The sequence below is a fragment of the Leopardus geoffroyi genome, chromosome E1, assembly GCF_018350155.1.
Source record: "Leopardus geoffroyi isolate Oge1 chromosome E1, O.geoffroyi_Oge1_pat1.0, whole genome shotgun sequence".
Taxonomy (NCBI): Eukaryota; Metazoa; Chordata; class Mammalia; order Carnivora; family Felidae; genus Leopardus; species Leopardus geoffroyi.
The window spans coordinates 56,467,620-56,595,297 of record NC_059330.1 but is presented as its reverse complement, the minus strand read 5'-3'; the positions used below and the strand labels follow the sequence as shown (position 1 = coordinate 56,595,297).

The 127,678-nt window shown below is 53.6% G+C and overlaps 4 protein-coding genes, 2 long non-coding RNA genes and 1 other non-coding gene across 16 annotated transcripts; 4 read left to right on the top strand and 3 right to left on the bottom strand.

Annotated features, from left to right (window-relative positions):
- Nucleotides 1-23,358: 23,358 nt before the first annotated feature.
- Nucleotides 23,359-44,477, top strand: ST6GALNAC1 (ST6 N-acetylgalactosaminide alpha-2,6-sialyltransferase 1). 4 transcript variants are annotated; one of them, XM_045489723.1, is made up of 11 exons: nucleotides 23,359-23,636; nucleotides 23,878-24,312; nucleotides 25,236-25,648; nucleotides 40,752-41,403; nucleotides 41,818-41,986; nucleotides 42,152-42,323; nucleotides 42,553-42,691; nucleotides 42,937-43,040; nucleotides 43,235-43,324; nucleotides 43,411-43,510; nucleotides 43,763-44,477. In XM_045489723.1, exons 3-11 carry the CDS (start codon nucleotides 25,518-25,520, stop codon nucleotides 43,952-43,954), a joined length of 1,749 nt encoding a protein of 582 aa, XP_045345679.1. In that variant the 5' UTR covers nucleotides 23,359-23,636; nucleotides 23,878-24,312; nucleotides 25,236-25,517; the 3' UTR covers nucleotides 43,955-44,477. The 4 variants fall into 4 exon arrangements, with proteins under 4 accessions (XP_045345679.1, XP_045345683.1, XP_045345682.1 ...); XM_045489727.1 differs by lacking the exon at nucleotides 23,878-24,312 and having other exon boundaries at nucleotides 23,359-23,489; XM_045489726.1 differs by lacking the exon at nucleotides 23,878-24,312 and having other exon boundaries at nucleotides 23,359-23,489; nucleotides 25,224-25,648.
- Nucleotides 44,478-64,615: 20,138 nt separating this feature from the next.
- On the top strand, nucleotides 64,616-81,014 carry ST6GALNAC2 (ST6 N-acetylgalactosaminide alpha-2,6-sialyltransferase 2). 2 transcript variants are annotated; one of them, XM_045489714.1, is made up of 9 exons: nucleotides 64,616-65,027; nucleotides 68,699-68,759; nucleotides 73,200-73,374; nucleotides 74,016-74,184; nucleotides 74,555-74,693; nucleotides 76,003-76,106; nucleotides 77,725-77,922; nucleotides 79,008-79,107; nucleotides 80,244-81,014. In XM_045489714.1, the coding sequence occupies exons 1-9, from the start codon at nucleotides 64,903-64,905 to the stop codon at nucleotides 80,409-80,411; spliced, it is 1,239 nt and encodes a 412-aa protein (XP_045345670.1). In that variant the 5' UTR covers nucleotides 64,616-64,902; the 3' UTR covers nucleotides 80,412-81,014. The 2 variants fall into 2 exon arrangements, with proteins under 2 accessions (XP_045345670.1, XP_045345671.1); XM_045489715.1 differs by having other exon boundaries at nucleotides 64,621-65,027; nucleotides 77,839-77,922.
- Nucleotides 81,015-82,224: 1,210 nt separating this feature from the next.
- LOC123604056 lies at nucleotides 82,225-88,442 on the bottom strand. Its single transcript, XR_006715190.1, has 5 exons — nucleotides 88,319-88,442; nucleotides 87,781-87,863; nucleotides 84,345-84,430; nucleotides 84,180-84,218; nucleotides 82,225-82,642 (listed from the first exon to the last, which is right to left on the bottom strand). It is a non-coding gene; the product is annotated as an uncharacterized LOC123604056 (long non-coding RNA).
- Nucleotides 84,541-84,624, bottom strand: LOC123604726. The gene has a single exon (XR_006715459.1). It is a non-coding gene; the product is annotated as a small nucleolar RNA R38 (small nucleolar RNA).
- Nucleotides 88,443-89,582: 1,140 nt separating the features above from the next.
- LOC123604057 lies at nucleotides 89,583-97,223 on the top strand. Its single transcript, XR_006715191.1, has 3 exons — nucleotides 89,583-89,813; nucleotides 90,913-91,041; nucleotides 97,135-97,223. It is a non-coding gene; the product is annotated as an uncharacterized LOC123604057 (long non-coding RNA).
- PRCD (photoreceptor disc component) lies at nucleotides 94,422-106,309 on the bottom strand. Of its 4 annotated transcripts, XM_045489720.1 has the most exons (7): nucleotides 105,412-106,309; nucleotides 103,709-103,961; nucleotides 103,417-103,592; nucleotides 103,053-103,121; nucleotides 100,655-100,735; nucleotides 96,104-96,387; nucleotides 94,422-95,251 (listed from the first exon to the last, which is right to left on the bottom strand). In XM_045489720.1, exons 3-5 carry the CDS (start codon nucleotides 103,488-103,490, stop codon nucleotides 100,714-100,716), a joined length of 165 nt encoding a protein of 54 aa, XP_045345676.1. In that variant the 5' UTR covers nucleotides 103,491-103,592; nucleotides 103,709-103,961; nucleotides 105,412-106,309; the 3' UTR covers nucleotides 94,422-95,251; nucleotides 96,104-96,387; nucleotides 100,655-100,713. The 4 variants fall into 4 exon arrangements, with proteins under 4 accessions (XP_045345676.1, XP_045345677.1, XP_045345675.1 ...); XM_045489721.1 differs by lacking the exon at nucleotides 96,104-96,387; XM_045489719.1 differs by lacking the exon at nucleotides 96,104-96,387 and having other exon boundaries at nucleotides 94,422-95,120; nucleotides 105,412-106,305.
- Nucleotides 106,310-106,442: 133 nt separating this feature from the next.
- Nucleotides 106,443-116,287, top strand: CYGB (cytoglobin). Of its 3 annotated transcripts, none has more exons than XM_045489716.1 (4): nucleotides 106,443-107,011; nucleotides 111,816-112,047; nucleotides 112,367-112,504; nucleotides 114,942-116,287. In XM_045489716.1, exons 1-4 carry the CDS (start codon nucleotides 106,869-106,871, stop codon nucleotides 115,014-115,016), a joined length of 588 nt encoding a protein of 195 aa, XP_045345672.1. In that variant the 5' UTR covers nucleotides 106,443-106,868; the 3' UTR covers nucleotides 115,017-116,287. The 3 variants fall into 3 exon arrangements, with proteins under 3 accessions (XP_045345672.1, XP_045345674.1, XP_045345673.1); XM_045489718.1 differs by having other exon boundaries at nucleotides 106,450-107,011; nucleotides 112,367-112,540; XM_045489717.1 differs by having other exon boundaries at nucleotides 106,455-107,011; nucleotides 112,367-112,530.
- The last annotated feature ends 11,391 nt before the right edge of the window (nucleotides 116,288-127,678 follow it).

The following is a 127,678-nucleotide window of genomic DNA, read 5'->3' as shown; positions in this document are numbered from 1 at the left end:
CTGGGACCGCTTTATGGGCCTTCCTCTCCTCCTGCCTGGGTCCTTCAGCTCTGATCATGCCCAACAGGAAGGACTTGGTCGTGCTTGAGTCAAAATTCCGACGGCTGTGGGAAAAGTAAAGTCAAGGAATTTTCATACACTTGCATCAGCTAAGATGCTCCAACAGCAAGGAACAGAAAACTCTGACTCTGCCAGCTTATTTGTATTATTTTTAATGTTTATTTATTTTCGAGAGAGAGAGAGAGAGAGAGACAGAGTGCGAGTGACGGAGGGGCAGAGAGAGAGGGAGGCACAGAATCCGAAGCAGGCTCCAGGCTCCGCGCCGACAGCACAGAGCCCGGTGCAGAGCTCAAAACCACGAACGGTGAGATCGTGACCTGAGCTGAAGTCAGACGCTCAACCGACCGAGCCACCCAGGCGCCCCATTAAACAAGAGGAGAGCTAGGTCATGTGAGGGGCCCAAAGGCAGACTGGCTGCAGGCCCAGACTGACAGGGCCCAAACCACAGTCCCTGTGGCTCAGTCTTCCTCGCAGGACAGGCTTTTGTGGCCGACTGGCTCTTCCCGTGGTCGCGACACGGCCGTGGGAGTTCAGGTGTCCCATCCAGAAGTAGGAAATGGGACATCTCTGGCTTGTGTCTCTAGGAGTTAGGGAACCCATGCAGGTGCCCCTCTCCCTTCCTCTCAGGTCCCAGTTGGGCAGAATATGTCACATGTCCATGCCTCAACCAATCACAGGCAAGGAGATGGGGACCCCCCCCCCCCCTCCATGGCCAGCAGGGATACCCGGGGCTGGGGCAGCAACACGTCACCACACGGCCATTCTGAGGAGCAGACGAGTAGACCCCATCAGGGCTCTGTGAGGATTGGGTAGGGTAGGTGGTTACTGGGTAGACACCAGGACCACTGTCACCTGCTGGGGACTTGGGAGCCTCTGAATATGCTGCATACACCACCCTGCATACCTCCTGGGTGGTGGTTCTGCGGCCCAGGGTCCACACTGGCCCCTAGTGCTTTGAGGAAACACCACTGGCTCACTGGCAACTGTTGGCCCCGACGCCATTTCCAGATAAGCGTCCACTTCCGTTTATACCATTTCCGTCACCTCCTCTGCCTCACTAGGACACCCTCGAGTCCATCTGTGGCCAGAAGAATCCTCTTAGGACCCATTTCAAATGGACACCCATCTGTCCCACCAGAGGTCAGTGCTGCTCCGGGGCAGGAAAATCAAAATGCCTCTGACAAAATGTACCTGCAGATTGGGAACCGGCTCTTAGAAGTTTCCTGGAGTCGATGGCGAGAACATAACGCACAACCACAAGGTAATACCCCACCCTGCAAGCTGAAGCCGAGACCCCCCTTGCTCGCAGTGGTGGCTGGAAGAAAATGACCTCGATGCCATTAGCGCCACTAAAAAGTTGAAGGTACTGGGCTGGGGTGGGGAGGCAGGACACTGCCGGCGTGTCACTGCCACGCAGGGCCCAGAGCCGCAGGGGCTGACAGAGGCCAATCTGAAGAACTCTCTCCAGGCTGGGGCTTGTGACTTTCGGCGCCCAGAGTGTCTGCCCAGCCACTCTCAGTGCCTCCCCCTGCACCCCCTCGCCACTCTGCCCTGGAGCCCTGCGCACAGGCTGGCCTTACTACCTGTCACAAATAGCAGTGGCTTGTCACCCATCGCATCCATCACCACCTCCAGTGGGTTCAAAACCAAGTCCACAGACAGTTCACTTCTATTTACCAAACCCCGTTTGCTAGAAACCTTTCAGGGCTACCTTCCTTCAAAATGTCCATTGTAACTGCCACCATCGAGACAAACTTAGGTGTCTCCTCCCTTCCTGCACTGAAAATGGCCAGGGTGAAGAAAATGTGCAATCTAAGCAGCTTTAAGAGTAGCCTAAAACCTAAAGTAAACTTGCTGTGAACTCCTTGTGCACACAGCTCTTTTTTCCCCCCTTTTTGGGTGATTTGTTCTTGTTCTCGATTTTTTTTTTAAAAGTAATCTCAGGGAGTCTGGGTGGCTCATTTGGTTAAGCAGTCAACTTTGGCTCTCAACTCTGTCTCTCAAAAAATGAGTAAACGTTAAAAAAAAAAAAAAAAAGTAATCTCTACACCCAACGTGGGGCTTGAACTCACAGCCCCATTTGCTCTACTGACTGAGCCAGCCAGGCACCCCCCTTGTTTTTTTAATTTTTTTTAAATGTTTTTAATGTTTATTTATTTTTGAGAGAGAGAGAGAGACAGAGCATGAGCGGGGGAGGAGCAGAGAGAGAGGGAGACACAGAATCCAAAGCAGGCTCCAGGCTCTGAGCCATCAGCACAGAGCCCGACGCAGGGCTCGAACTCACAAACCGTGAGATCATGACCGGAGACACGGTCGGACGCTTACCCGACTGGGCCACCCAGGCGCCCCTCAATTTTTTTTTTTAAATCTGAAAATGTAAATCAGTTTCCTAAGAACGGATCACTTTGAGTAGTGTTGTTTTTCCCAGTTTCACTGTGAGAAAATACATTTGTCCAAAGGACCTCCGATTGACAGAGCCCAAGTTTATCCTCTGGGCAGCTTTCCGGGCCTGGAAGGCCCGGATGTACACTCGGGTGTAGGCTTGGCCAGGTGCAGGCAGGCCAGGCCACGTGCTTCTGGAAGGCCACGGCATCCTGTGCCAGGAACCAGGCAGTGCTGGGGAGGAGCGTCAAGAAGCTCCGCCTCTGGGGCGCCTGGGTGGCGCAGTCGGTTGGGCGTCCGACTTCAGCCAGGTCACGATCTCGCGGTCCGTGAGTTCGAGCCCCGCATCAGGCTCTGGGCTGATGGCTCAGAGCCTGGAGCCTGTTTCCGATTCTGTGTCTCCCTCTCTCTCTGCCCCTCCCCCGTTCATGCTCTGTCTCTCTCTGTCCCCAAAATAAATAAACGTTGAAAAAAAAAAAATTAAAAAAAAAAAAAAAAAGAAGCTCCGCCTCTGACCCCGTGTGTGTGTGTGTGTGTGTGTGTGTGTGTGTGTGTGCCCGCGCGCGTGCACGCCGTTGCCTGGGCGTACTGAGACCCACCCTCTTCCCCTCTTCCCCTGGGCCCCTCATCCTCACTGTCCGGGATCCACGTCCAGTGTCTCCTTCTCACGGTGGAGGGGAGGTTTGTATTACCTAGAAGCAGAGACAAGTCATTTCCTTTCTGCCCTCCTCATCTCCCCCAGGAGCCCCGGAGAGGGGCAGGATGCTGGAAATCCTTAGGGCAGTCTGCAGCGTGGCCCCACTTGGGAGACCTTGACGCCCACCCAGCATGCCTGCACTTTTGCGACCTAATGTTGGGTCCGGGGAGAAGAGGGGCCAAGCTTGGCAAATTTCTACTGTCACAGATTTTTGTTTGGCTATTTTTGGGTTTCTTTTACTATTATTACTATCACTTTATTTGTACTCTATCCCCCCCCCCCACACCCCCCACGGCTTCCACCAGACTCACCACCACCACCTCTACCCCTTAGGAGCAACTATTTTTATCGTGCTGGTTCTGTCCTTTCCACATTTCTTGTTGCTAAAGGTAGCAGCCTGCTTAGCGTCTGGAGCTCACACCACAGGACCCAGGACACCCCTGGTGTCCTCATTCTTTTTCATGCTTCATAGTCTGCTCTGTAATGCTACATGCCACTGGGGTGTCCGGGTGGGTCAGTGAGTTAAACGTCCAACTTCAGCTCAGGTCATGATCTTGTAGTTCGTGGGTTCGAGCCCCGCATCAGGGCTCTGTGCTGACAGCTCAGAGCCTGGAGCTGCTTCGGGTTCTGGGTCTCCCTCTCTCTCCCCTTTTCTCTCTTTCTCAAAAATAAATAAACATTGAAAGGAATTTAAAAAAGAACACTTTAAAAAGTAAATTAAAAAATATATATATATAATGCTACATAGTGCTGACAGCCTAGTTTGTCCATCCATTCCCTGCTGATGGACGTTCGTGTAGTTTCCCATCTTTTGTTAATTCACATAATGCCACTGTGAATAAAGCTTTGTGCACACGGTTTGTATCCTGTGTGTGTAAGTGTATTTTCAGAGTAGGTCCGTAAAAATGGATTGCTAGGCGGAAGGTGAATACATGTTATTTTGTGAGATCCCCACCATGGCCTCCGGGGGGCTGGGCCAGTTTGCCCACCGCCAGCTCCATGCCTAACTCAGTACCCTGTCAAACAAAGTTCCTGCCAATCTGACAGGTCGGAAAGGTTAGCTCAGCGAAGTTTTTTTTTAATTCTTTTTTCTTTTTTTAAATGCTCATTTATTTTTGAGAGACAGAGTGCAAGTGGGGGGAAGAGCGCAGAGAGAGAGGGAGACACAGAATCCGAAGCAGGCTCCAAACTGTCAGCCGAGAGACCAATGCGGGGCTGGAACCCATGAACCTCGAGATCATGACCTGAGCCAAAATCAGAGGCTTAACCAACTGAGCCGCCCAAGCGTCCCTCTCTCCCTCTCTTTTTTAATGTTTATTTTGAGAGAGAGAGAGAGAGAGAGAATGAATCCCAAGCAGGCTCAGCACTATCAGCGCAGAGCCCAATGTGCAGCTCGAAATCACAATCTTGAGATCATGACCTGAGTCGAGATCAAGAGTGGACCCCTTAATGGACTGAGCTGCCCAGGCGCCCGTTTTCATTGTCTCTTATTTCCTGCATTTTTTGTTAGATTAGTCAGGAGGAGCGGACAGACAAGCCTATGCCATCTTGTCCAGACTGGAAGCCCCTCAGGACATGCCTTTGGTTTCTGGAAAGTCTGTGTTGTCCAGATGATAGGGGGTCGGCAGAGCAGCGGGAGCTACGAAAAGGGTGAAGGGCCCTAGAAGGAGGCAACTTAGGAAAGCCTGGGATGTGATGATGAAGGGCGTGGGGGAAGGGAGGAAGAGAAGAAGGGGTCCCCATCAGGGGAACGGGTGGACGGGTCTCCGGCATTGCCAGCAAGTGACACGATGCAGGACTCAGGGTGGGCGCGGCGGGGTTGGTGCCCGGTGCAGGCGTTGGGGACACTCCCCACCCCAACCCCCGCCAATGGCCAGCTCACAGCTAAGTTTTAATTTACATCTTTCTTATTACGAGAAGGGCTGAGCATCCGTTCAAAGATGTAGGGACTCCTTGCATGGTTTTCCCCCTGCAAACTTCCGTTCTTGTTTCTTCCTGTTTTCTACTGAATTCCCTCCATTTAACCTTCGCTTTAACCCGGGGAACACGGAAGTTTCCGAGGGTCTCGGTCATCGCTCCGGGCGCAGCGCCCCTTAGTGTCCAGTCCTGACCCTAAAAGTGAAACGGGTGCTTTATTAAGGAGTCCACAAAATCTCGGTAATTCCAGGAAAAGCCTACCAAACTCAGGAGCCTTCATGAAAACCGCAACCCTCATTACCAACCTAAAACCTAAGAAACTCGAAGCAACCCAAACCCTTTCACCTACGCATTAAGCGTCCCTTTTATAGACTATGAGGCTCCCGGCGCCTGGAAACACCAAGTGCCGCAGCCAATCCCCTTCCACGACCGGTATCCTTCCGCGACGCCTCAGTGGTTAGAGCAAATGCCAATCTCTCGCGAAGGCAAACATCTTGACTGCTACTGGGTACCGCATCCTTTCATCCTACCAGAGCCCTCCTTCCCTCGAGGTGGAAAGTCCCGGACGTCCGGTCTCATTTCCTCAGTGATGGACAGGGGCACTTGTCCAATGAGAAGCGCGATCTGGTCCGTCCCGCCCTCGCCAGGCCCCGCCCTCGCCAGGCCCCGCCCCCGCCAGGCCCCGCCCTCGCCACAGGGGCTGCCAGGGCGGCGTCTGGCGTCTCGCTCTGCCCGGACCTTGCAAGGTGTTTGCGGCTCCCCGGGTGCTCGTTGTCCCGCCCGGGCGCCGCCGCTTCCGGCTACGGCCTGGTGAGCTGGACGGCCAGAGGCTGGCTCCCAGTTCCCTCCCGCGACAGGGCCAGGGGCCCGGACAGGACAGTCCGTCGTGCTAGGACCCTCCTCCCCGCATACGAAGTCGCTCTGGTCCCTGCACCCCGGAGCGCACTATCCCCACCTTCTTCCCCCAGCACTGCCCAGTCCCGCCGTCCAGTGGCCCAGGGTTGAAGACCCCTGTTCTGCAGCTGAATCCAACACACACGCGCACTCCTTGTTTTTCACCTCCCCGGTTATACCCGGGCCTAAGGTACAATCCAGCAGAACCTTCTGATCGCACAAGCGCACGCACCCGCGTTCCCACCCGTGGTGCCTCTGGTACTGGGCTTCCCTTCAAGAAGGGGCGAGGTGGAATGAGACACCTTCCTCACCTGTGCTTGCCCTTTCCCACCGTGCCCCGGGCGGGTTCACCTGGTAAACACGATTATCCAGCCGGGTTTACCAAAGCACCGCTGAGTAAGTGTGCAATCAGGCAGAACTCACACTTGGCCTGAGTGATTCAGTTGTTTCCTGTCCGACACCCAAATCCGTCCACACCCTGGCGGGGACGCCACCCCCAAGCCCCAATCGCGAATCTTTGGACCTGCCAGTGAGTGGCCTGGTTCTCTATAAATGAGAACGAGGGCTATGCCTCAGACCAGGCGGGGGACGTTAAGGGTTACTGAACCGTTCAATAACTCAGTCTGCAGTCAGGGGTTTTTTTTTTGAAAATCTCAAACCGCTTCTGTAATGCCTTTCATTGCTTTCTGTTGCGCTCTCCCAAGGGGGACAATGTTGTGCCGCCAGGCATTCGGTGCCTTCAAAAGTTTCTCAGGTTCCCCCCAGCCCTGTGGGGTGGTGCCTTCGCTTGTCTTGCAATCAGCTTCAGTGACACTGCCAGCGACATTTCAGGCCGGGAAGCAGCTGGCAAGGGGAATAAAATTAAGAAAATTGTTCCCAGAAGAAAAGGTTCGCCGAGAGAAATGGGAGCAAGGGGGCAAGGCACCGGAGACGCAAATTGGGACATTGAGTCGTGTGAATTGGCACATTTATGCCTCCAGACGTCTATTGCGCCCGTCCTCACGCGTCCTCCTGCGAAGCGCTACGCAGGATGAATTTGATTTGATTTCTGCTTTTGAGGCAAGGTGAGATGAAGGTTCACCAACTTTCTGGAACGCGCGCGAAGCGCAGGGCACTGTGTGAAATCGTCCCAGCAAATCTGTGAAGGCCGCAGTAACGCTTCTTCTTTTATGGGAGAAGGAAACGACTCCAAAACTATCGGCGATGACCCGGTTTTAAAATGAGCAAAGGAGGGGCGCCTGGGTGGCTCAGTCGGTTAAACGTCCGACTTCGGCTCAGGTCATGATCTCACGGTCCGTGAGTTCGAGCCCCGCATCGGGCTCTGTGCTGACAGCTCAGAGCCTGGAGGCTGTTTCAGATTCTGTGTCTCCCTCTCTCTCTGACCCTCCCCCGTTCATGCTCTGTCTCTCTCTGTCTCAAAAATAAATAAACATTAAAAAAAATTAAACAGAAAAGATGTTAAGTGTTGGTGAGGATGTGGGGAAGTTGGAACCCTTACGCTCTTGATGGGAATATAAATCGATGCAGCTCCTTTGTGGAACAGGGGCGATTCCTCCAAAGGTTCAAGAATTGCCACATGACTCAGCCATTTTACTCCAAAGTATACACCCAAGTGAAATCGAAACGTATGTCGCATTCATTAAAAAAAAAAAGAAGAAAGAAAGAAATGGTAATCATAGGTTGTAATGGAGGTTTCGCTTACACCATGGTAGAAATCATTTTGCAATATATGTGTATTTTTTTAATCTTTAATTTGTATTATTTTTTTTAATTAAAAAAATTTTTTTTGAGAGAGAGAGCACGCACAAGCAGGGGAGGGGCAGAGAGAGAGAGAGAGAGGGTGACAGACAATCCCAAGCAGCCTCGGTGCTCAGCAGAACCGTGAGATCATGACCTGAGCCGAAATCAACACTCGAAATCGGACACTCAACCGACTGAGCCACTCTGGCGCCCCGCAGTGTATGTGTATTAAATCAACGCATTATACACTTGAAACTTACACAAGGTCGTATGTCAATTATATTTCAATAAAGCTGGGGGGGGGGGGCAACCAAAAAACATATGCCCACAGAAAATGACGTGAATGTTCAGAGCAGCATTATTCATAATAGCTAAAAGGTAAAAACAACCCAGATGTCCATACCCTGGTGAATGGATAAACACAATGTGGTCCAACCATATAATGGAATATGATTCAGCCCTACAAAGGAACCAAGTACTGACATGCTACCGCATGGATAAACCTTGAAAATAATACGCCAAGTGAAAAATCCAGACACGAAAGACCACATATTGTACCATTCCATTTATATGAAATGTCCTGAAGAGGCGAATCGAGAGACACAGAGAGTAGATTCGTGGTTACCTAGGGCTGGGGGTGGGGTAGAAGGCAAGAGCAGTCACCGCTAATGGGTACAGGGTACTTTGGGGGAGCGAGGAAAGCATTCTAAAATCGACTGTGGCTATGTTCGCACAACTGCGTGAATACGCTAAAAGCCATTGACCCGTCCGCTTTAAATAGAAAGATGCCTTGCATGGTATGTGAATTATGTCTCAAAAAAAGTTGAGAGTTTGGAGTGCTCCCGCGTTCAGGATGGAGTGCTCCCGCGTCAGCCCCTGCAGGAGGAGGGGAGGGCCCGTGGCAGACTCCGGAGGGCGTTTTGAAGACTGGACGGACGTGCAGAGCTCATCCCACGGAGTGTGAGGACCAGGCCTGGGGAATCTGGGTGGCACATCAATGCATCCGCCATGAGTATCATTTGCATTTTACAGAAAAGAACGCTGAGGCCTAGAGAAGCTAAGTAGCTCAACGATGCAGGTACAGAAGCTACGGGAAGCTGCGTGGCTGAGGGGTGGGGTGCTGTAGCTGAACTGCCTTTGCCCTGAGACGCCTTGAGTGGCTGGAGTGAAGAAGAACCACACGGCCCAGGGTACTGCAGAGAACTGCTCCCTCCAGGATTACTGCACGGCCTAGAATGGTCCCTGCAGCATGGAGCCCTCGGGGACAACGAGCCAGGCGACCTGTTAGAGACCTCCCGGGACTGGTCAGGCTGGTGGGTCCTCTGACCCCCACACCCTTTCGGACCGGCCCAGAAGCACCAAGCCCCCCCTCCCCAGGAAGATACCCAGTAGAGCCACCTACGGCTTCTGACCGCCCTCCCTCCCCATGCCCCTGGCAACCCTGTAGCCCTTAACATAAATGCAAACAGGGCATCTCACAGGGGAGGTGGGCACACCGCGGAGTGTAAGAGGAGGCTAGAAGGAGACTCTCACTGCCTCCTTTCCCACCGATAATACAGATATCAGACGCCAAAGATGGGGGTCAAACAGAGGAAATCGTTTCTACAAATGCCGGAATTCTCGCTTTTCACTTCCACACTGTGTCAGCATTGATGCCAGGATGAGAAACCACTTCTGGAAGATTTGAGAGGAAGGGGAGTTATGCTAAAAGGAAATTGGGAGCTCAAGTCACCACGAGGGCCAGAGAACCAGAACTGGGCCTGAGGGGGCAGCGAGGCATCGAGCACCCAAACTTTGCAGGTGACTAGATGAACTCTCAGCCCAGGACCTTTGGTTAGTACCTGGCTGGCTGCCCCCCCACCCAGGACCTCTGTTGTGTTTAGACACCTCCTCAGGCACCTTCCACATTCTCTCTTTTCTGTTTCGACTCGGCCCTTAGGGCAACCCAGAAGTGCAAGGGCGACCCTCCATCAGTGGTAAACAGGAGTGTTGGATAAATGCTCAGGATACCATCATCGTGGCAGCCGCCAACAGGGCTCCCACACGGGCTTTTCCTCCTGCCCTGTGTCAGTGGCTCAGTCCATTTCCTCGTGCCTGCTTCCTAGGGACACTTCCCCAATAAACCTGCACGCAAGTCCTATCTCGGCTCTGCTTTCTGGGGACCACAGACTGAGATGCGACACCCACGTTCTAAAGGTACAAAAATCGGGGCTGGATACGACCCCGTTCTTGATAGATCGGGAGGAGGAAGAATGGAATCAGGATGGTGAACAGAAGATTTCAGCTTAAACCGGAAGGTTTGTTTGTGTCTATAAGAAACGTTTGAAAGGGGATCAGAGCAAGTCTCCCCAAAATGCTCCGCGTTGGCCGTTGAATTATTTTGAGCCAAATGCAGTCAAGACCTGAAAACTCAAGAGAAACTTTTTTGACCGTGTCTTAACTACCTAGAAGAATTTAAATTGGAGGTCTATCCCAGAATGGGAGTTTTTACAGAAATTAATTTTATCTGAGTGACCCGTCTATACGGCAGGGCAAACATGTAATTACCAAGCACCTGTTCTCATTGCCTGTGAGTTGCCCTCCTCCCCTGCCCAGGCTCCCATCCCATTCCTCAGCTCAGAATGGCACATGCACCTCTTTACTTTTCGGTCTTTGAACCTCTCCTGTATGTGGGGTTCCCATATGTATGCAATTAAATTCGATTTCCCCCTATTAATCTGTGTCACGTCAATTTCCTTATTTTTTTTTAAGATTTATTTGATTTTATTTTGAGGGGGAGAGAGAGCACGGGAGCAGGGAAGAGGGACAGAAAGAGCGAGAGAGAGATTGAGACAGAAGCCCAAGCAGGCTCCATTGCATGACCCTGGGATCCTGACCTGAGCCGAAATCAAGAGTCAGACGCTCAACTGGCTGAGCCACCCAGGCGCCCCTCAATTTCATTCTGAGACCAGCTGGAAGAACCTGTGAATGACAGAGGAAAAAATTTCTTCCCCAACAACATATGTAGCTGAAGCCCAAATGACAAAACAGGGACATTTGAAACATACTGTCACCTTACTCCCATTAAGATGGCAATTATCTTAATAGAAGATGAGGAAACGGAAAACAACCAGTGTCCTTCGGCAGGTTTATTGGGAGCACCGGGAACACCACTGCTAAGGAAGGAGCAAAGGAAGCAGAACACGGCGGGAGGAGAAGCGGGGCCCCCGCGGAGTTGCAGAGAGGCCCCAGATAGGGAGTTCCAAAGCTGGAATGGTCTTCACCGGGATCCCAAGTGCAGGAGAGAGAACCAGTTCCTTGAGATTCCACTCGGACCAGTCACCGAATACAAGCTGCTCCTGAGGAAGTAGCTGTAACCTGCTTGGGCACAGGGTGGTGCCCTCAACGGAGGGAAATTTCCAGAAAATGATTTACCAGCTAACCCCGCAGCTGCTGTGGGGGGAATGCCCCAGTCCTGAAGGGGAATCTGGGCAGCACCACGGTGATGCACTACACTCTTACCACGTTTCACGGGTGGTGGTTTGGGGGAGACCTAGCTGGGCTTGAAATCTACCCGGTTCGTCAGGGCAAAACACGTCCACAACAAACGCACTTTGCTCTTCCTTTGCGCCCGTGTCTTACGACGTGACTGTCTTTTTTTCTCCCCTTATCAAAGACTCCCACTCAGGGAGGGGAGAGCGGAGAAAAGACGGGGAGAAGAAAAGCCCACCCTGCGACCGGCGGATATTAAAAATCATTCCATGGCAAATAGATGATCAGACCTAAAGAGTAAATGTTTATTGGACAAACATTAGTAGAATTTAAATTTGTCCTACGTATGTCCAAACTGTTACTTGAGACCTGAGTATGATGCTTAAAGCTTCTGTTTGGGGGTGTGGGGGGAGGGGGCAGGGGCCATCTGGTTTTTCACATGTTCTCTCTTTGTATCATACTTGCCAGTGGGAAGCTAATCCGCTTCTAACATAGTTCGAGATTTCTTCTGCTTTTTTGTTTGTTTGTTTCATCTTGGTTTCTGGAGTCATGGATAGCAAAAGAGTCTATCACCCAGGGAGGAGTGAACCATGTAGCTTAAGAGAAGAAGATCTTTGAGAGTCTACTTCTTTTTTTGTTTTTATAAGTTTATTTATTTATTTTGAGAGAGGGAGAGAGTGCGAGTGGGGTAGGGGCAGAGAGAGAGGGAGAGAGTCCCAAGCAGGCTCCACATTGTCAGCTCAGAGCCTGTCGTGGGGCTCAAACCCATGAACTATGAGATCACAACCTGAGCCAAAATCAAGAGTTGGATGCTTAACCAACTGAGCCACCCAGGCACCCTTCGAGTCTCTTTTATTTATTTTTATTTTTATTTTTATTTTTTTATTTTTTTTCGAGTCTCTTTCATTAGCTAGTAACAGTCTACCTTCCTTTTTTGTTTCATTTATTTATTCCTTTTTAATTTATTTTTTATTTTTAAGATTTTATACTTAAGTAATCTCTGTACCCAACATGAGGCTCAAAACTACCACCCCAAGATCAAGAGGTGTGTGCTCTACAAACTGGGTCAGCCAGGCACCCCTTTTTCTTGTTTGTTTTAAATGACATTGCTTTGGGGCGCCTGGGTGGCTTAGTTGGTTAAGCAGCTGACTTCGGCTCAGGTCATGATCTCACAGTTCCGTGAGTTCGAGCCCCGCCTCGGGCTCTGTGTTGACAGCTCAGAGCCTGGAGCCTGTTTCAGATTCTGTGTCTCCCTCTCTCTGACATGCTCTGTCTCTCTCTGTCTCAAAAATAAATAAACATTAAAAAAAATTTTTTTTTAATGACATTGATTTGACAGAGAAACCAGGTCACTCATATGTCTTTTCTAGAATAGTTCACCTTCCGGATTTGGCTGATGGTGCTCTCGAGGTACAGTTTCCCTATTCTTCTAAACCCCGTATTTCCTGCAAACTGGTAGTTAGCTCTAAAGGCTCAGTTGTTCAAGTGCAGTGTTTGGGGCCATAATCTATGACTTAGTCTGTCTTTGCCAGTTGTCCCAACACAGTGTTTTGTTTTGTTTTGTTTTGTTTTGTTTTAATGTTTATTCTTGAGCGAGAGCGTGGGCAGGGGAGGGGCAGGGAGAGGGGAACAGAGGACCCAAAGCAGGCGCTGTGTTGATAACAGAGAGCCTGATGTCAGAGCTCCAACTCACGAACCGTGAGAGCATGACCTGAGCCGAAGTCAGATGCTCAACTGACTGAGCCACCCAGGCGCCCCCAAAGTATTTTATTTTTTTAAAAATTGGGAGCCCACTTCGGATCCCGCATCCTCTCTCTCTCCGCCCCCTCCCCTTCTCTTGCTCTCTCTCTCTCAAAAATAAATAAACATTAAAAAAGAAAAAAAAAAAAAAACCTATTCCAGGATGTGGGGGATAAGCTTAGGAATCCCCCGGGCCTACACCAATGGGTTAACAAGGCACAAAAACCACAAAGTCATAAAATGCTCACACCCGAGTTTGGGTAACCAGATTGGCACTCCAAGAATAGGGAGGCACAGGGGCGCCTGGGTGGCTCAGTCGGTTAAGTGTCTGACTTCGGCTCAGGTCATGATCTCATGTTTCATGGGCTCAAGCCCCGCATCGGGCTCTGTGCTGACAGCGCGGAGCCTGGAGTCTGCTTGGGATTCTGTGTCTCCTTCCCTCTCTCTCTGCCCCTCCCCCACTCATGCTGGCTCTCTCTGTCTCAAAAATAAATAAACATTTAAAAAAAAATTTAAGGGGCGCCTGGGTGGCGCAGTCGGTTAAGCGTCCGACTTCAGCTCAGGTCACGATCTCGCGGTCCGTGAGTTCGAGCCCCGCGTCGGGCTCTGGGCTGATGGCTCAGAGCCTGGAGCCTGTTTCCGATTCTGTGTCTCCCTCTCTCTCTGCCCCTCCCCCGTTCATGCTCTGTCTCTCTCTGTCCCAAAAATAAAATAAACGTTGAAAAAAAAAATTAAAAAAAAAAAAATTTAAAAACAAAGAATAGGGAGGCACAAAGGTGTCAAGAATAGGGAGGTGCAAAGGCACCCCCAAATAGGGAGGGGGTGCTGAACCCCCCCAAAATAGAGGCAAAAGCCTGAAATAGAATCAGTGGAAAGGTGCCCCATACATAGGAATCACAAGATTAGATATTCAGGGCGAAAGCACCCCAAGTTTAGTCCTATAGCAGAAAGCTGCTTTCATAGGAGAATAGGGCCAGGGTAGGTAAATTAGTAGACTGGACTTTGGACCGCTGGGCTGTAGGCAAAGCAGCCCGGATGGGAGACGGTTAACAAAAGAAAAGGTGCCTTGTCAACCCTGAGGTTATTCCCCTGTCGGTCTCATCCCCTAGGCTGGCAAAGGTAAACAGGCACGGTGCCTCCTGTCTGTTGTTAACAACCATCTACCCATCTGCCCGGCGCCTGGATTTTGTTTTATGTTGACCCCAACCCCAAACACTGTATATCTTCAAAACCCCCTTTCCCCCTCACGCCCCCAAGTTAATGTTCCTAGTTTCTTTGTCTCTTTGTACACGCCCATCACATTTGCAAGCCTTCTGATCTGAATAAATACGGGGCAAGGACCGTTATTCAGGGCTCTTGTCTTTTCCCCCTCCCCCGCCGGACACGAGCCGTCTCTCGTTTGAATCCTGCGTCCGCTCTTTTGCTAGACAAAAGACAACTTTAGACTCAGAGTCGACGACGCCAGGATCCGATCCAAGATCAAACGCTGTGTTTGGTTCTCTTGTCTCCCTTCATCTGGACCGGCTCCTCAGTCTCTTTGTCCTTCGCAACCTTGACATTTTTGAAGGGTACAGGCCAGTTCTTTACTAGACTCTGTGAACTTCTAATGTGATTCTTCTTTGATAGCTTCCTGGCTTTCTGGCATAACAAGATGCCCCGAATCCATCTGTACATTTCCTGCTCTGGAAGCCTAATGGGCCGCTTGTCCAGACATCCCTGGTTTCTTTCCGTGGAAAATGGGATTTAGAGACAGGACTGAATTCCGGTGCCCTGGCTGGTGGCGGAGGCCAGATGTGAGGGGGGTGGGGGGTGGGGGCTGGGGGCTCGTGGGCAGCAGCTGGGGTGGGGGGAGGGGGGGGCTGACTCTCCAACGGCACCCAGATCCCTGCGGGTGTGGGGGGGAGGTGGGGGGGGAGGGGGGGGAGGTGGGGGGGGAGGTGGGGGAGGGGAATGGTGGCTTCAGGCCGGCCTCCGTAGACCAGCTTTTCCCACTAGGAAAAGCAGGAGGCCATGTGACGCTTGTCCATTGGAGTGGCTTTGGGTGTAATCCCTGAGGTGTTTACCTACTCGTTTTTTATGACAGACTTTGTGGTGTCTTGCAGCTTCGAAGATCTCCTTGTTTTTTCTTATCTAACATTATTGATTTACTGTAATCACCGGAAATGCAAACAGAAACCAAGGCCTCAAGAGGCTGTCAGGGAAGTGACCCGGTACCTAGAAGCATGAGGTGGCTGCTTCGAAGGAAACAATAAACACACAGCACTCCCGAGGACCGGCTTTGTCCCAGCCCCCCCACCCCCACCCCCACCCCTGGTTATCCCCGGAGGCAATTGTCCTCCGCAAGGTCCTTCCCTCTGGGGTCAGAAGGGCTCCCGACTCACCCGGAACTGCCTTCACTATCAGCAAACCTCCCTCTTATTCTCGTGAATTCCCTAGAAGAACACACTTCTTAAGTGGTATGCCATGCCCTTTGTCCCGAATGCCTCTGACCGACACCGTTCCGCGGGGTCGCCACAACCAGGGAGGTCTGAAGTTCAAGGCCTACCCTTGGCGTGCTAAGGAACGTGCACTTTGGGCTCCTCGGTTTCCCAAAGGGAAGGGTAGTGGCGAACGCTCCAGGCTGGCTGAGAAAAGGGCCTCGGGACAGAACTGTCCTCTCAGAGGGGCAGGCGGCGTGCGCTCCGGACAAGAATCTACGAGCGATTTCACTGAGCCTCGGTGGGTCGGGGTAGCGACACGAAACGGTTCTCTGTTTGCTTCCAGCCTGTCCGTGCCGGCTCACGGTCTGGTCTGGAGGCCACCTGGACAGCCCGCGGGGCCCACCCTTCCTCTGACCTTTGTGCTTCTTAGGAAAATTCAGGAAACGCCCAGGCTTTTGTGCCCCGTCCAGGGGCCACGGGAGACTGGCATGGGAGCACCCCCATCCTCGTTCCCAGACTCACACAGTGTTTTCAGACTCCCTTGGCATGGGCCACTCCACTGAGGGTCCCGCCTCCAGAAATCCTTAGACTGGAGACAAGAGCCACACTAGTGTGAACAGTCATGCAGTGGTCACCTGCGTGAACTCCAAACCCCTAGGGAAGGTGCGTCCATTTTTCCCCAAAGCTCCCGTCCCCCAAAAGGTGCATGCTGGTGGCAGGCCCGGCTGCAGCTGCCACGCTCAGTAAGCAGGGGGTGCACCCTCCCCTTCCCACCCCACTGGTGGTCCTTCTTGTCTGAGCCTTTGGAGGAAGTCCAGCTTTCCCATTTTCAAGATACAGGTCTGTCTGAGGGCCTCGTTTTTGAGCTTTGAACCTTGAGAGGAAGGGGAGTCAAGATTCAAATATTAGGCAAAAACAAGCTGGCATTTTGAGTCTAGAGAAATGGCATTTTCTTCTTAACAGGCAGGGCTCCAAAGGGGTGCAAAAACGGGCAGGCGTCCCTTCTCCCCTTTCATGGACATCCTCCTAGGTTGTTGTCACTTGTACAAGTACGTCAGATGAAGACCCCTACTTGCCTGCTGTTTTCTCATGAGTGCTTGTCAAGGGTCTTGGGATAGGAAGACCGAGTCTGTGGGGAATCCACACAGACATAGAAATTCCAAAGACAGGCGCCAGAGGGTGTATTTGTCACCCTGAACTAAGGAGGAGTGGGGTGGGATCTGGGACTTCAAAAGGAAGGGATTCGACTCACTCACGGGAAGATGAAAACCAGTAAACGTTCGGTGCACAAACGTTTGCGGGGCCCGTCGGGAACAATGGGACAGAGAGGTCTTTGATCAAACAGGCCTCGCTGGGTTCCTCCCTGTCTAGCCTCCCTGTTCGTATCCTAATGAAGTTACCTATGGTGACAGCTCTGTCCCTGGAGCAGGTCCTGCGTCTAAGTTCTTTTTAGTCCGGTGGCGGGTGGGGTGTGGGGGAACGCACCAGGAGATTAAGAGCGTTTCCTGAATCTGCGGGGTTTTGATTACTTTGAAATCAAAAATAATCTTCACGCCGAAGCGGTCCATCTTGGGGCGGCCTGCCCTCGGCCACCGACATAACTAATGTGAAATTTCCATTTTGCAGGCCGTTTTGGGTGTCCACCATAATGATAACAGACCCCAAAGAGCTTGAGTTCATTCTCTTCCCAAGCCCTTTTCCCGGACTAGGCTGAGTGCTTGTTTGATCACATTGAATCCTGACATCTGGGCCGAAAAACAAGGGTCTTATAATGTCTTATGTCAGGCTCAGCCCCAGCGAGCTTCCCTCAGACTCTCCACCTTCCAAACCAATGTGACGAGTGGACCAGCCCTGGAGGTTCTTACTCCGATCACAAGGTGCCCTTCAGCAACGACCATCAGGAAATTGTGAAAAACAGAGGGTCTGTGACTTACAGGATCTGGAAATCACACCGCACACCTGGGCCCACACCGCGAGGTCACAGGGAGAGTGAGAGAGAGCGTGTGCAGGCTGGGGGCTCTGCTTTTATTGGGGTGGAGGGTAGGGCCCTAGGGTTTGGGGGGCCCAGCCTTTGCCAGTGATTTTAAAAGGTTAACAGCAGGACTTTATAAAGGGTGGGACGAGAACAGGAAAAAGCAGCCTCGATGGTCAGTTACTGAAATCAACCAAGATCTCTAAAACTGAGGAGTCTGGGGGTGGGGGTGCGGGGCTGGGTGTCGGCGCGGGGACAGCCGGCTCTTGATGGTGTTTATTCGAGAGAGCCGTCTTAGAAGTGGATGCTCTTTGAAGCGGGTGCCTTGGCAAGTGAAGCTTAAATTAAGCACTTGGATTACAAAAAAGACAGAGGGAAAAAAGCCTGCCGGGGCTTACACTACATATGTCATCGTGTATTTGTTTTGTTTGCCTTCCGTCGATTTGCCACACATTCGCTAAATGCCTGCGACGCAATAACGATTGTGCCAGGGAAGCACCTACAGATGAGCGGCGGTCCCTGGCTCAAAAACCCCCTCACTGTATTGTCAAGGGAGGAGCCAGTAAGACACGTAATAAACGTCATTGGTCAAATCTTGGTAGGACGTATGCGAGTGCAAAGGACAGAGAAGTCAGTTCCACTTGGGGCGCAGAAGGGCTGAACTTTAATTTCGTTCCACAGCCCAGGAACCAGCGGGTTCCAGAAGCTTTCGGGGCTCCATCTGACACAAGAATTGTCATCTGGTATGTGAATGACGACACAGGGGAAAGAGACCCTGACCGTCCGACACAGTAGAGCTCCATGAATGACTTATCCATGAAGATGAGTCCCGTTGGGTTGCTCCCGCCGGTAGTGGTTTCTGCCCTCGTCCGCTGGCGAAAGTTCCCGGGGCGTGTACAGAGCCAGCACGGAGAATTCCTCTTCTGCACGCACGCTAGTGAGCCACTGAGCATCATGGACACTTGCGGGGCTCGTGGGGACCTTGGAGGCCACGTGGTCAACTAGCTGATGTTACGGACAACGTATGCATCTTCACAAAGCCCTTGGCCACACAGCAGAGTGGTGCGGGTGCCCGAATCCTGGCCGAGCAACTTCCCAGCGGAGTGGCCGCTGGGAAGTTACTGTCCTTCACTTTATCTGTAAAATGGTAAAACGGGGATTTTAACTGCCACCTTCATCAGGTTGTTATGAGGCATAAGACAGTACGTGTAACTGCTTAGAACAGAGTCTGTGCCTTTGTGAGCTGTTATCTTTATAACCGTCAATGTGTGATTTGCTCAAGGTTATGCGGCTAAATCGAGGCAGGGTGTAACGAGAGAGACGGGGAGGCGGATGCGACGCCTTCTACGTTGGCCGCCAGAAGGAGCCTGCCGGCCGTGGAACCCACTGAGGCCCCGTTAGAGCCATGAGCCTCGGGGAAAACAGCCTTGCCACCCCAAGAAGGGGGAGGACTCCCCAGGGATTAAAAGACTCGCATTCCCAAAGTCACCCGAAGGTCCTTCTTATCATATGATCTGGCAAACAGCTGCCTTTACTGGAGGCAGTTGCACAGTTAGGTGCTAAAGGTCTCCGTGGTAAACGCATCATATACGGCGGTGTGAAATCACATGTGCCTTTCTGAGAGCCAAGATCTTGCAAAGGTATGCAAACAAGAACAAAACAAAAATTCCCGGTTCGGAATTAGGGAGAGTGTTCTCCAACAAACACACAACAACAGCAGATAGCCAGAGAACAAACGAGAAAAAACAGCAAACGGAAATGTCACACACATTCAGGTGAGTGGGTGGATCTCCGCACGTAAACATCAGCTCCCAGCCCGCCAGGCAGAGAGGAAACTTTTCAGAGCGCTGTCAGGGTGTAAGTCTACTTAAGATTCGGCGCTACAAGCATAAAAGAACCTGTCATCAGTTTGCTTCTTTTCAGAGACCTGTTTGTTTAGCTGGAATATTCTACTGACGGTTACATAAAGGAGGAGGGGAGCACAAAGGATCCAGGTGGAGAACCTGAAAAAAAGAAGAAGAAGAAAAAAACCCAACTTGTTTTGGTCTGATGTGGGTAATGCCCTCTCTCTTTGCTTGCTTTATCAGGAGCGGGGCACATTCAAAGCCTCGCCCTACGGCTGCACACATTACTATCTACCTTCCTCGACTTTGCTGTGCCACTGTCCTCGTTCGTTATTTCTTTTCTCTTCCCATAAATAGCTCCCCAGATTTTGTTTCCCGAGTCTCTACTTTATTTCCGCCTCGTAGGGAGAAGTTTGAAACGTTTGGGGGAGCGCGTCCTAGAGAAAAGTCCAGGAAAAGTGGAAGAATGCCGAATGTGTTCCGTAATGACCACATGGCACTCATTACACAGGAATTCAGGGCTCTGGCAGGGCGACGAAAAGAGTGGGGCAGTTAAGCAGATCTGCCTGGTCTACTTGGCGCAAACCATAAAAAGAAATCAGTATCTCTGTCCACCTCCTGGAGCCTCCAAAGTCCCCTCCTGGCTGCGGCGGTCAGGCCGAGCCTGGGGGCCCCAGTGGCCATCCAGCACCCAGGGTGAGCCTGTAGACGGCTGTCCAGCTCCAGTCCTCCCGGGGCCTGTCCATCAAGCTCGGAATGAACCGAACCTTCTCACCGAGACTTGCAACACCCACATGCTTTGCTTTTCCAGGGTAAGAGCAGATACAAGGGAAAAATAAGACGCTTCATTCCCCTGCGGAAACGAAGGACAGAGAGTCCTCTCCCCCTCCCTTGTCTTAGGGCATTTGCTTTAGAAAACATGTAAACTCTTTGTCTGTTTGAAATGTATGTGAGTCTTTTGAAGGCTAAAGAATCCTCCTGCCAGCCCCGGGAAGGTCTTTCTCCAAGACTCTGGAAGCATCTCTTTGAAATGTGATCAAGGAAGATAGCACCCCCAGCGCCCGGTTTCTGTGGGCGGGCAGGAGCCTAGTTTATTTTGCTTTGTTTAAAGCCAGTGAGCCCACACAGATGGTCTCCCCCGACCCCCCGAGGGGAGTTAGGATGAACTCCACGGGCCAGATGCAATGCGAAGCCCTCTTACTGGAGGACTCGACCCTGTTTATGTTGTGGACAGGGTTTCTCTCTGTCTTTGCTATCTCTTAGCGGATTGCCTACAAAAGCCCTTTGAATCCTGGTGTCAGGTTATTCAACAGGGAAAGTGTTTTCTTTCTCGTGCATCTCTGCCCGGAGGGTTTTGGGTGGGGAGATTTGTTTTGAATTCCATTTTCCCAACTCTAGCTGCACCCCCGCCCCCACCCGTCCCTCTGTTGGCTCAGCCCCAGCCAGGCATTTGGTCCCTTTCTGTGCCAAGCAGCTTCCGACTCCGGGTCTCGGGTTCCTGTCCCTTCGGCTCAGCCCGGTGTCTGCCCGTTACCTTCCTGGTGGCCTGCCTCCTTCCTTCACCTGCTCCCTCCCCCGAGAGGCTGTCCCTGACCACAGCTCTCACCCCCCACGTTTTCCCTTCACAGAACCCACCCCTGTCTGTTTATCAGTCTCATCAGCCTCTCTGCCCGGCAGACAGCCTCCGGGAGGTCAGGACTTTATCTGCACGCCTGCAGCACCAACAGGGCCCCGTGTTGGGGAACTGTCGTCAAAGATCAGTCTCCTGCCAACCCAGAGAAGCCTCTCCACAAAGCTACCTTCTACGCAGCGATGATTAACGCTGCAGATGGCGGTTGGCCATTACCTCTCAGCCTCTCCTCTCTGGGCTGGCGGAGGGCAGAACGGAGTTTTCCCGCTTACATCACATCTTCAGCCTTCCTGGCGCTGCCTTTTTAACGTTTATTTATTTTTGAGAGACAGAGAGACGGAGCACCAAAGCGGGCCCCGGGGTTCCGAGCTGTCCACACGGAGCCCGACGCGGGGCTCGAACCCACGAACCGTGAGATCATGACCCGAGCCGAAGTCTGACGCTGAACCGCACGCAGGCGCCGCCCCCCTCCCCCCCCCCCCCCGCCCTGGCACTGTCTTTTGTGCTGTGTGTGTCCCACGTTTTCTGGGGGCCTCGCTGGCCATGTTGGGAGCACTGCCCAGGAAACCTTTTTGCGCTCAGGCTGGTCAACCCTGCCCCGTGCCCCCAGGGAAGGCCCTGTGTGTCTTGCCCTACGGTGATCTCTCACCAAGTGTGAAATAAACAAATGCTCTCATGTCCCATTTCTTTCAGATAGTGCTTGTCACCATGACGCGCTGGGCCCGCAGGGCACATTCACCTTCCCACCAGATGAATTTCTCCACGAGGAGAGAATGTGGGAAGGCTAGACGCTCTCCCATGTGCCAAGGAAGGGTAGGCCATGATCTTAGGAAATGAAGGAAGATTCTTCTTTGATAGTGAGTCTCTGGAGAACAGGAAATACTGTCCCTGCACCCGGAGACTAAAGAAACGTCGCGGAGGTCCATCAGGGTCCACCTGGCCTTTGTAGCCGCCTCCACAAATACCGCCGTAGCCCAGATGGCTCCCCACAGGCTGCCTGATCCAGACCGTGTTCCAAGACGAGCACACCGCTGACCGTGACCGCCCGGGAGGTAGGACATTGTGTCTGGAAGAGAGGCTATCTAAGCGCAAGAGTGAATGCTTGCCCAGGGCACCCTCAATCATCAACTCCTTCATCAGACAACAAAGGCTCAGGACTTAAAACTCTATTTTTGGGGGGCACCTGGGTGGCTCAGTCGGTGAAGCGTCCGACTTCGGCTCGGGTCATGATCTCACGGTTCCTGGGTTCGCGCCCCACGTCGGACTCTGTACGGACAGCTTGGAGCCTGGAGCCTGCTTCAGATTCTGTGTCTGTCTCTCTCTGCCCCTCCCCTGCTCACTCACTGTCTCTCTCTCTCTCTCTCTCAAATATACATGAAACATAAAAAATTTAAAAAACATATATATATATACTAAAACCCATTGAATTGTACACTTAAGTGGATGAACTAGACACTATCTATAAATTATATCTCAATCGGACTGTTTAAAAAAAAAAGTTTGGAGTGGGCCTGGGACAGAAATTAGAATTAGAGAAGGCAGGACATATACTGGGGCATTGAATGCCGCTTCCCACCGCCCCTAAGAAGCTGACCTCTTTCCATTTAACCCAGCATTCCTCTAAGTCATCAAGAAGAGTCTCTTCCAGCAGAGAGGATCCAAAGGTTGAGGTCAACAGTTCTTTTTTTTTTTTTTTTTTTTAATTTTTTTTTTCAACGTTTATTTATTTTGGGGACAGAGAGAGACAGAGCATGAACGGGGGAGGGGCAGAGAGAGAGGGAGACACAGAATCGGAAACAGGCTCCAGGCTCTGAGCCATCAGCCCAGAGCCCGACGCGGGGCTCGAACTCACGGACCGCGAGATCGTGAGCTGGCTGAAGTCGGACGCTTAACCGACTGCGCCACCCAGGCGCCCCCATCCTTACTCTGTTTTAATTTGTGCCTCTGCGCTTCTCTTTTATGTATTTGCTTATTTTTATTTAAGCTGATTTATTTTGAGAGAGACAGAGAGAGTACAAACGGAGGGGGACGGACAGAGAAAAAGAGACACAGGGAAGATCCCAAGCAGGCTCCGAGCGACCGGCGCAGAGCCCGACATGGGGGCGGCTCGAACTCACCGACTGTGAGATCACGACCCGAGCCAAAATCAAGAGTTGGTCGCCCGACCGACTGAGCCACCCAGGTGCCCCTGCACTTCTTGGAGATCAATATTACATCTGCTCGGTTTGCTTACGAGTGGAATAAAACCTTTAACACATGTTCGCGTTTCATATCCGCGGGAGCGTCGCCATCTTCCCTTTTACCGAGAATGATCTTTTACCAACTTTATCTGCACGGAAGATCTCGTGCATCCTGTCCGCTGACGTATAAACTCTAAAGTCAGAGGCTTTTAAAAGGAGAGGGAAGTTTGTCCACCTTACCTAATGCGAAACCGTGGTGATGGCCGGAAACCCATTCGGAAAGTCTGTTTCCACTAGAACGCGTGTTTCTCTGGATCTCACTCTGTGCCCGGCGGCGACGTGGTCTGGAACCCGAGAACCAAGAAGCCAGAAGTCTGGATTGTCTGCCACCCCACCCCCCACCCCCTCAGCGCGCCCAGGAGCCCACTTAGATCTCTCCGCGCTGTGGGAGGCAGAGAGAAAACACTGGCAGCCAGAACCTTCTCCAAGAGCAGGGGGCGAGATGCTAGAGATGCTTCGTCGCAATCAGACCAGTGCCAAGGGTAAGCCAGCGCCTTCCCCACGCGCGGTCCGTTTGCCTAGCATGGCGCACAGGCACCAGGGCGTCGGGCGATTGCTCGTGCCAAGTTCACGGGCGAACTCTGGTCAATGAAGGGTCGGTTAAGGAGGAGAGTTAGAACTTAACCCGGGTCGGGGCGCCTGGGTGGCGCAGTCGGTTAAGCGTCCGACTTCAGCCAGGTCACGATCTCGCGGTCCGTGAGTTCGAGCCCTGCGTCGGGCTCTGGGCTGATGGCTCAGAGCCTGGAGCCTGTTTCCGATTCTGTGTCTCCCTCTCTCTCTGCCCCTCCCCCGTTCATGCTCTGTCTCTCTCTGTCCCAAAAATAAATAAACGTTTAAAAAAAAAATAAAAAAAAAAAGAACTTAACCCAGGTCTATGCAGACAATGTTTATAGAATCAGTGTATAGGGTCGTTTGCAGGTGAGGTGTGTTCAGAGAGAGAGAGAGAGAGAGAGAGAGAGAGACTGAATCAGCACTGAGAGGCACTTGTCTCCTCGTTCCCAGCCCCTCCCCTGGAACAGTGCCATGCGTCCCGGCGTATGGCAAGGGGCAGAGGAAGCCCATCCTGCGTCTCTATTCCTGGCAGCCACTCAGAAGCATGTTCTTACTCTTTTCATCCTGCCTGGGGAAGGTGGTTTAAACATTTATTGGTGCGTGCCCTGGGCGAAGGCCAAGGACGTTGGGTACAGGATGGGAGGCTGTGCGATTCCTCCGAAGGCACCCTGCCGTGTGTGAGCCATGAACCCGGGTCCCGCGACCTTCAGAGCTTAGGATCGCGAGCCATTTCGGCTGCTGGATAACCCCTGTGTGATCCAACATCCTGTAAGCGAGAGTTTGAAAAGTACTAACCCACCGTACTTGACCAAGGGCTGCGTCTCTGAATTTTCTAAGTCTTCTACACCGGGTCTTGGTATCACTTCTCTGAGCTACACATTTCCCCTAGGCCTCACGCCTTTTGTTCTTCCTATCAAAACAGAGTTAATGATTTCTCAGAGGTGTCGTTACTCGGCAGATAAGGATGCACTCTGTAAGTCAGTCGGATGGGTCCCTGAGAGCTGAGGGCTCCCTCCGTGATCTGGGGCAAGCCGCCTGCCCTCAAAGGCGATGTCCCCAACCGCAAAAGGGGGTTGATAACAACGCCTAGCGGCTCGGGTGTCTGTGAGGGCGGTCCCACATGCGCACCGTTCAGAGTGCCTGGCTCAGAGCTCTCGCCTGTACCCACGCCACTCGTTGCCGTCATGGCCATGACTCCGGATGAGGAGCCGGGAAGGTTGAGCCGACTGACGGTAAATCAGCGGTTCTCGACTTGGCCGCGTGTCGGGATCACCTGGGGGAACTCAAAAAAATACCCCTGCCTGGGAGAAGAGCCACCCCTGGGGGTTCCGGCTTCGTTGGTGGGGGCTGCAGTCTGGGCATTGGATGTAGCAAAGCTCCCAAGTGATTCTAATGCACACCCGGGACTGAGAGCTACGACCCTGAGCAGTTTGCAAATGAGATGTTCTCGCAGCTCTGGTCTACAGCTGCACAACGTTCTTTTAGGAGAGACTGCTAGGAGGTCTTAAAGCCAACCAGATTCCCTGTACCTTCCTTATAAAGGTCATGTTGAACTTGGGGGCCGTTCAAGGCTCTCCCAGCGTCTGCACTTGTCCAGGGTCCCCAAGGGTTTGGAACCTGATAAAAGCGAGGTTCCCTGTGACGTGTGCATGTTTCTCATAAAGTTCTACATGCAGAAATTGGCTTCAGAGACAAAGAAAAGGAAAGCAAACTTGTTTGAACAAAAGGAGTTTCTCTTCCTTCGAGCCACGCCAGCTTAGAAGCCTCCACAAAGCAGGGAAGGCAGCTCCTCCTTTCGCTCGCAGACACTGATAGACTCCGTGCCTATCACAGTGGTTCACCGTCAAGGCAAACGGCGTGCACTCCCTGGCCAGGAGTCCTAAGCCCTTAAACTACCTGCGGTCCACATCAAAGCTCCAGGATATGCAGAACTTTCTCGCAGCACCCGAGCCACCACCATGAGGACCTGCCTGCGGAGACCCAGTCGTCTGGACCAAGCTGTCCGATGGCTCTTGCTTTTGGCCGTGTTGATCTCCTTATTCTTTGTCCTGCCCTCCTTCGTTAAGGAACCCAATACGAAACCTTTCAGGTAAGGTTCTGGCCCCTTTCCCAATGCCTCAGAATTTATTAGAGGAAACTTGAAAGCCTCTCGTCCAGGGAAGCCTGGGGAACCTGCTCCACCCACACGGGGGTAGGCGGGGGTCAGGGATGTTGTCAAGAAACACTGGCAAGAAAGATCCCAGGGGGCCTCTGGGGGACAAGCAGGTGTCAGGGGTGGGAAAACCAAGGGGTCCGGATGCCTTGGGGCTGGTAGAGGGGAAATGTGGGCAGGAGTCTGCGAACGAGGAGTCTGGGTCTCCGGAGGGTATAGACAGAAAATGCCTTCCCCCTCTGGGCCCGTGAATGATAATAGCAGCTCTGGGGTGAGTTCTTACATGCCATTCGCTGTGTCCTAAAGCACAAGATTTACCCCGTGGATTCCATGCACTTCAAATTTTATTTTTTTTTAACGTTTTTTTAATTTATTTTTGAGACAGAGAGAGACAGAGCTTGAACGGGGGAGGGTCAGAGAGAGGGAGACACAGAATCCGAAACAGGCTCCAGGCTCTGAGCAGTCAGCACAGAGCCCGACGCAGGGCTCGAACTCACGGACCGCGAGATCATGACCCGAGCCGAAGTCGGCCGCTTAACCGACTGAGCCACCCAGGCGCCCCGATTCCATGCACTTCAAAATCACACGCTCCCCGTGGAGTTTGTCAGAAAATGACCTCTCCCCCCAAAAAAATGAAAAGAAAAGAAAAAAGAAAAGAAAAGGAAAGAAAAGAACCTCTCCCTTGGCTTAATTCTGGCCCCCAAGTTCATCCTTACATACAAATCTAGTCCCATCAGACGCCATCACATCAACTCTGAAAAGGCTACTGTTAACAGGTGTGAATGTTGACTCTCTCCTCAGTCACCACACTAGATCACTAATGCTTTTGAAGTTTCTAGAAACTGAGAGGTGAAAATATGTTTCTCTTTTGACTTTGCACTTCTCAGGCCACCGTGAATTTGAGGATCCTCTGATGTGTGCTGACCATTTGCATTTTTTCTAACTAAGTCAGCCAGCTGTCACCGCCGCTTGTCTTTTTCTAGGGAATGACTGGGTCATATCTCTTGCTTCCCCACCCCCCAGAAAAGGAAGCGAAATTATTTCTCTTTTATTCAACGATAGGAGTTTTTTGTGTATTAGGGATATTAACCCTTTTCTATCGTAGATGTAACAATACTTGAAATGTTTTCTTCAGGCTGATGTTTGTTTTTATTGCCTTGTTTATGCTATCTCACGTGACACAACTCCTTCTCATGTAGGTGAAATCTATTTATCATTTCCTTTATGGCCACTGGACTTTGTGCAATTTGGGGGAAAGTCTGTCCCACCCCAAAATTTTATAAATTGCCATATATATATAGATAGATAGATAGATAGATGTATACATATATATACATTAGTGAATATATATACATTAGTGAATACATATACATTAGTGAACACACAGTGTAGACTTAGGTTCAGGAGTAGAACCCAGTGGTTCATCACTTCCAAGTGCTCATCCCAGTGAGTGCCCTCCTTAATGCCCATCGCCCATTTAGCCCATCCCCCCCCACCTCCCCTCCAGCAACCCCCAGTTTGTTCTCTGTATTTAAGAGTCTCTTATGGTTTGCCTCCCTCCGTTTTTATCTTATTGTTCCTCCCCTTCCCGTTGCCTTCTATATTGTCTACTAATATTTTTGTACTTTTTTTCTTGAAGCTTAAATCGTTAACCTACCTGAAGCCTATTTTTGTGCACGGTGTGAATCTGGGTTTGCATAGGCCGAACTCTTTTGACCACAAGTGACAAAAACCCAACGCAATCTGGCTTAAACAAGAAGACCGGGGAGGGAGGGGCGCCTGGGTGGCTCAGCTGGTTCAACATCCGACTTTGGCTCAGTCCATGATCTCACGGTTCGTTGGTTCGAGCCCCACGTCTGGCTCTGTGCTGACAGTCCAGGGCCTGGAGCCTGCTTTGGATTCTGTGTCTCCCTCTCTCTCTGCCCCTCCCCTGGCTTGTGCTCTCTCTCTCTCTCTCTCTCTCATAAATAAGTAAACATTAAAGAAAGTTTGTACAAAATAAAAGAAGCCCAGGGAAGGAGACAAGGTCAGAGGATTACAGTGTCCCTGGAGAGACACGTTGGGGTAGGAGTGGGCTGCAGGAGTCACTCATAGTGACCCGGATGCCTGGTCTCCTTCCCCAGCCGATGTCACATGTCCTGGAGTTAGGGGGAGATATAAGCAGACTGGTGCCTGTTTCTGGTCTAGAGATTTCTGAAGGCGGAAGGTGGTGGGAATTGTCCATGGTGTAATGTACGTGGGAAGAAGGCTCTGGCCTGGGCCTTCAGAGCCCAGGAGGCTGTGGACGGCAGGTCAGCACTCCTGTGGTGCCAGGAGGGATCACGGCCCCAGAACCCCCCAGTTACCCGCTGGGGCCAAGTAAAGGGACATCCACTCCAGAGAAGCGTTTGGGGACCCCGAATACTGTTGGGGGCATTCACGAGGGGATCCTCAATGCAAAGGAGAGCGCTGCCCCAGGGAAGCCACACTTACTGACCTTACCGAGAGCACCACATCAGCAGACAGAAGCCACTGGAACCTCAGTGCGAGCGGGGACACCAAATGCTCCCCACTCTTCCCAGACTTGAGTAATAATACAGGAGAGCTAGGCCTTCAGAAGGAAGGAAAGGTCTACTCTGTGCCTGACCAGGGACTCTAGCTGCCCCCACCTCCCCCACCCCTCCAGCCTCACCCCTGCCAAGCCTGGATCTCTGGGGGGGAGGCGGGGGGCGGGGGAGGCAGGACACCTGGAATTCTAAATGGATGAGACTGAATTTGGGGTTTAGGTGTTTTGCTTTGTTTTTTTAAATCTTTTCTGTAATTATTTTGTTTTGTCTTGTGTGTGGATGGAGTTTGAATCATCAAAGGTGACTGTGAAGTGAGTAAATCTGCCCTAGGCATCAGAGATAGGGAAAGGGCCACACACTGAGACTTCTCAGTGAAAGTCTCTCCTTACTACGCTGCCAATCAACCCGCAGAGCAGAGACTGAGCGCCCTGAGCCAGAAGTCCCTGGAGGAAAGGTTGTGTGTCTGTTGAAAGCTTCGTTGAGAAGAAGGACCGCGGAGGCAGGGAGGGCTTGGAAAAGGCTGGTGGGGAGGATAGCATAAACAAGGAGGCCGACCCGCGGAAGTGTCCTCTCGGCTGAGCCTCGGGCAAATCCGCCTTGCAGGAATGAGGGGCTTGCTCTGGGGAGCCCAGGGAGGGCATTTCAGGAGGGTGGAGCCGAAGGTTGATGCAAGAGGCTTTCATGCAGGGAGGCGACCTCAGCAAAGCAGGATTGTGCAACGATTGGTCTGCCAGGAGGGAACAGGATAGATGGGAAGGGAGGTGTGAGTCACAGCTTTGGCCTGACCCAGGGCAGGAACCAAGGGAGGGACTTCGACAGCCGATTATCCTGCGGTGAAGGGAAGGACCGGGGCTGACAAATGCCCCTCCCTGGCAGATTTAGGCAGTGAAACGTAAGGTGCAGAAGATCTGGGAGGGGTGGGGTAGGAAGAAGGGGAAAATCAGGAGACACTTTGAAGAAGAGTGGGGGGAGGGGAGGCACGTGTGCAGTTAGAGACGGGGTGGGGGTGGGGGTGGCCCACCTCGCCCCACAGTGCTGCCTGGGCAAAGGGTGACAGTAACATCAGACATAAAAGGGAGTCGTAGAATGCCAACCCAAGTATAGGATCAGCGGTTTCTGAAGGTCCCTGTTCCCAAGTCTGCATGTTAATGACACCTCAATATCATCTCAGAGCTGGAGATTTCCCCAGACTTGCACCTATGCTCAGGAGCTTTCTGGGGGTTATTTCCCTTTTTTTTTTTTTTTTTTTCTGGGGGTGATTTCCAATCTTCGCAATCGTCGCCCAAGATCAGCGTTTTTATTCTTTTACACAAATGAGGGAGATGAGACTCCAAAACGTTAAGCCTCATCCCACCCAGCCAGGAAGGAGCAAGACAGAGACGTGAACACGGGATTTGGGCTCCACTACCCGGAATGCATTCACTCTCAGGAGACTCAAAAGTCCGATGGAGGGGAGAGCCACACAAGAAGCAAGAGAGGGAGGGTGACATTATTAATAGTGGTAAATACCCCACCCCCCCCCCCACCCCCCGATTTAAGTCCAAGGTGACGAGCGCTATGGGAAGAAACTAAGAGTAATTACATCCGGGGGCAGGGGCAGGACAACATCCTGGTGGCATTTGCAGAGCGCTGGCAGGCTGGGCGACATGGCAGCACGGGGGACACGGCGCACCAAGAGGCAGCAGAAGGAATGGTGCAGAAGCAGGGCCACCGGTGGGGGGGCGGGGCGTGTTCCTCGAGGGACTGATGACTAATGGGAGCAAGGCTGATAGGGGCTCTGCATGCCAGGCACTGGTCTCCAGAACCCATGATTACTGACCACATATCAAGGCTTTTGGGTAGATATTATTATCAGCAACACCCCTCTTTTACAGATAAGAGCGGTTAGGCAACTTTCCCAACCAAGGTCACCCTTGTCACTTAAGTTCAGGCCAGCTGGCTCCGGAGTCTGTGCTCCAAGCCACGACCCAGGCTGGTGTCACAAGCCCCACCCCCGTCCCTCGGCAGTGTTTTTTCATTTTTTGTTTCTAAAGTTAATTCATTTATTTTGGGGGGGGGGGGGGGAAACACAAGCAGGGGAGGGGCAGAGAGGGGGGGAGAGAGAATGCGCAGCAGGATCCCGGCTCTCAGCGAAGAAGCCTGACGCGGGGTTCGATCCCACCAATAGGGCGCTCGTGACCTGAACGGAAGTCAAGAGCCGGACGCTTAACCGACTGAGCCACCCAGGCGCCCCTGCGAGGTGGTTTTTAAACGCTTGTTGCTGAAAGAGCGAATGCGTGGCCCTTGAGGGACCAACAGTTAGATTCCACGGCTAGGAAAAGCTTTACAGGAACAGAGGAACTTGAATACATTTGTGCATTGTGCATATCCCTCGGTCAGTAGATTGCACGGCAGACGGTGGGGGGAAGGTGGTCTCCGTGGGGGGCTAGGTTAGAGGCTGTTGCAATGGTTTAGGGCCCAAGAGCCCTGGGCGGACGGCGTTCGGAAGAAAGGCCTGAATAACTCAGATCGGTTGGATCTGGCAACAAACAGGATGGGGAGGCAGTGGAGAGGAAGGACTGGGACACAATGGTATGATTTCAAACCTGGGTTATTGGACTACTTCTCGTATCTTCTTCATTTGGTCCCAGTCTCCATTGTGCCCCTGGATAGGTAGATACCAGCTAAGACCATGTCTCTACCTGCTTGGTTTTCCTGGTCTGGAATGAATTTGTCTTCAACAATTCTGTGGATTCTCTTTTTTGTCTTATTTTGGTCTAAGACACAGGACTTTCTTTTCTATGACTTCCTGGTTTCCGATCCTGGACCCCTATTCATGGAGCTGCAGGGAAACTTCATGTCGGGACCGTCCTCCCTCCTCTGCCGCCTCCCCAGGATGATGTCAAGGGCTCCCGGATGGCCACGCCATGCCAGCGCCCGGGGAGGGGTGGCTGATTCTTAGCCCTCGTGTGGCCGTGGAGACAACCGTCGTCCCTGCCTCTTGGCCTTTTCATGTCCACCTGGCTTAGGTGTGAGAATTTCCTGTTGTCGGAATTACGGTTCTGTCTTCCTGGGTTCAGTGTGCAGCCATTGTCTGTCAGGGGTCTTCTTAGACCCTAGGAACACGACAAGTGGGGCTCAGGAGCCCTCCGAACTTGGGACCCAGAGCCCCTCTCTCCTCTCTGTCCTCTTCACCCAGACTAAACTTTCTAGGGAGGGGGCGATGGTGGGAGGAAACAGACAAGTCCTTCTCCGAGACATTTGATCTATTTCACCAAATCTTCTCCTCCCTCTAAGGTCTTTCAGGGTGTCCTCTACTTTCTAGTTCTTACTGGGGCACCTGGGTGTCTCAGTTGGTTAGGCGTCTGACTTCAGCTCAGGGCATGATCCCGCAATTCGTGGGTTCGAGCCCGGCATCAGGGTCTGTGCTGACAGCTCAGAGCCTGGAGCCTGCTTCGGATTCTGTGTCTTCCTCTCTCCCTGCCCCTCCCCTGCTCATGCTCTCTCTCTCTCTCTCTCTCTCTCTCAATAATAAATAAACGTTAAAAAAATTTTTTAAATAAAACAACACCAAAAGAGGCCAATACATTTTATCAATAATGTGCAAAATGAGAGATAAACCTATTTGATTTGAGGTAGTTTAAATGAGATCTTAGTAAAATGTAAGTGCCTCATCGGTAGCCATTCAACATTAATGACATATTTCCCTAAGTATCATAATAAAGGTAAGTTTGGAGTTCTTAAAAAAGAAAACAGAGTCCCATTTAATGGATGAGGAAACAGGGGCTCTAAGGGTGCTGCACCTTGCCCGAGATCCCACAGCTGGTCACTTGGTGGCCGGGCTGGAACTCAAGCAGGTGACTTTCCACCGCGGTGAGCTCCGCTGTCCTCTTGCCCAGTGCCGGGAAGTTAGTTTTCTGTGATTATCCCCAAGAGAGGTAAGCTAGGTACCACATACAGGTGATAAACATAGACTCTGCTTTAAACAGTCTTGGTTCACAAGGATCGTTTCCCAGCCACCGGGCCACAGGGTCTCATCTCGTATCTGTGATTCTTTTTTTTTTTTTTTAATTTTTTTTTTTTTCAACGTATATTTATTTTTGGGACAGAGGGAGACAGAGCATGAACGGGGGAGGGGCAGAGAGAGAGGGAGACACAGAATCGCTCACAGCAATGACCTCGGTCACACCCACCACCCTCCCCGTTCAAGGTCTTCCCTGCTCTCCTTAACTAATCTCAAGACTCACGCCTCTGGGTCTGGGGAGAGCTGTAGGCTTGTGTCTGTATTTGTGGATCCCAGGGAGGGAAATCGTCCAACATTCAAACCAGCCTCCCACCCACCCTGGGCCACAGTGAGTTCAGTGAGGTGAATGGGATCCCAGAGAAGGCTCAGGGCTCCCCTGCTGGGGGAGAGCTTTGGAAATTGGATCCCGCTACTGAAGCGTTAGGAGCAGTGGCTTAGATGTGTTTCCTCTTCTCCCGCTTTCTGTTGTTCCCCATTAGGATTTAATTGGCCGGAAACCACACAAATAAGAGAATTGGCTTTGATTTGAAAAGAGAACACTTAGAATAACAACAGAATTCGGATTTCTGGGTGTTTTCTCTCGAGCCTACAAAGAGAATTAAGGCAAAGTAGAGATTTTAGCGACTGAAGCAACTTGTGGATGCGTCTAAAGATTCAAAGTGAAGTTCTAAAATGTAAATCATGCAAGAAAGTGTCAGGATTTCCTGGGGGAAATAAACTGCCAAGTTTGGGGGAGGGGGAAGCAGAATGATCAGTTTTCATCTCAGAGAAGACCGGAGCCCCTAAAGAGTTATGTCGGCCGGCACCAAGGGAGTTGGGGAGGCTCCAGGCTGGGCTATGATTAAGTTTTTTTTTTTTCTTTTTAATGTTTATTTTTGACAGAGAGAGGGGGGTGGGGGGGGGCAGAGAGAGAGAGAGAGAGAGAGACCCAGAATCTGAAGCAGATTCCAGGCTCTGAGCTGTCAGCACAGAGCCCGACGCGGGACTCGAACTCACGGACCTGGAGATCAAGACCTGAGCTGAAGTCAGACACTTAACCTACGGAGCCACCCAGGCGCCCTACTGTTACTGAATTACTTTACATTTTTAAAGAATATTTATTTATTTTTGAAGGAAAGAAAGACAGAGTGTGAGCAGGGGAGGGGCAGAGAGAGAGGGAGACCCAGAATCTGAGCTGGCAGCACAGAGCCCGACGCAGGGGCTCCAACTCACAAACCGTGAGATCATGACCTGAGCCGAACCCCGACGCTCAACCGACTGAGCCACCCAGGCGCCCCAAAAGTGCGACATTTTATATTTTTAACCACCCCCCCCAATAGATTAGAACTTGATGTTGGATTTGCTTTTTGCTTGGATGCGATCCCTGAATGATTTGCCTGTCCCCCTGAACGCTTAATACACATCAGGCACTGGAGGGGAGAGCCGCCCATCACAGAGGGTCCTCAGCAGGGGGTGAGGAAAGACACTGTGGCGACCCTACAGTTGGTTCCCCTTTCCAAGGAGAGGCAGGCATCATGAAAACCCAGCTGGGGGAACCAGATGCGTGACCCTGAAGAGGCTCAAGACAAAACGAGTGAGCAAAGAAGCTGATGGTGGGGATTCCGGGGAAGGGGGTCCGGGTCGTGAGGACGTGATTAGAGGCATGTGTGTGGCCAGCCACTTATCACGAGGCAGGCACACCTAGCCTGCAGCCTCTTCAGCGTCTGCTCCGCTGAATGGCACAGCCCAGAATTATTTAGGGAAATCAAAGGGTTTTGGCTTGGGGGGGAGGTTATTAAAGAATAACTGATAGACGAAATTGTATATCAGTTTCAGGTGTACAACATAATGATTCCATATTCACAGACATTAGGAAATGCTCACAATAAGGCTAGTTACCCCTCGTCACCTTACCAAGTTGTTATGATATTATCATATATTCCCGATGCTTGGACTTCACACCCCCGTGTCTTATTTATTACTGGAAGATCCTTGTCTGGCTCATTTCACTTAGTGTAATACCCCGCCCCCCCCCCCCCCCCCAGGTCCATCCACGTTGCTGCAAATGGCAAGATCTCATTCTTTTTTTTTTTTTTTTTAATTTTTTTTTCAACGTTTATTTATTTTTGGGACAGAGAGAGACAGAGCATGAACGGGAGAGGGGCAGAGAGAGAGGGAGACACAGCATCGGAAACAGGCTCCAGGCTCTGAGCCATCAGCCCAGAGCCCGACGCGGGGCTCGAACTCACGGACCGCGAGATCGTGACCTGGCTGAAGTCGGACGCTTAACCGACTGCGCCACCCAGGCGCCCCTAGATCTCATTCTTTTTAATGGCTGAGCAACTCCATTATGTACACATTGGCCGCGTCTTTATCCATTCATCTACCGATGGACACTTGGGTCGCTTCCGTATTTCCGCTGTTGCGAGTAATATTGCCATGAACATAGGGGTGTGTGTGTCTTCTCAGACTAGCATTTTCTCTTCTTTTTTTTTTTAATTTTTTTAATGTTTATTTATTTTTGAGAGAGAGAGAGAGAGAGAGACAGAGCACAAGTGGGGAGGGGCAGAGAGAGGGAGACACAGAATCCCAGAATCCGAAGCAGGCTCCAGGCTCTGAGCTGTCTGCACAGAGCCCAATGCAGGGCTTGAACTCACGAACCCTGAGATCATGACCTGAGCCAAAGTCGGCCCCTTAAGCAACTGAGCCACCCAGGCGCCGCTCAGACTAGCATTTTCATTTGCTTCGGATGAATACCTAGATGCGCAATTGCTAGCTCATCAAGGAGGTGTTTTGAGCTGTTTTCTTTTCCTGGATAAAAGAATCTTTTTTTTTTTTTTTAATTTCTTAAAGTTTATTTATTTTTGAGAGAGAGGAAGCGAGCATACACGAGTGAGGGAGGGGCAGAGAGAGAAAGAAAGGGAGAGAGAGAATCCCAAGCAGGCTCCGAGCTGTCAGCACAGAGCCCGATGCGGGGCTCGAACTCATGAACCGTGAGACCATGACCTGAGCCAAAGTCGGACGCTTAACCGACTGAGCCACCCAGGCGCCCCCCATTTTCCTTAGGATTTTCTGAAAGATGTTCTCTCTTCTCTGGCTGACTTGATTGTAGGAACGCGTATGCAATACATGTAGCACACAAAACATGTGTTGATTGACTTGTGCATGCTCTTGATAAGGATTCCAGTCACCAGCAGACTATTAGGAGTTGAGTCCGGGGGGAGTCAAAAGTTACACGCAGATTTTCGACTGTGTGCGGGCTGGCGCCCCCCCCCCCAACCCACACACCATGCAAGGATCCACTGTGCTATTGCACACTTGCCAACCGTTGTTTCATGGCGCCAAGGACAAAGAAACCTTGAACCTCTTTGCTTCCAGGTCCCCCTGAGTGTTGCGTAGTTCAGAATTTGGAGGGAAGAAGATGTCAGACCATTATTCTTCCGTATCCGTTTCACGTATTGACTAGAGCTATGTGAGCCCCGCTGATAAATCTATTTTTAAAGTATAACATTTTACGTTTTTACCTCCCCGGTAGATCAGAATTGGATATGGAATTGCTTTTTGCTTGGATGCGATCCGTAAATGACTTGCCTGTCCCCCGGAACCCTTAACAGAAAACAGGGTCCCCTCCTTCACTACCCCCCCGCCCCTCCCCCTGCCCTGGCCTTGCCCATGGTGTTTACATTCAGGATCACATAGGATCTGGACAAGACGAATGCAGGGCATTCACCATATGGCCGGAAGGAATTTGAGCATTCAGTAAATACCAGGCAGGAACAGAAGGAAATGCCTACGTAAAACACCCACATTCCTAGCAATCATAGTTGTGTTTAATTATAGGGAATTGAAATGGAACTTAATTACATAATTTTGTCAGTACCTGGGTCACTGCTGCAACTCCGTGTAAAACTTAAAAGAGTCATCAGTAATCTGCCAGCGTCGCAGGCAGACAGCCCTGCACGGGGCCCTGGGGCTCCCGCTTCTGGAAGGGGCTGCAGGAAGGAGTGCCTGGTGCCCCCTCTTTAGGGGCTGGCGTGACCACGAGGCAGAGGGCCAGCTGTCTGGGCTGCACGCCCACCGCGTCTAGGGTGGAAAACCACCCTGCCACACCAGCTCCCCGATCACAGCCACGCGAAGGTGCTCGCAGCTTGGAAGGGAAACTTCTAGACGCCTCTTGCGGTTTGGGCGTGGGAAATGCGGGTGGAGGTGAATCCGAGGTTCAAGGCTGAGTGACGAGAGCTGTTTGCCATGAGAGTTAACACCTAGGCCTTCGCCTGTGCCCCGAGCCTGGGGCTTCAGCTCAGTTGTGACATTAAAGGGGAGAAGGGGTGCCTGGGTGGCTCAGTCGGTTAAGCATCTGACTTCGGCTCAGGTCATGATCTCACGGCTCTGAGTTCGAGCCCCGTGTCGGGCTCTGTGCTGACAGCTCGGAGCCTGGAGCCTGCAGCCTGCTTGGGATTCTGTGTCTCCCTCTCACTCTCTGCCCCTCCCCCACTCGTGCTCTTTCTCTCTCTCTCTCTCTCTCTCAAAAATAAACATTAAAAAAATAATAAAATTGGGGCGCCTGGGCGGCTCAGTCGTTGAGCGTCCAGCTTCAGCTCAGGTCATGATCTTGCGGTCTGTGAGTTCGAGCCCTGCGTCAGGCTCTGTGCTGACAGCTCGGAGCCTGAACCCTGCTTGGGATTCTGTGTCTCCCTCTCTCTCTGCCCCTCCCCTGTTCATGCTCTGTCTCTGTCTCAAGAATAAATAAACATTTAAAAAAAAAAATTTTTTTTTAAGGGAAGGAGTGAATCTCAAGGCCTCAAACCTTTCTATGAAACAAAGGTGGCCCAAGTCTATCAAGTGTATGTTCTGAACTATCTCAGCTTTTCCACTCCGCGTGGATGGTCCTCTTTCAGAATGGATACTTTGGGGGGGGCCGGCCCAGCTCATGAGCCAATAACCCCCTCTTTCTCTTGAGACTGTCTTCCTCCCGTGCACAGGGTAGACCCCAGGAGGCCACTTGCCATGAGACCCGTGTCACTTACCTTGTGGCCAGGGATGGAGAAGGGACCCAAGTGAGACAGAATGAGAGTCAAGAGTCCCCGGGGCAGGTGACTTGGGGCTGCCATCCTCCATGCGGGCTGAGGAGCAGAGAGAAGAAAGCAGGCTGAGGGAAACAGGATAGGTAGGAACAGGGACAGGCCTCAAAGAGAGATTCCAGGTTCCAGAACCTTCTAGAGCCCCAACCATGTCCTGGCCTTGGGCTCAAGATGTTTTCTCTCCTTATGATAAATCTCCCCGCCCCTTCCCCCCTCCCCCCCTTTTTGTTTAGTTAAAAATGGAAAACAAAAAAAGAATAAAGGCTTCAAACCTTGAAGGCTATTATCTTTTCCAGGCTGTTCCGTGTCACAGCCCAGCCCTGCCTCGCGGCCTTTCTCTCCTTTCTGGGCTGTGGGATAGCTCTCGTTCGAGTCCCTTCTCTGAGCCATAAAACAAAGGCAGGGGCATTTGTTCACTGAGCCCAGGTAACAATGTGTAAGTGTTCCCAGGAGGAAGGACCCCCCACTGCCAGCCTTTCCCTAACAGCCTCCAGAGAAGTTTGAATGTCAGAACAGAGAGTGTCCTTCTTGGAGCACTTGAACAAGCATTCTTCCCTGGGGCGCAGGAAGCAGGAAACACGGCCACAATGCAGAGGGAGGCCCCACACGAGGAAGGATTAACATGGGTAATCTCCTTACTGCTCGTACCACCTTGGGCCAGCCCTCTATTGGTCTAGGGATCAAAGTCTCCTCTGTCTTCCACCTGTAACAACAGTGACTGTGTTTTCTGTGGGTTCGAGGTCTGTGCCTTGTTCAAATTTGTATTCCTGGGACCCACAAAGCACGTTGCACGGAGACAGTGAACAGCTGTTGAATGAGATGTTCTTCTGCGAGTACATATTTCAAATTCTCTCCCACGTTTGTTTAAATCCATTTCCCCGGGGGGCTCAGAAAGCCTTGCAAGGGGCGCCTGGGTGGCTCGGTCGGTTGAGCATCCGACTTTGGCTCAGGTCATGATTTCACGGTCCGTGGGTTCGAGCCCCATGTCGGGCTCTGTGCTGTCAGCTCGGAGCCCGGAGCCTGCTTCGGATTCTGCGTCTCCCTCTCTCTCTGCCCCTCCCCCGCTCACGCTCTGTCTCTCAAAAATAAATAAACGTTAAAAAAAAAATGTTTAAAAGAAAGCCTTTCGAAAGCACTGATGTGATACGGCACCACCCCGGGGGGGCTTGGCAGTAAGGGCTGCTTGGAGTGATTTCTGCCCCCTCGGAGCCTGCGATCTAGGGCAGAGCTGACATCTCGTTGAACGACTACAACCCAAAACACGCCCAATTCGATGCCACGTAGGGGTTTAGCATTCACGTTGTCACGGACACAGAGCTTGGGTCAGGCTACCTCCCGTGGCTCATCACGATCACCCATTTCCCCGGCACACCTCCGAGTTACAACTTGGCATTTTATCTGTGATGATCTGTGGTCCCCCATATATCCTGGGCTCCGTGGGGGCAGGACCAGACCTGGTTGAGCTCGTCACCCAGGCCCCAGTAACTAGCCCAGCGTTCATAGGAGATGCTCAAACGTCGTGGCTGAATAAAAGAACAAACTACGGGCTGTGGAGTTGGGAGGCGGGCAGAAGTCAAAGCTGCAACCAGGGGATTGGGACCCCGGACTCAGGAGACCCCGCCCCAACTTGCACACGACAAATCAAGAATGAATGACGCCCCGCGGTCGGGGAGAGAAGGGCGGGTCTTATTGGCTGAGCAGGTGTTTTGTGCCAGATGCTAAACACGGGCTGTGAGTCAACGCCCACAGCTGACTTCTCTCAGAGGCAAAAGGCAGCAGCCCATTTTACAGATAAGAAAACCGAGGGCCGGGGGGGTGAAGATTTCTCCCAGTCATGCTGGCAAACTCCCACTCGGGTCTGGCTGGCTGCACCTGTCATGCTCTCTCTTCTCTCTCTGTGGCCTCAGTGAGTCTGTGATGCGGGACTTGGAAGAAGGATGAGAGCAGACACAAGGGAGCTGCCTGGGACAAGAGTGACCACGATGAGCCAGGGAGGCCCAGGACATCAGGGTAAAGAGCAGGAGTTAAGGACACCTGGAAATCCAGTAGGATGATGGCTAGGTCACCAGACAGGATGATTCTTTCTCCCAAGGCTCCCAGGAATCGCCCCCCAAAACCTGTGAGCACAGAGACCCCACCTCAAAGTCCAATTACAGACCCGCGCTGAGCGGAGGACCCGCGCTTTTCTCAGAACACCTGACGCTAATTTGCATAAATTAAGTGATACTTTTGACGGCCTCACACAAAAGAAGAGAGTGAAAAGAAAGTAAACGTAACCCTTGGAGTCAAAACCCTTGAGTGCCCCAAGCCAGACCAGGCACCCTGAATGTATCTTCTCCCACCGCTAGACCAAGCACCGTGCAGTGGAATTCAGCTTATGAGCCCCCACCCCCTTGCTTCGGCACCCTCCCCACCCCGCTCTCCCCCCTGAAATTCTTCAGTAGCTCCTCCTGGACAAGAAGACCAACGATGAAGTCCAAACGCCTTAGTCGGACCTACAATGCAGATAATAATCTGTCTGCCCACTTGGGATCATCTCCTGCCCAGGCACAGACCCTTCCCTCGTGCCCACCAAGCTCACGTGCCCCCCGCCCGGGGTGAGACATGTTCTGTACCGTAATCACACAAATGTGTCTTCACTAGGGTTCCCCTTGCAGGTGGCTGGGAAACACACCTCGCATCCGGGATGTCCGGCATCTAACGTGAGATGGGGGCTCTTGACGAGTGAACACTTGCTGAGTACCGAGATTTTTTCCCAACAATGCCAACAGGCAAGCTTGTTGTTAGGCAGGGGTTGAAGTAAATATTTCAGGCCGATCTTTCGATCAAGGATGGCAGCTATATTGGGGCGCCTGGGTGGCGCAGTCGGTTAAGCGTCCGACTTCAGCCAGGTCACGATCTCGCGGTCCGTGAGTTCGAGCCCCGCGTCGGGCTCTGGGCTGATGGCTCAGAGCCTGGAGCCTGTTTCCGATTCTGTGTCTCCCTCTCTCTCTGCCCCTCCCCCGTTCATGCTCTGTCTCTCCCTGTCTCAAAAATGAATAAATGTTAAAAAAAAATTTTTTTTTAAAGTAAAATTTAAAAAAAGAAAAACAGAAAAGGTCAACAGCATGCTACAGATATTAGTAACAGGGCGGAGCCACAGTCATCCCGGAGCCAGCACAGAGAGGGCGCTGTCCAAGGTCAGCCTTGTCAGCTGCACTCCTGACGCCAGTTCCCATAACAAACTCCAAGCCACCACCGCCCACTACTTAGAGGTCACGGGTAAGTTTCCAGACCCAACGCCAACAGGTTAATTTGGGGCATAGATGGCGATACTCATGTCTCGTGGAAACCGGTTTGAAGTCTACCCGAGGCACAAAAAGAAATACCATTTATGCTTCAACCTGTTGATACGATCCTGGACCTTAATCCAAGGGCACATCCGTCCCTAGGCGCCAGCACATGGGTGACGAGGAGAGAGCTTCAGGGTCGCCACACAAGTCTGCACGGCAGGCTCCCCCACGGGAAGGAAGGACAGCGGCTCCTGCATCATCGTCCGCGCGAGGGAACAGCGTGCAGGTGCCCCCGGCCCAGGCCACAGCCCTCCCTGCCAAGGGGGACATCAGAGAAGAGACCGGTGGGGCCACCTCGACTGGGCCGGCCCCACCGAGGGGTCCAAAGAGGAAGGACACCGTGCTGGACACGCGGCCCCCGAGGGCACGGGATGGGGGGGTGGCCTCAGAGGCACTGTCACTGAGGAGTCAGGACGCGAGGACAACCAAAGGAAGGCAGGACCAGAATGGGGAGCCCACGGCCACCAGGACGGTGCCCTCGAAGCCTCGGGCCAAAGCGGCCACCACGGCAAGGACACCTGTGCCAGAAAGCCAGGCCGAGGCGCTGACCACCCGGGGAGCAGGGTCAATGAAAGGAGTGGCCTCGGCCGTGATGCCCCGCCGGGAGACACCCCGGGCCAAGCCACCCTCCACCCCTCGGCAGGCCCGCACCACACAGAGAAGCCGAAGTCTGCGGGCCGCCAACTTCAAGTCTGAGCCCCGGTGGGATTTCGAGGAACAATACAGCTTTGACGTGGGGGCCCTACAGACGGTGAGTCCTCCCCCTGGCTCCCTGCTCTGAAGGCCCCTGCAGACAGACAGGCCACCCCGCCTCTCTGACCTCCCGGGCTCCGCCCCCAGGCCCTGCCTGGTCCCACCCCGTGCCCTCCCCATCCTTCTTTCCAAAAGTGGTGGAGGCTGGACGGGAAGGCAGGCCCAGATCCTGGCCCGGGCCTGCCCCGGAGCTCCCAGAAGGCCTGGGCAGGGTCACCGGGCAGGGTCACCGGGCCGGGTCAGAGAATCTACCCCCGCTGCAGCAGGACGGCCAAACCTGCATCCCGAATACCACGGAAGCCGCAGTGCCTTCCAACCTCTCAGGCCCACTTTCTGCCCCTGCCCCCAGCCCCGCCCCTGGCCGTGGCCTTCCGGGGGCCTGTCCCCGCCTGACCCGCCTTCCTGCATATAGACCTGCCCCGACTCAGTGAAGGTCAAGGCCTCCAAGTCACCCTGGCTGCGGCCACTCTTTCTGGCCAACCTCACCCTCTTCCTGGACTCCGGCCACTTCAACCAGAGCGAGTGGGACCGTCTGGAGCATTTTGCGCCACCCTTTGGGTTCATGGAGCTCAACTATTCGTGTGAGTCTTCCGGGGGAGGGGGCGGGTAGGGCCTGGGCCCACGGCACACAGCGGCTGCCCTCTGCCTCTGGCCTGCCTCTCCCCTGGAGGCCGCCAGCCCCGGGAGAAACGATGGGCTGCCTCCGGGCCCCTCCGGGGACTGAACGTGAACCTCCCCTGTTTCAGTGGTGCGGAAGGTCGTGACCCGCTTCCCTCCGGTGCCCCAGCAACAGCTGCTCCTGGCCGGTCTCCCCGCCGGGAGTTCCCAGTGCATCACGTGCGCCGTGGTGGGCAACGGGGGCATCTTGAACGACTCTCACGTGGGCCAGGAGATAGACAGCCATGATCACGTCTTCCGGTAAGCGGTCCGGCCCCGGGCTCCCGCCCGGACTCCCTCCTAACAGAGACGGGCTCTTCTGAGAGGTCTCATCGGGCGTTCTCTGCCTGTACCTGGAAGGTGGAATCCTGGGCTCTCCGGAGACTCCCCATATAGCTGCCGCGCCCCCCACCATTTCTGTGCATCCCCCCCCCCACCTCTGTGCGTTCCCTCCTGCACTCACGGGTTCCGTCGGCCTCTTTCTGTGTAGACTGAGTGCAGCGGTCACTAAGGGCTACGAACAGGATGTGGGCACCCGGACGTCGTTTTACGGCTTCACTGCCTTCTCCCTGACCCAGTCGCTTATGGCCTTGGGCGGTCAGGGTTTCCGGCACGTGCCTCTGGGGAAGGTGAGCAAGGAGGGACGGGCCCGGCCGCACGCAGAGTCTGAATGAGGGCGCACGAGCCAAGAGAGGGAGCCGGGTGATCCTGGGTCTGGGGTCTGGTGGGTGCAGGGTCTGCTCGTACGAGGGGCGAGAACACGGACGATGGCCAGACAGAGCCGGAAAGAGCGAGGGGGCGGGCCGGAGTCAGAGCCAGGCCGCCCCTGGTCCTGAAGGCGGGACTCGGACCACACACTGTCCTCGGTCCTCAGGACGTCCGCTACCTGCATTTCCTGGAAGGCACCCGAGACTATGAGTGGCTGGAGGCGATGTTTCTCAATCAGAGCCTGGCGAAGACTAGCCTTTCCTGGTTCAGGTACCCCCGGCCCCCCCCCTCCTTCCCCACCCCCCGGCCCCCCGCGGAGCTGTGCCTGGAGCGGCTCTGAAGGGGGTCGGGCGGGTGGGGACAGCCTCCGCTGTCACCTGGAGATGGGGTGCCAGGTGCCCTGACTTGGCCCACACAGGAGGAGGCGAGAGAACGGAGCCCGAATGACCCCTTCCTGCCCACAGGCACAGGCCCCAGGTGGCTTTCCAGGGAGACCCGCCATGGGACAGATATCTGCTGCTGCACCCCGACTCGCTGCGGTACATGAAAAACAGGTGAGGGCAGCTGAGGCGTGTGGACAGGCCCGGGTCCCTGTCAGCCCTGCAGCCTCCTGACAGCCCGGGGCCGGGGCACTTCCCAGGTTCCTGAGGTCCAAGACCCTGGACACAGTGCACTGGAGAATCTACCGCCCCACGACCGGCGCCCTCCTCCTGCTCACAGCCCTTCAGCTCTGTGACCAGGTGAGATTCTGGAGCAAGAGGGGGGCCACCTGGGGAAACAGCTGCGGGCCGTTCCTGGACGGGCGCAGCACCGGACGACGGCCGGGAGGGCGGGGGAGTGTGGCCCCGTAAGTGTCCGTCCAGGGGCCTGCGTCCGGAGCCCTAGGGCTAGCGCCAGGATACGGCCCCCCCCTCCCCCGACACGCAGAGACCACGAGAGCGAGCCTGAGAGAGAGCGACTTCAGGCTTCTCTCTCCTCCGACCTTTATGTAGGTGAGTGCCTATGGCTTCATCACCGAGGGCCACGAGCAATTCTCCGATCACTACTACGATAAGTCCTGGAAAAAAACAGTCTTTTACATCAACCATGACTTCCAGTTAGAGAGAACGCTCTGGAAGCGGCTGCACGATGAAGGTATAATCCGGCTGTACCAGCGTTCCGTAACTTCCAGACCAAAGACGTGACTGGAGCCTGGACAGCAGCGGTCTCCTCGGCCTTTCCGGGGCACGGGGCAGGGTGGGGGGTGTTGAGGCCTTCCGCCATTTTCCCAGGGCTCAGTCTGGGCTCCAAGCCCCTCCAGACACCCCCGGGGACCACTGAGGAGAGACTCCCAAGATGACAAATGACTGAGGTTTTGGAGACCTCGGAACATCGCTACGGGTTCCGTTCAAAGGGAGGAGGACTCCGGTCTGGAGACCAAGGAATTTGAACGAAATGGCGTGATGACCGGTCAATACCACAGATCCCTGCTGAAATTCACCCTTCACTGTCCAGAAGATGCTTGACACCAGGGGAAGAAGCCTGAACCTATGGACGCACGTCGAGTGGGCCTTTTTTTGGTGTTTTGCCTGAGTAGGCTTTACACCCAATGGGCGAGGAGCCCATTGAGGGGCTTGAACTCATGACCCTGAGATCAAGACATTCGCTGAGATCAGGGCGCCCGGGTGGCTCAGTCGGTTGAGCGTCCGACTTCAGCTCAGGTCATGATCTCACACTCTGTGGGTTCGAGCCCCACGTCGGGCTTTGTGCTGACAGCTCAGAGCCTGGAGCCTGCTTCAGATTCTGTCTCCCTCTGTGCACCTCCCCCACTCATGCTCTGTCTCTCTCTCAAAAATAAATAAAAATGAAGGAAAAAAAAAAAGAGGTTAGAGTGGGAGAGAGAGCCGAAGCATAAGAGACTCTTAAAAACTGAGAACAAACTGAGGGTTGATGGGGGGTGGGAGGGAGGAGAGGGTAGGTGATGGACATTGAAGAGGGCATCTTTTGGGATGAGCACTGGGTGTTGTATGGAAACGAATTTGACAATGAATTTCATATAATAAAAAAATGAGATTAAAAAAATAAATAAATAAAAATGTTCCTAGATTTGGTTTTGAATTCCAAATCTTGTACTTAGCAGTTGTGAAATCTTGAAGGCGTTACTTAATTTCACTGTAGATTGTCTAGAGGACCCTTCCGGGGCTTATCAGATTCTAGAAGGATCTGCACCTTTCCTTGTCTTTGAGCTATTTGGCAACTCTCTGAGTTGTAGACAACTGATAGTAATAAATATGAGTCTTGTCCACGAAGATGCGGAAAGTTTTGTACAATGAAGACACAATGAGTCCCCTGTGGATGGTGACCCATTTTATATGTACAAGCGAGTTCATTTAGCATTCCTTGTTGCCTGTATGTGTCTGTACTTTGGGCTGTCCTTTGAACCAGTATTTCCCTCTCACTGGTTCCTTCATCAATTGATAAGTTAAATAAAATCCTTGATGTGTGTTCATTTTACATTTGTAGGACAGTCATGATTTTACCCTTAAACGCACAGCCTGCAGCATGCCCTTAGGCCACTGTTTTCTAATCTGTAACACGACTTTTAGGGTGTCCATTTCGCAACGATTTAAAAAATTACTGTATGTAAAAAGCCCGATACAACAAGGACCCAGTTTCCTCCCCTTTCATTCTCTATCCTCCTACCGTCCTGCATTTTCTCCAACCCCACGTTGAGAATTTGGACCAAGCCCAAGGCATTTCAGTTCGTCTTACCCCCCTGAACTCTGTCTTTAGGATTTGGACTCTGAAGCCCAGAAAGAATTCTAAAGATGCTAAACCGCATAAAGGCCCTGATGAAGGAGGACATGGAAGGCAAAAAGCAAAAACATAAACAAAACCAAAAAACAAACGCAAGATGTCTTAGACTTCTCGCACCGCGTTCGAAAGCTATTTAATACCAATAGGACAGGATTTGCTTTGCTCAGAAGGGTTGCAGTACCATCTCTGGGCAGCAGGTGGCAGCATCTTGGGACCCCTTGTCTGGGATGCTCAACTTGTCTTTTTTCAGGTTTTCCTACCTATTCTTACGTGTTTATCCTTCCATGTGAACTTTAGTATCTGCTTAAGATCTAGAAAAAATGTTTTGGCAGCTTAATTGGAATTGCCTTAGACTTATAAATTTACTGGGGGAGAGGGACACCTGGGTGACTCCGTCAGTTAGGCGTCCGACTTCCCCTCAGGTCACGATCTCACAGTTCGTGGGTTCAAGCCCCGCATGGGGCTCTGTGCTGACAGCTCAGAGCCTGGAGCCTGCTTCAGATTCTGTGTCTCCCTCTCTCTCTGCTCCTCCTCCCCCCCCCCCCCCCCCGCCCCACGCTCTGTCTCTCTCTCTCTCTCTCAAAAATAAACATTAAAAAAATATTTTTATATAAATAAATTTACTTGGGGGGAACCAATTGAACTGTCCCATTGAGTTCTCTTTTCCAAGAGCAAGACAATTCTCCATTTGTCCAAATCCATTTTTGTGTCTTTCAGTATTTTAATGTTCTCCTCATATAAATTTCGAACATTCCTTGTTGAATGCACTGCTCAGTATTTTATCTTCTTTGTTGCTGTCGTAACAAAGCATGTTACAACATGTTATATCCTCTCCCTGGTTATTATTTATGTTTGTGAAGGCTGTGATGTACTGTCCTATTATCTGCACATAGATTATTTGCAAATTCTTCATGCCTCTGACTTATTTTTCTTTCTCAAGTCTTTCGACTGGTGTGTCCGGAGTGAGCCAACACAACAGTTTGCCCCACTTTGGATCCAGATAAATGAGCCTCAGCCTTTATGGTTGGGTAGCCTGAATTTAAATCTGGGAAAGTAGGTTTGGAGGTCCTTGTAGTAGAATACAATGGAAATCAACAGCCCCTTGACCAAACAAATCCCTGATGTAGGAATTTGCCCTGAATATAGATCTCCCGTAATACAAAAATAAATATGCACAAGGTTATTCAACCGCAGCGTTGTTCAAAAGTGCAAAATATTGGGAACTGCTGAGGCACTTAAATGTAAGAGATGTAAACTATGAAGAAAGGTACATCCATGCAACAGAGAACGAGGCAGAAATAAAATGAGGAAGATCTCTGTGGACTGACATGGAGTGGTTTCAAGGGTGTGTGTGTGTGTGTGTGTGTGTATATATATGTGTGTGTTTAATTACTTATTTATTTAAATAATCTCTACACCCAACATGGGGCTCAAACTCAGGACCCTGCAATCAGGAGTCTCATGTTCTTTTGACCAAGCCAGCCAAAGTGCCCCTCTGGGTATATTATTAATTAAAAAAAAAAAAAAACAAAAAACTAAAGACAAAGAGTATTTATAGTATTTATACCTTTTACATAGGAAATAATTAAATAAGAAAGTAATCATGTCTCTGCTTATCTTTGCAGAAAGAAAGTCAAGGAAAAGATACCAAAAACTAGTGAGACTGGTTACCTAAGCGGGGTGTTGGGTAGGAAAAGCTTTCCTTTACCCTTCAGAGGTTCTTCCGGCTGGCCTAAGAATGAAATTGACATGACACAGATTAATGGGGGAAAATCGAATTTAATTTCATACATACGGGAACCCCACATACAGGAGAGGTTCACAGACAGAAAAGTAAAGAGGTGCTTATGCCATTCTGAGCTGAGGAATGGGATGGGAGCCTGGGCTTCACAGGGAAGGAGGACAGTAAGAAAAGCAGTGGTCTCATAACTAGACGATTGCCCTGCCACACAGACGGGTCACGCAGGTAAAATTTATCTCTGGTAGTTCCTCTTATTCTGGGAAAGAACTAATGTAGATTCTTCTAGGTAGTTAAGGGAAGGTCACCGATTTCTCTCCAGCCACAGATCTTTTTTTTTTTTTTTAATTTTTTTTTAATTTTTATTTTCAACGTTTATTTATTTTTGGGACAGAGAAGAGACAGAGCATGAATGGGGGAGCGGCAGAGAGAGAGGGAGACACAGAATCGGAAGCAGGCTCCAGGCTCTGAGCCATCAGCTCAGAGCCCGACGCGGGGCTGGAACTCAGGGACCGCGAGATCGTGACCTGGCTGAGGTCGGACGCTTAACCGACTGCGCCACCCAGGCGCCTCTCTCCAGCCACAGATCTTGACTGCCTTCGGTTCTAAGTAGTCCACAAACAAAGCGGCACATTCTGGAAAGACTTGTTCTAAGCCTCTTGAGGAGTAAATAGGGGGTAAGGGTGTAGAATGGGGTGGGGGAGGGAGTGACACTTCTCCGAGTATACCTTTTGGCATAGTTTTGCCTTGGTACTCTTAACAAAACAAACCCCAACTGAGTAAATTTGAAGATCTAATTGGCTTTACTGGGCAGCCAGGAACTGGGAAGCATCCCATCCAACAAATGGAAAGGAACTCCCAGGAACTAGAGGAAATGAGAAGCAAAGGCAGAAGGCAGTTGGAGGGGAGGGGTGCAGTTTCTAACAAAAGAGCAATTGTCTCAAGCAAAGTTACCTTCTCTCGGAGGGGAAGGGTGGGGATCTATCGCGCAGATCACCTCACTAGCGCTCATCCGGGTAATTAGGGTTAAAGGTCGCAGGTCACATTCCTGGGAGAAGCTAAAACTGCCGTTACATTAGATGTTACCTCTTGGTTTGCGGATGTGGCTTAGCACAAGTGACTCTATTTTGAGCCTGTGGTCTCATTTTTCCTTTAACAGAAGCTTAATACTAAAAAAAAAAATATATTAAAATCAGCAAGACCGGGGTAGAGGGGGGATCCTCACATGGAATACAAAGATAAGTAATTGGAAAAAAAATTGAACCTGTTAAACTATTACTCATAGGGGCGCCTGGGTGGCTCAGTCAGTTAAGCATCTGACTCTTGATCTCAGCTCAGGTCTTGATCTCAGGGTTGTGATTTCCAGTCCTGTAATGGGCTTGAGTATATTATGCTAAGTGAAATAAGTCAGTCAGAGAAAGACAAATACCATATGATTTCACTCCTATGTGGAGTTTAAGAAATAAAACAGATGAACATATGGGGGGGGGGGTGGAGAGAAGAGAGGGAAACAAGCCGTAAGAGATTTTTAATTTTTTTTTTAATGTTTATTTATTTTTGAGAGAGAAAGAGTGAGTGGGCGAAAGGCAGAGAGGGGAGGACACAGAATCCAAGCAGGCTCCAGGCTCTGAACTGAAAGCAGAGAGCCCCACGCGGGGCTCGAACTCACAAACTGCGAGATCATGCCCTGAGCTGAAGTCAAATGCTTAACCGACTGCGCCACCCAGGCGACCCTAGAGACTTTTAAAGATAGAAAACAAGGGGTGCCTGGGTGGCGCAGTCGGTTAAGCGTCCGACTTCAGCCAGGTCACGATCTCGCGGTCCGTGAGTTCGAGCCCCGCGTCGGGCTCTGGGCTGATGGCTCAGAGCCTGGAGCCTGTTTCCGATTCTGTGTCTCCCTCTCTCTCTGCCCCTCCCCCGTTCATGCTCTGTCTCTCTCTGTCCCAAAAATAAATAAACGTTGAAAAAAAAAAATTAAAAAAAAAAAAAAAAGAAAACAAACTGAGGGTCGATGGAGGGAGGTGGGTGGGGGATGGGCTAGAGGGGTGATGGGCATTAAGGGGGGCACTTGTGATAAGCACTGGGTTTGTATGTAAGTGATGAACCACTGAATTCTACTCCTGAAACCTATACTGCCCTGTAGATTAACTATCTAGAATTTAAATAAAAATTTGAAAAGAAACAAAAAGAATAATGCCACCCAGGGATGTAGGGCCTGCTTGGGATTCTCTCTGCCCTTATCCTGCTCGTATGCTCACTCTCTCTCTTTCTCTCAAAATAAATAAACATTAAAAAAAAAAAATACTGGGGCACCTGGGTGGCTCAGTCGGTTGAGTGTCCGACTTCGGCTCAGGTCATGATTTCACAGTTCACGGGTTCGAGCCCCACATCGAGTTCTGTGCTGACAGTTCAGAGCCTGGAGCCTGCTTCGGATTCTGTGTCTCCCTCTCTCTCTGCCCCTCCCTGCTCACACTCTGTCTCTCTCTCTCAAAAATGAATAAACATTAAAAAAACTTTTTTAATGCAATTTCCAAAATGAATAAACAAGAGACTATAAAAATGATCAGACTGATTTGATTAAGAACTAAATGGAATCTTCTATACCCTACAACCCAGCAATTGCACTACTAGGCATTTATCCATGGGATACAGGTGTGCTGTTTCGAAGGGACACATGCACCCCCATGTTTATAGCAGCACCATCGACAATAGCCAAAGTATGGAAAGAGCCCAAATGTCCATCGATGGATGAATGGATAAATAAGATGTGGTATATATACTATGGAGTATTACTCAGCGATCAAAAAGAACGAAATCTTGCCATTGGCAACTACGTGGATGGAACTGGAGGGTATTATGCTAAGTGAAATTAGTCAGAGACAGACAAAAATTATATGACTTCACTCATATGAGGACTTTAAGAGACAAAACAGATGACCGTAAGGGAAGGGAAACAAAAATAATATAAAAACAGGGAGGGGGACAAAAACAGAAGAGACTCATAAATATGGAGAGCAAACTGAGGGTTCTGGGAGGGGTTCTGGGAGGGGGGATGGGCTAGATGGGGGAGGGGCACTAAGGAATCTACTCCTGAAATCATTGTTGCACTATATGCTAACTAATTGGGATGTAAATTTAAAAAAATAAAAAATAAAGAACTAAATGGAATCTTCTAGAAATAAAAAAAAATATGATCATTAGAGAAAATAATTCAACGAATGAGTGAAACAGCAGATTATACACAGTTCACGAGAAGAATTAGGGACGCCTGGCTGGCTCAGTCGGTGGAGTGTGCAACTCTTGATCTTGGGATCATGAGTTCCAGCCCTGCATTGCATGTAGCAATTACTTGGAAAATAAAGTAAAATATTGTTTAAAAAAGAGAATTAGTAAACAGAGATAGACCTAAAGAAATTTTTCAGAGGGGCGCCTGGGTGGCTCAGTCGGTTGAGCGTCTGACTTCGGCTCAGGTCATGATCTCACAGTTCGTGGGTTCGAGACCCGTGTCGGGCTCTGTGCTGACAGCTCGGAGCCTGGAGCCTGCTTCAGATCCTGTGTCTCCCTCTCTCTCTGCCCCTCCCCTGCTCGCGCTGTCTCTGTCTCTCAAAAGTAAATAAATGTAAAAAAAAAAAAAAAAAAGAAATATGCTTAAACAGAGTCCTCTCTTCCCTGCCCCCTAAAAAATAAAGACATAGAGAATTGAATCAAGATAACATTAGGAGAGATAAAGGCTGACAATTCCCAACATGTGACTGAGATATGAATCATCTGTACGGGAAGCACAACGTATACGAGGCAGGATAAATATGAAATCCACCCGAGACACACGGTGGGGAACTACACCACAGGAAAAGACCTTTAAAGTAGCCAGAGAGAAAAACGTAGAACACTGACAAAGGGCCTCTAATGAGATCAGTAGCCAGCTTTTCTCAACAGCAATAACGATAATGGAAGCCAGAAGGCAGTAGAAATCTGTCTTCAAAGTGCTGAGAGAGAACGTCACCTCCGACTGACCGAGTAAAGCCATCAAGAACAGGGTGAACTGGGGGCGCCTGGGTGGCGCAGTCGGTTGAGCGTCTGACTTCAGCCAGGTCACGATCTCGCGGTCCGTGAGTTCGAGCCCCGCGTCGGGCTCTGGGCTGATGGCTCGGAGCCTGGAGCCTGTTTCCGATTCTGTGTCTCCCTCTCTCTCTCTGCCCCTCCCCCGTTCATGCTCTGTCTCTCTCTGTCCCAAAAATAAATAAACGTTGAAAAAAAAAAAAATTAAAAAAGAACAGGGTGAACTGACGGCCTTTTCCCATGTCTCCACACTGAGTTTACCACCAACAGAAATTCACGACAGGGACTTCTAAAGAATGTATTTCTAGAAGAAAGAAGATGGTTCTACCAAAAAGCCTGAAAAGAAGGAAGGGAGAAAGAAACTGGGCCAGAGAAAAATTAGTGACTGTGAGGTGATAGAAAAAGGCCCTTCCAGCCTTCACCCTACGTATGTTTTCATCTGGCTGTTCATTTGGATCCCTTTTTTTTTTTTTTTTTAATGTTTATTTATTTATTTATTTATTTATTTATTTATTTATTTAGAGAGCAGGGGAGGGGCAGAGAGAGGCTCTGGAGCAGGCTCTGCTCTGTCAGCTCAGAGCCCGACGCAGGGCTCGAACCCACGAACCGTGAGATCATGACCTGAGCCAAAATCAGGAGTCTGACAGCCACCCGGGTGGCCCCATCTGTCTGTATTCTTTATCATACCCTGTAATGAACTGATACGTGTGTTTCCCTGAGTTCTGTGAGCTCCCTCAGCAAATTAATCAAACCCGAGGAGTGGGAGGTGTGGGAACCTCAGCTTTACAGCCAATCGACACACAGGGGACAACATTCACTTGCATCCGGCATCTGCCTGGGCGGGGGGCAGTCTCATGGGACTGAGCCCTTAACCCATGGGGTCTGACGCTGCCTCCAGGTAAACAGTGTCAGGATGGAATTAAATGGAAGTGAACTGTAAGCCCCTCAGCTGTGTCACAGAATTGCTTGGCGCAAGGAGAGGCCCCGCCCCCACAGGTCCCGGCCACAAGTGTCAGAAGCGAAGTGTTCTGTGTAACAGTAGAGGAGATGGGGGTAGACTGGGTTCTTCTAATAGAGTCAACGTGAAGGAAAACTTAGACGACCTTGTGAAGATACTACACCGTACGGTAAAATCCACTGAACTGTACTCCTTAGAAGATGCAGCGTCGGGGCGCCTCCATGGGTCAGTCAGTTGAGGGTCCGACCTCCGCTCAGGTCTCATGGTTTATGAGATCGAGCCCTGCATCGGGCTCTGTGCTAATGGCTCAGAGCCTGGAGCTCGCTTTGGATTCTGTGTGTGTGTCTCTCTCTCTACCCCTTGCCTGCTTACACTCTCTCTCTCTCTCAAAAATAAACATTAAAAAAATAAAATAAAAATAAAATAAAATAAAATAAAATAAAATAAAATAAAATGCTTGAGTCCAGGGGCGCCTGGCGGGCTCAGTCAGTAGAGCATGTGGCTCTTGATCTCAGGGTCGTTGAGTTTAAACCCTGGGTGTAGAGATTGCTTAAATAAATAAACTTTAAAAAAAAAAATCTTTCTTTAAAAAAATACAAGATTAACCTACATTCAAGGAGGAAGGGGAAAGAAGGCAAGCAAAAACCATTACCCCTTAGCATTTTCCTCACTACAGCCAAGTGTAAAACTTGTGTGTCCAAGGAACATACAAGCCCACGAGGAAGGGGAAAGAAGGCACAGGAATCTGGGAAAGGTAACAGTCTTGAGCCCACAGCACTGACTCGAATTCTCGGGATAAATCTAACACCTCTAAGCAGAGGTTACTTTGTTATAACTGGTCCCACAATTTTATCCAGGCATTTCTTTCTCGCTATCAAGACGCTCAGCCAGAAATACATTCCAAACTGGCTTTCTTTCTTATTTTTTTCTTTTAAAAATTTGTTAATGTTTATTTATTTATTTATTTATTTATTTATTTATTTATTTTTCAACGTTTATTTATTTTTGGGACAGAGAGAGACAGAGCATGAACGGGGGAGGGGCAGAGAGAGAGGGAGACACAGAACCGGAAACAGGCTCCAGGCTCTGAGCCATCAGCCCAGAGCCCGACGCGGGGCTCGAACTCACGGACCGCGAGATCATGACCTGGCTGAAGTCGGACGCTTAACCGACTGCGCCACCCAGGCACCCCAATGTTTATTTATTTTTGAGAGTGAGACAGAGCACAAGTAGGGGAAGGGCAGAGAGAGAGGGAGACACAGAATCCAAAGCGGGCTCCAGGCTCTGAGCCTTCAGCACAGAGCCCGATGCGAGGCTCAAACTCACGGTGAAATCATGACCTGAGCCGAAGTCGGACGCTTAACCGACTGAGCCACCCAGGCTCCCCTCCAAAACTGGCTTTCTGGAAAGCCTAGCTCTCTCACAAATTTGGAGTAAAATTTTGACGGGAACACACAGTTCCATGAGAGATCTTGTCATACTCAGTAGTTCCCACCCTCTTCCTTGACCTGTTCCAGTTTGGGCCAAGAACCTCAAGTACAAGTTCACACTTCCAAACCCCAAGGCCTCTTCCCACCAGGAGTAAGCTGGGAGGAACACCAAGCCTGGGCCAGGAATGGAGCGGTTGGTTTATCAGTGGGCGGAGCTAGGGTTGGTGCTTTCGAGGTTGGCGCCCGCCATCCGTCATGAATCCCAATTTCCCTCCTTCCCTCGTCTTTCAAGAGTCAACTGATCAGGGGGCCCCTGGGTGGCTCAGGCCAGTGAGCTTCCGACTCTGGATTTCGGCTCAGGTCACCATCCCAGGGTCGTGGGATCAAGCCCAGCGTTGGGCTCCACACTGAGTGTAGCCCCTGCTTAAGATTCTCTCTCTCTCTCTCTCTCTCTCTCTCTCTCTCTCTCTCTTCCCCTCTTTCTCTCTCTCAAATTCAAAAAAGAAGAGAGAGAGAGTGTGTGTGTCACTGATCAGGTACCGTGTTACTAACACCCCTGCCCACGGGCGACATTGTCCCTCCTCTCCCACTTTCCTGGGGCTCGTGTTTCTCTGTCAACACATTTAGGGGATGTAAAAGGCTAAGGGGGAACTCTTAACGCTGCACCCCGTTTTCTGCTTTGTCCACCTCTGTTCCACCCCCTTGCTACAGAGATCAGGAGAGATTAAGAAGCAGGATGGAGGTTCACGTAGGAATGGGGGGGTCTGACGCTTACCTAGGAGAGGACGGTCGGCTCCTGGCGCTTCTCCCCACAGCGGTCCTCACATATCCTGTTGACCTGTATGCAAAGGTTAAAGTCAAACACGTGTGTTCCCAGAAGGAGAAAAGTACACCTTACCGCGCCTAAGGATTTACACTTGTCCACAAAAATCGTGGGCAAGTCGGTTGATACGGAAACATGGCGTTCTCTGGGTCGTCACATCCTGGGCAGACACACTGGGCAACTTCCTACCTGGAAGGCAGGAAACCACAGGCCTCGCGCCAACCCCTTTCACAGACACGCACTCATGCATGCACACACACGCTTCCTCGCGATCTCAAAGCCCATAGCACACCCGGGGTGATGCATGACAGTTTCCACCACCAGCTCATCATAAGCGCAGGAAAAAACATGGTCCTGCACGCCTTTGCACTTCGTGTGGGCACCGCGCTCCGTTCGAATGAAAGACAAACTTGGCAGAGCTGAACCCTTGTCACGGATGGGGAATTTCTCGCCCACGGAGGCAGGCCTACTGATCTAGCACTGCTTTGTGGTTTGGGGGTTTCACCAAACTGCAGTGATGATCAGTATTTCGGAGTTGGGGGCTAACGAAAACAATCACTTGGGGTGATAGGATTTGCCAAGAGATTTGTCAGAAAGGTGTTTGGGGCGAGGGAACAGGTGGGGTTCTGGCTTCGACAAGCAAGAGCGTCAATCGCAGCGCCTGGCGGGATGTAGAGACGCGCACCTCACCTCTCGCTGGGGGTATTTATTATGGACTTGCGAATACACCCCCACAGCCCTCGGGAGCCTCTTTCTCCTGCCTTCCCGTCTCCCAGCCTCCGGGGGCTGGCAACTAGAGAATCCACGTTAGGCTAGCTCTCTCTTCTTTGGGCACAACCTGTTCTCGTGTCGTCGTTGGGAACGTCTTTGTCCCTGGAATTCTGGAGTGTCGCCAGGGGGGAGGTTTCCATGCCTATGTTCGCAGAGGCAATCCCACTTGGGTGTCTGAGAGCCCTTCTAATCTGCAAGCCCAGCCCAGCTCCCTTTCTATCAGATCCGGAAACCCTTTATCATTCACCGGCTAATGTACCTTTCGCTGTCTACTCCGGTGCTATCTCCCCCAGATCTGTCCTCCACCTCTGTCCTCTTTGTTATTCACATCTTTTTTTTTTTTTTTTTGAGAGAGAGAGAGAGAGAGAGAGAGAGAGAGAGAGAGAGAGAGAAACAGCACAAGTGGGGAAGGGGCAGAGAGCGGGAGACAGGATCCGAAGCAGGCTCCAGGCTCTGAGCACAGAGCCCACAGTGGGGCTGGAACTCACCAACCGAGAGATCACAACCCGAGCCAAAGTCAGATGCTTAATGGGCTGAGCCACCCAGGCGCCCCCATATAAAACACATCTTAAAAACGGGGGCGGAGGATTCTGCCCTGTGTTCTAATTATTTGCATTTCAGCAAAGACTAGCATCTTTTTTCAGACTCTAGTGAATTTTTAAATTTATAAATCATGGGTTTTGTGTTTTGTTTTGCTTGGTTTGAATCCCAAGACTTTATTTACTTATTTATTTTTTTCAACGTTTATTTATTTTTTGGGGGACAGAGAGAGACAGAGCATGAATGGGGGAGGGGCAGAGAGAGAGGGAGACACAGAATCGGAAACAGGCTCCAGGCTCTGAGCCATCAGCCCAGAGCCCGACGCGGGGCTCAAACTCACGGACCGCGAGATCGTGACCTGGCTGAAGTCGGAGGCTTAACCGACTGCACCACCCAGGCGCCCCCTTATTTATTTATTTTTAATGTTCTAATAGAATCTCCATGGAAAGCCTCATGTTACCGTGTTACCATTGAGTTAGCCCTCCCACCGGCCCCTCCCTCGCTCTCCTGCCGTGGGTGGTAGCTGTTGAGCTTGACCTTCCTCCCTCTCTGGTTGTGCAATCCTTCTTCCAAATTAGCCGCTCTCTTCGGCTTGCGTGGAGCTCTGTCTTTTCTCAGCGACCAGGCCGGCCATCTAGGGTCTGAGAAGCGAGGCAAGAATGACAGTTTCCACATTTGGGGGCAAGGGGAGAAACGCCAGCACACTACCAGCCCTCTCCTGAAGCCCAGGCAAGAAGCACACAGCTCCCGGGGCCCTCAGTGGGCCATCCCAAAGGCCGAGCCTTATCACACCTGCCTGTGAAGCTGCCTTCCAGGTCTTAAAAAATCCGAAGGCTTAAAAGATGGCCACATATTTGCTCATGATTTTATGGACCAGCCACTGGGGCTGGGGACCAGCTTCCTTCGGCTCTGGCCCTCGGTGACCCACGCAGCTGCGGACATCCAGGGGCTGGACTGGGGCTCCGGTCCACGATGGCCCCTCTCCCCTGTCTGATAGGTCATGCTGGCTCCCGGCTGGGCGTCTCCGTCCTCTTCCTCAAGGAGGCTACGGCCAGCTCCTGGACGTGATTGCAGGGGACTCAAGAGCACATGAACAGAAGCCGCAAGGCCACTAGAGGCCCATTATCAGAAGGCAGATGTCATTTTGGCCACATTCTATTAGCCAAAGAAAGTCACAAGGCCAGGCCAGAGTAAGTCACAAGGCCAGGCCAGAGTCAAGGCGCGGGGAGACAGACGTGCCCTCTCGTTGGGGGGTAGGGGGGAGTGTGTGCATCCCAGGATGGCAGGACCTGGGGCAGCCATCGCCACCAGCGACGTGCCCGCTGACACGGGGTTCGCACGTACAGCGCTGCTCTTACGCCGTCCGGTGCCTGGCGGTATGCGCAGACGCAGGGCTTCCCCGAGAGGGACTCGGTCTTTCTCATGGCCCGGTGTCGGTCCCCAACAGTCTGCACAGGGCGGGAACAGCCCACTTTCGCACGGGGCTTCCTCCGTTCCTCAAACTGCTGCAGGCACAGTTAGCAGGCACAGCCAGCTTTACGAAGTCGGTACTGTCATCGTTCCCGTTACAAATGAAGACACCAAGGCATAAAGCAATGAAGAACTTAAGGCACTTGTCCCAGTCCACACAGCAGAACTGAGATCGTGGCTTTGCGATCCACCCTCTGGAACGTTCTAGGCATCCGGAGGTATTCCCTTCTCTGGCATTTCCCCCTCCCTTCCTTGTCTACTCCGTGGAATTCGGGGGGATAGAGGCCGGAGCTCACATCCCTGCCTCTCTCTCTCTCCCCCAGCTGCCACTCTGAGGCCAGGAGGCGAGGCTTGGCAAGGACATCTGAACCCCGGGGGTTCACTGGGAAAGGAAGCAAGGAAGCGTTTGATTTGTTTCAGGGCTGAGGTGCCAGCTGTCTCCAGGGACCGGCCTCAAAGAGAACTCGCCTGATCTTGTGCTCGGGAAGAAAGCGCACCCCACAGGGGTTCCCAAAGAGGATTCTGCCAGAGGAGACAGGAGGACAGGGCAGGCACGTGCAGTTCTGAGGGACTGACTGAAGCCCACTGGTTCCCACTTCCCTCACCACACACCTTATGTGTACGTACACACACACACACACACACACACACTCCATTTCAGCGTATCTTCCTTTCCTATGCCCAAGCCCTCAGAAGGTTCCCTCCCAACAAATACAGTTAAGTCCAAATAGGTGGTCAAGTTGCTAGGCAGCTGAGACCGTGTCCAAAGCTTGCCCCTGGAATCGTCCATTAGGGCCAACGCCACCGTGGCACTGATGTCAGGTATTAGCAAACACATCAGTGGACTTTACAAATCACATCAGCAGCTAGCTGAGTGAACGGTTGAAAGGGGGTGGCAGGGAAGTGAATTAGAAGCCAACTATCATCCAAATGGCTTTTGGCCACTTGTAGTGGAGGTGGAGAAAGGAGCGGAGATTTGCAAAAATATTTAGCATCAAGGTGGCGAATGAGTTCCATCTGGATTCCAAACTAATTAAAAAACAAAAAGTCGCTGCGAACAGTTTTAAACATGATAGACAGAAAAGTCATGAATCACTATGATCTATCTTGAAATAGTTAATGGGTTAAAATAAATACAACATTGGGGTGCCTGGGTGGCTCAGTCGGTTAAGCGTCCAACTTCGGCTCAGGTCATGATCTCACGGTTCATGAGTTCGAGCCCCACATCAGGCTCTGTGCTGACAGCTCGGAGCCTGGAGCCTGCCTTGGATTCTGTGTCTCCCTCTCTCTCTCCCTCTCTCTCTGCCCCTCCCCCATTCATGCTCTGTCTCTCTCTCTCTCTCTCTCTCAAAAATAAACGTTGAAAGAAATTAAAAAAAAAAAACAATATTATGGCAGCACAATTAAGATGAATGATAAAATCATTTTAAGTTCTGTGATGTTAACGTTTTTGTTTCCTACAGTTACCGAGACCAATTACAATTGTGCAAAATTTTATCAATTGCACTGTGCGATACAAGTGGGCAAATTATCTATTGTCAAAACTAGTTTCTCACTTCTTACAAAATGACATTTATTTTTTTCAAGAAGTTGACATTTTCAAGAGGTTGGAAAAAAAACCCCAACCCTTCCCATTAATAGGTCTATAGAAAATAAATATAAAAAAAGAAACCTTTTAACTCTCGGAAAGCATTAGGCTCTAATTGTTTGAGTCACGAGTGCTAATTCATACTCTGACTGATCCAGAACATCCCGGCTGATGTTTAAAATTTGGTCATCAAATGTGTTTTCTTTTCGCAAGCTCGGTTCTACTCAGCTTCAATTCAGTGCATCAATTTGTCTTTTTATAAATTCTTGAAATACAACTGGGGCAATTTTCATCATGGCTTTTTTTTTTCTTCCATAAAACACTTTAATCATCTGAAAGTGGTTTTGATTGAAATGACAAACCAGCCTCTGATGCATAATTAGAATATCTAATAAATTTTGATTAGAAACTTGCCTGAAATGCATGCCACTTCAGATACCGAAAAATAAAAACTGATTTTAGTAAGAATGTCTTTTTACAAAGATGCTTACACAAGACTGTTTCAGAACACAGAGTACTTGAAGTTTTTAAGTCTTCTTGGTTTTGTGAAGCCATAATCCACGTCGTAAGTGAAAAGTATGTTATACATACTTTTCAAGATTGTTTTAAGTCTATTCATCTTAAGAGAGAGGGAGGAAAGGGCAGAGAGAGAGGGAGAGGGGAAGAGAGCTGAGCACAGAGCCTGATGTGGGACTCGATCCCACGAACCATGAGATCACGACCTGAGCCGAAATCAAAAGTCAGACGCTCGACTGACTGAGCCGCCCAGGCAACCCGACTTTTCAAGATTTTAACTCAACTTAATGATGACCTTATATTTGTAGAAAACAAAATCTAATGAGGTATATTTCACATGTAGACAAAATAAATTAACCGATTTTAGAAAATTTCAAACATACACAAAAGTAGAAAGAATAGTGTAATAAACCCCTATTGCGCAACTCGTATTAACAAAAATTAATGTAGTTATTAACATAATTGTCGACTCACGGCCAATCTTCTTTCACCGGTGCTCTCGTGCCCTCCCCACTTACAGCTCAGACGGGATTATTTTAAGCGAACCCCATACACCATATTGTCCGTCTGTAAATACCTCAGTATGTCTTACTAAGGGGTAAGAACCCTTTAAAATAAGCCCAATACTATGACCGTATCTAAAAACGTTAACAATTTTCCTTAGATCCACCAAACACCCAGTTTGTATTTCATATTTCCCTGATTCGGCAATAGAATTTTAGGGTACCAAATCAACAGTGAAGCCAACGTTAAGTTCAAAACCATTGCAAGATGGAAGACCCAGGCAGACTGAAAGTGAAGGGTGGAAAAACACTTACCACGGAAATGGAAAGGAGAAAAAGAAGTCAGGCTAGCAGTACTTACAGGAAACAAAACAGACTTTAAGACAAAGACTGTAGGGGTAGCCGGGTGGCTCAGTCGGTTAAGCATCCGACTTCGGCTCAGGTCACGATCTCGCGGTTCGTGGGTTCGAGCCCCCCGTCGGGCTCTGTGCTGATGGCTCGGAGCCTGGAGCCTGCTTCAGATTCTGTGTCTCTCTGCCCCTCCCTGCTCACGTTCTGCCTCTGTCTCTCTCTCAAAAATAAATAAACATTTAAAAAAATTTTTTTTAGGGGCGCCTGGGTGGCTCAGTCGGTTAAGCGTCCGACTTCGGCTCAGGTCATGATCTCATGGCTCGTGGGTCTGAGCCCCGCGTTGGGCACTGTGCTGACAGCTCAGAGCCTGGAGTCTGCTTCCGAATTCTGTGTCTCCTCCTCTCTCCGCCCTTCCCACGCTCATGCTCTGTCTCTCTCTGTCTCTCAATAATAAATACACACTAAAAAAAAATTTTTTTTTATTAAAAAAAATAAAGAAAGATTTCAGCATGACGTGAGGGACTCCACAGATCCAGGCTCCAATGAAATGGGTGAAAAGTGTAAAAAGACAACCATTTACAGTAGCTAGAAGTGGTCCTAAGGGTATACACAAATGATAAAATATCTTCAAGAAAAGCCACGAAAATCTGAGAAGGGTGTGTGGTATTTGAGCCCAAACTGCTCCCTCTCTCCCTACCCCCACTCCAGATCGGTGCAGCTGAGAACACAGGGCCCCTCTGCCCTCAGCTCCCTGTCACGGGGCTTTCTTCCAGGGAAGGGCGGGCCATCAGCATCTGTCACCCTGCACCAGCCACCTGTGGCTGAGGCTAAGTTCTGGGCAAGTGTGGCCAAGCGGTGGGGACTCCCTTCTGCTCAGCTCCCACTCACGGAATGGAGACTCTACCTTGAGCGTGATGTCACTGAGGATGCAGAGGGCTTGGCTGTCCCTGTCCTGGCTTATACGGTGATGGTTTCATGCCAGGAGGGGCAAGCTGAGAAGACCTGAGGCCTACTGCCTCCCATCTGTCACATGCTCAACTCCTAAACAAGGGCATCACTCAGAGAGAGATGATCACACCATCGCCCCCCACCCCAGCTCCAGAGCCCCGGCTCAGAGATTTGGCCAGAGACGGAAGCAGGTTATAAACTGCATAGGTCCTGGGGTGCCCGGGTGGCTCAGTCGGTTAAGCGTCCGACCCTTGATCTCACTTCAGGTCTTGAACTCAGCGTCATGAGTTGAAGCCTGCATTGGGCTTGATGCTGGGCAAGGAGCTTACTAAAACAATACAAAAACAAAACAAAACACACACACACACACACACACAACCTCTCAACCATACAGGTCCTAATCTCTTCCCACAGGAACTGGCTTTATTTGCAACAGAGGGCGGAGAAGTTCACGCCTAAGGCAACTGGGAGAAGATTGGTAGATTTCATGAAGCTGTAGGTTCAAGAGGAGGCCAGCTAGTTTGCAGGAGGGAACCAGGGAAGGGGACAGGTGGCAGGAGCCCTCCTCAGTAGGAACACTAACCTCAGAGGAGTGAGGGGTCTGTAGGGCAATTTCTGCCCCAGGGCATTGTTGTCAACCCTACAGCGAGCAATCAGATGGCAATGCATGGAGCTTAAGAGCTGGGTTTGGTCAGGGAAAGAGGTGTAGAGTGCAGCCCAAACGGCCGCCAACCCAGGGTGACATGCCCCAAATCACACCTCCCTACGGGGAAACATCAAAGGTTTAACACTTTAGGGGAACTGGGGGTGGGAGTGGGGGGAGGCTTCCCTAAAATAAGCCAACCAGTCACTAAGCAAGCAAACAACAAACCTGGGATGGAGAATGGGGGTCCAGTACCCAGAGTTGCTACAGTACATTTAAGAAAATTTTTTTAATGTTTATTTTTGAAAGAGAGATAGCGTGCACACGGGGGAGAGGCCAACAGAGAGGGGGACACAGAGTCCGAAGCAGGCTCCAGGCTCCGAGCTGTCAGCCCAGAGCCCGACGCGGGGCGCGAACCCACGAACCGTGAGATCATGACCCGAGCCGGAGTCGGACGCTCAACCGATCGAGCCACCCAGGCGCCCCGCTAACAATATATTGTCTTAAATGTTCCGTTTTTAACAAAAACATAGGAGACAAGCAAAGAAGCAGGAAAGCATGACTCTGCTCTCACTCTGGAAACAGACCGCAGCAGGAAGTGCCTTGTGAGGGTGGCCAGATGTTGGATTTCACCGAGGTGGAAAAGTAACCATGAGGACACGGGTCAAATTCAGAGGCAGATGTAGCAGGGTTAGGATGGAAAGGGTCTGCTCCACCGGGAACGATGAAGGCCTGTGCTGGCCTCAGAGAGGACAGTTTCAGAGGGTAACCAGATGGCAGGGAGACACGGAGATGGCATGGGCCTCCCCTACCCAGCAGGGAGCCGGGAGGCAGCTGGAGGTAACCGAGGAGCGGAAAGCGGCTGGTGTAGACACCCCAGCTGGAGCTAAACGTGTATCGGCTCAGATTGTGCAAGGGTCATAATCTTTCCTGCCTGGACAGAAAAGTCCAGGCTTTTCTGATGTGAGGGGTGGGGGCGCCTGGGTGGCTCGGTCGGTGAAGCGTCTGACTCATGATTTCAGCTCAGGTCATGATCTCACAGTTCGGGATCAAGCCCCACGTCGGGCTCCAGGCTGACAGTGCAGAGCTCGCTCGGGATTCTCTCTCTGTCCCTCCCCCGCTCACGCTCCCTCCCTCTCTCTCAAAATAAAGAAACTTTTAAAAGACAGGTGTAGGAGATAGGCTGTGCTTGTTGACACGGACGGTGCGGGGCCAGCTCCCACACAGGAAGAGAGCACTCCTCCCCCACCCCTTAAGGCTGGAGTCCAGGCAGGTGGAGCCTGGGCTGCGGTGAGGACCAAGTTTGTGGGCTTGAAGATGGAAGGCTGGAAAAACAGTTGGCTTTGAATGACACTTTAGATGAGATAGACCTAACAGATATCGGTATCAATACCTATATACCTATATCTATCTATATCTATCCATCTGTATATATCATTCCATCCAAAAACCCTGGAATACACACTCTTTTCAAGGGCACACAGCACACATTGGGCCACAACACACTCCATAAATTCGAAACGACCAAAAATTAAAAAAAAAAAAAAACATTAAAAAAAGAAGAAATTAATAGTGATTCCCTTTCTCGCCGTAAAGTAGGAGAGGCATTTACTGAAAGCAAGGGTGAGTGCGTGCTTGGTGGGCTCAGAGAGAGGGCCCGAGGTCTCCTTAACCACCGCGGGGAAGAGAAGTAACATCCACAGGGATTCTGATGGCCGAAAAACCACAAAGACCGAAATGAAAGCCCTGAAACCCTCGATTCCATGTAGCGCCCGGTCAAGGCGGTAGCGAGGTGCAGCTCGCTCGCAGGCAGTCTTGGAACACAGGCAAGAACCTCCCCTTTGCGAGTGCCGTCCGGTGACCCTGACCCTGGCGTGGCCCACAGAGGAGGTGAGAGAACAGAGCCCGAATGACCCATTCCTGCCCACAGGCGCAGGCCCCGGGAAGCTTCTCGGGAAGCCTTGTAGTGCACACCTGTTGCTACACCAGATTTGCTCCCACGTGGGAAGAAAAGGGGAGGGCGGATCGTCCCTGGGAGAGAGAGGGTCCCTCTCATCCCTGAAGCTCTTCACAGCGGGGGGCCAGAGGACCTCACAGTCGGGGGGGTGGGGGAGGGCGGGCTAAGGCCCTGGACGCTGCCTGCTGGAGAGTATACCCCCCCACCTACGGGCCAGGGCTGCCCCGCCCTTGTAGGTGACGCCCTCCCTGGTGACACCAGAGGCCTTGTCACACCTTTCAGGTGGTCCCTCTGCCGCCCGAGAGCTCCAGGCTGGCTTTTTCTTTGGAAAAAGAACGCTATGCGATTGACGACCCTGGCTGCCCCGGACGGTCACCAAAGGAGGGGAAGAAAGGTCTCAACTACCCCCGCCCCCACCCCCAACAGACGCCCTACCCACCTCGCCCCCTTCACCTCCATCCAACACAGGGTCTGCTCCTCCGTCCTGGCAAACCGCCTCCCCCCCCACACACACCATTGTGTCCGCACTTCTGGAAGGACCCGAGGTGCCAGGGCCTGACCGACAGCTCAGGAGGGTCCTTCCGAGGTGAGCCTCCCGGCCGCCGTCTCCCCGCCGTCTGGTATCCGGAAACCGCGGGGGGCGGGGAGGGGCAGAGAGCGCGCAGTGCGCGGCCCACCCGGCAGGTGGCGGCGTCTCCCCGCGGCCCGCCCCCCTCGCGGGCCCCCCCGGACCGCGCGCGCCTGCCCTTGACCGCGGCGGGAGACTTCCCGGCTCAAACCCCGGCTCGCCCGGGTGCCCGCTTCGGGACAGAGGGCAGCGCCGGAGGGGCGCGGGCAAGCTCCGAGCGCCGGGGCGGTGGGGGGGCAACACGCCCGCCCCCGAGGGTGCGGCGCGCCGGGGCAGGAGGCGCCGCGGGGGCAGGAAGGGGGGCAGGGCTGGTGGGGCTGGGCGGCCGCCTCCCGGAGTCCCGCCCGGCCCTCCCGGGCCTCTCCCCACCGCCCGGGACGGCGGCGGACGGGGCGCCCGCGGGTGAGGGCTGCATGGGGCCCCCGCGCGGCCCGCTCTGCTGGCTGCTGCTCCTGCTCACGGCTGCCTGCTCGGGGATCCTCCTCGCTCTGTACTCCTCGGCGGTGGGGCCCTACCCGGGGCCCCGGTCTGGAGCCAGGTAGGGGCTACGGCGCGGTCCGACCGGAAAGGCGCAGGGGGCGCGCGGGGCGCCCAGCCCGGGCCCCATCAGTTCGCGCGCCGCGTTGGCCTCCCCGGGGTCGGGGGCCCTTTGTCCCCGGAGCCTCCACCCGGGCGCCCAACCTCCGCTGCCCGGTCCCCAGAGCCCTTGTCGGGGTCCGAGAAGGACCTCGCACCTTGAGCACCGGCCACTGGCTCCCGAAAGCCTTGTGGGTTAGTTCCCTCCGGATTCCCTGATTAGAAACACTTTCTATTGTCCAGATTTGGAGTCAGATAAAAACAGCCTCGTTTTTGTCGGGAACTCTCCCTCGCTAACGGCCCATTTCTCCGACTCTGCTTTGGGGGAAGGGACCCAAGTCGCGGTTCCAACTTCGCCGGGATCCTCAGCTCGCCTGTGGCGGGTCGCCTTTCCCGCTCGCTCCGTCCCTGCCCTCCCCGCGCCGGGCTGCCTTCTGTCCCCCGCGCGCCGTTTGCTATGTTAACTACTTTTGATAAGCGCCGTCTGGGCGCGATCCCGCGAAGCGGCGGACTCCCCCGGGAACACGGGCAGATTGTGGGCTGCATCCAAGTTCCTCTCCTTGAGCCTTCTCCTGGCTCCACTCCCTCGCGCTCGCCCAGCGCACCTTCCTTGCACTTGCGCCCCGCGAGGATAACCCTTCGAGCCTGCGTTGGGTAGGTGATAGTGCCAGTTACTGAAGAAGCCTCAAAAGGACTTGATTTTAGGTCTGGGAGGCGGATCGAGCTGTGCCCCGTGTCCGGATTAGGCAGGCCCCCCCCCCCCCCCCCCCCAGTCTTGCCGACCGGCTTCTGCGCACAGGCTTTCCCTTCCAGAGCGCGCTTTTACCACCTGCGCTTTGCTCACCAAACCTCGCTCCGGGCATAATGGGAAGAAAGCAGTCAGTATCTGGTCTCGGGAAAACAAGGTCAAAAGGCATCTGAAGTTGCGAAACAATAGAAAACACGTGCAACCCATTAGGAGCCCAGTCCCTTTAGAACAAAGGGCGACCTAGCAGATGGTGGTACCTGAAGTTACTTAATCTCCTGGTAGCCCGAAATTGCATAAGGCCAGGCACTGAATAAGAGAATCCTTTGTGAATTTTACGTAAAAGATGTTTTGAAACACATTTAAACACCCTTTGAAAGCATCTAATAAACTTTAAATATGAGGTTGTCCAACATCCATTATGTCTCAACAAAGTTTTTAAAGGTCTTTAGGCCCCAGGCCGGGAGGCAGGGCCTCGCTACAGGAGATGGAAATGTAGTGCCAGGAGAGGCTGGGTGGGAAGCCGGATGGTACCGGGAGGGCAGGGGCAGGCTGCGTGAGCTCCCCAGCTGGGGTGGGAAAGCAGGTGGCCTGGCCAGAGAGCCCCTGTAGGGAAGGGTGCTGGGACCCCGTCTTACTGAATCTGAGGCCAGGCTCTCATTGCAGCCCAGGAATTTACCCATGGCGGAGGAATCTGGGTCAGCAGTTTCCGGGCATCAGGATATCTAGACTTATTGAAAAAACAAAACAAAACTTTGTTATGGGGGGCGGGGCCGATGGTGAGAACAGAGACTTCCAGTTACCTGCCAGTTACCATCTGTTGTCAACATCATTTGGGCGTTTTGTTTTTTTAAGTTTATGTATTTATTTTTGAGAGAGAGGGAAAGGGAGAGCCAAAGAGCATGGGGGCGGGGGAGGGGCAGAGAGAGAGAGAGAGAGAGAGAGAGAGAGAGAGGGAGACAGAATCCCAAGCAGGCTCCGAGCTGTCAGCACACAGCCCGATGCAGAGCTCCAGCGCACGAACCATGAGATCATGACCTGAGCCGAAGTCAGCCGCTTAACCGACTGGGCCACCCAGGCGCTCCTGTTCTATTTTATTAATTACTGCTGTGAATCTCTTACTGTGCCCAACTTATAAATTAAACTTTATCATACATACATGGATGTGGAGGAAAAACCACAGTGTGTATAGACCTGTATGCACATAGTCTGTATGGAGTTCGGTACTTGCCATGGTCTCAAGCATCTGCTGGGGGTCTTGGAAATACATCCCCCGGGATAGGGAAGGACCACTGTACAAGGTCCTTATTTCTCATCAGGTCAGGAAAACATCCGGGAGGGGCATATGTGGGCTGACCCCCTCCCTCACTCCTTCCAGGCTCTCCAGACAGGTATCTAGAAGCCCGTGGATTCCTAAGAAGGAGGAGCTGGGAGAAATCACTGAGCACTGGGGGGGGGGGGGGGGGGGGGGGGTGCTCTAGAGATGAGCAGGCCTCCCTGAGTTTGGGGTGTTCAGAGCAGCAAAACAGAATAGGGGACTCCCCCGGGGGGGTTCTCACTGCCCCTGAGGGCTGGGTACTGTGTCCCCGGTCCTTCTTCAAAGAGGGTCCTGTCCTGCTGAGGACAGGAACTACAGGTTGGGCTTTGGGGGCAGGTGGCCCTCAGAGGGGGAGAGAGAAGCATGGGGGAAGGGATCATGCCTGCTCTTTCTGGCCTGGCCCTCCTGGGTCTGTGGAAACCTGAAGTGAGGCAGGTCACAAGCTCCCAGGCGGCTCAGCTGGGGAGGCACCTTAGAAGCAAGTAACAAAAGGCCTTTTGTTTCCTTGCAAACTGCCGGCCAAAATCCTCCCCACCTGCTCCTCCGTGGGTTGGGGAGGAGGCAGGAGTCTGGGGGAAGCCCGACACCCATTTGCATAGGCAGAGGCCCCTATTCCTTCTGTCTGCTCTCTTCCCTGATGCTGGGGTCGCCTGGGAGGTGGGAGTAGGGGTGGGGCAGTAGCTTCAGCTCCTGCCCTCCCTCCCTGAGGGACACTGTCACAGAGGTTGCCACTCCTTCTTCCTTTAGCTAACACTCACAGGACGCTTTTTGTATGAGATACTACAGATTCTCTGTCTGAATCCTGCCAACAATTGGATACGGGATAGGATTGTTAGTCACATCACTATGATTATATCTGCCGTACAGATGCAGAGAGTTCGGAGAAATTAGGTAACTTCCTTAGATCGTGGGATACAAACCTAGGGCATGAGGCTTCAACGTTTATTTATTTTTGGGACAGAGAGAGACAGAGCATGAACGGGGGAGGGGCAGAGAGAGAGAGGGAGACACAGGATCGGAAACAGGCTCCAGGCTCTGAGCCATCAGCCCAGAGCCCGACGCGGGGCTCGAACTCCCGGACCGCGAGATCGTGACCTGGCTGAAGTCGGACGCTCAACCGACTGCGCCACCCAGGCGCCCCATGAGGCTTCAGACCCCATGCCTGCCATTGGGAGCCGTAGGGCAGGAGCCCGGCGGCAGGACAACCCACCCCAAGGTGAAGGGGGACCATGTAACCCCTGCGTCCGGGGCCTTGGCAGGGAGGTCCATCTGACGGCGGGGGGGGGGGGGGGGGGGGGGCGGCAAGCTTTCCTATTTTCGTGCTTTACCCACCATCTCACTGTTCGGTAAACCGTATTTCTGCCGCTTTCCGTGGGATTTCTTCATTTCTGGGGTTTATAGAGCTGAGCCAAACGTGATCATGTGACAATAATTTTGTTTCCAGAGAGAGAGAGAGGTGGGCGAAAATCAGAGCCTAGGAGGATCAAAGGAGCGGCACCTTTGACCCTGACAGACCTTGTCAGCCTCTGGAGCTGAGTCCGACCCTGCTTTACTTCTGCTTCTCCCCCAGGAACGCCACATGGTCTGGAGCATTCTTTGGACGTGAGGTGTCAAACGCCGGGACGAGAAAGGTAAAACTTAGGTCAGCTATTCTGGCAGTTTTGAGCATCCTCGAGTTAGCAGGGAGGAGGTGAAAAAGAAAAGCAAACGAGAACATTCTTGGAAGGCTGCTGGGTGAGAGCACTCTGGAACAGCCAAACCATGAACCTTCGAGCTGAGCGAGCAGCCAGACCTGACCACGAGGGTTCCCTGTACCACAGCAGCAGAGAAGGGGTGCAGCCAGGTGAAAAGTTTTGGGGAAATCATGTGATTTATCTTTATTTTATTATTTAAAAAAAATTTATTTTTATTTTTATTTATTTTTTAATGTTTATTTATTTTTGAGAGAGACAGAGACAGAATGGGAGTGGGTTAGGGGCAGAGAGAGAGGGAGACACAGAATCGGAAGCAGGCTCCAGGCTCCGAGCTGTCAGCCCAGAGCCCGAAGCGGGGCTCGAACTCACGAGCTGTGAGATCATGACCTGAGCCGAAGTCGGACGCTCAACCGACTGAGCCACCCAGGCACCCCAATTTTATTTTTAATTTTTTAAAATTTACATTCAAATTAGTTGGCATATCGTGCAACAATGATTTCCGGAGTAGATTCCTTAGTGCCCCTTACCCATTTAGCCCATCCCCCCTCCCACAACCCCTCCAGCAACCTTCAGTTGGTTCTCCATATTTATGAGTCTCTTCCGTTTGGTCCCCCTCCCTGTTTTTATATTCTTTTTGTTTCCCTTACCTTATGTTCACCTGTTTTGTCTCTTAATTTTTTTTAATTTTTTAATGTTTTTATTATTGAGAGAGCATGAACAGGGGAGAAGCAGAGAGAGAGAGGGAGACCCAGAATCCGAAGCAGGCTCCAGGCTCTGAGCTGTCAGCACAGAGCCCAATGCAGAGCTCGAACCCACGAACCGCGAGATCATGACCTGAGCCGAAGTCGGGTGCTTAATCGACTAAGCCACCCAGGCACCCCTGTTTTGTCTCTTAAAGTCCTCATATGAGTGAAGTCATATGATATTTGTTTTTCTCTAATTTCACTTAGCATAATACCCTCCAGTTCCATCCGCGTAGTTGCAGATGGCAAGATTTCATTCTTTTTGATGGCCAAGTAATACTCTGTTGTGTGTATGTATATATATATATCTCACATCTTTATCCATTCATCCATTGATGGACATTTGGGCTCTTTCCATACCTTGGCTATTGTTGATGGTGCTGCTATAAACATGGGGGTGCATGTGTCCCTTCGAAACAGCACACCTGTATCCCATGGATAAATGCCTAGTAGTGCGATTGCTGGGTCGTAGGGTAGTTCTCTTTTTAGTTTTTTGAGGAACCTCCATACTGTTTTCCAGAGTGGCCGCACCAGCTTGCATTCCCAACGTGATTTATCTTTATTTAAAAGGCCTGTGAATTTGACATCCTACTCAGAATGTCTTTTTTTCCTTAAAGATTTTATTTTTAAGTAATCTCTGCACCCCATGTGGGGCTCGAACTCACAACCCCAAGATCCAGAGTCGCAGGCTCTACCAACTGAGCCAGACAGGTGCCCCTCAAAATGTCTTTTTACTATAAAAGTCACATTTAAACTGCTTGACCTGGAGTAAACAAGCAAACCCTGGGAAGATGCTCGAAGCTTGCCCAGGGCAGGGTTCGAGAAGCTTCTAGGCCCGGCTCCATAAGGAATGGTCAGCGTTAACTGTGGGCTGAAGCACTTCACCCACATTCCCTCACTTAAGCTGCACGGCAACTCTGTCATGTAGCTCTTACGGGCGAACGAACGAGGCCCCGAGAGGTCAGGTACCTTGCTCAGGGTCCCTCTGGGAGATTACGCGGTACTGGAATTTGAGCCTCTGCTTTGACCCCAGAGCGTGTCCTCTGAGCCGCTGAGGAATACAGCCTTGCCCCGCTCTGTGTGCTGTGGCCCAGCAGGACCATGACTGTTGTTCTGGATCGATTCGGGTTTAAGAGGTGTTTTCAATGTCCTAGAGCCCGAACTCGGACTTGTTAGCCGAGGCCTCAGGGAAAGAAATTTCACATGTCAAACATAGTGAACAGCTGAGCTGTTCAGGCACAAAGCAAGTAGCCCTGGGCAGGTGGTGGAGGAGGGGGGTCCCCATCCCCGTCTTAAGGACAGAGGCAGGGGTAGACACTTGGCCTGCGGGCTGAAGACAAACCCCAAGCATCTTCTGGGTGCTTATGGTTCATCTTTAAGTTTCCCAACGTTCTTTCCACCTTGAGCTGCTTGATGCTCATTGTCATATCCCCGCCTGTTTTAAAAAAGGATTCGGGGTGACTTGGATACACATAACAAGACAAACCTATAAACAGAATAAAATGAAGAAATGGCCGCAGGAAAAATAAAGGTAGGAGAATAAGACAACGTCATGTAGATAAGTGCAGGAAAAATGTGCCACAAGGTGTAAGGGACGGGCCACGTATCTAGCTCTGAGCTTCCTGGCGGCCACAGTGAAGAAGGAAATTTGCCATTGTGTCCATCCATGAGATAATAGCAAGCCCACTTCCCAAGTGAAGCACAGCCCTTCCTGATATAAAGACCTGAAGAGTTTTCTCCTGGCATCTCTCTTTTTTTTTTTTTTTTAATTTTTTTTTTTCAACGTTTATTTATTTTGGGGACAGAGAGAGACAGAGCATGAACGGGGGAGGGGCAGAGAGAGAGGGAGACACAGAATCGGAAACAGGCTCCAGGCTCTGAGCCATCAGCCCAGAGCCCGACGCGGGGCTCGAACTCACGGACCGCGAGATCGTGACCTGGCTGAAGTCGGACGCTTAACCGACTGCGCCACCCAGGCGCCCCTCTCCTGGCATCTCTTAAAGAAGGCCCTGGAACACAGCCCAAAGAGAAGCTGAATAGTAGTGAAATTAGTGCAGCCAGTCCGGCTACAATGCTTGGTTTGAAAACGTGAATTTGTTCCAGGAAGGTTGGTTACCTTAGGAAACAGTTTGAGCATTAACACACATTTTGTGTTTGCTTCGGGGTGATTTGTCCTTGGGAGTGCTGAGGTTAAATGCAGAAAACCACACCCCACCAAAGGGAGCCACGGAGGAATCCGCAAAATACACACACATGCGCCCTCCAGATATGCACCTCGTTGAGTGTGTCATAACTCTCTTCCCACTACTTCACGGTAACAGGCTGCCACCCTTCTGATGCCCGCTTAACATGAGCAAACGTCGAGTCTTTTCCAAGGTCACACGTTTAATAGAAGTAGATTTTAACCGCTGGACGCGTGAAACTGCTTCGTCCGTTAGGCCCCACCCCCTGTGTTTTATGCATCACAAAGCATCACAAAGCTTTTGAGTGCTGCACCACGAATCCCATTTTCCCAAAAGCCCCGGGGTTTCGATGGCACCGTTTTGCACAGCGTGGTAGGTTTTTTGCCGTCCATAGGGCACCTTATAGCAGAAGCGACCGACCGTACGGCTCTTCCCTGCACTCAGCGTCAAACCAGCAGCCTAACAGAGAGCCCCCTTCGGTGGGAAGGGTAGCCCCACCCAGGCCCAGGCTGTGCAGGATTCTGACACGGGGGGTTGCAGGCAGATGGGGTTGGAACCTGTTGAGTACTTTACCCTCCCTCGAGGTCCCTGTGTGCCGAGGCACTGCCTAACTATCCTAGGGCTTCTGAAAGAAATGGGCACAAACCGGAGGTCGGGGCGGGGGGGAGGGGCTAAAACAAGAGAAATTGATTCTCACAGCTCTGAACCCCGAAAGTCCGAAATCAAGGGGTCGGCAGAGCCACCTTCCTGAAAGTTCTAGGGAAGAATCCTTCCTTGCCTCTTCCGGTTTCTGTGGCCTGTGGTCACATCACTCCAGTCTCTGTGTCTGTTTTCACACGGCTGTGTAAGGACACCAGTCATTGGATTAGGGCCCACCCTAAACCAATATGACGTCACCCTGATTAACCACATCTGCAAAGACCCTCTTCCCAAATAAGGTCACGTTCTAAGATTCTAGGCAGACAGAATTGGGGGTGGGGGGGGGGGGCACTGTTCAGGTACCACCTGGAAGGAAATGATGGTAACCATCCCAGCAGCCCGTTGCACACGAATCTTACAGTGAGGACTGCCAGAGCTAGGATTTGGATCCAGGCTGCAGGATTCCAAAGCGCAGGCTGGCACTCTTCCGCTCAAGGGCAGACGGGTCTTAACCCATTTTGTGGGGAAACGCCCCAGAGTTTCTCTTAAGTGTGAAGTGAAGGAGTAGGAGGCCCTGGAGACGTGGCATCCAGGAGAGAAGGGGCCGGGCAGGGTAGATCCAGAAAGCTCTCTGACCCTCGCCACACCGCTGTGCCACACAGGTCAGCTCAGCTGGCGGGTCTGGGGGTGAACCAGGGCTGGAGGGGAAGGACGGCTCTTCCCTCCCAACCTTCCTGCGGGCTCTGCAGGCTCCTGGGAAGGCGCCCGCCCCCAGCTAATGGAGCTCAGCACTCTTCCCTCCCGCCCCACAGAGCCCGCACTGCCGACACCCGCTCTCTCTGGCCATCCAGAAGCACCCCCACTTCCGGGCCCTGTTCAATCTCTCCACTCCAGTGCTGCTCTCGGGGGGCCTCTTCGCTCAGGAGCTCTGGGACAGCCTGAGCCAGTACAAAGCCCCCTATGGCTGGCAGGGGCTCTCCTTCCAAGGTAACCGGCAGCCGCTGCTTCTCCCCCAGGCCTCGGGCCCCAGGGAACCCCTTCCTCTGGGGCAGACCCTGCCCTCATAGCAACCCCCCCACCCCACCCCGTGCCCCTTTCTTCCCAGGAAGGTCTCAGGGCTCACCCCCCCCCACCCCGTTGTATGACTCCCCCCACATCTGCCACCCCCTACAAGTACCACGGGGTCAGGGAGAGGGGCTTGGCTGCACCTGCCAGCCAGCTCTCCCCTTCTGGCGCTGGCACCAAGGTCCAAGGTGGCCGAGAACAGGGGCTCTGGGACCTCAGCCTGCCGACGGTTCCTGCTGTGGGAAACTGCCCAGAGGCCCCCCTCCCCGTTCAATCTGCACCCCACCCCTGTGTGCCTCAGATTATCTTATTGTGCCATACAGTCTTGAGACAACTAGCTCTTCAAGGTCTTGAGATGACTTAAGGGTACAGCCAAATCCTCTCCCCACCCCGCGCCCAGTTCAGCCCATGGTCCCACTGACACTTTGCCCTCCCTGCACCGCCCCTCCACCCTTTGTGCCCTGGTGTCAGACCTCTGGCAGATGGGGTGCCAGGAGCATTCTTGGGGAGGCTCCAACGTGACATCCCTCCTCTGAGCGCCCCACCTTGTCTGGCACCCACAGCCATCAACTCCACCCTGAGCCTCCTGAATGACTCCGAGAGCTCCAAGCTGTTTGCTGCCTCTGGGAAGCCGCTTCCAAACTGCGTTCGCTGTGCGGTGGTGGGGAATGGAGGCATTCTGAATGGTTCCCGCCAGGGTCTGAACATCGATGCCCACGACTACGTCTTCAGGTGTGCGGGCCGGGAGCCAGGGGGGCGGTGGGAGAGGAGCTGGAAAGAGGGCCAGCCCCGGGGCAGCCCCGGCCTCGGGTGGCAGCGAGACAAGCAGGGTCGGACAAAGGCAGATACGCAGACAGACTCTGAAGATGGAGTGTGGGTGCCGCATGCCAGGGGGGAGGGAGCTGCCACGGCCGGATGTGCCCATTTCACAGGCATCCCTTGAGGTCCGGAGGGGTGGGTACGGGGCTGGCGACCCCCACTGGTGGCGCCCTGGGCAGAGGGCATGGTCTGCACAGAGACCTGGGGACAGACGCAGCAGATCCAAGTACAAACACGGCATCATGTGACCATGAGGAGGCTGACGGGCCTCTGTTTGGACCAGACTCAATGGCGCTGTGATCAAAGGCTTTGAGAAGGATGTGGGCACCAAGACCTCCTTCTATGGTTTCACTGTGAACACAATGAAGAACTCCCTCATCTCCTACAGGAACCTCGGCTTCACGTCTGTGCCACAAGGCCAGGTGAGGCTTCTGACGGGCGTGCGAGGCCACGGACAGTCAGCGCCCCTGTTCCCAGAGCCCCTCCGTGGGGCAAACCGTGGCCCCAGCCCAGTAGATGGAGAGGTTGCACCAGGATCCTGGGTGCACGTGTCGGGGCCAGTGAGGAGGGGGATCTGGACAGGGACACCCATAGTTTCAGGCAGCACAGGACTCCTCTGGAGTAGAGCATGAATGGCTAGTGTTTACTGAAAGCTTGTGGGGTGCCCGGCACCGTACGTGGGCCCGTCAGTCCCATTTTCCTGGTGAGGAGACTGAGGCCGGGTGCCCTTCATTCAGCAAGGCGGCAGCAGGGCCAGGCTTCAAAGAGCTGCCCTCCAGAATGTCCTTCTGTGAGGGAGGCTGGGCTCAAAGGGATCCAGCAGTGAGCAGCATGCCCAGCAGGGGGCGGCGGGGAGCCAGAACTTGAGACCGCCCACTGCCTCCAGCTCCTCAGCCAAGCCCATTTTCGGGAACACTGCCCCTCCCTCAAGAGCCGTCAGGGTGACACCTAAAGAGGGGAGATCCCAGGATAAGGTTGAGTTTCTAGAAGCTTCCTCCTCGGAGCAGGAAATTCAGGAGTCTCCTAGCCACAGCAGGACCTCTCTTCACTCGTGATAAAATGAAATGCAGCAGCTTTGTGATGTGGCCACACCACCTGTAGGAATGATCCGTCCCTGTGTTGACAAATTACCCCAGACTTAGTAGCTTTAAACAGCAAACATTTATTGTCTTATAGTTTCAGTGGGTCAGGAATTCGGGAACAGCCTAGTAGACTGGTTTTGGCTCAGGATCTCAGGTGTTTGCCGGGATCCGTCAGTCGGGGCACCCTGGGTGGCTCAGTTGGTTAAGCGTCTGACTTCGGCGCAGGTCATGATCTCACGGTTCGTGGGTTCGAGCCCCGCGTTGGGTTCTGAGCTGACAGCGCAGAGCCCGCTTGGGATTCTCTCTCCCTCTCTGAAGATAAATAAACTTTAAAAAAAAAATTGAGGCCGGAATCGAGACGGCCCCTCTCTAGGCTCCTAGAGTGTTCTCAGGTCATGGCAGCTAACTTCACCCAGAGTGGTCCCAGGGACCTTTTCTGGCCTAGTCTCCAAGATCACCCCCCAGCATCCCTTCTGCTGCTTTCTATTCATTAGTCACGAGGTTGAGAGGGGGGATTACAGGCAGAGAAGAGAAATTCTCCCATCAGGACGGGTAGAGGGCTGTCCAATCTGAGCAGGATGGGGTCTTGTTCGGGCAGGGGTGGGGAGTGGCGAGGGGGGCTGGCTCAGTGTCTCTGTTGCCCCAACAGGACCTGCGCTATATCTTCATCCCCTCTGACATCCGTGACTATGTGATGCTGAGATCGGCCATTCTGGGTGTGCCTGTCCCTGAGGGCCCTGACAAAGGGGACAGGTGAGCCGCCAAATGAGTGCAGGGTGTGGTAGTGCTGGGATCATCCCCCTGCTTGCTCCCTGGGCCCACTGTCAGGTAGGGAGAGAGGGTGAGGGCAGCAAGGAAGTCCCCAAGAATCCAAGAGGGTGTTGGGCAATTAGGCTCTTTTGTCCTCCCCATGGAAAAGCCCAGGTGACCCTGCTGGTCCCCAGGAACCCGCCTGAAGGGCCACCCTGGCTGCTCAGCTTCGGGCTGCTGTCCCCGTCACCCACGCAGCCCCCCCAGCCCGCGGCACTGACTGGGCCCGTCCTCTCCTGACTCTGCTGTCCTGCTGAGCACACTGAGGGCGGGGGGATGGTGTCCATGCCACTTGCCCTGGTGGGCAGCCTCCTAGCGCTGTGCCCGTGAAACGGGAGAGCAGGTGACATGGGTCCACTGTCCTGCAGAGAACAAAGGACGCTCTGTCTTTTCTCCCCGACCTTCCTGGGCAGCAGGCCTGTGTCCAGCTCTTTTGAACCATGTCCCGGCCTCAGCTGAACCTTCTCCCTGTGGCGCTGGGACAATTCCTTGTCCCAGAGTCCAATCCTTACAAACCCATGCCATCTCTGCCGCCGCCAAGTCCAGCCCTCCTACCCCCAACACGTCACCCACCCCCAAAAGAGCAGCTTCTGAGGTCCTTAGGGGTTAAGCCCCCAAAGGCCCCGGCCGCTTACACTGGCCCACCACCGCCCTGCCCCCGCCCGGGTGCCACCCAACAATCGCTCGTGATGCGGCACCTGGTCACGAGTGGGCTTTGTGACATGGGCGGGACCGGGCTCTTGGGGGGGCCGGCTCAGGGACATCGGTCGGGTGGTCACGAGCCTCCCCAACACCAATGAACTCCCCCTCCCACACCCCCAGTCCGTCCCCTACCCAGTCCCCCTCCCAGTCCCGGTCCAACCATGTCACCCCCACCAACCAGCAGGCCTACTCCAGCTCCGGCGGCGGCTCAGCCCCGTCTCCGTCCCCCACCCGGGGGTCGTCCTCCCGCCCCCCCTCTCACCCTCCCACTCCAACTGCCTCCCAGCCCTCTTCCCGGGCTTCCTCCCTGACCCCCAGCCCTCACGTCCAACATGTGCCCCGAGGGGCTTCCCAGACCCCCGCTCCGCCCACCTCCAAGTCTCCTTCCCAGTCTGGCCTGAAGTCCGTCTCTCGAAACTCTTCCCAAACCCCTCCCGTGCCTGTGGCCAGGTCCCCCTCCCACAGCCCGGCCACCTCGGCCTCCTACATCGGGCCGGTGCGGGGCATCCCCTCCTACATCGCCCCCTACGTGCCCCGCTTCCTGAAGGAGCCCCCCTTCTTCCAGCCCCCCACCGTGCCCCTGCCCCAGAACCAGTGCTTCCCCTGCTCCCACCCCTGCCCGCCCCGCAGCTGCGAGCGCCCTCAGGTGCCCGAGTCCCTCTACTTCCCCCTGCTCCCCCCTCCTCCCCACCACCCCCGGGTCAGCTGCTCCTACCCGACCCCGCCGGCCCTGTTCACGCCCCCCTCCTCGCTCTCCTACTCCCCGCCCACCGAGGTCCTGGTGAGCGGGAAGCCACACGTGGTGCCCACCGTGCTGCCGGCCACCTTCTACACGCCCTTCTCCCGCTACTACACCCAGCCCCGCCCGTACCACGGGCACCGCCGCAGGCCCAGCGCCTCCCCCCTCAGCCTGCTCCCCCACTTGCCCTACGACGGCTCGGGCCGCTCCGTCCACTTCTTTCACCGGTCCTAGGCCTCAGACCTATTTCGGACCCGAAGCCTCTGCCGGGAAATTCAAGCTGCTACATCCACACTTCATCGGCTACCTGAGGGAGAGGTAGGTGTGTGTGTGTGGAGGGCGGGGGTGCGGGCGCACGAAGAACGGCTCCCCTTCCAGCCCCCCTGCAGGCCAGCCCCCCGATTGCTGCAGGCCCTGTATGGCCCGCTCACTGTAATCTCCCCGGAGAGCGAACCTCGACGAGGCCCAGCCCGAGGCGACCGTGGGGATCAGCCTGGGGGACAGCAGTGGCCTGATCTCCTTCCCTCCCTCAGTCCCTCTCCCCCTGCCTGTGGTTTCTCATGGGGGCGGGGGGGCAGTCACTTGCCCCCCTCTCTGGAGACATTCTGGTTGTCACTAGGTACGGGCCACTAGCCAGTAGAGACCAGGGACGCCGTTGAGCATCATACGATGCACAGGGCGTCCCTGCAACAAATGACTTGGCCGTGGTCGAGAGGCCTGCTGTAGCCCCCAGGCTGGCGCCACAGAGAGCGGGTGAAGGACGGTGGGTGGGTCTGGGGAGGCCAGCTGGAGGCGGTGGCGAGAGAGCCCCGTTCCACAGAGGAAGAAACCAGCTCAGAGAGGCTACGTGGTTGGTCTGGCAGAGTTCAGATGTAAATCCAAGGCTGAGGTCAGGCCTCACTTCCCGACTCTGCGAGTGTGCGCCCCCCTCCTCCCCCCCATCTCATCATGCACCATCTCACCGGTGACTCCAGTCCCCGGACGTGGGTGCCCTGTCCCTCATGTCCCACATAAGGGATTCCGGCTTGGCGGAACGTGGGGAAGCCTGGGGGTAGGGCTCAGGCTGACTAAACAGGCCACTTGTGCCCGACCCGCTGTGGTTCCCTAGCCCCCCGGGGAAGGCAGGGTGCTGCAGAGAGGAGAGGGGACTTAGGCTGGGTTCAGGCTTCCAGAGCGGGAAGGATGGTCCCTGTGGTGCTTCCGCACGGGCCTGTTCCAGACTTCTGCATCTGGTTCATTTGGGGTTTTCCTAAACGGGGAACGGATTGCACTAGAAGGGCCAGGACGTCCTCCCCGGCTTTCCAGCCCGTGTGACTCGGTAGCCGGGAAGCCAAAGGGCACAACCACCAAGTGAGCGAGACCTAATCCTCTCTCTGTCTCGTTTTGATGCTTTTGGCCTCCAGGTTTCTGAAATCAAAGTTGATGAACACAAATTTTGGAGACCTATATATGCCGAGTACTGGGGCCCTCATGCTGCTGACAGCTTTGCACACCTGTGACCAGGTAACAGGAGCAGAGGACAAGCGTGGGTGGGACCTAAGCCTGGGACCCCGCCTGTATCTTGTGGGGAAGGGATTCCCCAGGTGCAGGAGCAAGCTGGTCTCTGGAAGGGGCGGGAGGGAGTGGGACGGCCGAGGGTCCTTTCCAGGACAGCTGGGGGGTGGGGGGCGGCCAGCCTTGCCTTCCTCCGGCAGCCACCTGTCCCAGCACTTCTGGGCTTCACCCTCTCTTCCCCGGCTGCCGTTCCCTATGACACCCAAGACACGCGTTATCAGATTGTTCTTGCGGAACCAAAATCTTCTCCACGGAAGTGGCAGGGACACATCCTTTCATGAGTACATTCTAGAACTGAGCTGACAGCAGAGTCGGCCTTCCACACGCAACCTTTGAAATCACTGCAGATGTCCCCAGTGCAGTGTTGCCCACAGGAGCCACGTGGAGGCAGCCGGGAAACAGTCTGCAGTCACCCACACTTAACGCCAGCACGGGAACCGGAGTCCCCTCTCTTCCGTGCCCCACACCTCTTCCCTGTTGTATAGCAGCTGTCTCTCGACTACGGTGCCATCAGACTGGGACAGGAGTAGTGATGGGCTTTTGCCTCTGTCTTGGGCTTCACCACGGAGATGATGGCTTTGCCCAGACATCATGGACCAGGGTTTAAAACCCAGCCTGGCCACTCAATGGCTTGTGACTGAAGACCTGTTCGCTTCCCTGTTTAAGTTTATTATTTTGAGAGGGAGGGGAGGAGCAGAGAGAGAGAGTCCCAACCACCAGGCTTGGTGCTGTCGGTGCGGAGCCTGACACAGGGCCCGATCTGACAGCGAGATCACGACCTGAGCAGAAATCAAGAGTCGGGACGCCTAACCGACTGAGCCACCCAGGCGCTCCCCGCTCATTTGTAAAATGAGGATAGTACCTGAGATTATTGTGGGGCTGAGGAGACACGTCCAAGAGCACAAGTGCCTGACGCTGGCGTGAGCTCGAACTACTGTTTACCTGTGTCTTCAGCGTGGTATCTAAGAAGGGGGGTCGGGGGGGGGGGTGCTGTGCTTTTCTGTGCTTTTCCGGAATCTTATCACTTCACAGGTTTGTCTGCACCTAGCTCAGTGAACGCTAACTCAGGGGCCATCCTTGTCTAGGTTAGTGCCTATGGATTCATCACAAGCAACTACTGGAAATTTTCTGACCACTATTTTGAGCGAATAAAGAAGCCACTGATCTTCTACGTCAACCACGACCTGTCCCTGGAAGCCACCTTGTGGAAGGACCTGCACGAGGCCGGCATCCTCCGACTGTACCAGCGCTGACCCTCAAGTACCCCAGCCCTGTTCCCGCAGCTCTGGCCGACTCCCTCGTGGCCAGAGCTGCCTTATCTTTTCAGTCTGAGAAGGGCTCCAGCTCCCCTCCCCCCACCCCTTCGTCTCGAGAGGGCACGGAGAAGTGGATTTGTGACGGTCACTGAAGCGTGTTCACTGCGGGACACTCCATCTTGTTCTTGGTTCCTCCAAGAAGACTCCCTCCCTCCTGGGTCTGAGCCCCACATTCCGACCCTGGTGAAGGGAAGACCGCTCTGCTGGGCATTTTACAACGAAAGGTAACACAAGAGGGGACTGTGACCCTCCCCAGCAAAGGGCAAGCATACTCAGGAGCGAAGGATCTTCAAAGCCAGCCAGCAGCTGGCACTGGGCGACTTGAAGATGCTGGCGGACCAGCAGCAGCCAGGCGCGCACATGCTCCCTCCAGCAGCACCCTCCCACCAGCGTGTCCAGCCGACTCCAAAGCAGTTGGACTCCAAGACACCTACACCACCTGAGGACGCAACCAACTTCCTTCTGCCCTGCGATGGAATCAGAACGCAAGAGGCAGAATGTATTCTGAAACTGGTTAATTGCATAAATGATCGATGACCACTTTTGTCTTTTTTGTCTGTCGGGGGGACCGGGGCAGGACACCGTGGAGGGCTTAGCATGCAGATCAGAGAATCCAAGAACCGTGGGCATGTCCTGGTATTGACAGGGGCCCACCACACAGAAGGCTTGCCTGCCCAAGGGAAGTCCCACTGGAGAGTGATCACTGCCTTGCCACTAGTAAATCAGGTAACGAGCCCTCAGCTTCACATCTTGGCTTTACCAATTACATGGGCTTCTACAGAAGGTAAGGTCTCAACTCAGCTGGTGATCACCATATAGCCCTTAAGCCTTGGGTTTACTGGCCTGATGCCTAATAACCTGGCAGTCTCTCTCATCTGCTGTATCGGGCAACGCTGGGGGCGGTGGGGGGCAGTCTCCCCAGGGCCGGCTGGCAAGAGCCTTCCCGACATGGCACTGATCGCCACTGGCCGACCCACCAACAGCCAGGAGCGGGCCTCTGGCTCTGTGGTTTTGGAAGGTAGATCCTATCAGCACATTTAACGAGAGGGATGAACCAACACTGGAATCAAAATTCTACTTTAGAAATTCAGACAGGGGAAAAAGAACAGAGACTGGGCTTTCATGAGTGAGGCAGCTACTTGAAACCATAGCTGATGCTAGAGAACAGTTTAGATTGGAAGGGAGGGGTGAACAGTTCAGAACAGCAGGAGGCCAAGGCCTCTCACCACTTTAGCTTGGCAACAAACTGTCCCTTCGTCTCCAGGATAGCACGGTACTGAGTATGTTTCTCTGGATAGAATACGTGGTCCAGAAAGAATACCATCAAATGTGGGACCCATGGTACAGAGTCAGTCCATCCTGGGGTCTGACACAATGACCTTTACTAGTAAAGAAACACGACTACCTTGATAAGCCAGCACAGCCCAAGCTAGGACTCCTGACCCTGACCCCCTTGCGTCTGTAACACTTTGTCCCTAGCCCCTTCACATCTGCAGCTATCAGAACACTCTGTCAATCTGTCAGATGCGAGAAGTGCTAAAGTTGTGGGTGGCCACCCATTAAGAGGGGCAGAAAATCGACTTGGGGGGAAACTTAGCAAACAAAACATCCAACCGCATCCTGTGTTAACTGTTAACCCTACTTAATGGTATTCTCTGAAACTCTGACTTCTACAAGAACACTGTTAGCTGAGCACGGAGTAAAATCCCATAACGTGGGTCTCAGTGTGGAATCCACAATGGCACAAAGCCCATTTTCAAACACTTTTATTTGTACTTCAAAATTTAAGCCCAAGACAGAACTTCACAGGAAACCCACCCTGATGAAACGTTCTCCCGAGGCTGAACACCTGTGTCCCCTCAGTTTCCTCGAACAGAATGTGTACACGGTAACCGCCTTCCGTCCACCGCCACCACATTCTCGCCAATGCAATGAGCGAATTATACCCACGTCGGCTAAAAGGTTGCATCCTGGATATTCTTAGCTATGCCCTGATTTGACCAACTGCCAACTATTTTCCGGGATAAAGTCACTCATAGCCTTTGGCTGCTTTTTGGAGACGAAGTCCAAACAATTCTGAAGCCGCTCTCCTTTGGCGGGGGGCAGGGGGGAATTGCTTCACAGGCATTAGTAACTGGCACAGAACTTGGCGTCACTGGGGAGAGAACCTGCAAGACCAAAGGAGAATCATTCGATAGAACGGCCAACCGGGTGACTCAAAACTGAAGGCTACGTTTAAAGACCCTAATTTAGAGAAGAAAAGGCAATGGTAGCAGCAGTCGTTCTAGCCAAGCATTAGGCCCACACTGTTGAAGGCACCATCGGTGCAGGCCGGTGCGGTTCCCAGGGGACTCGACACTGCAGCGTGCCCTGGGGAGCTGATGCTCAAAGGGAACAGTGTCTGGCAATGGCCAGTCTGGAGACATTCACATCTGACCCTCTTCTGGAGGTAAAACTTTGCAAGTCAGACCTAAATGTCTATGCAAGTCCCGTGGAGCAGTCACATCCACTCAGCGGCAACCATAACGCTAGAAGCGGGTTTCCCCACTCGCTAACACATCCTTTTACTGGGTTTTACTGGGTTTTACTTCCAGGCTGTAAGCTGCTGGGGCCAGTTTTCAGGCTTATTAAATCCCACCCCAAATCTAGCTGCCTTGGTGACTGAACAAATATGTGACCTTAAAGAGCCCACACATACCTCCCAATGTGAACAGAAAAAGGCCACGTGCCCACTTCAAGCCTGGCATTTCAAGGGGAACAGCGCCAGACACAGTCCCGGCCCAGCACCACTCTGCTACTTGCTTGCTCACGTGCCAGCCAACCCGGCCCTCTGCCACCCGAGGCGGCTCTCGCCAGTCACGTCGCGCAGACGTGATCACACGATCGGAGTGAACCCTGCGGAGAGCTCCCGGCTGCTGGAAACAAAGCACCCGGAAACCTGACAGCCCTGCCAGTGTCAGGACGGCCCTTCTCTCCTGAATGTCAGGATGCGGTGCCGAGGGGGTCCCGGTCCTCGTACATTCACACCGCCACAGCTGGCAGACGTTCTACATTCCCATCTGCTTCAAAGACTGCTTTCATTTCCTTAAAATGTGTGACAAGCACTCTTTCATACCCCGGTCAAGAACATGACCCCAAACCGGGCTACTTGCCCACTTCTCGCACCACCTCCAGCCTGTACCGTCAGAACCATTAATCAAGGGGCCTAGAGCGTGACAAGGCAGCCGCACTGTCGGTTTTCAAGTTGCAGAGGGACAATGCGTGGGGTCTTGGCCGGGTAGACACAGTTCCCTCTGGAGTCCATTCAGTTTGATCCCTGATACAGCCTGAACTTTTCTTTTAAGTTTTTTACTTATTTTTAAGAAAGACAGAGTGCAAACGGGGAGGGGCAGAGAGACGGAGAATCTCGAGCGCACACCACACCGTCAGGGCAGAGCTCGACACAGGGCTTGAGCTCATGAACCAGGAGATCATGACCTGAACCCAAGTCAAGAGTCGGAGGCTTAACCGACCGAGCCATCCAGGCACCCCAAGCCTGAACTTTTAAGAGCACAGAGACAAACCCCAAAGCCTCAGAATAGATGGGTTTCCCCTCAGCCGAGGTTTTCAGACAGGGATAACTAACCATCATAGGCTTGCGGGGCTTCTTAGAAAAACAAAGACAGAAACACTACAAAGCAACAGGGGAAGAATCATTTCACTTACTTGAGGAGAAGCAGTTCCCTACTCACACACTGCGGACATCTGGCAAAGAAAACAGACCTGTGTTACAATCTCCCTGCCGCTCAGCACAATCCTAAGCCCAGGGCAGGAGCGGCAAAACCAAACATGCCAGCCGCGTCTGTTCAGAAGGTCTCTCCTTACACACACCAGAAAGCCTCTTCAGACACGTCGCCGCTGGCAGCTACTTCTGGAGGGTCCTTTTTCAGCCTCAGAAACCGAGGCTGGGACTGTACCTGGCGAGGAGAAATTGCAAGAGAAAAACCTGCTGAAGATACACACGGGTACTCTCAAGCAGCTCACTTTCAAATCAGACCTGAATTTTCCAGAGAGCCAACCTGGGAAACTGAGTCTCAGACATCCACATTCCACACAGAAAGGCCTTTCTTTGCCTTCAGACAGGGATAACTTTACATCATCACGGACTCAGCTCCCACCAGCCAGCCAGTTACAGCGCAGGCAGATTCCATTCTTCCCCTACCAAATTCTGCTCTACGTCCCTCGTTAAGTATTCTCAAACTTGTGTATTAACTTTCCTTCAAAGGTAAAAACTGTTGACACCTAGTGCCTAGATGTACCCAGCATCCCAGATCTGACTCAATGACACTTCCTGCCCGTTAGTTTTAACTTTTTCTTTTTTTTTTCAACGTTTATTTATTTTTGGGACAGAGAGAGACAGAGCATGAACGGGGGAGGGGCAGAGAGAGAGGGAGACACAGAATCGGAAACAGGCTCCAGGCTCTGAGCCATCAGCCCAGAGCCCGACGCGGGGCTCGAACTCACGGACCGCGAGATCGTGACCTGGCTGAAGTCGGACGCTTAACCGACTGCGCCACCCAGGCGCCCCAACTTTTTCTAATGTTTATTTTTGAAAGAGAGAGAGAGAGAGAGAGCACAAACAGGGGAGGGGCACGGGGAGAGGGAGACACAGAATCCGAAGCAGGCTCCAAGGGCCTCAAACCCTCGAGCCGGGAGATCATGACCTGTGCCTAAGTGGATACTCAACCAACCGAGCCCCCCAGGTGCCCCCCTGCCCTTTGAAAGACAGGTTCTACCTGAGCAAAAGTGCCTGAGAACGGAGTATGGGGTTTATCTGTCGGTAAAATGCTCCAGACAGTGCGGTTACTTCTTCCAGGAAGCCCGTTCAAGGCCAACTGTACAAAGGGGACCTGCTGCCAAGAGGCAACATGACACAAGGTCATTTCTCCTTCGCTCACCTATGCGTATGAAAGGATCCACAGCGCAAGATCAGTTTTTTAAGCAGAGGATTATAGATCTGCCCCAAGAGCTACTTAAAAATAGCCAGGGCTATAATCTTGCTGCAATAAAAATCCCTGAGCTAAAAGTAGATCAGATTGTCTCATTTCTCCCATACAACTATTCTTGAAACAGCCACACAATTCTTGGGCTCACTCCAGGGCCACGCACACCCGTGGCTGGAGGTGTACGTTTAAACACTTTGCAGGTAGTTCCGAGGTATAGCCAGGTCTGGAAAGCAGTAACACTGTCTGACAAAGAGATAAAGCTCTGCTGGGGTTATCTCACAACAGCCTGAGACTAGAGCCTGCATCTTTCAAATTCATCTAATACAAGGTTTCATCAACCTCAGCTCTGAGGTTCTGGGGAGATAGTCTTTGTCGTGGGGGGCGGTCTTGGGCATTGCAGGATACTAAGCAGCATCCATTAGATCCCATTAGCATCCTCCACCCCCCAGCAGAGAACCACTGGTCTAACCGCACCCCCCCCCCCCACCAACTGGTCTAATCGGACCTCAATAATTCTTCAATGAGACTAAAAAATGGTTTTAGCACCCCCACACAATTTGCCCTATTTTTATGGTTCTTTAAAAACAAAACAACAATTGGGGCGCCTGGGTGGCGCAGTCGGTTGAGCGTCCGACTTCAGCCAGGTCACGATCTCGCGGTCCGGGAGTTCGAGCCCCGCGTCAGGCTCTGGGCTGATGGCTCGGAGCCTGGAGCCTGTTTCCGATTCTGTGTCTCCCTCTCTCTCTGCCCCTCCCCCGTTCATGCTCTGTCTCTCTCTGTCCCAAAAATAAATAAACGTTGAAAAAAAAAAAAAAATTAAAAAAAAAAAAAAAAAAAAAAACAACAATAAATAACAGCTATGTAACTCTAAGCTCAGTTTCTTTACTCAGTAGCAAAGGAGAAAATAACTACTGCACATAAGACTTGTTAGAAATCGTTTGGTGGGAGACTGTTTGGGAAGGAGCCTAGCAGGGTTCCACACCACTTCCCTTACTCAGGGGGTAACAATCCTGGGAGGCTCGCATCCCTGAAATCTAACAGATGGGACACTAAAGGGACCCTAACTTATGCAATTCTGGCAAAGAGCTAAAAAGACTTATTTCCATTAATAGAAATTTCATCACAAAAACCCTTACACTCAATGGTTTTCACCGGGGCGCCTGGGTGGCTCAGTCGGTTAAGCATCTGACTTTGGCTGAGATCATGAGCTCACCGTTTGTGAGTTCCAGCCCCTAGCCACGTGTTGGGCTCTGCGCCGACAGCTCTGAGCCCGCTTCAGATTCTGTCTCCCTCTCTCTCTGTCCCTCCCCTGCTTATGCTCTCAAAATTAAATGAACATTAAAAAAAAAAAAAAAAAAAAAACAAAAACCGGGGCGCCTGGGTGGCGCAGTCAGTTAAGCATCCGACTTCAGTCAGGTCACGATCTCACGGTCCGTGAGTTCGAGCCCCGTGTCGGGCTCTGGGCTGATGGCTCAGAGCCTGGAGCCTGTTTCCGATTCTGTGTTTCCCTCTCTCTCTGCCCCTCCCCCGTTCATGCTCTGTCTCTCTCTGTCCCAAAAATAAATAAACGTTGAAAACAAAACAAAAAAAAAAAAACAAAAAAAACCCAAACCAAACCAAACCAAACCTGGGGTGCCTGGGTGGCTCAGTCAGTTAAGCACCAGACTTCGGCTCAGCTCATGGTCTCATGCACGGTTCATGGGTTCGAGCCCTATGGCAGGCTCTGTGCTGACCGCTGGAGGCCTGGAGCCTGCCTCAGATTCTGTGTCTCCCTCTCCCCCTTCCCCTGCTCACGCTCCCTCTCAAAATTAAACACACATTAAAAAATAAATAAACCCCAGAACTTTAAATCATCTATAAGAGAAACACAGACAACCTACTTCATCCTAACAGAAGCAACGTTAAGACGTTCTCAAGACTGGTTATTTAAAAAGCTGAGCCTCAAGGCATCAGAACTCTTCAGAACAGATGTCCTTTCATACAAGGATAACTTTAAATCACGCACAAACATTTCTAAATCCCACCCCCACCGCAACCAACACCCATTTCCTGAGTCTCTCTTGCACCCCAGTATGCAGCAACCATTTTGGTTCCAAACAGTGACACCTAGTGGCCCCAAATTACACTGGCACAGACCCTACTCATTTCCGGATTCTGGGTCCACTTTTCTCACCCTAACTGGATTTATGCGTCAACGTGTTCATAAAATTAAACTTAAAATCAGAATACGGGGTGAGGCGGCCGAACGTGACAGGCCTGCACATCATCTCGACTTTCTCACTTCTGGTGACCACCCAGGTCCTGCCGGCACCCATTCTTACCCGTTTCAGGGCTCCATCCGTCACTTTTAAACTTCAACCTGCGGGTCTGCAGCTCGCGGTCTCCGCAGACGCCGAAGAAAAGCCTGTGGGGAAGGGAAAAGTGAGCATGGACGGTTCGCTGTAAACTTACGACTTTCCAAAATCTGCCATCCCACTTCTAACTGTAGGATGGAATAAAAACTACGGAATGGGGCCGTTCACAAGACCCTCCAGGAGGAAGTACTCGGGTGCCCTCTCCGGGGCGGCCCTGGGAGACCTGCAGGGTCGGCACGCGGTGGCTGTGAGGCTCACCGGGCTGCGCAGGCTGGAAGAACCTCCCTGAAAAATAAAGGTTCCAAAAAAGGGCTTGAGCTTTCTCCCACCAGCCATTAACACTCGAACCATTCAGAAAGCGTTCTTTTACCCAGCATCTCAACTAACCCCAACCACGGTAGACGCGACGCCGGTTTATCGTGGCCTCTGAAGAAAGGGGCAGGGGGGCCAAGTGAACCAGCGTCGGGTCAAGGAAGACCCCATTTCCCGACCACCGCAGCCTTACCAGCACCAAACACCCGAGACTGCTCGTCGCGTTCGGGCCAGACAGAGGCCGCCATGACTCCCAGCCACGCGGCCTGCTTCGAAGAGAAGGCGGAACCGCGCCTGCGCGCAAGTCTTCGCGGCAGTCTCGGCAGAGCTCTCGCGATGCTGGGAAAAGGCTCATGGGAAATGTAGTCCAAACAACCGTCGCTGGGGGCGGCTGCAACCTCAGCGAGAGCCTGGAGCTGCGGTGGCCGCCACCAGGGACAGTAGAGAGCCTGGGGTGGGAGGCCTGATCTTTGAAGAAAACGAAGATGGACGGTTGTTTCAGTTACAGCCATTTATCTCGTGTCCACGGATTGTCCCTGGCCAAGACTGGGTTGGCTTACAAAGTGGGGGGCGGGGCTGGGGGGCTCACGAGGGAAATGGATAAGGAAACCGAGGCCCGGCCGGATTTCGTTCTTAATTGCCCTGCGGAGTTCACCTAGGGCGGGGAGGGGTCATCCGGGTGATGGGTTGCGTTAGAGAAGGGGGTGCTGATTCCCGGGGCGCTGTAGGGGCGTCGAGCGCCGCAGCAGGTGAAGCTGGGGCGGGGGGCGGGGAGGCTCCGGCGGCAGGGGGCGCCAGCGAGCAGCTATCCGACTGACCCTCAGCGGCTCTCGCCGTGTGGCTTTAATTCCGACGGGGGGGGGGGCAAATAAATTATGAAAACTGGGAATGGTGTAGCACCCACCGCCCCTTGTGACCGCTGTTTTTCAGGCAACACTCTGGCTCCGTGTTTGAAGTAGCAATCGGGAGAAACAACTCGAGTCAGGGCCACAATTTACACCTGTTTGGAAATTAAGTTTGCAAGCCCGGGAAACCTTCTGCATTAGCCTCTCCCCATTCTCTTCGACCCTTTTAGCAAGGTTCTCAGGGGCATTTCGTCTGGGTTATATTTTTCTGTATATGGCCGAATGTCGCAGGCGTTTATCTTCATGTTACCACATTTGTTTATGTTTGCCTCCCTTAATTTTGATTATAAGTTCTTCAAGGCAGGAGACGTCGCTTTTAATTTTTTTTTTTTTTCTTTTTTAATTTCCTCACAGGGCCTCGTTGGTATTCCGCTGCCTCTGCCGGCAGTAAGCGCTCAACAAATAATAGTTGACTCACTTAGCAGTAACTTCTGTCATGTGAAATTGACTCTTAAGGGTCTCTGTCTTGCCCTTAAAGGCACTGTTTTGTGTATTACTAAAAGGAAGCGTGGGTTCCCTCCCTGTAAACTAAGTTCCTTTCATTTCAGACTTGGAGAGGGAATTTTGAGGGTAGAAGTTACGAGAAGCTGCTTGTCTGTCGGCAAGCAACCTGCTGCAGGCAAAACATAGTAATCGCGAACACTTCATAGCACCTACTATGTGCCATTCACGACTTTTGGACCCTATGTGTGTCGATTGCTTTAATCTGCACCACGGCCCTGTGAAGTGTGCCGTCACTACCCCCGTTTTCCAGAGGAGGGAATGCAAGCATTGAGAGGCGAGGTAACTTTCCCAAATTCACACAACTAGTAACTGCTGGAGTCAGGGTTTGATCTCAGCCCTGCAGAATCCATGCTTTTAGCACTAAGTTTTACTGAACTGCATGTATCTATAAATCAGTCCTATTACAGGGCTTTGGGGTGTGGGGGGAGGGGAGCAAAGAGGGGTTTTGTGTGTTTGTAGGGGTGGTTAGGGATGGAATCGGCGGGCGGGGCGGGGGGGGGGCACCTGTTCCATGGTTTTGAGCCACTTTAGGGCAGGAGGGGTGAGGAGGGCAGGCTGCAGGGGTTGATGGGTACAAGACTGTGAGGCTCTGGGCTCTGGCAGGGGCGTCTTGAGTCCCAGACCAGTTGCCACCTACTGTGTGGTGCGGAGCCCCTGTGCCATGGTCCACAGTGTAACTTTGACACCGACAAGGCACTTAATGGAAGAGCAGCAGGCTCGCAGCGGGTGGGCTGGCACGGGCGGCTGGGCAGTGGCCAAGAGGACAGAGCAAAACGCAGTGAGCGGGCTGGTGCCGGAGCACATGTCAGGCACGCTGCCCGGGCAGTCCAGAAATCAGTGGGAAAGACAACAAAGGATGCATCAGATTTCTGAACTAGCAGGCAGGGGTTCAGAGCTGTTGAGACCAAAGTGGTAGCGTTGTGATTTCTTCTGCGCTCATTGCTGGTGAGGTCTGGGACGTTAGAGTTTTTAACGTACGGGGGAATTATTATGTAGCTGTCAGTCAAGGCTAGTGTGGCTCTGTATTTACTGACGTGGAAGGAGTCACACAGTCTAGCCGTAAGTGACAGAAGTAGATCACAAGCTGCACAGAGCCAAAGTGCTGGTCCAGGACCTTGGCTCTGAGCACCGGGGTGAAATGCAGTCAGCTGTCCTGCTATGTTCAGGTGGTTAGCTTGCGGAGTCCCATCCACTGATAGGATTTAAAACATGGTGTCTGAAACCCACATGAATAGGAAACAGAGTCTTTGGAATATTGAGGTTAATTTCTTAACCCGGAAAGGAAATCTTTCCCGTCATCAGCCAGAACAGAAGGTGGGCAGGTTTATCCCAAGCAGTGGACTGCTTACACTGTGAACAGTGGCACCACGATTTATAGGAAGTTCGTCTGTGCAGCAGCACCGTTCATCGCCAGCCCACAGCTGTTGTTTCTACATCTTACAAACGGAATAGAGCTACTGGACGACTTTGTGCTCCAGTGGTGGGAAGCTCCTCCCCAGCCCTAAGGGTGAGTCTGCACCAGACCCTTGCGGTAACTCTATTCCTTCTGCCAGGAATTCAGAAATGGGTTTGTGATGCAATTCTGCCAAGATGGGGAAAGTTTTCTTGTTTTGAAAAACAGCAGCCTCTCTTCTGGCTTTGGGACACCGCGAAGATGTGATGCTCGAGGCTGTGGCAGCCATCTTGCATCCGTGAGGCTTGCTGCAAAGCAAGAGGCCAAAATCTGACCCGGCAGAGTGGAAACCAAAAACGTAGAGTCTGCGATGATGAACTGCCGAAATCCCAGTCCTGGAGCCCCCTACCTTCAGACCTTTTGTTCTGATTCAGAGTCACATATTTTTACATTTTACTGAGTTTCTGAATGCGAGAGGCATCTTACAAACAATGGCATGTTAGTTTCAGTGACACGCAGAATGTGCGATTCAAAAAAAAAAAAATCTCCTTACTGTTTCGGCCATCTTTAGTTTGGTGTTCTGTTAGAGTCAAAACCATCCTAAATTATCTGATCGACATGTCCCAAATCTTTTTTTTTTTTTTTTTTTTTTTTTTTTTTAATTATAACTCTCCGAAAGAACGAGTCAGGGCAAAATAAAAGGAGAGGTACCTGGATGGCTCAGTCAGTTAAGCATGTGACTTCAGCTCAGGTCATGATCTCACAGTTCACGAGTTTGAGCCTTGCATCGGGCTCTGTGCTGACAGCTCAGAGCCTGGAGGCTGCTTCGGATTCTGTGTCTCCCTTTCTCTCTGCCCCTCCCCTGCTCAGGCTCTCTGTCTCTCAAAAATAAAGAAAACGTTAAAAAAATAAATAAAGTATACCCTATTTATGGAGAAGAGGCGACCTTGGCATTGCAGTGGGTTCTTTCCTGTGTTTGCCAACAGCAGGCATTTCACTTGCCTGCTTTGAAGAGCTGTTGCCTCTCATAAAATTATGGCTTAATGGGTTCTTAAAAAATAAGGGCGTATGTGAAGAATGTGTAATGTCCTGTTGACCTCTTCTCCTCTTTTCAGGACACGTCTCTCCATTCCCAGAAACCCTGCCTTCTCACGACTGTTGCCCAGCCTTTGCTTATACTGTTTGTTCCCTTTGCCTTGAAATTTCCTTCCCTTCATCCTCTTCTCTGCTGAGCAAATTCCAACTCCTATGTCAATACCCCCTCCGCAAAGTCTCACCTGAGAAGCTGCAACGGTCCCGAGCTCTTTCCTCGGCGTTCTGTCGCAGGCTGGTTTAGCAATGCTCTGCACCCAGACAGGCTTGGAGTCGAGCCCCAGCCCTGCTGCTTCTAGCTGAGTATCCCTGGGCAAATGACCTCCCCCTCTGTCTCAGCCTCTTTTCTTTTTATTATTTTTTTTCCATTTTTATTTTTTACTGTTTATTTTTGAGAGAGTGAGAGAGACAGAGTACGAGCAGGGGAGGGGCAGAAAGAGAGGGAAACACAGAATCCGAAGCAGGTTCCAGGCTCTGAGCTGTCAGCACAGAGCCCGACGCGGGGCTCGAACTCACGAACCGTGAGATCATGACCTGAGCCAAAGTCGGACGCTTCACCAACTGAGCCCCCCCCAGGTGCCTCTCAGCCTCTTTTCTTATCTGGAATTTTAGAACAGTACATGCAAAACACTTCCACGGGCCTGGCACAAGGGAGCACTTTAAATAAACAGAACTCTTTTTTTTTTATATATTTTTTTTCAACGTTTATTTATTTTTGGGACAGAGAGAGACAGAGCATGAACAGGGGAGGGGCAGAGAGAGAGGGAGACACAGAATCGGAAACAGGCTCCAGGCTCCGAGCCATCAGCCCAGAGCCCGACGCGGGGCTCGAACTTACGGACCGCAAGATCGTGACCTGGCTGAAGTCGGACGCTTAACCGACTGCGCCACCCAGGCGCCCCTAAATAAACAGAACTCTTGTGGCGCCTGGGTGGCTCAGTCGGTTAAGCGTCCGATTTTTGATGGTTCGTGAGATCGAGCCCCGCGTCGCGTTCTGTAGTGATGGCTTCGAGCCTGCTTGGGATTCTCTCTCCCTCTCTGCCCCTCCCCTGCTTGCTCACACGCACGCGCTCTCTCTCCAAATAAATAAAAATAAACTTGAAAAAGAAAGAACTCTTGTTATTTGAGCATACTTCTTATGATGCTCACTGTCTCGTGATTATTTGTTTCCACCAGCCTGTGAGCCAGACAAGGATCAGGTCTTCATTGATTTTTTTTTTTTAACTCTTTAAGTCATCTTTATTGAGGTGTAATTTACATACAATCAAACGCATCCATTTAAAATGTACGATTCGATAGTCTAGTGAGTGATACACCCGCATAACCGCCACCCCGGTGACGATTTAGAACCCTGTCATCGCCCTGAAGAGCACCTCTGGTTTTATTTCACAGTCTCCAGATCCAGCCCTGGCCCCAGGCAACCACTGATCTGCTTTCTGTCGCTGCAGATTAGTTCTGCCTGTTCTAGAATCTCCTATAAACGGATTCATACAGGAGGGTGTTCTTTTGTGCCTGGCTCCCCGCGGTGCCCCGGGTTGTGGCCCACAGAGCGGTTCGTTGCCTTTTTATCGCTGACCAGAATTCCGTACAGCCCTCGTTTATTCATTCACCTGTTGATGGATATTTGGGTTGTTTCCACTTTGGAGCCGTTATTAATAACACTGCTGTGAACACCTCTGTACAAACCTTGGTGTGGCCCTGTGTTTTCATTCCTCTTGGATAACTTGCTAGGAAACAGCCAAACTGGTTTCCCAGCCGTGTCTTCTAGGGTAACAGCTGCTCCATACCTTCACCAATGCCTGTTAGGGTCTGTCTTCTTACGCATTCATGTGAGCGTGCACTAGAATCTCAATGTGGTTTTCATTTGCATGTTTTTAAATTTGCATTTAATTTCCTTGATGACTCACGCTACTGTGTATCTTCTTTTATGCGTTTATTGGCCGTATGTATACCTTCTTGTGAAGTGTCTATTAAAACCCTCCCCCTTGGGGCGCCTGGGTGGCACAGTCGGTTAAGCGTCCGACTTCAGCCAGGTCACGATCTCGCGGTCCGTGAGTTCGAGCCCCGCATCAGGCTCTGGGCTGATGGCTCGGAGCCTGGAGCCTGTTTCCGATTCTGTGTCTCCCTCTCTCTCTGCCCCTCCCCCGTTCATGCTCTGTCTCTCTCTGTCCCCAAAATAAATAAACGTTGAAAAAAAAAAATTAAAAAAAAAAACAAACCCTCCCCCTTTCACTGGGCTGTCTTCTTATCGAATTGTAAAACTTCTTTGTATGTTTTGGATACAGGTCCTTTCTCAGATTTCTGCTTGGCAAATAGTGTCTTTCCAAGAATTCGATCAAGTCCAATCTTCCCGTGTTTCTGTGACGGTTAGCGCTTTCTGTATTCTCTCCAGGGGGCTTTTGTTTTCCTCCATCGGATCACCTTCCCCGTGTCTGTCTGGGGATCCCACCGACGTGTGCATATCCTTAGGAACGCCACGCTCTCTTGAGCTCTGATCTCGTCTCCTCACCCGGACAAGACCACTGCGGTCCGCTTGGTTTCCCCTCCCCCTGCCACAGGCAGGGAACAGGCAGATGCTGAGACAGTCCTGGGGTCACCAGCGTGTGTGCTGCCTGTTGTCAAGCGTCTGTTTCTTCTGCTTGGCCCAATTTCCTGATTGTCTGTGGCAGGAATTCATTTCTGCATCCACAGTGCCTGGCACACAGGCGCTCCATAAACGTTTGCCGAGCGGGCGGATCACTGCCAGCATCTCCAAAGACGGTCCATTATAGTCTCTTTTGATCGGGAGAGTCTGGAGGGCCCCCAGAGGTCAAGTGGTCCATCGCCTTCATTTTACCAGACGGTTCTTTCTCTGAGGGTGGTCATGAGTCCTTTACACCCTGGCACCAGCCCACTTGGGTTCGACGCAACACATGCCTAGTAAATGGGGAGACTGAGGTCCGGAGAAGGAAAGGTCATGTGACCAGGCAGTGGCTGAGCGGGCGCGACTGGGCTCCCTCGGCCGGGATCTTTCTGTCGTCCTCACTGGCAGGTCGGGCACTGTCCCCCTTCATCACTGGCACCTACCACAAGGTGTGTATGTTGCAGGCTCCCGGTACGTGCTTGTTAAATAGATGGCCAAGGAACACGTTAAATGATTTCTTTCAATGCATCGTTCAGCCGGCTTCTGCATATGGCAATAAACGCGTGTGGGCGCGCACATGCGCTCACACAGACACACGCCTGGCCATTCCTATCCAGGTTCAAAGGTCATAGTCGGTCAGTAAATCTTTTTTGTTTTCATTTTCTCAGCCACCCTCTAATCTTAAGCCCCACTAGGGGGCATATACCGCACAGAGAGGGTCTGCAGTCCTTAGGTACAAGGACTTGTTTCCAGCTTAAGTCCCACTCCATGACGCCTCCTCCCTGAAGCCCCGCACCCTCCCCCTGTAAAAATAAACAAGGCCTTCCTTCTCAGCCTCCTCCCTCTCCGGCTGGGCCTGGGCCACTGCCACCTTCCTCTCCCACCCCCAGGGCTCTGCCCCCGCCCCACCCCCAGGGGTTGAAGGCAACAACAGAGCTTGAGTGATGACCTCAATGTCTGTCATCCCTGTGAGCAGCCAAGGCTTCCTCCCTGCAGGGGGTGACAGATCCCCCAGGATCTAGCCTTTGGGTGGGGGTGGGGTGGGGTGGGGCAGAGCCTGGTTCAGCCTAGAATGATGCATCAGGAGTAGCCCTGGTAATCCCATCCCCCCCCACTCCCCGTCCACCTGCAATGGCATCCCTGGGGTGGGGCCACAGCTATCATTCCCGGTGCCCTGGTTGTCCTCAAGCCCAGACTCAGTCCTCCGCCCCCCAACACCTTCACGGGCTTTGGCATCACATCGCCCGGGCAGGCGTCCTGGCTTCACTACTAGCTGTGAGTGACCTTGAGCAAGCTCTGTGAACTTCACTTTCCTTATTGGGTGAATGATAACAACGGTTCCTGCCTCATCAATGAGACAATGCATATAAATAAAGCACCTGGCACACTGCCTAGCACATAATAAGTGTTTGAGACACATTAACGTTATTAATAATATTATTAGTATCATTATCATATTACCGTAAACCTTGGCCATTTTCCTTCTTTTCGGGCTCGCAAAGAAGCATTACTTCCCACTGTCGCAAGGCCTTGGGCTTCTTCCTAACAGTGAGGTCCTATAGAGGGTCCCTGGGAACCGCCGGGACCCTGCTCTCGTGCCTGGTGCCTGCCTCAGATCGGGAGCCACGCCCACCTAGTCTTGGGCCAGGGCCTCTTGGGCGCCCTGGCCCAGGACCACCCTGCCCGCATCCACACAACTGCACGTTTGGGATGGGCGAGGTACTCCCCGTGGTCACATCCGCACCCTAAGGTGACACAGGACAGCGGCGGCTGCTATGTCTGCTTCCCTTGCTCCCCCCCCCCCCGCCCCCCCCCCCCCACCTCGTTAGCTCTCTGGTCATGTTCCAGTCTCCAGGAGAGACTGGCAACAACCCTGAGTCTCAGCCACAGAAGCAGCAGACAGCAGCACCTTCCTGCTCCCAGCTGCTGCCCTCGGCCACCCTGCAGCTCAGAGCAGTCTTTTCCCTGTCACTCAGGCTCCAACCAGCAGAGAGATTAGCATACAGACAGAGGACAGAGAAGCATCAGGGCAATCACCTCCTGTCTTCTCTGGGAACAGAGATGCATTCGGAAAGTGGAACCAGTTGGAGGGAGGTGTCCAGGCCAGGACTCCCACTGGAGGCTGGGATGGAGTTCTAGGCCCCCAGAGACAACAGTGATGCTCCCTCGTATGGCCTGACTGGGTGCTGAGAGCTGGGTCTTACCAGGTGCCCCTGTGCTGTGCTCTTTTTCAAATATATGTATATTTTTTTCAAATATATGTATATTTTAATGTTCATGTGTATTTGAGAGAGAGAGACAGAGCATGAGCGGGGGAGGGGCAGAGAGAGAGGGAGACAGAGAATCCGAGGCAGCTCCAGGCTCCGAGCTGTCCGCACAGAGCCCGATGCGGGGCTCCAACCCACGGACTGGACCGTGAGATCATGACCTGAGTCAAAGTTGGCCGCTCAACCCACTCAGCCACTCAGGCACCCCTCCTCTGACTTTTTCAGAATTACCCATCGCCCCACTGCTGTGATCGCAGAGAGATGGACAGGAAGGGCCACGGAGTGAGGAAGGCGGCGAAGGACTAGCTTATTCGGAACCTACTGTGGTTGCGACCTTGCCTGTTCAGTAGGCGACAGGTCACAAACGCTGTCACCCCGGCTCAGATACATTGAACGCCGACTGTGTGTACTAAGCACGCTCTCCGCGTTATCTAATTTAACCCTTACAACAATAGCTTCCCTGTTACCTTCCTCGTATGAGAAACCCCAGGCGGGGCTGTTCAGGAACCCACCCAAGGCCACAGAGGCGGGAAGTGATGGGGGAAGGCGAGATTCAAATCTGGCTCTCTGACTCCAGACTCCCCGCTCTTAGATCCCGCATTGTTATTTCATGGTGGCCAGCGCCCTGGACCAGGGGTGCCTCAGCTCTGTCTCTCTGGTCGCCCTTAATCCCCTCCTTCCTATTATGGTCAGTCTACCGAGCCCCCTCCAAGTGCTTCCCTGACCCCATTCCCAAGCAGCAGCTCTTTCCAAGGAAACGGGGTGGGGAGAAGGACTCGGCCTTTTGGGGACATCTCAGGTCCACCCCTGCAGCGGGAGGGAGATAGTGGGCTGAGGAAGGAGCGCCTCAGGCCCGGGCAGCCTTCTGTAGAGACGCTCTCGGCTGAGGGTGGCAATTTCCTGCAGCAGGAACGCAAATGTGCTGGTTGTGCACAGCGCCCAGGGGTGGGAGAGGCCCCGGGAATAAGAGGCGAGCGTGGGCTGGGTGTGTGGGGAAGGTGTAAACACAATCTGCTCCCACCAGAGCCAGCCTGCTCCGTACGGGAGAGCACCCCCCCCCCACACCCAGCCCACACAGCGCCCCAGCTGCCAGGGTCCCCCGGCAGCCACCGAGGCCGGGCGAGAACACATTCCCCACCCCCAGCACCCCTTCCCCTGGCTTTCCCTCCCCTCTCCTGGGACAGAAGCCTGCAGGAGCCCCCATCCCCTGAGCAGGTTCCTAGAAGACTGCTGCGAAGGGGTGTCGCTTCGTGGATGTGTGTCTGGGCCGCGAGCCAGCCCCTGTCCAGCCAGGGTGACCTTGGCCTGACAATTCCTCAGACTAGTGGAAGGAGACAGGGCAATTTGGAAGTGGCAGGGAGCAGAGGCGAGGCTGCAGTGACAGGAACGTGGCGAGCGAGCGAGCAGAGCACAGGACGAGCTCAAAGGTAGGATGGGGAGCGCAGGCTGGGTCCCCGGAGCAGTGCCCCGCCCCCCGCCGCCCCCCCCCCCCCCCCCCCCCCCCCCCCCCCCCCGCCACCGTGGCCCTCAGCCTGACAGTCCTGTCATCGGGGGAGGTGAGGCCTCGCAGGAAAAAGACAGGCTGATGGGAGCTGAGACAGGTGGTCACGAACTCCTGGGCCCGTGTCAGGTGGGCGGTGGGGCTCTGTCTCCTTCCAGCACAGAGCTCCTTTCCCTGGTGTGACCCTTCCCCTGACTCCGCCCTGCCCTACTTCTAGAGGCTTCCACTGCCAGGTTCCCCGCCTTACCAGCGGCCCCTCCCCCCTGGTTTCAGCGTGGGTCCCCTCTGTCTGCATCATCTCCCCTCTCCTTCCCTCAGAGGTGGAGTCAGGGCCGCAGAGGGATGGCTGTCTAGAGAATTCCCCAGCTGCTGCCTCCAGAAGGCAGGGCCAGGGGCCTGGCCAGGCTGAGACTTCCCTGGTGGGAAATCCAGTGGGGGCTGGATGGGGGGGAGGGGGCACGTGTGGGCGGGCGCAGGGGTGGGGGGGGGTGGCTTTGGAAGATGAATGGTTTCCAGACAGTCGGGAGCAGTTGCCTGCGGGGTCTGCGCCTGGATCTCAGGGAGCAGAAGCGGAAATTTGCTTTTATCTCTGCTCTGGATCGGGCAGGACTGCGAAGAAGAGAGAAATGGGAAGAGCAGCTAGGGGCAAAGGAGGCCACCGGCACTGAGCAGTCAGCAGACAGACACAAACAAGGGTTACGCTCTCCCCCCTTCCCACTTGCCACTGGCCCTTTGGAACACGCGCACGCATGCACACACGCGCATAGAAACCCACACTCGGGGGACAAGCTGAGGGATGCCTGCTCGCAGCTGCAGGCAGACATGTCACAGATCCAACTGGCATTTCTTCCTGATAATCTCAGCTGAGCAGCGAGTGACAGGGGGTGAGCTCTAGGGACCGGGGAGAGGCAAGTGCCACAGGGAAGTGAGCGCCCCCGCGGCAAACTGAGATCACACGGCCTGGGACCACAAGCTTGGGGGGGCTGCCCGAGAACCCCTTCTCTCCCAGAGTGGCTGCCTGGGCCCTGGGGGGTAAGAGCGTGGGCTTAAAGCCTCCATCTGAGGCTGTGGGAGGGGGGGTGTCCCCCAGTTGGGTGTCTCCCCCACCTGGCTAGATGACCCTGGACAAATTCATTCACCTGTGTTTCCTCGTTGCCAAAATGTGGATAATAGCATGCCCGGTCTCCTCAGGTCATTGCAAGGATTAAATTTGTGAACGTGGGGCACCCGGGTGGCTCAGTGGTTAAGCGGCCGACTTCAGCTCGGGTCATGATCTCGCAGTTCATGGGTTCAAGCCCCGCGTCGGGCTCTGTGCTGACAGCCCGGAGCCTGGAGCCTGCTTTGGATTCTGTCTCTCCTTCTCTCTTTGCCCCTCCCCCACTCAGACTCTGTCTCTCTCCCCCTCTCAAAAATAAATAAACATTAAAAAAAAAATTTTTTTTTTTTTAATTTGTGAGTGAGAAACCCTTCCATAGTGAACATGAGCCATCAGCAACCCCTCGGTTCTGGGGCTCCTCATTCCCGACCTATGCCTCCCCGAGCCTGGGCTGCTGGGGTTGCCCCAGAGCTGATCCAGGAGACCCCACCAAGTCCCTCTCTGGACCTCAGAGGAAGGGAGCCCATCTCAGAGCAATAAACATCTCTGCGCCTCCTGCCTGCCCCAGCCAGGCCTTGCCTTGGGAGCCCCACGACCAGGGCCTGGGGTGAGGAGAGGACAGGCAGGTCCAGGGGCAGAAAGGGAGGGGCCTACATTCTCCGTTGCTGCTTTTTCCCATTCTCCTTCTTGCTGCTGCTGCTGCTTCCAAAGCACCCTTTGCGGGGAAGGGGGCAAACCAGGACTTGAACTGGAACAGAAGACCAGGCCAGATGAGCACTTCCTCCCATGCCAAGGCAAGAGCTTGTGTCAATGCAGAATGGATATTCCAGAACACCACCTCTCCCTTACAAGTCCTCTGGCACTACCCTCAGGCCCCCTGCATGACCACCACCTCATCCCCAAGCCTAGAAAATGCAGTCAGGATCACACGTCATTCCCTGAAAACTAACCCTTGCCCCGTGGCCTGGACCACAACGGGCTCAAGGTAGGAGTGGATGGGAGCCCACCCCCCTTATTCTCAACCTCCATCGATGACCACAGAGCTGAAGGTGGCCTGCTCTGCTCCCACACGGCCAGGCCTTGCAGAATCTTCCTTCCTTGTCCCCAGCCCAGCCTTCTACCCTCCAGGGCTCACAGCCCTGCCCTACCTGCCTCTGCCAGCTGACCGCAGTCCCCGGGGCCGAGCTCTGCCTGAAGAGATGAGGGCTTACTTCAGAGGCTCTTTCTCCCTAAACAGAAAAGCACAGTAGTCAGAAGATTGAAGGGCATGGCCTTCCCGTGTTTCTGGACTTCCTCTTCCTCCCAGCCCATGCCTAGCGGTTCACCCCACTACCGAGGGGGTAGGAGTGGCCAGGAAAGCAGCTGGAATTGGAGAGCAGAAATTTCAACCCATGTGCCGCCCAGGCCAGACCTTCAGAGCAGCCACTATAAGCAGGAGGGGTTAGATGTTGGGCCGATTTTTCCAATGAACTGAGTCCTGAGGAGTTAACAGGCAACTACTCCCTTCCGGCCAGACCAGACTGGGCCAGGCCGGGCCAGATGGTCCAGATTCGGCTCTGTTCTCCTGACAGGGGGTCCAGGCCCATTTGCTGCAAGGGACATAGACCTGCCTGAATTCAGGGACCTGTCAATCCCCATCAGCCCCAAATCAGATGGATGACCTTGAGCGAGCAATTTACACGCCAAGTCCCTCAGTTTCCTCCACATTAACGGAGAGATAGAAACACCTGTCTTGGGGCGCCTGGGTGGCTCAGCAGGTTAAGTATCCAACTCTTGATTTTGGCTCAGGTCATCTTCTCACGATTCGTGGCTCAGGTCCCGCTTCGGGCTCTGGGCTGACAGCGCGGACCTGACCTGCTTGGGATTCTCTCTCTCTCTCCCTCTCTTTCTGCCCCTCCCCGGCTTGTGTGTGCTCTCTCTCTCTCAAAATAAATTAATAAATTAAAGAAAGAAAGAAAGAAAGAAAGAAAGAAAGAAAGGACTTGTCTTGCCAACCCTCTGGGACTGTTGAAATTTCCAAGCGAGTTAATACATGAGAGACCTCTGGGGAAGAAAAAAAGCACCAATCAAGTGTCATGTAACAAGAGAACAGCCAGCATTTATTAAGCAGCCGTGCCAAGTGCTTTACGATTATCTTAATTTCAACCTCACAAACCCCTTCTCTTACTAATCCAAGTTTATACGCCAATAAAAAGATCACGTAACTTTCCCGGAGTCTCTCAGTCAGCATGAGTGGAGTCAGGACTTGAACTCTGTGCACCTGCAGACCCAAACTCAACAGGGAGGACCAGTCACGTGAGAGCCTCCTCTGTGTGAGGCCCGGTGTCCGTCATTCTGCAGCCGTCCTCCCGTTTCACCGGTACGAGTACTTGGGCACTATTGTGACCATCTCGGCTAGCCTAGATGTCAAGGAAGGGCATCACAGGAATTCCTGCTTCCGGCACATGCCCAGAGCTTTCCCAGTGGGCCTGCTGACATTCAGAGCCTGGGGGAGTCCCAGCACCAAGGAGGAATTAGGGGCCACGCATGGAGAGAGACTCGTGTTCTCATGGCTCGCCAGTCCCTGCGTGTCTAAGGGGTGCTGCGGGCAGGTCCCACACCCGGAAAGAGACACAGGGGCACGTCAGCAGGCAGGCATGCTGACCGGCACAGCCACCTGAGCCCTGTGGGGAGACTCCTTCCTGCCAAGGGCCCTGGAGCCCAAGGGCATCATGCTCTTTGTTTCACTAGGGGTGAGAGGCGGCTAGTCGACCTTTTGCAGGAAAGAATGTCACTTCACACAGGACTCCCACACTAGCCGGAGGTCCCCAGGCACAAAAGAACATGCAAAACAGTACGTTCTTAATAAAGATTTGTTGCTTTTTCAGTGTTGTTGGTTTGTTTTTTTGTTTTTTTATTTTTTGATGGGCGTAGGAGCCCCTGTCATCAAAGGACACTGGTCACCCAGGGAAGGAAAAACCCAGAAGTTCCCAAAACTTCACCCCTTGTAAAGGCCACATGGTTTCAGCCCAGGGAAGAGTTAACTTTCTGGCCACTGGAGACAGCGTCCTGCCCGCAGGGGCTGCCCAGCCAATGGCACTCAGTGCCGATGATGTCATGCTCTCCCTGCGCCTTCTATTGGGGACCGGACAGCGAATCCCGCTAGAGGTTCAGGCAGAGGAGTCGCTGAGGCTGAGCGGGGGCAGCAGGAGAGGGGGAAGGGAAAGCGAGCAAAGCAACGCAGGGCTGCCTCTGCCCCATCCCTGTCTCCAGTCCCCCTGCGCCTGCCGCTAGAAGGGACCCTGGGGACCAGCCCACACTCGGACAAACAGGCAGAGCAGCTGTGGTCCAGAGGAGAGGCTGGGGGCTCCCAAGGCCAACTGGAGAAAACAGACGTTGAGTCTGCCCACCAGGCACACGGGGAACAGGGTGGCTGGGGCGAGGGGCCAGCATACGGCGTGCCCGCACACACTCGTGGTCCTCCCCAGGCTCGGACAGGGGCAGAGAGAGCGGCAGCTTCTTTAGATGCACCCTCCCTCCTCCACCCCACGTTCTCTGCTGCCTTACCTGCCTGAGGACTGGAGGTCTGTGTCCACGTTGCTGCCCACGACCGCCCCATCGAGTCCGCTGGGCTCTCTGTGGGTGGGAGAAACAGGCGGGAAGGGCTGTGGGCAGTGCCCAGACCCAGACCCCCTCTCCCGCGGGACCCAGCCACGCTGGGCTGTGGCACTGGGGGCTTCGGCCAGAGTCTCTGAAGGGCCGCAAACTCCCCCCTGCTCTGACGGGAAGCCCCTCAGGGACTCCGGGCAAACCCCCCTCCCAGCCTCCCTGGAGGTCCAGGCAGCCTCTGTCTGACTTTGGCTGGGCTCTCGCCCCACCCAGTGGATTCTCCCCACCACCACCCGAGCCCATGGCCCAGTCGGTCTCTCACGGTTGGACCCGGTTGGCGAATCGGCGGCGCCAGAGCATGGCCAAGGTGCTGAGCAGGAAGAGGGTGGTACACATGGCTCAGCCGCCCCATCCCCTCCCAGACGGGGTCTGCAGAAGAAGGCCGAAACGGCCCAAGCGGCTCCCACAAGCACTGCTGGGTCTGTCCCGAGGTTCCTGCTGGTGATGGATTAGGAGGCTCAAGCTGATTAGTGGGGTCAGCAGACCCGACCTTGTGCAGACCGATTAACCTCGCTGGGCCCAGACTGTCCCCGACCGTGGCAGGGCAAATTCACCTGTCTGTTCGGGATGTGGATGGGATGTAGATGTGACTAGGGCCTGGGTCTGGCCCTCAAGCGGCTTCTCGTCTAGACACATGCACCGGCAGGTGAGGTAAATGACCACAATAGAGTGACTTGGGTGAATGAAGGCATCTGCAGGGGGTTGTAAGCGGCAGGGAAAGCTTCAAAGAGCAGCCGGGGGCATCTGAATTTGCAGGTGCTCAAGGAAGGTTGGGCCTCCAGAGGGAAGACTGCCAGCGCTGCAGACCTGAAAGCACAAAGCATATTCCAGCAACCGGAAGTTGACGGGCAGTGGAACCATGAGGTCACGCGGAGGCTTCGGGAGGGGAGGAAGGGAGGAGAATGTTAGATGATGAAGCCAGGAAGACAAGGGAGGCCAGAGAGTGAAGAAGGGCCGGCTACGTGACTCGGTTGTCCCCTCTGGACAATCCTCTCCAGATGTCACTGATGACATACCCTCTTCCGTAAAGACCAAGTTCAAGTGGGCACTCCTGAGATAGGGAGTCGCATCCGGTTAAAAATTATATACCATAGTTCTGTGCAAACACACTCCTGCCCCGTAAACACAGATAAAACTTGTAAAGGATGAGATAAAACCAAACAGAAAGATGATTTCTCCTCCTTCCTTTCCATGTCCCAGTGGAAACTCTTGGGCCGCCACTTGGATGGGAATGGCACTGCTCTGGGTGTCCAATCAGAGGGGTTCAGTGAGGTGGCCCAGGCAGCATGTGGAGCAGACATGCTCTGAACATCCCCCCTCCTCCATCCCTCACCAAGTCCTCCAGAAGAAGGCACTAGATCTTCCTTCCCTCAACTGAGATGGAGGCAGTGTCAGGGGGTCTCCTGCCCAGGATGCCAGGGAGGGACCTCCATCCTGAGCTCCAGGGAGGGCCCAAGCTGGGGCTGCACGTGGGCTCTCTACTTCCAAACGTGATTTTTTTTTTTTTTTTTTTTTTTTAGTTTTTAATGTTTATTTTTGAGAGAAAGAGAAACAGACAGACAGACAGTGAGAGAGCTGGGAAGGGGCAGAGAGAGAGAGGGAGACACAGAATCCAAAGCAGGCTCCAGGCTCTGAGCTGTCAGCACAGAGCCCGACATGGGGCTGGAACTCATGAACAGCGAGAGCCAAAGTCAGCCACCCAGGTGCCCCCAAGATTTTTTTTAACACATTTTTTAAATGCTTATTTATTTTTAAGAGACAGAGAGAGAGACAGAGTGCAAGTGAGGGAGGGGCAGAGAAACAGGGAGACACAGAATCTGAAGCAGGCTCCAGGCTCCGAGCTGTCAGCACAGAGCCCGACGCGGGGCTCGAACCCATGGACTGAGAGATCATGACCTGAGCTGAAGCCCGCCGCTCAACCGACTGAGCCACCCCGGTGCCCCATGATTTTTAAGATACATTACCCAAAGCCTGAGGGGATATATTACCCCATTACATTACCCCATTAAGATACATTACCCAAAGGGCGCCTGGGTGGCGCAGTCAGTTAAGCGTCCGACTTCAGCCAGGTGACGATCTCGCGGTCCGGGAGTTCGAGCCCCGCGTCAGGCTCTGGGCTGATGGCTCAGAGCCTGGAGCCTGTTTCCGATTCTGTGTCTCCCTCTCTCTCTGCCCCTCCCCCGTTCATGCTCTGTCTCTCTCTGTCCCAAAAATAAATAAACGTTGAAAAAAAAATTTTTTTAAAAAGATACATTACCCAAAGGCAAGGTCTTCTGATACTTGCACTGGGACACAAAGTCTTGAGAAGGGCAGAGACTCCAGGCGCTAGGGGAAGGAGGCATCAGGCTTGGTCTGGGAGTCAGAGGGGGGACCTGGCTGTTCCAGGTCCAACAGTTGCCTGTAGGGTGGGGACCCTTTGGCTATCTGAGGCCCAGCCCCCACCTCTGGTCCAGTGGCGCTCACACCTCTCTGAGCAGGGCCGGCAGGAGAAGAATTTGTCCCCTCCACTCCCAGAACCCCTTCCTAATCGGAGCCTCGGTAGCTGGGATGTCTCCAGCGGCCTGGGCCTCCCCAAGATTTCTTGACACCTTTCTCCCAGGACCTCTTTGCCCGGCCGGATGCCTCTTCTTCGGACTTTCCTCCACCAGGGCCGGAATTCTGAGCAGCGCGTGTGGTTTTTTGTTTTTTTGTTTTTTTTTTGTTTTGCCTGCCCGTGTCATTAATAAGCCACCCAGGGACTTTTTTCCGACGCCTTGGACGCCTCGTGCACGTACCGAGGGGGAGGGGGTGCTGGCCGGAAGGAAAGGGGGCCGCAGGCCTCTGGCGCTGAAGTTGGACAGCCGGCCCCCATCCCCGCGGCGGTGGATTCCAATAAGGGATTGGAGCAGGGAGGCGACCCCAGTCCTAAACCCTCCAGGCCCGGGGGTCCGCAGCTCCGGGGGTGGCGCCGACGCCCCCAGCGGCTGGCTCGGGGGAGGCCGGGAGTGAGCGTGGGCTCAGCTGGGATCCCGGCGCCGCCGGAGGGGCTGCGTCCGCCCCCTCGGGCGGGAGGGCTGGCGGCCACGCCGCAAATGCCTGGGAGTGTTTGACTTTGAGTCAGTTCCCCGCCGCGTGAAGGGTGCACACACGCACACGGCCCGACACCGCCCGCAGCGTGAGCGGGGACACCGTGCCCACCACCCCCCCCGCCCACCCCCGTCGACCCGCCCCCCGCACCAGCCTGGGGCGCACTCCTGTGCGGCCCGCGCAGCCCGGCGCCGCGTGACCGCCCCCTCCCCCCGAGGCCCCCCAGCGCTCCCACCACACCTACGCCCCAGCCCCGCCCGGCGGTCAAGGTCCGCGGTGGCCCGGCGGGCGCCAGCCGCGTCGCCCCCACCCCGCCCAGCCTTCACCTTGCCGGAATTGGCTCACCGACGCGGGGTTGGGGGTTTGGAGCGGCTTTATTTTTTTTAACATTTTTCCAGCAGACCACATCCCCGCCCCCCGCTCGCGGTCCCCCGCCCCCCGCACATATACCCTGCACACACACACACACACACACACACACACACACACACCCGGCGCGCACAGACAGACACGCTCCCTCCCTCCGGCGCGCTCTACCCCTCGCTCGCCAGCCCGCCCGCCGCGCACGCAGCCGGCCCCGGCTCCCCGCGCCCGGCGCCCCGCGCCCCGCCGCCGCCGAGCGAAGCCGGGCTGGGCTTGGAGCTGCTCATGGAGAAAGTGCCGGGCGAGATGGAGATTGAGCGCAGGGAGCGGAGCGAGGAGCTGTCCGAGGCGGAGAGGAAGGCGGTGCAGGCTACGTGGGCCCGGCTCTATGCCAACTGCGAGGACGTGGGGGTGGCCATCCTGGTGAGGTAGGTGTCACTCCGGCCCCGGCCGAGCCCGAGTCCGGGGGAGGGCGGGCGGCAGCGGCTCCAGGCAGGGGCGGGTTTGGCCCCGGGTCCGAGCTCCTGAGCTCCTTCGGCGCCACCTCTCCGGCTGAAATTGGGGCCGGGCCTGCCCGGGTGCAGGCAGTGTGGGGCTTCCCCGGGGTGGGCGAAGCCCTGGCTGAGCCCGTCCTGGCTCTGGGCGAGGGGCTAGGAACTAAGAGGCAGACACAGAAGGAGGACGCCTCTGTCCCCCTCCTCTCCCGGGGCCTCAGAACTCCTGGCCATGCCTTCCTCACCAGCGACCCCAGCCACCCAGCCCAGCTGTCACAGGCACACGTTTCACCCACCCTTCGTCGGGGGCTCCCCATTTTAGAGGCAGGAACACTGAGGCTCAGCCTAGAAGGCGGGCAAAGAGGAGCAGACCCCTCTCTCCAGCGCAGCCCCTTTCTGTGTTCAAAACCTCTTGGAAGGACGGAGCCAAGGGCCAGAGAATAGAGGTCAGAAGGAGTAGGTCACAGGGGGGTCCAGTTTTCCCAGCCGGCCCCTTGCTGCCCCTAGGGGCTGGGAGGGCAGGGAGCTCCCAGGTGAGGCACAGGTGAGTAGAGAAGCAAGCAGTCCCTAGGGTAGAGTCCCTGCTGAGCTTGGTGGAGGGAAAGGAAGAAGCTTCAGGAGTCAAGGCTCCACCCTGAAACCACCACTTGGGGAGGAAAGGCCATGTGTCTTGGGCTCAGAGGTTATCCAGGTACCACATGCCCCTGAAGTGACACTTATTTACACATCTCCAGGCCCCGTAGACACATACCGTTCCTCTGTAGTTAATGTCCCCAACCCCCACAAGCTAGTGACTGACTATAGCTGCAGATTGATGCTCTCTTCCCACACGCGCTGGTCCCCGGGGCGGGGGGGGGGGGGCAGACCCGCAACTCACCCTCAACCCCCTGTCAGCAGCAGAGGGAAGCTGCCGGATCTCCAGCAGAGTAGGGCAGTCTTACTATTTGGAGCTAGGGTGAACCCTTGCTTGTGAAAAGGAGACTTGAAATGCACGCCTGTCTCCCAGTCCTGGCCCGGCTTTGGCTCCTGGGCCTCCCCGACGCTCTCTCCCTTCTGCCTCCCCCAGGCCTGGGACCTGCCCAGCTCCATATTGATATGCCCTGATTCCAACTGGGAAACAGATTTTGGAGAAAAAAGAACAAGAAGCACTCTTGAGTGGCCTCTTCTTTGGGGGAGGGTTCTAGAGGAAGGGATATGGGGATGTGGGCAGCTCCGAGGCCCAGAAACACAGGGGGGATGGCGGGGAGACCAAGAGGGGGTTTCAGATCCCGAAGCCCTCAGACATTCGGAGGCGCCGACCTGCACGTGGGAGCACCCACACAAGCACACTGTGGGTCGTGGAGTCACAGATGTGCCAGACTGCATCCCGGGAGGGTGGCTCTTAGCCGTGTATGCTGGCACACGCCAGCCCACCAGGCCTCAGGATGCACCCGGTGAGCGCATGGGTCACCCGGAAGAAAGGAGGTGGAGTCCACGGGACCCTGGAGATTTTCTGTCCAGATACCTTGCCCTTTGCCAGGGAGGACGTGGAGGGGACGTGTCCAAGATCCAGCTCCTGGGGTACCGCCCAACTTCCCCAGGAATGGGGGGGGGGCCGGGTGGTGCAGAAGAGGGAACTGACCACTAAGGCCAGGGCTGTTTCTGGAGAGGCTGATGTCTTGGCAAGATTTCCTTTCTCTCTGTGCCCCTGCAGTTCCCCATTCCCGACTCTTAGGGAGGCTGGGTTTGGGCTGGGGGAGGGGGGCATTTACCAATGTACTCAGTGCTCGGTGAGAGGCCCACAATTAATCTGAGAAGGCCCGAGATAGCAGTTAGGTCTCGCCTGCTGGTCAGCCCAGGCCACACTTCACCTGACCCCACCTCTGTGCTGACTGGAGCCCAGCTCCTCCCTGCCAGCCTCCCTCCTCCAAGCCACACCAACCTTCCTCTCCTGGGTCTCTTCCTGCTCTCTGCCCCATGACCTGCCAGTTGGGGGAGGGCTGGGTTAAAGGGGCTATAAGGGATAAGCTTCTCAGGTGTCCCAAAGGCCCCTCCCCAGTTTGTCACGCCCCCCTCCCCAACTTTACTCACATCCACTGGGACGGGCCCCAGTGAGAGCCTGAGAAACTGGTCTGACCCATCACTCTCAGGTTCTCCCTCCCCACTGGGCTAAGGCCAGCCGCACCCCCACGTCCTCCCCCCTCCCCCTGCCCCAGGAGTGAGCAGCCACGAAGCAGTGGAGTGGCGGTGGCCGGTGGCCGTGGAGAAGCAGTCTTGGAGTCTGAGCCAGACCCCGCACCTGCAGTGCGACCGCCCAAGCTCTAGAAAGTCTCCCCTCCCAGCTCTAGAAAGGCTCCCCTCCCGGTTGTAACTCTGCCGCCTTCCCCCTCGCACTCAGACAAGCCTATTTCAGGCTCTACTGGAAACCCAGATGCCTCTGGGAGCTGAGAAACTCCCCAAGGCTGACTGGGAGGGTCGAGAGTACACGTGGAAGGGTGGAGGGGACGGGGAGAGAAGCCCGGATGAAGGAACAGAGCACACGACCCCTAGACTCCCCTGGTCCAGCGCAGCCGCTCCCTGGGACTGTCACTTCTCAGGGGCCACAACCTGGCCCTGGGTGTTGAGGCAGGAGACCCATTGGGTTCCAGGCCACCATCTCCCTGGCACAGCCACCTCCCCGAAGGCAGGGTGGGGAAGCCGTCGAGGCAGGGACCGTCTGGGTTCCTTCCTGGCCCTGCTACCCACTTTGCTGGGCAATCTTGGGCACGGATTCCTAAAACAGAATGTGGTGATAAAGGCAGTGGCAACCTCAGGAGCGTTTTGCAGGATTAATGAGACAATCTGTAAGTGTTCAGTGAGTATTCCCTGCTATTTCCTCCTCGGTGAAATGGATACAATGACTGCTTGGTCGAGGCAATTAAATGAAATAACAGGCTGGGGCGTTTTGCATATTGTTACACGCGCCGGGCGAACCGCGATCATTATTTTTATTGCGATGTGAGACGCCCGAAGTCTAAGATACTCATTTAAGTCCAGATTGGGCTGTTTACGTTTGTCCTTCATTACAGGGCCTCTCCAGAAAAATCCAGTGTATTTTCAGCCTCATTGCCTCATTTGGCCCCCACCAGAATATCTGTGAAGTACCGAGCCAGAGGATCTCCTCTCTCGCGTTTGCGGACAGGAGGTTGTGAAGTAGTTTGCCCAAGGTCACCCTGGGTCTCCACATGGACTGTGTCCCCGTCACTTCCCCCGCCAGCAGCCGCTTTGTCGCCGGGAGGGATGGCCTGGGCCAGATGCCTTACTTTCTGCATCTGTTCTGGGCTCTTCGGCCAAAGGGCTGATTTGGCAAATTATCGGCTTTCTCTGATCGCAAAGGGGGGAGATACCCCAGGGGTGTGAAACAACCTGACAAAACAGGCCCAAGACATTCCATCCCGTTGTGGGAAGTTCCGATGGAGCCTGTGTGTGACCTCCCACCACAGTCAGCTCTCCAGTATCATCCTGCAGGCCACAGGGCCCTGGGCCCTGAGGTGATGGGTCAGAGGGTGTGTGAGAGCCAGGCTCTGCCGTTGGGTTGTGGGACCCAATCCAACAGGCAGAAGGGAAAGAGTCCATAAAAGGTGTCAGGGAACCCCTAATGGCCTTGAGGGGAAAGTATTAGCCCCCGGGCACAGCCTGGGCACTCTGGGAAGGCAAGTCTGACCAGAGGAAAAGTAAGGAAGACATTCCACTGTGTGGACAGAAAGGCTGGCACGCTCGAGGAATGTTTTACCAGCAGTACGTGGGCTGGAGGAAGATGGCTTGAGTTGGGACAGTTTCATCCCAAATTAAAGGACCGGAATCCCGGATTAAGGACGTTGACTCTGGCTGGTAGACAACGGGGAGCCGGTGAATGTTTTTGAGCAGGAGAGTGACCTAATGAAAGTGATGTTTGACCTAATGAAGTGTATTAGACAATTTCAGATAAGCTGGGGAGGGGAGGAGAGAGCTAGAAAGACCTGGGGTCTGCCCCCGAGACGTGTGCAGGCTTTTCGGAGAGTTGTGAAGTGGTTACAGAACCACGCGAGGTGGGTAAGGTGAGTCAATAGCTTTAATTAAATCACCCAATCAATATGTTCTGCAGGCCGAGGAGGGAAGCAGGTAGTGAAGAGGGAACAGACGGAGCTGGCGGGAGGACTGGGTCTCATTGCTTCTCTCCGTTGACCGCGTGACCTGAGCTGAGTCACTTGGGCTGTACTTTGTTCACAGAGAGAGCCCTACCTTTATCGTGATGAAGGCTGGCATTTACTGTGCTGAGGGCTCCCCACGCGGTCTCTCCGCGCAGCCTCATAACAAGCTAGGAGCAACGATGCCCATCGCACGGATGAGGAAACTGAGACCCAGAAAAGTGAAGTCACCTGCCCCGGGTCGCACTGGCCCGAGATCCCAGAACTAGAGCTCCTAGTGTCCCTGCTGTGACTGGAGCAGGCGTCGAAGGGCGCGTAGGTTCTAGGAAGGAGGCCAGAGCAAGGAAGGCAGAGGCCTGAGAGACAGAGCCGATGGTCAGTGCAAGTCTGGCCGACAGAAATGGCCAGGACCTAGGTGGGGGGCTGCATGTAAGCCTGCCCGGCCAGACGGAGGGCCTGTGTCCGAGAGACAGCACCCGTGGTGGCGAAACAATGACTGGTCCTGCCTCTCCTACCCCGCACCCCCTGTATCCTGGCCACCTCGGGGCGGCGCCGGGCTGCCCCTCCTTCAGCGATCACCCACCTCCTGCCAGGTTCTTCGTGAACTTCCCGTCCGCCAAGCAGTACTTCAGCCAGTTCAAGCACATGACCGAGCCCCTGGAAATGGAGCGGAGCCCCCAGCTGCGGAAACACGCCTGCCGGGTCATGGGGGCCCTCAACACTGTCGTGGAGAACCTACATGACCCCGAGAAGGTATCCTCTGTGCTCGCCCTGGTGGGCAAAGCCCACGCCCTCAAGCATAAGGTGGAGCCCGTGTACTTCAAGGTACGTGGCTGGGTGGGTGCGGCCACTCTAACCACCCACCTTGCTTTGCTCTGGGAACGCTCGGGGAGGGGGCAGCAGAGGTGACCACTGGGCAGCCCAGCTTCTTCCCCTGGGGTGGCTGTGACAGCGAGGGGCAGCAGGATTGGAGGGCAGCCGGGGCTGGGTCTCGAAGGTGTCTGGTCCCCAAAGCTGCCAGGCTGCTGTGTCGGGAGTAATGTCCTCGGCCAGACGCTGGGTAGTAGGGGTGCTGCGGGCCCTGGGAAGCTTCGGGGAGCAAGACGCCCAGGCATCTACTTCCCGCTCCTCCCTCTGCCCCCAGATCCTCTCCGGGGTAATTCTGGAAGTGATCGCCGAGGAATTTGCCAATGACTTCCCACCAGAGACGCAGAGAGCCTGGGCCAAGCTGCGTGGCCTCATCTACAGCCATGTGACTGCTGCCTACAAGGAAGTGGGCTGGGTACAGCAGGTCCCCAACGCCACCACGTGAGGAGGGGTGAGGGTGGGCTGGGCAGCCTCCCTGCTGTGTCCTCCCCTGCCCCCTGACCTCCCATCTCTCCTGGGGCACTGGAGCTGACTGCTGGGGCGGGAACCCTTCCGAGAGGCTGGGTCTGGGGTCCGGCACACTTAAGCGCAGGCACGATGGGAAAGGCACGGGCCGGCTTGAGCCCAGGGCGCCTGCTCGAGGCTACTCAGAGCAGTGAGCCTCGGACAAGTCTTCCTCCAGGAGAGCCATCCCACTGCCTAGAACCAGAGAGCACCCAGAGGGCCCAACACCAATGCGGCCCAAGGCAGAGAGAGAGGGTCTAGCAGCAGCTAGAGGTTCCTAGCAGGAAGGCTGGCTCATCGAGCCCAGAGGCAGCCCAGGCCAGCCCCTGCAACTTCCTCCCTAGGTACCAACCACGTGGGGGCTGTTTTTCATCTAAGGCTGACCAGTGCTCCCCGCTGCCTCTGCCTCAACGGGGCTGGAGCCAGAGAATCACAAGGACGTGTGCACACACGTGCACGTGCCCAGGCCCACGAGGGTCCTGCGTGGGTATCACCACCACGCACACCATGGAGCGGGCGGGGGGGGGGGGGGGGTGTTTACTTCTAGGCTGGCCCTGGAGGCTGGGTTCCCAGTTCTGGGGATGGGCTCGAGGAGGGTGGCCAGCCTCAGTGACTCCAGCCGAGTCAGAGCACGAGGGGAGGGCTGGCCCCTAGACATGGTGGCTGGGAACACTCCGGCCTGCCTGGGCCCCCAAGGGGCAAGGCGGCTCTGGGAGCTCCACGGAGGGGCGGAGGAGGCAGAGCTCGAGTAGGGAAGAGGGAGAGGAGCGTGGGCGGGAATGGGAAGCAGGGGTCAGCCAGCAGCTCAGGACACGCGTTGTAGAGAAACATTCCCAGCAGTTTCCCATAGAAAAGGCGCGTCTCCTCCCCAGGCTCCAAGCTGGCCCACGGAACCTCCTAGACCTCCTGCTCGCAGGCCTCCGGGCCCAACTCTGGGGGAGGTCCCTGGAGGGCAACCTTGGGAGGCCAGGCCTCCTGACTTTCCTGCCGCTGACCACACTGGCCCCAGCGTGCTCCTGCTCCCTTCCCCCCACATCGGCACCACCCGGGGAGGGAGGGGAGCTCGGGGAGCTCGGGAACTTCTGGCTACAGCCAGGCAGCAACTCCAGATGTGCACAGCTGGGCCCTGGGGATCTGCCCCAGATCCCCAGGGTGGACGGGAAGCAGGCAAGAGACCTTTACCTGCCAGAGGGGGTGCTGGCAGAGCCTAGAGAGCTGCCGGAAGCAGACAGAGGGGCCAGGGAGGGTCAGTTGGGGGGAAGGGGGTTGCCCTCCCACGCCTCTCCCCAGCCTGGCTTCTTCGCTGCTGCCGGAGATGAGTTTGTTTACAGCCAGGAGACAAGACTTCCTGCTTCTAGAGAAAAGGGCTTTTTTTTACAGGGGCCTAGAGGGACCGGAGGGGGAGAAGGAGAGAGCGCTGGCCAGTGCACGCCCCAGTGAATCAGAAACACATGGACAGCGTTTCCCGACACGAAGCCCTGTCCCCTCCCCTCTCTTGCCCCAGCTGGACCCCTGGGACTTCCATCTCGCCAAACCCCAAACACGAAGAAACCAGCAGAATCTCAGCCTGCCCATTGCTGCTCCTCGCAGAGTGAGCCGCGAAGGGCCACGGGGGCCCCGCCCCCATCCAGACTTGGGCATCTCGAATTGAGGTCACTCCCCACCCCCACCCCCGCCAGACATGGAGGGGATTGTCCCCTCGTCCCTTGGCACACTCTCCCCGCCCCCACCCGGGTCTCCTGAGGGCGGGGGTGTGGGCCCCCAGAAGGCATGTCTCCCTGGGCCCGGGGCCTACACACCCAACCTGCTGCTAAGGTTCAAATGGGTTGAGACAGTGGGAGGCAGTTACACGGCAGGGTCTTGGCAGGGTTTCCGTCCAGTTTCTCTCATCAGGGAAGCGGTGGGGGGCCAGCACAGGGGCTTTACGGGCAGAGAATGCCTTTGTGCGGCAGGAAGGGTACCCAGCCGGGTCAACCGGAGTGAAGGCACGGGGGTCTCAGAATTCATAGAAAAAGCGCTGATGTTGGAAGGGTTCTTTGCAGTGTGTGAAACACGTTCACACAGTTGATGTTACTTCAGATGTGATTCGCACGGTGGAGAGAAAGATCTGGGGGCCGGGGGCGGGTGGGGGCGGGACCTGACTTGTCTGAGGCCACACAGCAGGTTCCTCGCAGAACTGGGGTCTAGTGGGCTGCCTCCAAGCTGCAGTGTGATGGGTCTCTTGGAAGATACTGTCCTGCCTTGCCATCCCCTGATCCCTCCCCGCTGCCCCCCTCCCGGCGTCCCCTGGTCCCACTGCATGCCCCTCCCCCCATAACCTCTCACTTCATCTGCTATCTCATCCACAGCCCTCCGGCCACGCTGCCCTCTTCGGGGCCATAGGACCCCCCCTCTCTCCTCCCCCCTCCCAGGCAGCACCCTGAGCCGAAGGCCGAGTTCTGAAGACCCTCCTTGGGTGCCAAGGAAGCTGGAGGAATCCCTGACTCGTCTTCCCAGAAAGAGGCAGCCTCTGCTGTGGCCACGGTCCCCACCGGAGCCGCCAGGAGGTGGCGCTGGCTGCCTGGATGCTGACCCCAGCTCAGTGGCCTGTGGGGACGGGGTACCCTTCCTCCTCGAAGAGTTGGGCCCACCCTTCTTAGCTTTTCTACTCTCTGTCAGAGACCCAGCTGAGCAGCTGGCAGGAGTCCGGGGCAGGTCCGAGTCTCTCCGGAAATAAACCAGCCCCGTTTCTGTCCGCCCGGCCAGCATGCAGGTCCCGTGTCACCTATGTAGAGCATCACGCACACACATCTACCATATATACAGATATATTCTATATACGATCTATATATATAAAAAAAAAAATATATATATATATATATACATACATATCTATACTGTGTATCTGCGGGGCCCAGGGGCCCAGAGGCACTTGGGAAGCTTGGGTTCTGCCCATCTGCGTGTGGGGCAGGGAGGGGTCCTTGTCATGCTTCTGGGCAGAGGACAGAGTGTTGTGGCAGAGATGGGGGGTCCCGTGTCGGAGAGAATCTAGGCCTGTGGGCACGGTTGGGGTGACCCGAGGGCCTGGGTGGGCAGGGTTGGGGTGACCCAGCTTTGCCAGCCAAGTTCAGCCCATTCTCTGACCAGCTCCCCACATTCCTGCTTTCCACTTCTAGGTTAAAAAGATTTGGCTTCCCCCCTGCCCCCCCCCCAAAAGGATGTGGCTCCCTGACTTGCTCCAGCCCATATGGGCAAGGGCCAGCAGAGGGGCCAGCGTGTGGGACAGGATGCCTGCCCTGGGGGAGGGGCCGTGGTAAAGAAGCCTCGAATGCCAGCCCCATCTGCCTTTGCTGCTTAGGATCCCAGCAGAAGCAGGGGCTCTATGCTACTGTCAGAGATGACAGGCCAGATGTCCCCATCCCGGGGCTCTGCGGGCCTCGGGCCTCGGGCCTTCCCTCCCCACCTCCCCCCACCCTGGCTGCTGACTGGCAGTTGGTCCTGCCCACCCATCTGGGTCAGAGATGCGGGGGGACCCCCCCCCCCATGTGTGTCCCTTGGTCGTGTACCATCCTCAAGGGTGTCTGGCTGCTGTGGCTGCTGTGCCTGTGTCCCCTCCCGTCCCTCCTCCTGCAGCCATGCGTCAACTGCCTGCCCTTTTGTAGTTTCTGATGTTTGTAACCAGTCCCAGCCGTGTCATTAAACAGACTCGCTCTTCCCGCGTCTGTGCTGCTCATTCTGTCTTTTCCTGCCAGCTGTCCCTGGCCTCTGCCTCCCCTCCTCAGTTCAGGGCTCAGGGCTTTTCTTGGGAGCCACCCAAGGGCCCGCTCTCCTGTACCTCAGCCAAGGCTGGCCGAGGCTCCTCTGAGTTGGGGCTCACCACGGGAGTGGACGCCCCGACCTGTTTCATCAGGAGCACAGAGCTGGAGACTGGAAGCTGGGCTTTGGGGCTTGTGTCGGGGGTGGTGGGGGAGCCAGCAAGGGTGTTTGTGCTTGTTTTAATTTTTTTGTAACGTTTGTCTATTTTTGAGAGACAGAGTGTGAGCGGGGGAGGGGCAGAGAGACAGGGAGACGGAATCCGAAGCAGGCTCCAGGCTCCGAGCTGTCAGCACGGAGCCTGACGCGGGGCTCAAACCCACGAGCCGCGGTGTCATGACCTGAGCCCAGGTCGGATGCTCAACTGACGGGGCCACCCAGGTGCCCCTGTGCTTGTTTTCAAACATCAAGGGGCTTTTAATCTTTGGTTCTGGAACTCTCCTCCCTAAGGAGGATAGGATGAGTGAGGGAGGAATAGGGAGAGACTTTCAGGAAGAAGGGCCCCTGCTGGTCTCACGGGCCAGTGAGAGAGCCAAGGATGGGGCCCCCACTTGTCAGACCCGAGCACCCAGCATCCCACACGGGGAGAGCAAAGTGTTCTCCAGTTCCCTGCGGAAGGCCAACCCTCTGGAGTTTGAGAAAGGAAGTCTGTTAGTACCAACCTGACACCCCTAGCCCTTTCCCTGCGCTCTCCACACCCACCCCTCCCCAAGCTTTGTATCCTGTATCCCACAGCCTCAGGCTGGCCTGCCCAGCCCCCACACACAATGGAAGCAACAGCCAGAGCATCAGCTCCCCAAGGAGGGGTGGGGAGGTCACCACCCCTGGGTGGGCTGCAGGAGAAGCAGGAAGCAGCCTCCGCCCCTTGGGAGGACTCCTGGCTGCCTGGGAAGATTCAGCTGACAGACAGGAAAAGTCTTATCTCCCAGACCATGAACTCCTTGAATGCAGGCTATGCCTTCAATCTCTTGGGCCTGGGACAGCAGAAGTGCTCAGTAGTAACCCAGAGACTAAATGAATTCCACTCATAGAAAGCAAGACCCGTACGCAGGGCCAAGAGTGAGCTGTGTGCCTGAGACGTAAGTGCGGGGTGGAGAGGACGTCAATGGGGCAAGGCCTTTCCAGGGAGGCTGTGTCCCCGGGATGGAGCGCTGGACTCCCGGGGCCAGCCTGTTTCCTAATGCTGTGTGACTTTGGGCAAGCCGTTTCGCCTTTCTGGGCTGCGTGGTCACCTCTAACTTAAGATAGGAGTGAGGGGAGCCTGGGTGGCCCCGTCGGTTGAGCGTCTGACTCTTGATTTCGGCTCAGGTCATGATCTCATGGTTCGTGAGTTCGAGACCCACGTTGGGCTCTGCGCTGACAGTGCAGAGCCGGCTTGGGATCCCCTCTCTCTCCCTCTCTGCCCTTCCCCTGCTCATGTTCTCTCTCTCTCTCAAAATGAACAAATAAAAAATAAAGTAAGTGAACAAGGTAGGTACCAGGAGGAAGAGGACAGAAGCCAGCCACGGCACTGGGGACGGTGACCTGACTGTCAGGCCATTGGAAGCAGCAAATGGAAGGAGGCGAGAGGGTGGACTGGCCAAGATGGGTCTTGAGAGAGGAGGGGCGGAGATGGAAAGAGGAAGGCAGTGAATGAAGGAGGAAACTCTCAGGAAGCAGGACAAAGGACAGCGAGGTGGCCTGAAGGACCCTGAGGAGCTCAGGCTGAGCCAGAGCCAGGGTTGGGGGCTGTAGGGCTGCGAGAGGAAAAGGGGCATCTGTGGGCGGGGCAGGGGAGAGCCTCCGGGAGGAAAGACACCCCTTCCTTCACTTCACTTAGTGAAGGGGCCTCCGAACCCAGCAAAACTGGAATCATTCTGGAATGTGGCCCTCGAGAAAGTTTATCTCGGCTCCCCACCACCTAGAGAGGGGGCGCAGGCAGTGAGCGACTCCCCCCAGACCTGGGCTAGAGATGCTGCTGGACAGGGGTGGGAAGCGGGGAGTGGGGTGGGGGAGGGACAAGTCCAACTTACCGCCAACTGGGCAGAGCCCAGGTGTCCCCACTGGGCTGTCCCCAGGGTAGGGGAGCAATGTCTGGGCTTTTGTGCTCTACACTCAGGGATAGCCTTGTCGCTGAAGAGCTAAGCAACCGGGCCAGCTCCCCCTGGCGCTCTCGGGCTGTGAGTGATGGGGTGCCAGGAACGGGGGTGCCCAGGCTCCGGCTCCTTCCCCGCCAAGCCGTCCTGGCCACGCGGCCCCACAGCGCCCCCTGCTGGCCGATGGGCGAGACCTTCACCAGAGGCCGAGCACTGTGGGCCGGCGACCTTCCCTTTCCTACTTCCCTTTCTCTGTGGGCCCGCCTTCCTCCCTCGCTTTAGCGGACATAATCTGAGGCAAAAAGGAAAAATGTGAGCCCTCCCACCTGTATATGAAAATATCCTCCCATAGTTTGAACCAAGCGGTAAAAGTTAAATGCTCTATTAAAAAAAAGCAGACTAGGGGCGCCTGGGAATGTGTGAACCCCGAAATAATTTCAGACCAGCGAAGACAATAGTCTTGGGGGTAGGAGGGAGCGCCGATAGACGGGCCTCATCTGTTCTCCTGCAACGGCCTCAGAGATAGTCCTCATGACCCTATTTTAAGGCCCAAGGACTGGGTTCAGTGAACAGCTTGCCCACAGTCACAGAGCAGGAACTCCAGACTGACCCCAAAGTCCGAGCCCCTCAACAGCTCAGCAGAGAGAAGCGCACGGAACAGAACAAGAAGCCGTCCCCCCTCGCCTGGAATCCTGGCCTGAACCCGTGGCCTGGCCTGCTCACCACTCTGCTGCTTTCATAGTCTGTCTCCCCCGAGCAGCTGGGCAACGCTTTCCCGAATCTTGTTGGCCCCAGCTCAGACCTACCAAAGGCCTCCAGGTCTTGGACAGCCCTCTGGGGTCTAGAAGGCCCTATAGAAGCACCAGCTAATAATGGGGGAGGTTATGGAAGTCGATAAAGGAGCTGGGGTCTGAGACTTTGGGGAGAGGCGAAAAGGCCCCACAGAGCTTCAGGGAGAGAAGTGACAGTGAGCGTTCACAGACCTGAGGTTCTCAGTTTCTCTTTCCCGAACTGAGATCTGGGCCGACGGTAGGAGTCCCCCTGTTCCCAGCTCGGGAGGAGTGGTGGGACCCAGACTCTGGTAAAGACTTCGGGAGCCTGAGGGACCGAAGCTTTTCAGAACAGCTTTCGTGTTTCTCAGGACAGAGTGTGGGTAGCGCCATTTCAGACGGGCGTCAGGAGATACGCACCGGTCCAGATTTGCCCGGCCTTACTGTGCGACCGTGGGCAAATCTCTCCTGTGCTAAGCCCCAGTGATGGCAGCCCCAGACGAAGGGCCAGGTGACCACTGCAGTCCACGGGCTCTTGAACTCTTCCCTTTTCTGCTGAGCCCAGAGTCTCCTCTGAGAGTTACTTCAGGGGGCCCCAGGGAACTCAAAGCCCTAGAGGTGACTACTAGCCCCCCTGAGAACAGAGAGGGTCTGGGCACCGGGCCACAGCGAGGGTTCCGGGAAGGCAAGGACCAGGCCCCAGGAGGAGGAATAATGCAGAACAAGGATTTCTTTTCTTTTTTTCTTCCTCCTTCTCCAACTATTTTTCTTTTTCAATTACATAAGTATACATTTATATATTCTCGTTGTAAAAGAGTCTAGAAATACCTATGAATTTTTGAAATTTTATTAAAAAATTTTTAAAATGTCTTTATTTCTTTCTGAGAGAGACAGAGAGACAGAGTGTGAGCGGGGGGGGGGGGGGGTTGCGAGAGAGAGGGAGACACAGAATCCGAAGCAGGCTCCAGTCTCTGAGCTGTCAGCATAGAGCCTGATGTGGGGCTCGAACCCATGAACCGTGAGATCATGACTTAAGCCGAAGTCGGAAGCTCATTGGACTGAGCCACCCAGGCGCCCCTAAATTTTATTTTAGAGAGAAAGCATGCCCTTGTGTGCATGAAAGTGGGGGAGAAGGAGAGGGGGAGAGAGAGAGAGAAAGAGAGAGAGAGAGAATCTTTTTTTTTTTTTTTTAATGTTTATTTATTTTTTTGAGACAGAGAGAGACAGAGCATGAATGGGGGAGGGGCAGAGAGAGAGGGAGACACAGAATCAGAAGCAGGCTCCAGGCTCTGAGCCATCAGCCCAGAGCCCGACGCGGGGCTCGAACTCATGGACCGCGAGATCGTGACCTGGCTGAAGTCGGACGCTTAACCGACTGCGCCACCCAGGCGCCCCGAGAGAATCTTAAGCAGATCCCATGCTCAGCACAGAGCCCAATTCAGGGCCCGATGGGGGGGTTCCATCCCACGACCATGGGATTATGACCCGAGCTGAAATCAAGTCTGTGAATTTAAAGTAAAATATAACAGTCTCTCTCCAGGGACTCTATAGAGTATAAGCTGCCCGAGAACAGCCCCCACTTGCCAGCTGCAAAGCCTTGAGCAGGCGACTTGCATTTATGGTGTCTCAGATACTCATCTGTATAATGGGCTGTTGGAGAATGGAATGAATTCACCCATACACAGAAAGCATTTGCACCGTGCCTGGTGCTCATGGGGCATCTTGAATAATTTATGTAAATGGGGCCACAAGGAACGATGGGGGACACATATATGGCATGTCTCCTCTGCTCACGTACACAGCACATCGTCCCATTGGTTCACTTACAAAACACAAGTTCAAAGACAAAAGTAGCGACAGACTACAGGGCATTAAATCTAGCACAGAGCCCTTCTGAGCACAGGGCCCTGTGCTGTTGTCCAGGTCACATGCCCATGAAGCTGGCCCTGCCTCTCTGGACAACAGCCATTGCCAATGAACTTGGAAATGGATCCTCCCTTAGCCAGGCGTTGAGCTGTCCACAGGCCCAGCTAACACTTCAATTATAGTCTCTCAAGGTACCCTGGATTCCTGGGCCACAGAAACTGTGAGAGAATAGTGTGTGTTGTTTTAAGCGGGTAACTTGTTAGTGCAGCCATAACAAAGGAATACCCCCGGCATTCTTCTGAAAAGTGAATCTTTCCTTCCTCCAAAGTAGGGCTATTCGGTTACTTTAAAACACAATTTCTGCTGAAAAGGCAGGAGAGATGCTTGAGATTTTCCCTTTATTGACCTTTTTTTAGAAAAAAAAAAAATTTTTTTAACGTTTATTTATTTTTGAGACAGAGAGAGACAGAGCATGAACGGGGGGAGGGTCAGAGAGAGAGAGAGAGAGACACAGAATCTGAAGCAGGCTCCAGGCTCTGAGCTGTCAGCACTGAGCCCGACGCGGGGCTTGAACTCACGGACCGTGAGATCATGACCTGAGCGGAAGTCAGACGCTCAACCGACTGAGCCACCCAGGCGCCCCTGACCTTTTTTTTTTTTTTTTTTTTTAATTTTTTTTTTTCAACGTTTATTTATTTTTGGGACAGAGAGAGACAGAGCATGAACGGGGGAGGGGCAGAGAGAGAGGGAGACACAGAATCGGAAACAGGCTCCAGGCTCTGAGCCATCAGCCCAGAGCCCGACGCGGGGCTCGAACTCACGGACCGCGAGATCGTGACCTGGCTGAAGTCGGACGCTCAACCGACTGCGCCACCCAGGCGCCCCTGTGACCTTTTTTTTTAAAGTAAGCTCTACATCCAACATGGGGCTCGAACTCATAACCCCATGGTCAAGAGTCACATGCTCTTCCCCGACTGAGCCAGCCAGATGCCCCCTGCCCCCCATCAGCTTTCAGAGTAAGGTATTGGTTTAATAAATGCCTCTCCAGGGGGTCCTAAGAGCTTCTCTGGATTTCTCCTGTTTACATTTCTCAAGAACACTGACTTTTTGTGATTCTAGTGTATTTCCATCACCTATACTCATTTTTCTTTTTGATGCTCAGATTGTGTCAGTTTGGCCAGTGGGAGTCCCTTCCAGCGGGTTAGTATGTCCTTTTGACATGATGCCATTAATCTCTGAAAGCTTCCTTGCTTTCTGCCACAAATAAGATGTCTCGAGCTCCCCATGCACTTTCCCTGCCCCAGACCCGGAGCCAGCCGTTTCTCCAGGGAGCCCTGGTTCCTTCAGTGGTGCCTTCCATTTAGGTACTGAGATCCGGATGCTACGGGTCTTTGTAGTTTTAATTGGCATTTCCCCCCAGTTACTAGTGGGCTTGGGCATCGGGTATATTCACTGGCTGTTTTTACATATTCTTCTTTGAATTATCTGTTCATATCTTTTATCCAATTTTCCTCTTATTTTGTTTTTTTAAGATTTTATTTTTTATAATTTTTTTTATGTTTATTTTTGAGAGAGAGAGAGATAGGGCATGAGCAGGGGAGGGGCAGAGAGAGGGGGAGACACAGAATCCCAAGCAGGCTCCAGGCTCTGAGCTGTCAGCACACAGCCTGATGCGGGGCTCGAACTCACAAACCGTGAGATCATGACCTGAGCCGAAGTCGGACACTTAACCCACTGAGCCACCCAGGCGCCCCTTAAGGTTTTATTTTTAACAGGTGCCTGGGTGGCTCAGTCGGTTGGGCATCCGACTCTTGATTTTGGCTCAGATCATGATCCCAGGGCCATGGGATCAAGCCCCGCCTCGCTCTCCCCAAATGGGAGCCTCCGTGGGATTCTCTCTCTCTCTCTCTCTCCCTCTGCCCTTTCCCCTCCCCCTTCCTGCTTGTGTGCGTGCTCTCTCTCTTTCTCTCATTCTCTCTGAAAAAAAAAATTTATTTTTAAGTAATCTCTACTCCTAACGTGGGGCTCAAACTCACAACCCCAAGGTCAAGAGTCACATGCTCCCCAGACAGCCAGCCAGGCTGGCCAGGTGCCTCTCTTATCTTGTAATTTTAAAATTGATTTGTGGGCCCTCTTTTTTAGCTTCTAGATATTGATCCTTTATCAGTTACATTCACCGGAAGTACTTTCTCCCATTTGCTTGGCTTTCAACCTTGTCGAGGGCATCTTTTATGGCACAAAAGTCTACAGCTTTTGTGTTATCAGATCTGTCGATCTTTTTGCTTATGGCTTCTAGGTGGAGTCTCTAGGGTAGTGTGTCTTCCTAGGGAGGCCTCAGCACCTCAAGGTTAGCTAAACTGCCTAATGTAACACATCAAACAGCTAGTGAGTGGTGAGTTGGGTAGACTGGAGTATTTGCCACCAAAGCCAGTGTCCCCCCCGCCCCCGCCCCCGCCCCGCCCCTACCACCCTCCCTGGGTGACTGCAGCCTCCAAGGTGAGGGAAGAAAGATACGGCAGTGATCTGGGGTCTGCAGGGTGAGCCCAGCCAGGATGTGGGAGGTAATGTGGATTCTGCAATAACATTCCAAGTCCATTCCCAAAGGCCAGTCAGAATGACCAAGCTTTGGCTGAGATTAGGATGCCCCAGAGGAGGGCTGATAAAGGGTTGAAGACTGCACGTGCAGGGAGCAGGCTGCTGGGAGGGAGGTAGAGATTTCAAGGTCACCGTGGGGGAGGAGACAGCACCAGGAAGAGGCAGAGCTGGAAAGCATCTCTGGGGCCCAGGAGTCTATCCACATCAGCCTCTGGACACTGGACGCCCCAGCGTTTCACGTGGGTGGCAGGCAGCTCTTAGGGTACCTGGGGTCTTGTAGGTCAGGAACACCCAGAGAGAGAGAGGGTCACTGGTGCCCCTTTCTGGGCAGGACGTTCTGAAAGGAGGGCAGGACGGAAGAGAGGAGTTATAGAGGCTTTGGCATCTTAGCCTGTGGCCTTAATGCCTGTAGAATTTAGGTGCGGCTGCCAGGTTTTCTGATGAGAAAGCAGGTAGAGGGAGCAAGGATGAATCATGGCTTCCCTGGGTTTCCTGGACCAGGTGGGGCTCCTTGGCGCAGCACCCCCGGTCACCACTAGGTGGCGACTCTGCACCATCAATACCAGCTGCCAGGGCCGACACCCCACCTGAGCTGACTCTTTCTTGACTTTGCCCCCTAGAGGGGGTGGGGGTGGGGTGGGAGTGGGGGTACATCCCCCAGCATAAATGGAGAGGACAACTGGGGTCCTGGGCTAGCCAAATTCTGGACAGAGGGGATGTTTTCTCATCCCTCTTCTCCACTCAGGTCCCCTGGCCCCCTTTCCCTATACCTTTGACCTGGACCATTGCAGTAGCCTCTTCACGAGCCTTGCTACCTTTGCCAAACCTGCGTGTCCTAAACACAGCCAGAACGACCCTTCTGACATATGGGTATGGTCCACGATGGCTGGAAAGAGCATGGGCCTTGGGGACAGTACCAGCTCTATACTCCACCAGCTGTGTGGCCTTGGGCACAGCCCTAAACCTCTCTGAACCTTCACAAGAAAATCAGCATCTCTTCATTCAATAGAACCTCATTATGTATTCTAGGTTTCCTTTAATCTCAGCTAACAAAGAGAGCCCCTAATATTTTACGCCCCTGGACAAATACAAGGACATCCTTCCAAGGTATGTTATCAGAACCTTTTTGGCTTTGCTAACTCATGACTTCAGGGTCACTTTGCCCTTTTCTTCTGAGGGTCACACTGTCTCACCTTCGTGATCTGAATGTCGTGAAGTGATGGGGTTTTGGAGAGATGGGGGTTCAGAGCCAAGGGCCAAGAAAGAAATTTTGAGATGTCTTCGGTGCAAAAAGGTGATTTCATTAAGGCACGGGGGTAGGACCCTTGGGCAGGATGAGCTGCCTTATAAGTGTGAGGGGTGACCATTTATATACTATGGAGTTGGGGGGAGATAAAGTCAATAAGGCACTGACAGTAGGGGGTTCCCGTAGATATGTTATACTTTGTATTTGCCTCAAGTATTTACCAGTGGGCTGCAGGTTAAAAGGAAATTGAATTTTACCTGCCATTTCCTCCTGGCCTTTGTTCCCCGCATCACTATGGAGGGGAGGGCGATGTGGGGGCTCCAGGAAACTGAGCCTATAGGTTTCTGGAGAGCAGGCTATCGATGAGATTGCCTTTTTCTGGTAATTGACTAAGACATTTGTAAACTAGTACAGACTCGTGTCCTGCAGGAGTGTGATCTCTATCAGGTAACCATTTTCTTTCCTTTCCTTTGTTCCTGGGCAGCCCGAGTGCCTGAGGAATATCACGCATATCCCACCTTGGGGGGGGGGGTATTGCTAGCTGGTGCATGGCCTTCAGCTCGCCTTATGGTCCCTCATCATCTACAAGGCTTGTCTTGCCTACCCTACGGGATTTCTGTCAAGATTAAAAATGTTATCATATCTACGAAAGTAATTTACAAAGAGTAAACTATTAGATGCCAATTTTCCAGTTTAAAAACTCCCCGCTGTTTGCAGAATGGAATAAAAACACCTATCCTGACCCATCAGAGCCTTCAGCGGACACTGCCTGCCTCCCCACACTCGTTGCCCATCATTCTTCCCGCGTGTCCTGGGATGCAGCCAAAACAGGGGCCAGAAATTCCCCTCCTATAACCGGGGTTTCCTCACTCCTGTGTCCTTTTTCTAGTTCTTTCCACCAGGAACTCCTTTCCTGATCCCTAGCTATCAAGACCCTCCCGATGCCTTGAGGCTCATTTTAGAAAAAGCTTAGACTGTATTTTCTGTAAGCGATGAAAAGTAATACACGCACATGGTATAAAATGAAAAGCCGGTCTCTGGCCCCCTCCCCTCCACTACCCTCCCACGCAAGGTCACTCCACAAATGCACCTACCAGCAAACACATGCATGTTCTCTTTAAACGTAGGTAAATGAAGTTATACCAGGGGCAGCTGGCTGGCTCAGTCCATAGAACACGTGACTCTTAATCTCAGGGTCTTGAGTTAGAGCCCCGCGATCATAATGGTGCCTCTCCTGGAGTTGTCACAATGATGTGAGAAAAAAGGCAAAAAGAAATGTAGATGAAATTAAATTTCCCTATAACCTGCAGCCCCTTGACAAATACTTGAGACAGGCAAAGGATAATTCTTCTCCAGGAACTCCCAATTGTCCTAATGTTAATACCTTGCTGCAGGGGGGGGGAAATCCCTTAGCCTGACAATAGCCAGGCCTCCAGGATCCTGTAAGTCTTCCCCAATCTTTGCCTCTCCCAACTCCAAAGTATCTAATCAATTGATCCCCACAACCCCAGTACAGCTTTTTGAACCCCAGGAGTCCTGTTCTCGTGCCTTAATAAAGTCACCTTTTTGCACCAAAAATGTCTCAATAATTCTTCCTTTTTTCAAAAAAAATTTTTAATGTCTTTTTTAACATTTATTTATTTTTGAGAGAGACAGAGTGTGACCAGGGGAAGGGCAGAGAGAGAGAGAGGAAGACACAGAATCTGAAACAGGCTCCAGGCTCCGAGCCGTCAGCACAGAGCCCGACGCGGGGCGCAAACTCACGAACGGTGGGATCATGACCTGAGCGGAAGTTGGACGCCCAACCGACTAAGCCACCCAGGCGGCCCCCGCCCCAAGAATTCTTTCTTGATGGTTTGCTCATGAACCCCACTTCAAACCACGTCAACAAGAGGGGAGATAACACAGTACAGCCCTTAGATCAGGGTGATAAGGGAGCTCTGAGGGCAGAGTACAGGCTAACAGCACCCACCCCCACCTAGGACATGTGTGATATTCCCTGGACTCCCCAGGCTACCCCAAAACAGGAAAGGACCAAACAAACCAAAAAACCCACAAACGGTTAAATTGATAAGAGTCTCCACCGGTTTGCCAGAAAAAGGCAATCCCATCAATAGCCTAAAGTCCAGGAACTCCTGACTGTCTTAACATTAATGCTTTGTTAGAGGTGAAAAACAACCTAAGCTTGACAGTAGCTAGGCCTCCATGTGAAAGTCTCTGGAAACTCCCTCTTGACTTTGTCTCCCCCGATTCCATAAAAACGGTCACCCCCTACACTTACGGTGCAGCCCTTCCTGCCCACGGGTCCTGTCCCTGTGCTTTAATAAAACCACCTTTTTGCACCAAAGAGGTCTTCAAGAGTTCTTTCTTGGCCATCAGCTTCGAACTCCACCATCACCCCAAAACTGCGTCAAAGGGAAAGGACCCCAAATGGCCAGCTGCCTTTACCCTTCCTGTTGGGTTTTTAAAAAAGGTTTTTGTTGTTGTTGTTGTCTTTTTGAGAGAGAGAGGGAGCACAAGCGGGGGAAGGAGAGAGGGGGGCATGCTCACAGCAGCAAGCTTGATGCAAGGCTCGAACTCATGAACTGCGAGATCATGACCTGAGTCTGGACACAGCGGACTGAGCCACCCAGGCGCCCCTAACCTTCCTGTTATAGTCCCTGTGTGTTTCCACATCCCTACTGAGCGCCAGCCCTTTGCACACAGGCCCTGATCTCTTTCCTCTTTGCGCTGCCTACAGC

Excerpts from the sequence above, each read along its gene's own strand:
- ST6GALNAC1 (XM_045489727.1), top strand. The coding sequence starts at position 25,518 with ATGAGGACCTGCCTGCGGAGACCCAGTCGTCTGGACCAAGCTGTCCGA. Across the intron at positions 41,404-41,817 it reads ACGTGGGGGCCCTACAGACG|ACCTGCCCCGACTCAGTGAA; the intron begins GTGAGTCCTCCC and ends TCCTGCATATAG. Across the intron at positions 43,325-43,410 it reads CTGCGGTACATGAAAAACAG|GTTCCTGAGGTCCAAGACCC; the intron begins GTGAGGGCAGCT and ends GGCACTTCCCAG.
- ST6GALNAC2 (XM_045489714.1), top strand. The coding sequence starts at position 64,903 with ATGGGGCCCCCGCGCGGCCCGCTCTGCTGGCTGCTGCTCCTGCTCACG. Across the intron at positions 68,760-73,199 it reads CAAACGCCGGGACGAGAAAG|AGCCCGCACTGCCGACACCC; the intron begins GTAAAACTTAGG and ends CCCGCCCCACAG. Across the intron at positions 77,923-79,007 it reads ATCGGCTACCTGAGGGAGAG|GTTTCTGAAATCAAAGTTGA; the intron begins GTAGGTGTGTGT and ends TTTGGCCTCCAG.
- PRCD (XM_045489720.1), bottom strand. The coding sequence starts at position 103,490 with ATGTGTACCACCCTCTTCCTGCTCAGCACCTTGGCCATGCTCTGGCGC. Across the intron at positions 103,122-103,416 it reads TTCGCCAACCGGGTCCAACC|AGAGCCCAGCGGACTCGATG; the intron begins GTGAGAGACCGA and ends TCCCACCCACAG. Across the intron at positions 100,736-103,052 it reads GACCTCCAGTCCTCAGGCAG|GGAGAAAGAGCCTCTGAAGT; the intron begins GTAAGGCAGCAG and ends TTTTCTGTTTAG.
- CYGB (XM_045489716.1), top strand. The coding sequence starts at position 106,869 with ATGGAGAAAGTGCCGGGCGAGATGGAGATTGAGCGCAGGGAGCGGAGC. Across the intron at positions 107,012-111,815 it reads GGGGTGGCCATCCTGGTGAG|GTTCTTCGTGAACTTCCCGT; the intron begins GTAGGTGTCACT and ends ACCTCCTGCCAG. Across the intron at positions 112,048-112,366 it reads TGGAGCCCGTGTACTTCAAG|ATCCTCTCCGGGGTAATTCT; the intron begins GTACGTGGCTGG and ends CTCTGCCCCCAG.